At 41.1% G+C, this 144,179-nt stretch overlaps 2 protein-coding genes and 1 pseudogene across 5 annotated transcripts; all 3 read right to left on the minus strand.

Moving 5' to 3' along the window:
* Positions 1 to 447: 447 nt before the first annotated feature.
* On the minus strand, positions 448 to 71,172 carry SWAP70 (switching B cell complex subunit SWAP70). Of its 3 annotated transcripts, none has more exons than XM_026008274.2 (12): positions 70,933 to 71,172; positions 47,245 to 47,385; positions 34,769 to 34,942; positions 23,170 to 23,397; positions 20,443 to 20,589; positions 19,185 to 19,293; positions 16,630 to 16,811; positions 6,880 to 6,987; positions 5,124 to 5,290; positions 3,017 to 3,215; positions 2,201 to 2,297; positions 448 to 1,667 (listed from the first exon to the last, which is right to left on the minus strand). In XM_026008274.2, the coding sequence occupies exons 1-12, from the start codon at positions 71,029 to 71,031 to the stop codon at positions 1,561 to 1,563; spliced, it is 1,758 nt and encodes a 585-aa protein (XP_025864059.1). In that variant the 5' UTR covers positions 71,032 to 71,172; the 3' UTR covers positions 448 to 1,560. The 3 variants fall into 3 exon arrangements, with proteins under 3 accessions (XP_025864059.1, XP_072581767.1, XP_025864060.1); XM_072725666.1 differs by lacking the exon at positions 70,933 to 71,172 and adding an exon at positions 70,319 to 70,786; XM_026008275.2 differs by lacking the exon at positions 70,933 to 71,172 and adding an exon at positions 67,614 to 68,510.
* Positions 71,173 to 121,326: 50,154 nt separating this feature from the next.
* On the minus strand, positions 121,327 to 137,540 carry WEE1 (WEE1 G2 checkpoint kinase). Of its 2 annotated transcripts, none has more exons than XM_026008276.2 (11): positions 136,597 to 137,540; positions 134,941 to 135,146; positions 134,377 to 134,440; positions 134,013 to 134,185; positions 133,410 to 133,531; positions 128,868 to 129,014; positions 125,631 to 125,726; positions 125,452 to 125,537; positions 124,207 to 124,377; positions 123,965 to 124,110; positions 121,327 to 122,662 (listed from the first exon to the last, which is right to left on the minus strand). In XM_026008276.2, exons 1-11 carry the CDS (start codon positions 137,173 to 137,175, stop codon positions 122,509 to 122,511), a joined length of 1,944 nt encoding a protein of 647 aa, XP_025864061.2. In that variant the 5' UTR covers positions 137,176 to 137,540; the 3' UTR covers positions 121,327 to 122,508. The 2 variants fall into 2 exon arrangements, with proteins under 2 accessions (XP_025864061.2, XP_025864063.1); XM_026008278.2 differs by lacking the exon at positions 136,597 to 137,540 and adding an exon at positions 135,327 to 135,547.
* A 6,345-nt stretch (positions 137,541 to 143,885) lies between these two features.
* The window catches only part of LOC112926977 (small ribosomal subunit protein eS19 pseudogene), a 438-nt pseudogene continuing 144 nt past the window's right edge, over positions 143,886 to 144,179 (minus strand).

The following is a 144,179-nucleotide window of genomic DNA, read 5'->3' on the forward strand; positions in this document are numbered from 1 at the left end:
TTTCCAAGACACAATCAAGCTAGACCGAGTGAGTGGGCCAGCTTAGTCCACAGTAGGCATTTTAATCCTGGCAACCGTGTGAGACTAAAACAAAAAACCACACTGTTTACTCTGGTAAAAACCGAAAGAAAAACTAACAGGCATAAAAGGAAAATTCGGGAAAGCAGAGGTTAAGAGGATTCGGAGGTAAGGGCAACAATGAGGGAGAAACCATCTTTGTAAGTTCCCGTTTATGAGCACACAAGTCGGCCATGGTTTCCCACATGAGTGACTCAAACACCAAACATGAAGCCATAGCTAACCTCATGACAGCTCTGGTTTGGGGGGTCCAAGCTCCAAACTCAGTGTTTTCAGGAAGTATCCCTAAACTCAAGTTCATCTCATTCTATGAAAATACACACATACACACAACCTTACCTTCTGTTAAATCAGACAATTTAAAATGCATGCTGTTCTGGTACTTTTATTTTCTTACTGAGTCCATTTTACTAAAAAAAACAAAAAACAAAAAAACCCAAACATACAAAACATTTTTAATACATCTTAGAAAATTAGCAAAAAATTAAGAAAGTTCAGCATATTACATTGTACAATATTTAGGTAAGAATATTTGAAAATTATAAATATTTGTTCCCTCTCAACATAGGACATCATAAAAATACATTTTTAAAACTTTCTTCATGTATAATTCCTATAAATGATCATGTCCCTATTTATTAAGGAAAGGCCTGATTATGACAAGCATTCACACATTCCTGAAATGTTCTGTACAGTAACTACAAAAGTAAAAGCAAGGGGTCTGGCAGCACACTGACCGCTGAAACCATCGTAAATATTAGAAAGGCTTCAGTTAGTATCAAATTATCATTCCAAATGGGATTTACCGAGTTCATCTCTGCGCTGTCTTTGATTCCTAAGTTTCTATCTCCACCAAAGCACTGCGTGAAGGCGTTTCCTTCCTGGAGCTGATGCCACGGGGCCGGGATGTCAATCAGCATCAGCAGAAACCGATACACAGGGGACAGCGACCTCCCAGCGCAGGCCAGGACCCCCCGGGCCATGGGGACCCCTGAGTGGGGGCCACGTGCAAGTAGCCATGGCAATTGGCTCCATGAGGCAGGCAGAGCAGTCAATCTAGCTGGAAGGGCATGTGCTGGGGAAAGGCTGAGCGGGGGCCCCAGTGGTGCCCCCACCCTTACCCCTACCCCCGTACCCATGGCAGCTGGTGGCACCCCCCCCCCCCCCCCCCGGCTCTGTGCTCTGCCTGATTCCAGCAAGCACCTGAGGGAGCTAAAGGGAGTTTTCAGAAGCTGAAGTTTCCCAAGAAAGTAAATAAAGAGCATGATAGTGTCGACTTTTTGTTTCTTTTCAGGTAGGCCCTTATTTTCAGGAAGATAAACAAGAAGGCTTCCTTCGTATATTGAGCTGACAGGAGGCAGGGAAGGAAGAAGGGTTGGAAGCAGCCAAGCCAGTTCCTGTGTGTCCAGCATCAGCATCCCAGCTACAGCCGGAGGGTGCACACTCGACGGGGCCCCTGCCCGCTCGTCACTGCGTCACTGGTCACTCAGTGCTCTTCTTCCCTTTCCAGCTCTTCTCTCTCTCTTCAAGTTCCGCCTGGGTGAACGCTGCAGGGCCCCAGTTAGTGATCAGGTGGGGGTTTTTGGAACCTAGGGACAAACACACATTACATACAGGAAGTCCCATACCCTTCAGTTAACACAACCATTTTCCCACAGATAAAACAGTAATTTTCTCTTTTATTTCTGAGAAATATCCATAAATGTCATACTGGCCAAAACAACCAGAAGACGTGCACAAGGGGAATAACCTGGGCCTTCTGATCCTTTACACAGCAAATTATTTAAGAGAAATTGACCCTAACTAGCTTGGTTTCTTTTTTCTTTTTTTTTTTTTTTAAGATTTTATTTATTTATGAGAGACACAGAGAGAAGGAGAGAGAGGCAGAAACACAGAGGGAGAAGCAGGCTCCATGCAGGGAGCCTGACGTGGGACTCGATCCAGGGTCTCCGGGATCACACCTTGGGCTGAAGGCAGCACTAAGCCGCTGAGCCACCTGGGCTGCCCCACTAGCTTGGTTTCTATATATTTGGGCTAACTAAGATTTTCAGCACAACTCAAATACAAAAAGAAAACAAAAATAAACTGGAAATATATCTGAGCACTTCAAGGAGCATGTTACCTGGCTCTATCAATCGGATTAACCCTTCATGCTGTGCCACTTTGTCCTTCCAGCTCTTGGTCTTACTAGTTGCCATCTCCAGCTTCTTCTTAACTCCCTGGAACAGAAGTAGATTTCGGATCATGCAGACACAGTGGGAGTTTAAGAGCCAAGTAGTAATGTCTGGGCACTTACTACATCCTTTTGGGTTATCCCACGGAATCCTCCAGCCACTCTAAAGAGGCAGGAACTCTTACTACCCGCATCTGACAGACACAGAAACCGGAATGCAGAATCTGACTAACCTGCCCAAGGGCGCCCCACGCACCTAGTTGCAATGCTGCACATGAATGTCTCCTGCGTGCACATCAGGCTCACCGCCCCTAGGCTCCACATCCTGTCTTCCCCTCCTGCGTGTGACTTTACGGTAACTGTCCCTGACAGCTGACACCACTTCAGTTTCATCAGTAAATGGCCCTGAAGGGACGCTGAGGAAGGAGGTTTGCTTCCAGGTTCCACTGGACCCTTCTCAGTTGCTAAGAACCTGCCACTCTTCTCAGCAGCCTAGCATGTGGGGCACCCAGGTCTCACCCCAGTGGGCCTTAGGGACACCACCCTGTGGGCTGCTTCCCCCAGTGCTCAGAGGACAGCCTCCCAGTCACAGCTGTTCTGCTGTCCAGGGGGCCAAGGCCAGGCCCTCAAATAAGCAAATATTATTTCTCAAGGTTTCAGTTTTTACTTTAATTCCAGTTAGTTAACATAGAGTGTTATATTTAGAGGTCTAAATGTTTGGTTTTACCACTTTACATGCACATTTGCAGGGATGAGGTGAATTACCTCATACTGCTCAAGCGCCTGTTTCCGCTCGAGCTCAAGCTGCTCCAGCTGTTCCATGGCTTCCTGAAGAGCCTGTTCTTTCATGACACGCTGATTCTCCAACTCCTGCTTCTCTGCCTCGGTTGTCTGAATGGCCTGCTGCTGCTCCAAGTGCCACTTTTCTAGTTCAGCCCTCTTGGAAGATTCTTCCTCTAGCAACCTGTAACACAGAGAGTCAGGATCAAACCTGCCTGGGCTCCCACACCCACCCTAGCAGATGATAGAGCCACTGAGAGGAGCACACAGACCTCAGGTCATCTAATCCACCTCCCTCATTTTACAAGGAAGAAACTAGGAGCCACAGAGGCCCATATTCACAAAGCTGGTAAGGTAACCGATGTATCCTGCCCTGCTCCTGTTTCACCCTTTTTTTGAAAAGTAACATTTATGAAAGGTTTAAATGTGCCACAAACTGGGCCAAGAGCTAAGTGTATTTTCCCAATCCTCACAATAAATTTAAGTGCTATCAATATGCACAGGTCAACGATGAAGAAAGTGAGGCACAAAAGTGAAGTGACCTGTATCAAGTCATTCACCTGGCAGGTGAGAGGGCCAAGTTTTGAAATTTGCCTGGTTGCTAGAGCATTAAAACACTTCTCATCTAATACAAACCTATTATCAAGGACAAAGCTAACAAACTAATAGAAGGTGAAGGAAGAAGGAGCCAACAAAAGGCAGAATAAAACAGATACCACTTACTGAACAATCACTACATGTCAGAACCATAACTTCATGATTGCTAACCCCCCATCAATTCTGCAAGGTATTATCATCCCTCCAGATGAAGCAATAAAAAATCAGCGTGTTTAAAAGTATGTTGCACAGGTAGTAGTGGATTTTAACCAAGGTCTGTGTGACTCCAAAATGTTATCTTTGAATAACTGGCTATCTAAGAATATCCAAGTACGGAGACATTTAAATATACTAACGTACAATCCAAACCTGTACCCAAAGTACAGACAGTGTAGTTAGATGCCAGCCCAGCACGGGGCACACCTCCAGTGGCCTGACCATCAGCATGCTCTTTCAAAGCCAGTGACTGAAGGAACAAAGTAATAGTCCAGATAGCCTCCTGTCACCACTCCCAGCAGGCCCTCTATGATACCCTGCGGGCTGGTTATCCTGAGGGATGGGCCACCACTGCTTCACAAATTAGGTGAGTTTATTTACGGGCAGCCTCATCCCTAGGAAGTTCTTCCTCAACTAGAAGGAGCTCTCCCACCTACTACCCCTAGTTCTACACAAGACCATTCACTCCCTCCCCCAATGTCTCCTGGAGTGTGAGATCCACAACTGAACACAAGACTGCAAATGTGGTGTGACCAATGTTTACCTACTCAGTGTACATGTATTATGCACCTTCTGTGTGCTTTTCTAGGGACTGAATGAGACTAGAAAGGCCTGTTGTTTCTTCATCCTAGTGGTAAGAGTATGGAGGGGAAATGGACATTTGGAGGTATTCAGGCTACCCAGTGTGAATCCCCTTCATGTGTCCAAGGAATCTACCACAATAGGGGTCTTGGTGGGAAGCAGGGCCCATTCCCACTACATAAGCCACAGACCCCTGCCCTCTTGCCCTTTGGCAGCCAGGGCTCAGTGGAAGCCTGAGCTGGGCTTGGCTAAGCAGATGCCCTTCCTGGCACTCTTGACACTGAAGCAACTGACACACAGGAGCAAAGACAATGGAGACTTTATCTTGCTGCTGGTGGCAACATCCAGTGTTGAGTGACAGCAGAGGCAATGGTGACATCAGCAGCATCCTCAATGATCTCTCCCCCATGGATGGGTTTGTGCTGTGGTTGGGCTGCTCAGCCTCCTTTGGTTAAGCTAGTATTCAGGTCTGGCCACCTGTCTGCTCTAAAATAGATAGAAGGCCTGTCCAGAGCCCCAGAAGCAAGGCTCTATCAGGGCCCAAGAATGAGAACAAACAAGTTGGCCAGCCAAGCCTCCAGGGTCTTTCCAATCTGGCAGACAGTCCCCCCTCTTCACCAGGACCTTAGTCATTCCTAGAAATGACGTTAGCCCAAGCAAAATACTTAAAGGCACAGGATACAAACTGATGTGGCACCTGGCCTGAAGCTTCCTCACAGTCTCCTCATCTTGCCGGGCCTGTCTTTCATCCTCGAGAGCCTCCTGCAGCTTTAGGTACATGTCTTCCAGCTCCCGTACTCGCTGCAAATACTGTTCCAGTTCAGAGGACTTCTGGGCAACCTGTTCTTCCATCTGCTGTCTGATCTGATGGCATAAAAGGGTCACGTTAAACTCAGGTTGCTTTTACCCTCAGGGCAAGTCTCCCACTGCTCCACCATCATGAACGATGCCACTGCCCACAGTGCATTGGGGTGGGCAGGGCCCAGTCCTTCCCTCCCAGAATGGCAGGTGGAGGAAGGAAAGCATCAACCCAACACCAATACCAACACCACACCCAGAGTCTGGGGACACAAACTATGATTCCTCCCCAGTAGGGTTCCATCCCTTCCACGCCACACTTTAAGGTCAAGTCAAGAAAAAATAAAAACTATTTCCCTGAATAATTTCTTTTTAAATTCTTTTCTATTATAATGCCACAACCTCTTTACCCACAATCTTCTCCAAAAGGAATGAATCTCTGCCTTAGAACAGTCAAAGGATTAAAATAAAGGGGAAAGGGAAGACTGAGGAACAGCCAGGGTCCTCTCACCTCTGGCTGCTCGAGGCCCCTTTGCTCCGTCCCTGGGGCACATTCAGCCCTGGGGGGACTCAAGTACCTAAGTTAGTACCCTAACAAGTATATGTGTTCTCCTTTCTGAATTAAACAGCTTTAAATCTCTGCCTTAAAAATTGAAAGACAAGGACATCTAAATGTAACAGCACACACACTAGTATGTGTCTGCAGTTTATAAAATTCTCACTGCTCACTTCATCCTCAGAAGAGTCATGAGAGATCACATGACAAGGCCTCCAACTTAAAGAAGAAAAAAACTAATGCTCAAAAGCAGGTACAGAGAGGAAAGAAACCCAGATCTTCTGGCTGTGAAAGCCGTGCTCCTTCACCCCACATCTGCCTGCCTGTGTAATTTTCTCTCATAACAGGAACACGTCTGTCTCAATGCGAAGCAACAAAAAGTTACTTAAAAAATGTCAAGAGCATCTACTTAATGGAGAGTGGGCTCAGTTCTCTTCCACACATTACAATTCTGTACACAGACCTGTGTTCCAATGAACTAGCTAACCACCTAAAGCAACCTGGCTCTTGGGTCTCTTGGGGGATGGGAACCTCTAAGATGAATCAGAGCTGCTAAGAGCAGCAGATCAGAATTCATATGTTCTCATGATCTCAGAACCTCCCCGCGAACTTTGCTCATTACAGAAGAGAAATACCATGCTTACTTTTTCCATAGCTATTTATTTTCCTCTCAAAGAGCCAGGACTCTTTGAGAAGGAAAAGGGATGCTGTTAATAACTATATATCAAGATAACTAATAACTATATCAGGATAGCAAGGACTATCCTAGGCAAACCAAGATATATAGTCACCCTAACCACAGTATTTAGCCCCCACCCCATTCCATGAATTTCTCTTCTGGAGTCCTGAAAGCAAGGTTTTTATCTTTTTCTCTTTATATCCCTGGCATGGTGCCGGGCACACAGAAGGTGCTCAATAAACCCATAATGAATAAAGAAACACAGAACTTCCCCATAGCTCACTGCATGTCAGAAGCATAGCCTTGCTGACACGAAGGCCTCACTCTGGCTTCCCGGGCCTCGGCCCCTCCCGCTTCACCCAGACTGGCTCCGTGAGTCAATGCAGCAGCATTCCAAGTTCCCAGCTGTGTGGTACTCACAAGCTTCTCTCGCTCCAACTCTGTGCTGAACCTGGCCTGTAGTTCCACTTGAGTCTGAAGGCGTTTCTTTTCTTCTTCTGCTGCACGAGATGCTGCTTCTTCCAGTTTCTACCCAATCAAAAACCCACCCACAGAAAAGCAGTAAATATTAGAGTGGAGGTGTGTTAGAAAGTGAAATGGGGGCACCCAAGGTGGCTTAGTCAGTTAAGCATCTGATTTTGGCTCAGGTCATGATTCCAGAGTCCTGGGATGGAGCCCTGCATCTGGGCTCCCCACTCAGTGGGGAGTCTGCTTCTCCCTCTGCCCCTCCCGCTGCTCTCTCTCTCTCTTTAATAAATAAAATCATGGGGGATCCCTGGGTGGCTCAGCGGTTTGGCACCTGCCTTCGGCCCAGGGCATGATCCTGGAGTCCCAGGATCAAGTCCCACGTCGGGTTCCCTGCAGAGAGCCTGCTTCTCCCTCTGCCTGTGTCTCTGCCTCTCTCTTTCTCTCTCTCTGTCTCTCATGAATAAATAAATAAAATCTTAAAAATAAATAAATAAACAAAATCTTTTTTAAAAAAATCTATATATGAAAAAAAGGAGAAAAATGGCCACACTTAAGCACATGGGAAAAGCCAAATTCTTAATGTTCAATCAAGATGGAAAAAAAGCTTTTAGATCCACTGGAATTCCATTCCAACAATTTTCCATTAAATATACAAAATAAATTAGGTAAATGAATGACTGAAGAACATCATGAAAAGAAAATTTTATATAGTCATTGAGTTAAATTTAACTTGCAAATGTACTCATGAGGTTCAACATCTATTTCTTTTTTTTTTTTTTAAGATTTTATTTCTTTATTCATGAGAGATACAGAGAGAAACAGGCAGAGACACAGGCAGAGGGAGAAGCAGGGTCCATGCAGGGAGCCCGACGTGGGACTTGATCCCGTGTCTCCAGGATCACAGCCTGGGCTGAAGGCGGCACTAAACCGCTGAGCCACCCAGGCTGCCCTCAACATCTATTTCTTGAGTTCTTTCTGTACGGTTTTATCATCTCACACATTATTCCTTAAAACTTAACAGAGCTTGACTTAACAAGGGTGGCAATGAGGAGCTCCATGGACCCATTCCCCTAGTGCAACATCCATAACTGGTGAAAATAATTAAAAAAAAAAAAAACACCAAAACAATGATTTAAAGTCTCTGGAAATTATCTTAAGAGCATACAGCAAATGGAGACAATTTATCCAAGAAAATCTACTAAATCTTACTAAGAACAGTGAGTCTGTGGCATTTGAGCCATAGTGTGCCTTCCTTTCCTCCCTACAATGTCAGTGAGAACAAAGTTCTACTCCTGGTAAAGAGGGAGCTCTTTCCTCAGCTCATAGTCTAGCTACAGTACCCCACCCCAGAAAGAGCAGCCACTAGTATTCTCATTCTTTCCAGCCCCATGTTGCAGAACCTCTATTCCAAGCAAAAGTGACTAAGAGGTCTGAGATTCTTTCTTCCACCCAGCCCCATTGAACTCAGGGATGACAGGCAGAAATTACTAGGCACAATCAGCCCCTTGTCCCAATTACCTGTACAGAAGAAATCCCACACCAAAAGAGGCAAGCCTAGAAGACCAGAGGCTACCACCTCCATCTGGTGACAGGCTCATAAAGCAGGAATACCATGCCAATAGAAAGAGACTATTTGTTTCTGCCACGAGCTCCAGAGCACTGGCACATCGGTTTGGCCAGACAGATAGGCAAGATCAGAAGTTCTCCCCAAAAGACATGACATAACTTTTTAAAAAGATTTTATTTATGGGATGCCTGGGTGGCTCAGTGGTTGAGCGTCTGCCTTTGCCTCAGGGCGTGATCCCCAAGTCCTGGGATCGAGTCCCACATAGGGCTTCCTGCGGGGAACCTGCTTCTCCCTCTGCCTATGTCTCTGCCTCTGTGTATCTTTCATGAATAAATAAATAAAATCTTTAAAAATATATTATTTATTTATTTATTAGAGAGAGAGAGAGAGAGAGCATACAAGCAGGAGGGGGCGTGGGCAGGCAGAGGAAGAAGGAGAAGCAAGCTCCCTGCAGGGCTCAATCCTAGGACCTTGGGATCATGACCTAAGCCAAAATCAGATGCTTAACTGACTGAGCCACCCAGGCGCCCCAGAAATGTTATTTAAAAGGTTATTTAAAACACAGGGTGAAGAAGTTCAAACTTAATGATACTCTTGAAAGCAACAGAAATTTTAAGGAATTAAGAGGTGGCTCATTGCTCCACAAGACCAACAAACTAAACCACAGATCAGCTAGAAGTTAGAAACTGAGACAGAAAAGAGCCCTCATGTAATAGGAACAAGTCTCAAAGACCACAAGTGGGCTTGAATTTAAGTAATATCAGACTCCAGAGCAATTTAGGTCCCGTGCCACTGTTGAAAACAATACAGCTCTAACAGCTGGATAGGATACCAAAAGAGGCAGACAGCTTAACAAAGATATCAGAGACAGAGACACACAAAGAGAACCGTGCTAACGTCCTGGTCATCCCAGGGTGCTTTGTGCGTGCCCAAGGCTGTGCCTGAAGAAGACAGTCAAGAGGCTTCACAGTGTGAAGAAAACAGACCTCACTGTAATAGCCCAGCCACGTCACTAAACAAATGAACAAGCAAACAGCATGCCCTGAGGGGAGGGAGGAAATCCATACCCAGAGTTGCTACAATATATTGTCTAAAAAGTCCAGTTTTCCAAATGGAAAGATATTTCATGATCATGGATTGGAAGAATAAACACTGTTACAATGTTCCACCCAAGGCAATCTAATGTAATGTAATCCCTATAAAAAACCAACAGCATTTTTCATATAACTAGAACAAATAATCCTAAAATTTGTATGGAACCACAGAAGACCCTAAATAGCAAAAGCAATCTTGAAAAGGAAGAACAAGACTGGAGGTATCACAATCCCAGATTTCAAGATAGACTATATAAAGCAGTAATAATCAAACAGTATGGTACTGGCACAGACACATAGATCAATGGAAAAGAACAGAAAACCCAGAAATAAACCCACAATTATATGTTCAATTAATGTACAACAAAGGAAGCAGGAATGGGAAAAAGTCTCTTCAACAAGTGGTGCTGGGAAAACTGGAAAGCTACATGCAAAAGAATGAAACTAGATCACTTTCTTACACCATACACAAAAATAAATTCCAAATGGATGAAAGCCCTAAATGTGAGACTTGAAACCATAAAAATCCTAGAAGAGAGCACACGCAGTAATTTCTCTGACATCGCTTCAGAGCATCATTCTTTTAGATAGGTCTCCTGAGGCAAAGAAAACAAAAGCAAAAATAAACTATTGGGACTATATCAAAATAAGTTTCTGTACAGCAAAGGAAACAATCCATAAAACTAAAAGGCAACCTACTGAATGGGATAAAATATTTGCAAATGATCTATTTGATAAGACGTTAGTATCCAAAACACATTAAGAACTGATAAAACAAAACAAAAAAAAAGAACTGATAAAACTGATAAACTCAATACTAAAAAAAAAAATAATAATGATCAGTTTAAAATGGGCAGAAAGGGGTGCCTGGGTGGCTCTGTCAGTAAAGTGTCCAACTCTTGATCTCAGCCTGTGTCTTGATCTCAGAATCATGAGTTCAAGACCCATGCTGGAGCCTACTTAAAAAAAAAAAAAAAAAAAAAAAAGACAGAAAACATGGACAGACATTTCTCCAAAGAAGACCTGCAGTTGAGCAAGACACACGAAAAGATGCTGAACATCACTCATCAATCAGGGAATGCAAATCAAAACCACAATAAGATGTCACCTCACACCTGTCAGAATTGCTAAAATCAAAAACACAAGAAACAAGAGGTGTCAGCAAGGATGTGGAGAAAAAGAAAGCCTCATTCACTGTTGGTGAGAATGCAAACTGGTGCAGCCACTCTGGAAAAAGTGTGGAGATTCCTCAAAAAAATAAGCATAGAATTACCATATGATCCAGCAATCGCACTATGGGGTATTCCCCGAAAGAATACAAAAACATTAATTCAAAAAGATATATGCATCCCTATTTTTATTGCAGCATTATTTACAATACTAAGATATGGAAACAACCAAATGTCCTTCAAAAGATGAATGGATAAAGAAAATGTGGTGTGTGTATACACACACACACACACACACACACGCAATTAGAATAGAACTCAGCCACAAAAACGAATGAAATCTTACCATTTACAACATGGATAGATCTAAAGGATCTACTACAATGGTAAAATTCAGAGAAAGACAAATATCATATGATTTCACTCATATGTGGAATTGAAAGAAACAAAACAAAGAAAAAAAGAAAGGAAAAAAAACAGACCCTTAAATACGAGAACAAACTGTTGGTTACTAGAGGGGAGAGCTGGGTGGGGGGAATGGGTGAAACAAGTAAAGGAGATTAACAATACACTTACTGTGATGAGCACTGAGTATTGTATGGAATTGCTGAGTCACTATAACGTATACTTGAAACTAATGTGACACTGTATACTAATTATACTGGAATTAAAAATATTTTTTTTAAAGATTTTATTTATTTATTCATGAGAGAGACGCAGAGACACAGGCAGAGAGAGAAGCAGACTCCATGCAGGGAGCCTGATGTGGGACTCAATCCCGGGACTCCAGGATCACGCACTGGGCTGAAGGCAGGTGTTAACCCGCCAAGCCACGAGGGATCCCAAAAAAATAAATTTTAAAAATAAATAAAATGTCCAGTTTTCAACAAAAAAAAATTATATGAGATGTACAAAAGAAATATGTGACACATATATAGGGAAAAAAAGCAGACAACTGATTGCCTTTGAAGGGGCCCTGATGGTGATTTAGCAAAGATTTCATAGAAGTTATATGTTCAAAGAACCAAAGGAAACCATGCTTAAGGAAGTAACAAAGTATAAATAGAGATTATGAATAAAAATATATAAATTATATAAATTATAAAATATAAAAAGAACCAAATGGAAACTCTGGAGTTGAAAAGCAAAATAACTAAAATAAAAAATTCACTAGAGGTTCTCACCTATGTGTTTGGGCTGCAAGAAGAATCAAAGATCAACAGGGAGAAATGCAATTTGAAGAACAAAGAGAAAAAGGAATGAAGAAAATGAACAGAGCCTCAGAGAAATGTGGGACACTGTTAAGTGTACCAACATCCACATAATGAGAATTTCACAAGAAGAGGAAAGAGAGAAAGGAATAGAAAAATGTTTAAATGGCTGAAAACTTTCCCAATTTGATGGAAAACATTAATATACACATCCAAGAGTTCAACAAACTCCAGGATAAACACAAAGAGACACATACCCACACACATAATAATTAAACTCCTGAAAGATAAAAAGAAACTCCTGAAAGCAACAGGAGAAGAATGATTCATCACACACAAGAAAACACCAATAAGGGGCAGCCCAGGTGGCTCAGCGGTTTGGTGCTGCTTTCAGCTCAGGGCCTGATCCTGGAGACCTGGGATCAAGTCCCACGTTGGGCTCCCTGCATGGAGCCTGCTTCTCCCTCTGCCCCTCTCTCTCTCTCTCTCTCTCTGTCTCTCATGAATAAATAAATAAAATCTTAAAAAAAAAAAAAAAAGGAAAAGAAAAAGAAAAAGAAAACACCAATAAAATTGAGAGCTGACTTTTCAACAGAAACATATGACTAGTACTGAGCAAAGTACTGTAAATAGAAGTGAAATGTGATACTTCTGGGCTGGAGTACTTAATCAGCAAATCATTGAACACTTTTTTTATTAAAGATTTTATTTATTTATTTGACACAGAGAGAGAGAGAGAGAGCACAAGCAGGGGGGGTGGCAAGGCAGAGGAAAAGGAGAAGCAGACACCCCACTGAGCAAAGAGCCCAATGTGGGACTCAATCTGACCCCAGGATCATGACCCAGGCCAAAGGTAGACAGCCAACCAACTGAGCCATCCAGGCACTCCACTGAACACTTTTTCCTCTGGTACAGTGAATAGCAAGATTTGAAATCGTAACTATTGCACCAGCTTGGATTTCATAATTATAGATGTATATACTCTGCTCCAGCAATCCCACTTCTAAAAATTTATTCCAGATACATTGAAATGTGTATAAAATGACACAGGTACAAAGTAATTCCCTGCAGCACTGCCTATTTAATCAAAGATTAAAACAACCCAAATGTCCATTGAGAGGGGACTGGCATTGTTTTCTTAATTTCTCTTTCTGATAGTCCATTAGCAGTGTATAGAAACAACAGATTTTCTAAAATATTTTTAATTTAATTTAATTAATTAATTTGAGAGAGAGAGCACACACACAAGAGAGCACAAGCAGAAAAAGGGGACAGAGGGAGAAGTTTAAGCAGACTCCTCACTGAGCAGGGAGCCCAATGTGGGATTATGACCTGAGGATCATGACCTGAGCTGAAGGCAGATGCTTGACTGACTGAACCACCTAGGCACCCCTAGAAACAACAGATTTTTGCTATTGATTTTTTATAACTTTACTGAATTTGTTTGTATTAGTTCTAACAGTTTTTTTGACAGAGTTGACAGTTTTTTCTACATAAAATATCGTCATCTGCAAATAGTGACAATTTTATTTCTTACTTTTCAATTTGGATGTCTTTTTCTTACCTAATTGCTCTGGCTAGGACTTCAAATACTATGTTGAATAAAGGTGCTGAGAGTAGGCATCTTTTTCCTGATCTTAGAGAAAAAGCTTTCAGCTTTCCACCACTGAGTACAATGTTAGCTATAGGCTTTGTGCGGTATTTATTATGGCAACATACATTCTCTCCATACTAAAGAAATCATGCAGTATTAGCAAACCAAGTTAAAAGAACCATATACCATGATCAAGTGGGATTTATTCTTTTGTATCATTTAAAATTTGAACCATATGATTATATTATCTATACAAAAGATTGTATTTTTTAAAAGAAACCAAAGTATAAACAAAAGTTATCTGGGAACAGAGGGGGATGAATAAGTAGAGCACAGAGGATTTAGGGAAGTGAAAATAAGCCTGAATGATACTGTAATGGTAATACATGTCATTATACATTTGTCCAAACCTACAGAATGCAGAACACCAAAAATGAACCTTAAAGTAATCTATGGACTTTGGGTGCTATAGGTGTCAGTGTAGCTTCATCAACTTTAACAAATGTATCACTCTGGAAGGGGATGTTTATACCGAGAGAGACCATGCATCTGTTGACACTGGAGGTATATGGGAAATCTCCATTATCTTCCTTTTAATTTTGTCATGAATCTAAAAGTACTCTACAAAAATAGTCTTTTTTCAAAAAAGAATACTTGGGCAATCTCTTTAAAGAAATCTATTAATTTACAGAAACTACCATAATTTCTTGTTCCTTCTTCCAAGTGAGGCCAATCAAGTCTTACAAACCTCACAAATGTTATCAAATTCCAGGTGATTAAAATATTCATCCAAGCAGGTTTTTTCTAAATATGTTTCAATGAAAATTGATGAATTTTATTTTTTAACAAGAAAAATAAAATTAAAGATTATTAAGGGATCTATTATAATTCTCAACATTTACTATCAAGTTAGTTGCTTAACTAATTCTTGTAAAACTAGGTAGTAGGAAAACTGTCTACTTTGGCGTAGGTCCTTGCCAACACTGGGCATACATTCACATAAAGCAGAATAGAACACGTACATGCTCATGGGAAGCAGAGTTTAAAAGAGTCCATATATGGTTTAAAAGGATGCCAGATGCCTAAGTCTCAAATGCATGATGCTAAGTCAACGAACCCAGCCTTGAAAACTTACATACCGTGCAATTCCATTTAAATGACAATTTGGAAAAGGCAAAAACATAGAAACAGAGAATAGATCAGTGATTTCTAGAGGTTAGGGATTAGTGGACAATCTGAGTATAGGGGACAGTGTGAGGAAATTCGTTGGGGCATGAAAATTTTTCTTCATTCTGTCTGTGCTGGTTACAAGAATCTAGACACATATAAAAACTCATGAAACGATATATAAACCATGAATCTTACTGTTTGTAAACTAGTAAAAAATTAAAAGGGACACCAGAATTTTGTAATATAAATAAATAAATAAATAAATATATATATATATATATATGTATGTATGTATAAATATAACTTGGGTAGTAATTTCAGGGGTATTCACTTTATGATTCTTTGTATACACACTATATATGATATATATATATATAATGGAATATTCCTCAGCCATCAAAAAGAATGAAATCTTGCCATTTGCAATGCTGTGGATGGAACTAGAGGGCATCATGCTAAGTGAAATAAGTCAGAGAAAGACAAATACTGTAGGATTTCATTCATATATAGAACTTAAGAAACAAAAACAGATGAACATAGGGGAAGGAAAGGAAAAATAAAATAAGATGAAAATAAGGAGGCAAATCATAAAGGATTCTCAACTATAGTAAACAAACTGAGGGTTGCTGGAAGGGAGATAGGGGGGATGCAGTTATTGGGTGATGGGCATTAAGGAAAGCACTTAATGTAATGAGCACTGAGTGTTATATGCAACTGACAAATCACTAAATTCTACCTCTGAAACTAATAATATACTGTATGTTAACTAAATTGAATTTAAATTAGAAAAAAAAGGAGGGATGATGGATAGGAACAACTATTTCTAACATCGGATGCTCACATAATTTGTAAGGTTATAAAAGTATTAGAAAATTATTTGTGAGTCTACTCAGAGGATGTCAGCACAAAGTGTGGCATTTTCATGGACTGCAAAGAGAGAACCCCATCAGGAATGTGGAGGCTTATACTGTGAGCATCTCTCATACTCCAGGAAAAAGGTGCTATATAGGAGACACAAAAGGGTCTTTGGGTTTTGTTTTTTTTGTTTTTTTTTTTACAAAAGGGTCTTTGATCTTATAGTTAGGAGGTGCTCACTCATTTAAGGCAGACAGGCTCAACCCATCCCAAACAAGGACGGTGCTTATACACTGAGGACCCACTAACACCCCCAGAATCATGATACAACTGAGCAACCAGTTTTTCCAATGAATGTCAACTATATAATCTACAGTACTTGACTTCCTAGCCCTGAGATGAAAAGAGAAACTAACCCAGACTCTATCTTTGACTCCAAATGGTAAGTGAGACCCACAGTTCTATACTAAGGGTATTCACAAGTAAGGATGGGAGCTAAGGGGAGAAAAACTAAAAAGGCAATACATCCTGCCCAGATCACCAAAAGTGACCTTGACATCCTTAGGGGAATAAAATTCCTCATACTTCTCTGACAAAATTCAACTGTGCTCACTATTCTTATTCTTTTTCGGTCAATGAAATGCCTTGGGCTGGGAAAACCAGGATATCTCTCTCACTCAGCAATCTAGACATACTTCCTGAGAAAACAATTTACCAAAACATCTCGCTAAAACTGTGTGCACCTGGTCTTGATAGAATCAAAGCTTAGGGCAGCCCCGGTAGCACAGCGGTTTAGCGCCGCCTGCAGCCCAGGGTGTGATCCTGGAGACCCGGGATCGAGTCCCACATCGCATCGGGCTTCCGGCATGGAGCCTGCTTCTCCCTCTGCCTGTGTCTCTGCCTCTCTCTTCGCTCTCTCTGAATGAATAAATAAATAAATCCTTTAAAAAAAAAAAAAAAAGAATCAAAGCTTATAAGGAAAGTAGCTGTGGCCCCCACAGTGAAACAGAGAGCCCTCCTCGGGCCCAGTGGCCATTCTCACCTTCCTCACGGTCTCCAGCTCCTGCTGCTTGTTTTCATTGGCAGCCTGAAGCTCCTTCATCTGTCGCTCCAGCTCCTCCTGTTCAGCCAGCAGCTTCTTCCGGAGTTCTTTCCGTCGCTGACGGGCTTCTTTATGTGGTGGGGGACTGCCCAACTTCAGCAGATGGATAGTAGAATGAATGGCTATAAAAGGTGTAGGGCGGAAACAGGGACAGACTGTTTATTCTTCATAAGCCTAAAATGCAGATGGCATACTGGAAAGAAAACCAGAGACCCAGTGTAGATTCTGATCCTGCCACTGAGTAGTGGTGTGACCTTGAGCAGGTCAAAACCTGCAGCATCAGTCTCCTCATCTCTAACATGAAAGATGTCATCTTTAGAGTCCCTACCAGCTCCAAAATTCCATTAACTGCTTATCTCTGCTTAAATAGGCATTTGATTCAGGAATATCGCACACATTTGAAGAATTTAACAACACTTTCAGTGCCCTTCTCTATGTTTCTCAAAGGACCAAGTAAGAACAAGACATAGTAAGAGTTGAGGTTCAAAGTTCCTGATCTCTGATTTGCTACCTGCTGGGTTTAGTCTGCCCCTTATCTATGCCTTATGAAACCATATCCTTATACACTCCCTTCCTGAGATGGTAAGAGTAGCTATCATTTACTGAATACTTACTATAAGGATACCCTTTACATGCATTATCTAATTTTTATGTATTTTCCTTACTATTTGAATTAAATTTAATTTTTTCAATAGCTAACACTTTCACATTGTTCAAATTCAAAAGCATGAAAAGACATATGGGAAGTCTCCCTCCTGCTCCCCAAGTAGTGGCATCTCCCTCTCCACTACCAACTAATGCCAACAGTTTCCAGTGCATCTTTCCAGAGATATTTTAAGCATATACAAACAAACAAACAAATAGATCCTCCATCTTCTTTTCACCTAATACACTCTCCTGAGCCTTGAGGGTTTTTTTTTCACTCAATTTATCTCGAGAGCTAGCAATAATATCTCTTTAGAGCTTTCCATATCAGTATATAAAGCATTAAACAGGCTACCTGGGTGGCTCAGTCAGTTAAGTGTCTGCCTTCGGCTCAGGTCATGGTCCCAGGGTCCTGGGATCAAGGTCCACATCAGGCTCCCTGTTCAGCAGAGAGTCTGCTTCTCCCTCTCCCTTTCCCCGTCCCCTCTGCTCATGCTCTCTCTCTCATGCTGTCTCTCAAATAAATAAATAAAATCTTTTAAAAAATAAACAAAGCATTATACCCCACTGTGGGGACGCCTGGTTGGCTCAGTGGTTGAGCATCTGCCTTCGGCTCAGGGTATGATCCCAGGATCTGGGATCTAGTCCCACATCAGGCTCCTTCCAGGGAGCCTGTTCTCCCCATCCCTATGTCTCTTCCTCTCTCTCTGTGTCTCTCATGAATAAATAAATAAAATCTTTTTTTTAATAAATAAATAAAATCTTTTAAAAAATCTTAAAAAGAACCCCATTATGTTTCTTCCTTTATTTATTCAACCATTTTGCAATTAATGGACATTTAGGTTGTTTGCAATCTATCACATTTCTGCAATGACATGCCATTTTTAAAATGCGCAAGTCTATCTTCATTATCGAATTATTAAACCTCACAAAAACCTTGAGAGGTACGTACTGTTATTATCCCCATTCTACAGAAGAGGAAAAACAGTTACAAAATTCATAACTCAAGTGACCCAGGGAAGAGGATTCAAACCTAGATACACTTGCCTCAAAATCTTAAGTCACATCAAAATGACCACAATTTTCAGTAGAACATAATTTTACTTATGTTCAAGAATATATGCAGGAGCCTCTTTCATGATTAAAAAAAAAAAAAACCTCATATATGGTATTTCATGCTTTACTAATTTTAGAATAATACTTTAGTTTAAAAGTTATTAAATCAAAAGTTTGTACTCTTGGGCATTGGTGCCTCAGTTGACTGAGCGACTGAGCATCTGCTGTAGACTCAGGTCATGATCCCAGGGTCCTGGGATGGAGCCCCCCATCAGGCTTACTGCTCAGTGGGGAGCTTGCTTCTCCCTCTCTCTTTCCTCCTTCCTCTGCTTGCACTATCTCATACTCTTTTTCTGTCAAATAAATAAATAAAAATCTCTAAAAAAAAGTTTGTGTTAAGACAATTATTTGAAACTAGTGATTTCTTGTGAAAATAACAGATCTTGAAAATTACTGGAAATATTCAAAAGTGACTGCATTATTCATCTTTTGTTGTCTGTAGATGGTCACTTTAAAATTCTTCAGTCTTTAAAAGGGGAAATTCCATTCTCTTTAAATAGTAAAAGTAAATAAAATCTGAAATGTCCAGTTTATAATTTTCCCACAAATTCATTACACAAATGAAATTGATGAAAAATTTGGGAACTCCTCTCACTTTATTTTTCTTTCAGCTACTATGCTGCATGCAGAAATAACTACAATGAGGGAACAATGCTTTTAGTATCTTTAATAAGGTTAAAAATACAAAGTCAGAACTCAAGTTATGTCATGACAAATAATAAAAATTGCCTTACCCTGAATCCACTCCTGTTTCTTCTTCTTATCTGAGGCACTGATTTCAAAAGTCTTATCAAAACATTTTATGAGAAAAAGGCACTTCTTTCCATCTTTGTCAGGCAAGGACTAACACAGAAAGCGAAAACAGTTTTTTAAAATTTTATTTTTAAGCATTTAAATTAAATCCAACCTTAATCATTTATACAAATCTGGCCGAAATTCAATGTCAGTGAAAAATGTCTATAAGGGTATATTTCTGGTTTACTGAATGCTATCCTCTAGGCAACAATACCTATGGTAACAGTGAACCCTGATCAGTAAACTCCATCTGGACTGTGAGAACCATCAACACCTGATGAAGACACCATGCTTTGGCTTTCCTGAGCACAGTGACTGATACATGAGCACACCACACCCCTTACAGGAACCCTGGAAGGTATATCCACGTTGTTTTAACAGGTATTGACTCCAGCGCGCCATGAGGCTTCTGAGCCAGGGTGATTTCCATACCTGCCTGATGCAGATACACCTTCTTTGCACCTGAGATATTACTGCTAGCAAGCTATAGCTCCTGTCCTATATCCTTATAAGTAGACTGGTATGGCCTATGTTAATCTCGTGAATCTCCACGTTTAGCTGAATCTAAGAAGACCCCTTAGTGGCAGTGCACACACCCTGAGACATTAATATATCTATACTATTTCATCCATCAAAACACACTCACTTATAAGCGAGATTTTAGGTATTTTAAATGTTCTTCAACAAATACAGTTATGATAATTCCGATATAAATCAAAAACTCAAAATGTATGTTTCTTGAAGACTTCACTTTATAGAATTAACAGCTGTTAAGTAAGGTGTCCTGAAGGTCACCTAAAATATTCAAAGGTAATACTCATAGTTTCTTTAGTTTTATTTACTGTATTCAAAATGTCCCAGAGTTCCTCATATATTCATGATTTCAAACCCTGTCTTGCTGATTTTTTTTTGGCTTTTTTTAGAACTCCATTTTATTGAATAAGTGTTTCCTTAAATGTACAAATAAATCTGACTTAATCCCTATACTTTGTTCATGAGACAGAAAACAAATTCACATTATAAAAAAACTTGTCAGGGATCTTTGGTTTTTGGTTCAGGAAGTTTGGCAACTGTACACCTATACTATTTTAGAAATGTAAATTTTAAGAGTATTTTAAGGTTCTAAAGACCAGAAGCAAGATAAAATACTTGAGCAGCAGGGGGCAGCATCAGAAAGTGGTAACAGTAGATTCTTACCTCCACACAGCAGTTTTCATCCAAGAGAATGTCTCCTTTCTTATCTTTCAGATCCTCACTCACATAATAAGAAATTATGTTGGGTTTTAGTACAAACCAACGTTCAGTCCAGTTTTTCCGTCTGTGGCCTTTTTTCATCATGTAACCCTATGAAAGATTAAATCTGATATAAATGCCTGGCCTTTTACTTTAAGAGCTAATATCTCTTCCTTGAATACACGAGTATCCGTGGTTCTTGACCTTTATGGATCATGAACCTATTGAGGATATAAAGGCCAAGGGCGCTAAACCCAGTCAAATTCACACAAATACGTACACACAAAAGTTTACACAGAATTCTGGATATGCAGAGACAACTGTTCACTGCACTCGCCATCCCCTAGTGCTATATAGATAAGTAGCCTTAGAACTCCTGGTGCCAAAAAAAAAAAAAAAAGAACTCCTGGTGCCAAAAATTTTTTTTTTATTTTTTTTAAATTTTTTTTTATTCTTTTAAAATTTTTTTTAAATTTAAAATTTTTTTTAAAATTTAAAATTTCTTTTAAAATTTCTTTTAAAATTCTTTTTTTTTTTTTAAAGGAGAGAGAATCTTAAGCAGGCTCCACACCCAGCATGGAGCCTGACACAGGGCTCAATCTCATGACCCTGAGATCATGACGAGCTGAAACCAAGAGTCAGACACTTAACTGAGCCACCCAGGTACCCCTAAAATTCCTTGTCTTTTAGGGATGTCTATTGAATTATTTATATATAAAATGACTATCTGGGATTGTTTCAAGGTATCTTGAAGGTATTAAGCAAGTAGGAAGAGTAGGATTAACCATGTGTCAGTGGTTACTGAGGCTGGATGAATAGTGTAGTGAACTTACACTATTCTATTCTGATTAAAACACGTACACACACAAAACTCTAAGTGATTGTCAGTAAACTAAAACCTCAACGAAACGCAAATATATCTTTCAACCAACCAATCCCCTTCTGGCACCAACCTCCCCTTCTACCTGACCTCTCGCTATTCTGGAAAAAAGAACTCTGCTTCAGAAGAACAGAAAAGAACTAGCAGGATTCTGGCTCCATTTTTTTTTTTTTTTAAGATTTTATTTATTTATTCATGAAAGGCACAGGCAGAGGGAGAAGCAGACTCCATGCAGGGAGCCCGATGCGGGACTCGATTCCCAGAACTCCAGGATCACGCCCTGAGCTGAAGGCAAGCGCTAAACTGCCGAGCCACCCAGGTGTCTCAGGATTCTGGCTTCTAAATGTAGCTCCTACACTCACACTTCGAGGCCTATACTTCCTTCCCCCATATTAGTCACAAAGATGATATGACTGATAAAGTAAAAATTCATATTTTTACTTAAGCAAAATAACACGTTATCAGCCAAAGCCCTTCAGGGTTGTTTGAAAATAGCTGATTTTTTTTTTCCACACTTATTTGAGAGAAAGAGTGTGCACGTACACAAGGGGGTGGGCACAGGGAGAGATAATCCGAAGCAGACTTCCCACTGGGCATGGAGCCCGAAGCAGGGCTCAATCTCACAACCCTAAGATCATGGCCCCAGCTGAAAACAAAAACCAGATGCTTAACTGACTGAGCCACCCAGGCACTCCAAGAATAGCTGACATTTTAATCATCAAATGTGTAAGTGCTAATAACCAGTAGTAGATCATACATTACCATTAAATATATATTAGCTTGCCATATTACTTATTATACCAAGTTCTAATCATATTACTTGTTCAGTTCCCTATTCCTTGGACATTTAAGTAAAAGCTATCTCATACTAAAATTCATCTGAAGTCAGATTATCCTGCTATCCTGGTGGGCTTACAAGTCTTTGAACAGAGACCATGTCTCATGCCTTTTTTTAGCACTTAAAACCTACACAAATGAAACCTCAATTAATGTTTATTGATGGGCTCAATTAGGAAAAAAGAGTAAAGACAACATCTGCTGAGTAAATAAAAGGCCAAAGTAAGGAAATCTCAATTTGGAGTCATTATTCAGTATAATAATTAAGAAATTTGTAAGATCCACTAAAAAAATATATAAATTCTATTTAACAAGCATTAAGCTTCCCATATGTATATCAGATACTATGTGGGTCATAATCTAATAAGTATAATTTTGGTATATAAAGGTATTTTCTCCCAAAAGTAAGGGTATTTTTCTGATTTCATAAAAATATATAAACATATACATACATTCATGTATAGAATCATATATAAAGTAGTAAGTCCAGTAATTAAAAAGGAATAAAGAAGAAAATAAAATTTACAGAGATCCCACAATCCAGAGACAATCACTTTTAACATTTTGGTGACCATTCTTCCAGATAGCCCTACACGCATATATCACATTTCATGAGCAGGGTTATAAGATACTTCCTATTGAACAACCTGTGTTTTTTTCTCTGAATAATACGCCATGAGGATCTTTCAGATCAACAAATGGATGTACACATGACATGAAAGTACTTTAAAAACAGTTAGAAATGTCATTTAAACAGTTCTTTCAAAATAGTAACTTCTCAATGCGTAAGTGTACTTAAAAATTGCACCAGTAACTTTTTTAAATGAAAACCTAATACAAGCCTGGGAAATTAAGAAACTTTATTCCTGTTCTAAATCAGTGTAAAAGTATAAATGACTAATAAGGAAAATGTCTTATTTCAAATATGTCAAATTCTAAAGGTGAGGAGAAATACAGTGTTACAGGACTCTTACCTGTTTCAACACATCTAATATAAGCTCATTAAAGACTTCATTAATTGCCATGGACACTGTCTGCCGATCCATGCCTTTGCTGAACTGTCCATTTCCAATAAGCTCAATCAGTTCCCACACAGAAAGGCCATCTTTACTGTCATCAAAGTTGATTTTATAATGTTCAAATTGTTCTTGCTGCCAACCTCCTCCCATAGCTTCTGTAAGTTTCTTAAGCAGGTATTCAATCTGCACAAACAAAAATGTAAAATTATTAATTCCTAGGAAAAAATAAAACTTAAACTTAGGTATGTATATGTTATTTACACTCATAAAGTCAACTTAGGAAATTTTTTTTTAGTTACAAAAGTAAATCTTTAAAGACTCATGAAATTATCAGGGGGAAAGGTATAGATAAAATGCCACTGGTCCTATATTAACCTTATAAAATAAGTAAAGAAATATAAAACTGATAACCCTCTAATAGCATATAATATCTGTATGATAAAACTATAGAACTAAGGGATCCCTGGGTGGCTTAGTGGTTTGGCCCAGGGGCACGATCCTGGAGCCCCAGGATCGAGTCCCACATCGGGCTCCCGGCATGGAGCCTGCCTCTCCCTCTGCCTGTGTCTCTGCCTCTCTCTCTCTATCATAAATAAATAAAATCTTAAAAAAAAAAAAAAACTATAGAACTAAAGCAAAGTGTACACATATAGTACCACAAACTGATGTGATTTGATTATTCTGTTGGATATTTCAATATATCAAAATATTGCTCTTACTGAATATGCAAGTACTAAATTAAATAAGCATCTCAAAATAGTATGTACAAATTAGACTTCGATTTACAAAGTTTCCATGTAAGCCAACTATTTGAAACGGATTCCTCCCATTATAGCATTGACAATATTGGCAACAATGGCTGAATTCCTAGCCTGGGATGGAAAGCTTATTAAATCCTGAAACACACACACACCTTTGTGTAGAAAAACAGTGGAAAATGTTGCTCTTGAAATAACAGCAGGTGAACAGGTGAAAATGTTGCTATTGAAATAACAGCAGGTGAACAAAACTACTCACTGAATGAAAAATCAGTATCTGATCTTCTGGAAAGCCTGAGTTTCCCATAGTGCTCTCAAATTCAACACATACAAAAATGAGTGAGTCACTTCTACCTTCCAAATAGCTTCCCCTTCTTTTTTTTTTTTTTTAAGATTTATTTATTCATGAGAGACACAAGAGAGACAGAGACATAGGCAGAGGAAGAAGCAGGCACCTTGCAGAGAGCCTGATGCAGGACTCGATCCTGAATCATGGGATCACGCCCTGAGCTGAAGGCAGATATTCAACCACTGAGCCACCCAGGCGTCCCGATAGCTTCCCCTTCTATTATTGAGTTCATCTGGAATGACACCATATATCCATACCAATCCTTGTTTGCCCACTCCCTTATATCAAATCAGTGATAAAAACCTACTGTTTTTACTTCCCTAGATCAGTGTTTCTCAAACTGTACGTTATAACCCAATATGAAATCAACATACTAGGTAGTAACCAAAATCTTCTTTAATGGAATGGAAATATTTTTCATCTAAAGACAAATGTTTTGTGATAAGTTTGGTTATGGATGCATCTATCTGTGCTGGATCATGAAATAAAATATTTATCTTTCTATGGGTTATAGTCAAAAGAGAATTAAAAACTTTGTCCCAGTGGTTCTCAAATGCATCCCCTCCTACTTTGTTCAGGCCTCTCAATTGGTATCCTTGCCTCCAGCATTGCTCCCTTGTATCTATATTCTGCTAGAGAAATTTTTCTAAAACATAAGCTAAGCCTGTCACCTCGCTCTTTAAATCCTGTCCTGGCTATCACCTCAGAGATATAGGCCAAGCTCTTCTGTGTCCCTTGGTGACCACCATCCCTCCAATCAGGCTTACTATCTCTAACATGTCCTCCACTATGCCTGCTTGGGATTTTACACTTCACTATACCACAGATCAGAAGTCTAAAACTAATTCTGTAAAGGATTAGGGAGTAAATATTTTAGGCTTTATGCATCTCTATTATGTTACTCTTTGGGTTGTTGCTGTTTTGCTTCGTTGTTGTTGTTTACAATGCTTTAAAAATTTAAATACTATTCTTAGCATGTGGGCTACACAAAAATAGGCTATGGGCTAGATTCTGCAGTGAGCCATAGTTGCCAAGACCTGCCATAGATTATAAGGAGCTAATCCACTAACACATTTTTTTATGCTTCTGTGCCTTTCCCCCATGCTATCCTTTCTGTTTTGAATACTCTCCTCATTTCTATATCTGACTAACTGGTATTCATTCAAATCCTGTATCATCTAGGATATTCCTATTCCTGTATGTGGAACAGCAGCAGCAGCATCACCTAGAAGTCTGTTAGAAATGAAGAATCTTGGACCTCACCAAAACTCAAAATCTGCATTACAACAAGAACCCTAGGTACTTCCATATGCTCATTAAAGTTTGAGAAGCACTGCTTCTAGCAAAACTGCTCGGACCAACCCTAATCCAGGTCAGGATGAGGGTTCTTCTATGATTTTTTTTTTTTTTTTTAAGATTTTATGTATTTATTCATGAGAGACAGAAAGGCAGAGACACAGGTAGAGGGAGAAGCAGGCTCCATGAAGGAACCCGACGGCAGGACTCGATCCTTGACCCAGGATCACGCCGCCCTGAGCCGAAGGCAGATGCTCAACCATTGAGCCACCCAGGCGTCCGTCCCTTCTATGATCATCTATGTCACTGCACTTAGCATGCTGAAATTATCTTTACTCATTTGCTTCCCCACCATTTTCTGAATTCCTTATAGAAGGGACCACGTCCCACTCATCTTTGAATGTCCAGAACTCAACATCATACCTAGAATGTGGTAGAGCTCAATTAATGTTTACCAAACTGAAATAAATTAAGCTAAGCCTCAATGTGTTCATCTATGAAATGGACATAGTAACACTTATCATTTGGGGATACTATGGGAATTAAATGAGACGGGTACCGATTATTTTGCATAGTGTCTGACACAGCAGACACTCCATCAATGTTACTTACTTTTGCACTGAGTGGTGTATTATTCAAACATTTAAAATTATATTTTAGAAAGCATTTATGGAATAATATAAATTAAAGAAGAATGCAAAATTAAATTTATCTATAATTTCCACTGCATAAAAATTACATAAATATTTCGACAAATACTAGAGGAAAACATAGAAATAGTCTAATTTGTTACAGACAAGATTGTAAGTTACTTTTCTTTTTTTTTTTTTTGTAAGTTACTTTTTTTAATTCTCCTTTGTACTTCCACTAATTTGGTTAAAATCATGTCTCTGAAATAACATATTTTATTTTATTTTATTTTTTTTTTGAAATAACATATTTTAGCAGAAAAAGAATGTCAACAATTGGAAAAACATGCTTGCAAAGAAATGTACATCCACAAAATATCACAAAGTCATAAAATAACAAGAGTGCTATAGACTTAATTTGATGGGATACTATAAAGTCCTCTAGGATGGAAATTATCTACTCTCAATCTAGAATATAGTAGGTAGTCAACAAATGTTTTATTGTTGTAGAAAAACAACTTAGGTCTTGCCTTTCTCTTGCAGGAGGCAGATCATCTACGGTTAAGCTTATCAGATGTTATTATTATCTTGGCTTTTAAATAGAAGTAACCGGGATGGGGGGTGCCTGGCTGGCTCAGTCGGGAGAGGATATGACTCCTGATCTCAGGTGGTGAGTTCAAGCCCCACATTAGGTAGAGCTTACTTAAGAAAAAAAAAAAAAAAATTCATTTGCACCTGGCAGGCGCAGTCAATGGAGCATGCAACTCTTGACCTTGGGGTTGTTGAATTCAAGCCCCACATTATTTGTAAAGATTACCTAAAAATAAAATCTTTAAGGGGCACCTGGGTGGCTCATGGTTGAGGGTCTGCCTTTGGCTCAGGTCATGATCAGGGTCCTGGGATCAAGTCCCACATCAGGCTCCCCTCGGCGAGCCTACTTCTCTCTCCTTCTGCCTCTGTCTCTGCCTCTCTCTCTGTGTGTCTCTCATGAATGAATAAATAAATAAAATCTTTTTAAAAACATAAAAAATAAAATAAAATCCTCAAAGGAAGAAAAAAAAGTAACAGGAATAGTCAGTGGAGGAGAGAGAAAGAAAATGGTTGAGAGAGAAAGAAAGAAAGAAAGAAGGCGAGAATGGGGCAGAAAAGAAAGACTACTGACAAGAAGAGATTAAAGAGAGACAAGAGAGAAAAAGTCAAAAAGGACATTAAGATAAATAATTGCCCAAAGTAAAATATCTTAGAGGCATTAACATGTTCAGTCTCCCTAATGCAGCAAAAAGGGGGGCCTATGCCATCTGATCACAACTTGGGATAAAGATAAAGGCAGTGCAAGCATAAAAGCTGATAGAACACTCACATATGCATATGGTCACATGTACAGGCGTGACAAAAACTGGTGCATCTGAATGACCATTCATACTACCAGTCAGGAAACAGCCTTAGCTTTTTCTCACCTACCACTATGAATACACCCAAGCCCCTCCCACTCCAAGCTTCAGTTCCTCTTGTGTATCAAATCGTCTTTTATAATGTGAGTAACTCGGAGTGCCTGTGAGTAGCAAACTCAGCTCTACAGGCAGTTTCCCAGGATCATCCTGAACCTTTCTGAAGATGCATTCCCAAACCCTCTGAGTTTGTCATCAGCACAGAGCATCTGCTCAGGATTCCCAGTGAATGCCCCAAATTATCTAGATTCATTTCCTGCTGCCTTTCAACACAATCATACACTTATCATTACCAAATAATTGAAGGGCCTCTTAATTCATTATATTGGGCCAGGGGGAGACAAACATTCCCATTCTCAACTATTCAATTATACTAAATAATAAATCACGTGCTGCCGTGTTAGTCTCAAGTGGCCTGCATCAATTCTAAGAGCTCATTCAGTTTCAGGAAGCAGCTTACTTCCTCCTTCCAAGCAAGTTTCACCAAAAATAACAAAGAATAAACTTTCAGGCTGCATGTGATTTTCGAGGCCTTTGACTCCAAAAATTATTTTGTTAAAAGTTCTTTCCCTGTTATCATAAAAAGGGCCTTTATTGGCTTAACAATTCAGGTTTTACTTCACGAAGGGCCTCTTAAAACTTTTTCAGGCTTGAAATTTAATTGTATCAAGGCAATTCCTCCAAATAAGCCCACAACAGACACATCCTGTTTTGTTCTTGGCTCTGTGGAAAATAAATACTAATGAAAAAACTATACAGATACACATTTCCAGGAATATCATTTGGCAAAAATTACAGAACTATCTTAAACAGGAACTACTATATCTTGACTTCTGTGCGGTTAAGTCACTTTATATCTATTTATATTTTTGATGTTATTTTCCGGATAATGGGAAACTGAGTCAAAAGCAAACATTTATATAATTTATGTCATTCATGTAACTACCACTGTTATGTATATCTTTTATAGCATTAATCAAAACTAGAGAATAAAATCTTAGTTAAAAGCATTCTGGACTTAAGATACAAATAGTCATTATGGTAGATAAATGTTTATTAGGAAACATAAAAATTACCTTAAATGTAGAAAGCTTTAAAAAGTTGGTAAGATTACAAATTAAATTCATATATACACTATTGACAAATTAAGACATTATATTTCAAAATTTATTTTTAACATGTATCTGTCTTTACATTAAATTTTATTAAATCTCTAGTCTGAAACTAGTTCAAAATATGTTTTTTAAATGTTATTAAAGTATTCAGAAAGGAAGCAAAACATAACAGACAATGGGCATCTTAAGAAATATGACTCTGGTATTTTCCATAAAATAGTGTGACCTTGAGTTTACAGTGCTTGACCCAAGGAAAGATATGCTAAGAACTTAATAAATACAGAGCTGCATTTTAACCTCAGGAGGCTGGTTCAGCAACCAGACAAAGCAATTCCACATAAATCTGTCCCAATGGTTCCTTCTTTCCCCACACAAGTACTCCAGGCCACAGAGAAATTCTACATCTAAGCAGAAGAAATGCTGAGGGAGTTAAGGATGTCAAAACAGAGTAAGTCCAAACAATAACATGACAAGGTATGCTGTCTGGCTTTCCATACAAGTCAAAGAAAAGCTGTCACGTTCTCAAATAAGACTAATTTGTCTAGAAAGAGGACCAAAGACATTACTCTTAGCTCTCAAAGATGAAACTAAGCATGCTGTGGAGTCTTGCTGGGGCTCTACAGTACAGAAAAGGACAGAATCATGGCACACCACAAGGCTCACATGGGTCCCACTTCTTCAGGCCACCTGGTACATAAATTTTTGAGTCTCTTAGCAAAGCAGTCAAGGAAGCCGGTGCTGGCCAGCTCCCTTCACAGCCTGTGGCTCAACAATGATTTAAAACCAATAACAAGTCCTCCATAGCAAGCAAGTGCTACCTTGAGGTATAAGGTAAGTTCCCTTATTAATTTCTAATACTGAAACCAGGGCAAGATCACTTTCAAGTCCTCCACTGTGAATATTTTAGTGATGGAAAGAACCCAAACATCACAGGTTCACAGGTAAGAGACCCACCGCACCTCTAGTTCCAAAGAAAACACAAATAAATTTAGAACACAGCATAATTATAGTCTTAAGAGACAATACTGAAAGTTTTATTAGCATAATTCTTCCAAGCAACAGCTAGGTTTTTAAGTCCCATCAGTACATCTTTTTCAACACTATCAATATTCCATTCCCTTCAATGTGTCTCTGTATTGAGCTAGACAATTTTGGTGAACAACTCTGTATCACTTTTTTTTCCTATAGCACATTTTATTCTTTATTTCCCTTTTAACATACACACATTATCTCATCATTATTGTTACTAAGCACTAAGAAACTGTTCCCATCACTAGAGTAAAATTGCATTCCATGTGATTACCAATGACCACCTAACTGGTAAATCCAAGGGCATCTCCCTCATCACCCTGTAACATCATCTAATCCAAGTAACTACTTTCCCATTTCTTAGAACTTTTTCTTTCCCCATGACTCAACACTCCTCAGTTCTCCTCCTACCTTATAGACTATTCAATTCAGCTTCCTGTACCAAATCTACTTCCTCTTCCTGCTACAGAAACAGTCCCAAGGTTCCATCCTCAGCCCTCACTTCTCCCACAACAGTTTCTTCCTCTCGATCTAATCTACTTCCATGGCTTCCTCATATCTGTCTCCAGTCTTGGCCTCTCACTAGCTCTAGCTATGCACTTCCAGTTGAAAACAGGACTGCTCCACAAGTATGTTCCACCTCAAATAGCAATATACCCAATCCATCATCAGACACCATATCCCCAACTTATTCATCATCTAGTCATTCATTCACACACACACACACACACACACACACACACACACAAACACACACAGACACATTTAGTGAGCACTTAACATAGGGCCAGATGTTACATTTAAATGCTTCACATCATCAACTAAGTCCTCACAAGAATCCAATGAATGAAGCAGTTATCCCCACTTTACAGATAGGGGAACCCAAAGAGATTAAGCAATCTCTTCAAGGTCACATCGTTTAAAAAAGAGTCAGAACCAAGTAGCATGATTTTAATCATGCTTTAGACAACTCCACTATATTACCTCCTGATTGCCCAAGCCTGAAAAGTGTCCATAGTCCTACCCAGCCAGGCACTATGAACTTAGTCCTGTCACCTCTGGATTGGTCACATCTGACCACCCTTTCTTTTTTTAATTTTTTTTTTAAGATTTTATTTATTCATGAGAGACATATATATATATATAGAGAGAGAGAGAGAGAAAGAAAGAGGCAGAGACACAGGCAGAGGGAGAAGCAGGCTCCATGCAGGGAGCCCAATGTGGGACTCGATCCTGGGTCTCCAGGATCACGCCGTGGGCTGAAGGCGGCACTATACCACTGAGCCACCCGAGCTGCCCACATCTGATCTTCTTTTCCATTCTCACTGACATTACTATACTTCAGTCCTCAAATGCCACTTACCTTCTCTCAACTTTCCATCTCCCATCTCTCCATATTTCATCTATTTATACTTGTCAGTCTCTTGCTTAAAAATCATCAGTAATTCATAGCTCCCTACTGCCTACAAGATAAAGTCAAAACTCTAGCCTCATCTACTACTACTCTTCTTCACAGCCATCATATTCCAGTTAGAAAGGGCATGTGTTATTTTTTTTGACTGCCTACCATCTAATCCCCTTCTCATGTCTAGGCAATTCCCTACCTCCCAATAAAGAAGTTAAAAATGCAAATAGATCCTTTACAGGCCTCCTTTGCAGCTACCTCATGGCACCTGACATAGGCCATACCAATTAGATGTGTTATCCTTTCACTGTGAATTGGAAAGCAGGCACAAAGAATTCTCTCTAGTAGCAAGAATAGCTGCAGGAATACTGGAGTCCTGGGCTGTACCAAGCGTGCAGGGCAAGAGGTGTTCCACAGCACAAGTATAATCCCTACTCTCTGGTGGCAGCAGCATTTTCCTTGTGATAGTTCCAGACTGATAGCTTTCAAACCTGGTTTCTCAGTCATCATGGCAATTCTGTGAGCTCCCCCATATCCTTTTTGGCTTAAATTAGCCCATCCAGCTGTTTCTTTTCTTTAAGATTTTATTTTATTTATTTGACAGAGAGAGAGAGGGAGGGAGAAAGCACAAGCAGGGGGAGTAGCAGGAAGAGGGAGAGGGAGAAGCAGACTCCCCGCTGAGCAAGAAGCCTGACCTGGGGCTCAATCCAGGACCCCAAGCCAAAGGCAGATGCTTAATTGAGCCACCAAGGCACCCCATCATCCAGCTGTATCTAAGTAAGCATCCTGACTAATTATTTAGACAAGCGGAATACCTCACTCACCTTAGAACATGCCCTTTGCTTTCCTGATCCATAGAACCTTTCCCACTGTTTCTTCCATCCAGAATTCTCCATTAGTCAAAATTCTTCCTATCTTTTTAAGGCCCAGAACAAGTGCTACTTTCCCCATAAACATAAAAGCTAACATTTAATGAGCACTTTCCAGGGGCCAGGCATTCTCCTTGTCTGATCTTCACAAGAACAGCAGGAGGCAGATACTAGCATTAGCCCTATTTTATAGTTAAAGAAACTGCAGCAAAAACAAATGACATATATCATCCAAAGTCACACAGCTGGTATTCAAATCCAGGAAATATGACTGCAGACTCCTGCTCTTAACCAGGGAACAGTAAATGACTGTCACGAGTCAATTCTAGTCTATCAGCCAAATCTGGCTCATGGCATGTCTGTCTGTCTGCCTATCTATCTATCCATGACCTAAGATCAGTTTCTGTATTTTTAAGTGGTAGGAAGGGGAAATAAAGAATATTTCAGGGCAGCCTGGGTGGCTCAGCGGTTTAGTGCCGCTTTCAGTCCAGGGCCTGATCTGGAGACCTGGGATCGAGTCCCACGTCAGGCTCCCTGCATAGAGCCTGCTTCTCCCTCTGCCTGTGTCTCTGCCTCTCTCTGTGTGTGTCTCTCATGAATAAATAAATAAAATCTTTAAAAAAAAAAAAGAATATTTCATGACCATGAATATTATATAAAATTAACATTTCAAAATCCATGTTATTGAAGCACAGCAACATACTTCTAATGCTTTCATACTATAACAGCAGATTTAAGTAGCTACAATAGAGACAGAATGGCCCATAAGGGCCACAAAACCTTAAATATTTATTGTCTGGCCCTTTATGGAAAAAGTTAAAGACTCTTTTACCCATTACATTACATTGCCTCTTACAAAACCTTCCTTCCTTACTTCCCCCAAGCTGGAATAAATCTCCCCCTTCTCTGTATTTGCATGGCCTTTGCACCTCTCTAATAACAGGTAATCTATTTTGCTTTGAATCACACTTAAATTTCTTTACTTGAGCAGACTTCAAATTCCTTGAAGGCAGGAAATAATCTTTTTCGCTCTGCATTCCTCTTGGCGCCTTGCTTATTGTTGGCAGTCAATAAATGCTTGCTGACTTTAAATAAAATATTGCAGTGTGCACAAACAGATTTTCCTAACATAAGTATGGATCACAGAAATCACAGATTAGACTCTGTATTGGCAGGATAGATAATAATGGACTCTCTTCAATCATTACTGGTAGGTGTATAAACTGGTACAGCCTTTGTGACAGGCAAGTCTGTCTTGTCCTCCAATGCTTTGAAAATGTGTTTTTTAGGACTCCGAATTCCACTGTTGGAAATCTGCCCTAAGGAAATAAGCAGACCAGTGTGCAAAAATGCAGTAACAGTAGTCACAGGAGTTGACACATTTACTGAGTATATATTACATACCAGGTACTGAGCTATGTCTTTTTTTTTTTTTAAAGATCTTATTTATTTATTCATGAGAACACACACACACACACACACACACACACACACACACACAGAGAGAGAGGCAGAGACACAGGCAGAGGGAGAAGCAGGCTCCATGCAGAGAGCCCAATGTGGGACTCGATCCCGGGACTCCAGGATCACACCCTGGGCTGAAGGCAGTGCTAAACTGCTGAGCCACCCAGGGATCCCCAAGCTAGGTCCTTTAAATGCAGAACCTCCTAACCCTTAAGCACTGTTATAAGCCCTATTTTATAGACAAGTAAATTAAAACTCAAGAGGTGAAATAATTTGTTAAAAGTAAGAACAGACTTTTTTTAAGGGGAACTCTATACCTAATTGTAATTCTGAGAATTAGTCTTTTCTATATTTACTATTATAATAAGCATGATTAATTTTATACATATATAATTTTTTAAGGCAGTAAGCATAGAAACCTTACTCTTGGGATCCCTGGGTGGCTCAGTGGTTTAGAGCCTGGTTTCAGCCCAGGGCATGATCCTGGAGTCCCAGGATCGAGTCCCGCATTGGGCTCCCTGCATGGAGTCTGCTTCTCCCTCTGCCTCAGCGCCTCTCTTTCTTTTTCTCTGTGTCTCTCGTGAATAAGTAAATAAAATCTTAAAAAAAAAAAAGAAAAGAAAAGAAAAGAAAGAAACCTTACTCTAGTCTTTTTTTTTCCTGTGGAAGCTCAAGGAAAATAAGTCAGAACAGAATAAGAAAATGTCCTGTTTTCATTTACTTTGGAAAATACAATAAAAAGTCATGATCCTGGACTTTGAAACAAGGATAGTATTTCCTCACATGAAACAGCCTTGAGAACACTGTGGATCCTATGTTTCCCATACAGCATCATTCAGCCAATTTTGCCCTGTTTTCCTAAAATGCCACACTGGTTTTCCTACTATGTAAGTAGACAGAAATTATGTTGTGACTTGTATGGAATAAAGACTCTAGATATGAGGACAGATTCATCTATAATTATAGTACTTTAGAGAGGAAAAGTCCCACCCTGTCTGCAAATCTCCAGGGATAGTACATGACCCCAATATACTGAGTTTTGGACTTCTGGATTCAGGCTATTTTGCCTCTGATCCAAAAACACTAGTCCCAGATCTCCCTCTATATCTATACTGAATTAACATAATACTCTAAAGCTAGATCTATTAATGCTATGATGGCCATGTAAGAACTTCCCAAAGCCACACCTTACCTCTTCTGGCACAATAATTAATGGATACTTGTCCTCAGACAAAAAGTTGAAAATAACCCATACTTTAAATGCATCGTCTTCTGTAATGAGCAGGGGACTCTTGGTGAGGTTTTTTTTGACACAGAGGGTCCAACACATCCTATTGAATTCAATCTTGTCAAAGTTGTCTTGGACCTAAAAAAATAATGAGTTAAAATTTCAGTGAAAAAATCCCAATGAACAAGGAAATATTCCAAAATAAGCAGGTTATAAGCCAAGTAAAACAGATACAGCTTTCCATCATAACCAATCCAATTAACTAATAACCATTTTCTAAGTATTTGGTTGTATACCACACTTTGAAAGCCCAATTAAGAATTTTTTTTTTTAAGATTTTATTTATTTTTTCATGAGAGAGAGAGAGAGAGAGGCAGAGACACAGGCAGAGGGAGAAGCAGGCTCCACGCAGGAAGCTCAATGTGAGACTCAATCCCAGGATTCCAGGATCACACCCTGAGCAGAAGGCAGACACTCAACCACTGAGCCACCCAGGTGTCCCCAAGAATGTTATATTTAGCCTGACACTAAAGCAGTATCTATCTGTCCCAATCACTCACTTGGCACATAAAATACTGGGTAGTTATTTTTTCACGTGCACACATTCTCTTCTAAATAACCCTACAGATCCTGGTACAGATGAGTGGAGAATGTCAATTACTGAGTATGAACCACATGCAGATATTTCATCTTTACTTATATAGTCAAAGATGATATTTCTTTTGGAAAAAAACCTTAACTTAAATTCTAAAAAGACAGCCCTGCCATACGGTCATTCAATCATACATTCAACATTCCCTCAGCCTCTACTATGAGCCAAGTACTATGCTACAAATTAAGGATATAACAATGAAGAAGTTGGTCTCTGCTCATAGAATAAATACTCAGTTTATGAGGGAAAAAAGATATTCAGTAGACAAGTTCTAATATAATACCATGTATAATTCAACAGTTTTTCACTCAACAGATAAAATTTAGATAGTAAGTATTATCTGCCAGGGATAATACAAAGATTCTTAATATAATACTAACCTATGTCTCCAAGGAATGCCAAGACAATTACAATATAGTGTGATAAGCATTATAATAGAGATAAGCAGAGGGTTCTGTGGGAATACTGAGGAGTTAATCTAATCTTAAGAACGGGAGGGGGCAGCCCGGGTGCCTCAGCGGTTTAGCGCTGCCTTCAGCCCAGGGCGTGATCCTGGAGACCTGGGATCCAGTCCCATGTCGGGCTCTCTGCATGGAGCCTGCTTCTCCCTCTGCCTGTGTCTCTGCCTCTCTCTCTCTCTCTCTCTCTCTCTCTCTCTGTGTGTGTGTGGGGGGGGGGGGGGGTCTCTCACGAATAAATAAAAAATCTTTTTAAAAAAAACTGGAGGAAGATTTGCAGAAAAAGGGATATGACAGAGTAGAATCCTAAAGGATCATTAAAAGTCAAATGGTCTATAGTCCCTATGGAAAACAATATGGAGGATCCTCAAAAAACTAAAATAAAAACTGCCATATGACCCAGCAATTCCACTTTTGGGAATATACCAAAGGTAACAAAAACACTAACTCAAGAAAATATCTGCACCCTCATGTTCCTAGCAGTATTATTTATAATAGCTAAGACATGAAAACAACCTAAGTGTCCACTGATAGACGAATGGATAAAGAAGTTGTACTATCTTAATGCCAGGACCTAATCATGACCAGAACTGAAATCAAGAATCAGATACTTAACCAACTAGGCCACCCAGGCACCCTTCATAACCTGCATTATAAAAGCCATATTCTGGGACAATAAGGAAGATGTAATGGAGAATGCAGAGTGGGTGGCAGGACAACATGAACAAAGCCTTCCTTTTTGAAGATATCAAGTGTTGTGTGTCCTGGCAGCAGGGAGAAATATCTCTTGATCTGTAACTAGAATTTGTGGTTGGCTCACCGGTTCCCCACGAGTATGTAGATAACCTCTGTGCTCTGCCTTCAGTACGCTGTTTCAGTCTGGCACACCTTCCCACACTCCAATAATACACAATTGATCCCACGAAGGGAAAACAGTGAGTGCTGCTGCAGTTTCTTTTTTCTTTTCTTTTTTTCTTTAACATCATTTGTGAGGACTTTTAGCATATGCTTGGCATTTTATATGCAGTTTCTAACTTAAACTTCATATTAGCCTTGTAAGGCCAAATATTGCCCCTATTTTACAGATAAGGAAATAGAAGTTCAGAAAAATTGAAAACTTAAACTTCACATGGCTTGTAAATATCAGGAAACAGAAGTTCAGAAAAACTGAATACCAAGTTCATGTGGCTGGTAAATACCAAAACTAGAGTTTAAATCAAAGTTCAAATGCTGTCTCTTTCCACTATGCTAAACTGCTTACAGAACTCAGTAGATGGAGGATATCTACGTGATGGACATCTTCACTAGTTTCACAGGCCATCAACTCTATCCATCTACCCCCTAAAAAGCACTTTGGGGAAATGACATGTACACAGAAGCATATAGCCTTACCCTGAGGAACAAGAAGTGATACTATATAGGTTATATGATGAATTATAGGGTTCCTGAGGCAGAGTGGCTAGACTGATGGCTAGAAAAGCAAACACAGATCAAATTACAAATAGCTTTTGTAATTTTAAGAAACAGACTATATAAGAAACCCCTAATTGAAGGGTTTTAGAGAAGAAAATGAGAGCAGATCATCTGCTGCCCAGATGAGTATTTTGCAGAAAGATGATATTCAAGACAGACCTTGAAGTATATTGAAGAGTGCAAAGAAAAATATTACAAAAGACAGGAAAGGAAATGGCATGAGCAAAGGAATGGCAAAACATCACACCAATCAAGTTTAGGGAATAGTCATAGGATGGAGACAAAAACAAGGGAGAAGAAAAGATAAAGTCTTCAATTAGGAGCATCTTCAACCTCAAGGTTGGTAAGATATTTAGGTGGAGGTGTCCAAAGACAAACAAGGAAGTGGGACCGTAATCTAAGAGGAGAGGCAGATTTGTGAGTCAACTGTATGGTGATGATGACTGAAGCCATGATGGTCAATGAGATCACTGACAGAAAATATAAACTGAGAAAAGAGAGGAGATCAAAAAACAGAATCTCAGGGGATACAGACATTTACAAAAGAGGAGGAAGAGGAATTATGATGACCAAAAGAACAGTCAAAGTGGTAGGAGAACCACAAAGATAAGAAAATGAGTGAGGACACAAAGTTTGACCAGTAGTGCCAAATGCTACATTAAAAATGAGTTAAGAAAAGATCACTGGTTTTGCAATTTGGTGGTTACTAGTTATCTTCAAGAAAGCCAAGAAGAAAAAAAAAGAAAAAAAAAAAAAACCCCAAGAAGTTTGGGTAAAAATCAGACTGCAGTGCATTAGAAACCGAGCAAACTCTCCATAAATTTTCCCAGGAAATAAATAGTGGCTTTTTGGGGATCCCTGGGTGGCGCAGCGGTTTGGCGCCTGCCTTTGGCCCAGGGCGCGATCCTGGAGACCCGGGATCGAATCCCACATCGGGCTCCTGGTGCATGGAGCCTGCTTCTCCCTCTGCCTGTGTCTCTGCCTCTCTCTCTCTCTCTCTCTCTCTGTGACTATCGTAAAATAAAAAAAAATAAAAATAAAAAATAAAATAAATAAATAAATAAATAGTGGCCTTTTGATCCAAGTGCACTATATAACTTAATTTTAATGAATTGTCTATTTGGCTCATTATTTCTCTAAAATTTAACACACTATTCTCTAGTTTAATCATGCTCAGGGATAAAAATATACTAAATGATGGCATTTACATGTTTTTAAAAAGTGCAAATGAGATCATGTGTGGAAAGCCCCCAGCTAACACCATACACAATAGTGGAAAACGGAGTTTTCCCTCTAGGATCAGTAACAAGACAAGGATGCCTACTCTCACCACTCTGATTCAACACAACACTGAAAGTCCTAGCCAGAGTAATTAGGGAAGGAAGGAAGGAAGGAAGGAAGGAAGGAAGGAAGGAAGGAAGGAAAAAGGAAAGGCATCTAAATTAGAAAGGAAGAAGTAAAATTACCTGTTTGATGATAACATACTCTTTCTTATATAGAGAAAACACTAAAGACTCCACAAAGAAAACCTGTTAAAACTAATAAATCTGGCAAAGTTGCAGGATACAAATCAACACTTAAAAATCAGTTGTGGAGGGGGATCCTTGGGTGGTTCAGTGGTTCAGTGCCTGCCTTTGGCCCAAGGATCCCTGGAGTCCCAGGATGCAGTCCCACGTCAGGCTCCCAGCATGGAGCCTGCTTCTCCCTCTGCCCCATTCTCATTCTCTCTCTCTCTCTATCATGAATAAATAAATAAAATCTTAAAAAAAAAATCAGTTGTGGGGGATCCCTGGGTGGCTCAGCGGTTTAGCGCCTGCTGTCGGCCCCAGGGTGTGATCCTGGAGACCCGGGATCAAGTCCCATGTCAGGCTCCCTGCATGGAGCCTGCTCCTCTCACTGCCTGTGTCTCTGCCTCTGTGTGTGTGTGTGTGTGTGTGTGTGTCTCATGAATAAATAAAAAATCTTAAAAAAAAAAAAAATCAGTTGTGGAGGCATCTGGGTGGCTCACTGGTTGAGTGTCTGCCTTTGGCTCAGGACATGATCCCGGAGTCCTGCAGCGAACCTGCTTCTCCCTCTGTCTATGTCTCTGCCTCTCTCCCTGCATCTTTCATGAATAAATAAAATCTTTAAAAAAAATAACAAAACTACAAAATGTTACCAAAAGAATGATATAAATAAACGGAAAGACCTTCCATGTTCATGGATTGGAAGACTTACTATTGCTAAAATTTCCACACTACCCAAAGCAATTTTTACAGATTCAATGTAATCCCTATCAAAATCCCAATGCTCTTTTTTTTTTTTCCAGAAACAGAAAACATCATCCTGAAATTCATATAGAATCTCAAAGGAGGGCAGCCCAGGTGGCTCAGCGGTTTAGTGCTGCCTTCAGCCCAGGGCGTGATCCTGGAGATCCAGGATCAAGTCCCACATCGGGCTCCCTGCATGGAACCTGCTTCTCCCTCTGCCTGTGTCTCTCATGAATAAATAAATAAAATCTTTTAAAAAAAAAAAATCTCAAAGGACCATGAATAGCCAAAATAATCTTAAGAAGAACAAAACTGGAGGCCTTATACTTCCTAATTTCAAAACATATCACAAAGCTACAGTAATCAAAACAGTATAGTACTAGAGTAAAGAGAGACACATAGACCAGTAAAATAGAGCCTAGAAATAAACCCTTATGTATGTGGTCAAATGATCTTTTCTTTTAAAAGATTTTATTTACTTATTCATGAGAGACCCAGAGAGAGAGACAGAGAGAGAGAGAGAGAGAAAGGGAGGCGGAGGCAGGGGGAGAAGCAGGCTCCCCACATCAGGGAGCCCAACAGAGGACTTGATCCCAGGACCCTGGGATCATGACCTGAGCGCAAGGCATATCCTTAACCAACTGAACCAGCCAGGTGCCCTGATTAAATGATCTTTAACAAAGGTTCCAAGACTATACAATGAGGAAAAGATAGTCTCTTCAAAAATTGGTGCTAGGAAAACTGAATATTCATATGCAGCAGAATAAAATGGGCCCTTATACCACATACAAAAACTAATGCAAAATGGAATGAATACAAATCTAAAAGTAAGACCTGAAACTATAAAACTCCAACAAGAAAACATAGTGGAAAAGCTTCATGACACTGGAAAGGTCAAGGATTTCTTGGATATGTCACTTATAGCACAGGCAACAAAAGCAAAAATGGACAACTGAGACTACATCAAACCTTAAAACTCCTGCACAAAATGAAATCAATCAATAGAGTTGAACAATGGTGAACTAGTCCTTGCCATCACAGAAGTTACACTCCAGGAGGGGTATCAGGTATCAAACAATACAGCAATGACATAATCATCTACGTGATGAAAGCTGTGGTAATGCTACAAAGGGAAAACACAGGATACTGTAAGAACACTTTATAGCACAGCAGGTTAGCTCTAGGAAGGATAGGGAGGTGTTACCTGGAGAACCCTCCCTGAGGAAGTGACAATCAAGCTGAGACCTACAGAATGAACAGGAATTAGATGCATGTTATGGGTGGAGCAAGCTGTACAGCAGAGGAAGCGACATGTCTGAAGGCTCTGTGGCAGGAAGGGTCTTGGTAATATGAGGAACAGAGAGAAGACCAACATAAGTGCACTAAAGTGAACAAGAAGGGGAGAGGAAGAAAAGGAGGCTGGAGAGGGTGACAGAAGCCTTTACAGATTAAAATAAATCTATACATTGAGAAGATCTCAAGGTCTGTTCTAACTAAAAAGATCTAGAAATCTGTGATTCCATACTCCATCTCATCTAAGATTACAAACTGTGCTCCAGAATACCAGTTTATATCCCATATAATTAATCAATAGGCTCACACTTTTGGAAAACTAATAATGGCTGCCAGGGGCTTCAAGGTATCCAAATGGAAGATAATATCCTAGAAAGAAATGCATAGAGCTGTTCTCATTTTCAACATGTATTTCTTTTTCACTTAAATTCATACAAGAGGGGGATCCCTAGGTGGCTCAGCGGTTTAGCGCCTGCCTTTGGCCCGGGGCATGGTCCTGGAGTCCCAGGATCGAGTCCCGAGTCAGACTCCCAGCGTGGAGCCTGCCTCTCCATCTGCCTGTGTCTCTGCCTCTCTATGTTTATCATAAATAAATAAAATCTTTTTAAAAATAATAATAATAACAAACAGATCAAAATATAAACAGTGACTTCCTTTAGATGGTAAGGTTATGGGTGATATATATTTTCTAAATAAGTTCCTCTTTATTCTTAATTTCCAACAATAGCCTGTATTACCTTTACAATTAAAGAAACTATGCTTGTTACAATACTTCACATTAATCATCAGGGGGAGATGCAAATCAAAACACAATAAGACACCACACTTCATAAAATGTGGCTTTATAATCAAATGATAGAAAATAACAGGTATTGTGGGGATATGAAGAAACTGGAACCCTCACACATTGCTGGTAGGAAAGTAAAATGTGCGGCTGCTTTGGAAAACAGTCTGACAGTTCCCCAAAAGGTTAAACCACAGAGTTGCTGGGACACCTGACTGGCTCAGTCAGTAGAGCATGGGACTCTTGATCTCAAGGTCATGAGTTCAAACCCCACACTGGGCACTGAGCTTACTTTAAAAAAATAATAAGATAAAAATTAAAATAAATAAAATAAAATAAACCTAGGGGAGCTTGGGTGGCTCAGTCAGTTAAGCATTTGACTCTTGATTTCAGGTCAGGTCACGATCTCAGGGTTGTGAAACTGAGCTCCATATGCAGGGTGTCTGCTCAGGACTCTCTACCTCTCCTTCTGCCCCTCCCCAACCCACACATACTCTCTCTTTTTCTCTCTAAAATAAATAAATCTTTTCCAAAAAAGAAAATAAACGTAGAGTTGCCATATGACCCAACAATTTCATTCAGGCAGTATACCTGTAGGTTAAGTACCATCATTAACCGTTTTAAAGAGAATTGGAAATGTTTATCCACACAAAAACCTGCACATGAATGCTCAGAGCAAATTTAAAATAACCAAAAGATGAAAACAACGCCAATGTTCATAATCTGATAAGTGTGCAAACAAAATGTAGTATAACCATAATAAAATAAATATCCTGCCATCAAAAGGAATGAGGTACCATTACACGCTACAATGTACCTGAATTTTGGAGACACGCTCAATGAAAGAAGACAGACACAAAAGGCCTCATATTACCAGTCCAGAACAGGCAAATCCATAGAGACTGAAAGTAGATTAGTGTCTCCTAGTCCTAGGAATATGGGGAAGGAGACAGTGAGCATTCATGGATACAGTTTTTTTGGAGGAAAATATTCTAAAATTGACTGGTGATGGTTGCACAAAAAAGTGACTATATAGGGGTGCCTGGGTGGCTCAGTTGGATGTCCAACTCTTGATTTCCGCTCAGGTCATGATCTCAGAGTCATGAGATCGAGCCTCACACTGAGCTTCATATAGAGCTTCTCGCTGGTGTGGAGACTGCTTAAGATCCTCTCCCGCCCTCTCTCTCTACCCCTCTCCCCGCAATCTCCACTCACATGCACATGATCTTTCTCTCTCAAAAAAATAAAATTTAAAAAAAAAGTGTTGGGATGCTTGGGTGGTTCAGTGATTGAGTGTCTGCCTTTGGCTCAGGGCATGATCCTGGGGTCCTGGGATCAAGTCCCACATTAGGCTCCTCGTGGGGAGCCTGCTTATCCCTCTGCCTATGTCTCTGCCTCTCTCTGTGTATCTTTCATGAATAAACAAATTTTTTAAAAAGTTTTTAGTGCTGTAGAACTTCACAAATATGATGAAAATATAGAGTCCAACTCAGCCATTGTGCCAAAATATTACTATATACATATATACTATATATACTGTTATATATACTATATATTATATACTACTACATATAGCAATAAATATATACTATATATATGTCACATACTATATACTATATATTATACTATACATAATATACATACTATATACAGTATATATTATACTTAACATAATAAGAGCAGTATGACTTCCTACTAAATGACAGTTGTTAGGCACCCATTTGAAGACATTTTGATTGCTGGTGGTATACGGATTGGAATAACAGAAATTTGAAATCTCATTTTATTGGAAGAACTACAACCGACATGAACAGCAAGCATCTGGTACGTCAGCCTAGGAAAACCATGCAGAGGCAACTAACCTCTAGAGAAAGGACATTATATTGAACTGAAACGTTTCTTTTTGTTTTTCTTCTATATGTATATATGTTTCAAAAAAAGCCAAAAGCCAAAAAGAAAAGGATTATTTATACTAGAAAAGCAGCAGATTCCTCAATGAGGACTTGGCATGTTGCCAATGGATTACTGGCTTTAGTCATACTACCTCACACCAACCCTTAACATGTGGAATCAGGAAAAAGAACTGACAATGATTCAGACCCAAAGGCCTAATAGGCCTAATAGGCTCTCATGAAAGAATTAGATTGCCACATAAATATGCTGAAGCAGAACTAGCTTTTGATGTAGTCTATTAGGGCTCTGTAGTAAAAATGTAACAATATACTGCTTTTTTCAAGTATTCACTGCCAGATAATCCAGGTATAATCTCTCTGCAAAGACATGGAGGGGGAAAGCTCACAAAAAAAAATTCTTCCTAAATGTTTACAGAATTCCATTCTTTACTAAAGCATTTAACAAACAAGCAAAAAACTAAAAAATACCTGGGAAAGACAAAATATCTGATACAAGAACACAAGCATATTAATCATTTGATGTTTCAGGAAAACTGAAACTCTATCAAGATAAAGAACGATAGGAATATGATTATCTCTGAAGAAGCAAATACAGGAAAATTACTTTGTAGAAAGTAAATTTTAACATAATTTATCTCTTAGTTTCAACTCCTTTAGAATAATTCTCCTAGGCAAAGACAGAAAACCTCTAAAGCCACCCAGAGGAAAAGTAGTAAGAATGAACACTAAAGAACACCAGATACTAATTAAGAGACAAGAATCATCTTAAAACTTTTGAGAGAAAAACCTAAGAAAACTAGAGGCTGACAGTTTGAGATTTGTCAGAATAGTCACTCCACCCTTTCCCCTTTATAGCCAATAACTGGAACAAACAATGATTCTAGAAGGAAGTAATTAATCCCTCAACAGTAGTTAAAAGAACACGGATCTAGGTATTAAATGGCTTAGGTTTAAAATCTATCTAACCCTTATTAGTTAGGCAACCTTATGCTGTTTCCTCCTGAGTTAAATGGGAATAAGAATTCCAGTTATGCACTGCAGGATTAACATGAGGATCAAATGAGATTTGTGTGTGTGTGTCTGTGTGTGTGGGGGGGGGGATGTATATGACACACAGATATGTATATCACATCTTGCAAATTTTTAATCATTATTTTTTATTTCTTTTGTGTAACTGACGACAATCTCTAAACTATGTTAACATTCTCCAGTCACTACTGGCATTTTTTCAACCAAGTTTCAAAACAAGGACTAATTTTTGCTCAATTTAAACCTACACCATGGAAACCTTGGCTACTTTATTTGGACTGAAGGACTGGCAAAATTCCACTCCAGGTGGCTAAGCAATAATAAACAAGAACTTTCTGTTTCATCACATCCTCACTCATATTATGAATAAAATTTTTCTCCAAGTTTAGTGGCTATTTTTGAACTTTTTTTTTTTTTAATTTTCATTTATTTATGATAGTCACAGAGAGAGAGAGAGAGAGGCAGGCAGAGGGAGAAGCAGGCTCCATGCACCGGGAGCCCGACGTGGGATTCGATCCCGGGTCTCCAGGATCGTGCCCTGGGCCAAAGGCGGGCGCCAAACCGCTGCGCCACCCAGGGATCCCATTTTTGAACTTTTAAAATACTGCTATATTTTCTCCCCCAATTACAAAACTGGGATCGAGTCCCATGTCGGGCTCCTGGCATGGAGCCTGCTTCTCCCTCTGCCTGTGTCTCTGCCTCTCTCTCTCTTATGTCTATCATGAGTAAATAAATAAATAAATCTTTTTTAAAAATGTATACATATACAGCAATAAAAATCTAAAGAAGCCTTAGAAAAAAATATGTAAATAGTTGTGGGGTTTTTTTTAAGTTTACTTATTTATTGGAGCATCTGGCTAGCTCAGTCAGTAGAACATGCAACTCTTAATCTCGAGGTTGTGAGCTGAAGCCCCACGTCAGGTGTAGGCAGTACTTAAAAATTAAAAAAAAATGTTTAAGATTTTATTTATTCATTAGAGACACACACAGAGAGAGAGAGAAAGAGAGGCAGAGAGAGAAGAGAGAGAAGCAGGCTCCATGCAGGGAACCTGACGTGGGACTCGATCCTGAGTCTCCAGGATCACGCCCTTGGCTGAAGGCGGTGCTAAACCGCTGAGCCACCCGGGCTGCCCAAAATAAAATCTTTATGCAAAAAAGTTTATTTATTTATTTAAGTCATTTCTACACCCAACATGGGGCTCAAACCCATGACCCCAAGATCAAGAGTCACATGCTCCTCGGACTTAGCCAGGTGCCCCAATGTATTTTATTTTTAACTTTGAAGTATTATCATTATCACTTTTTGAAAGGCATTTTTTAAATATATACAAAAATTTTATGCTTAGTGTTATAAACAGGCAAAAGCAGGAATTTTCTAGCCATTCATGTGAATATGTGATTACTTTCACATCTAAACTAAGTGTACACAAATAACTAAATAAATATACACAATATGGAAAAATGATACTAACATATCATTCAGTTAAAAAAAACAATTTGAAGAACTTTGTGTATAGCAAGATCTTAGCCATAAAGAAACAAACACTATGCATTATGTAGGAGTATATTTGCATGTAATATATTTAAAAAGATCTGCAAAGATATTCACCAAGCTGTTAACAGTGGTTACTCCTGGATGGTGAGATTAGAAAGAATAAAGTGACATTCACTTTTTATTTCATATATTTTTGTATTAATTGCCAATTTAATAATAAGCATATGCTACCTTTTATAATTTTTAATGACCAATTTTTTTTAATTTTATTTATTTATGATAGTCACAGAGAGAGAGAGAGAGAGGCAGAGACATAGACGGAGGGAGAAGCAGGCTCCATGAAGGGAGCCCGACGTGGGATTCGATCCCGGGTCTCCAGGATCACGCCCCCGGCCAAAGGCAGGCGCTAAACCGCTGCGCCACCCAGGGATCCCTTTAATGACCAATTTTTAAAAATTATTTGAAGGTGCCATGAGTTTAGATTAGTTTCTTCTAAAAAAAAAAAAAAAAGAAAGAAATACATGAAATTCAATACCTTCTTGTCAATTTTTAATTATCCAAACTATAAGAGAAACTGAACACAGCAGCAATGCCAATAGGTTATATTTGGCTACTAAACACAAAATAGGTTTTTGCAGCATCTTTTCTCATACCCCATAGGAAGCATCTGAGTGGTACCCTGAAAAATGATGAAAACTTTGCTGTACAATAGCTATTTAGTAAAGATAACTAACATCACCTTTTACCCTAGCATACTCATGCTTTAACAATCATTGCCAGTACATGTGGAACCAAAATTTTAAAAGGAAAAAATAAAAGCACTCTGAGAAGACATTACAAACTAATACAAAATACAGCTCTTAATTTCAAACAAAATGACCCAACTTATAAAATATCACACCAAGTTTTAGAAGACAGTGGAGAAGAGGAAGAAATAGGAAATGTCTGTCTCCCATTCTCTCTTTTCTTTCTGATTTATCTCCTGATGTCTCATACTTGAACTCCTTAGTGAATTCACCAGCAAGGGGCTCTGAGGCCCACTTGAAATGTGCAAATCAAACAACGTTGTAAGCAGGAAGACATTAGAAGCATACCTTTTCCAAAATGAACTTGTTTAAGTACGGCATGTAGCCCTGATTGGAGACAGGCCCCTCATCATCATCCCTGAAGTGCTCTTCAAGGGCAACAGGGTCATGTGGAACCTTCAGCACCGTGCACAGATTATGGGACAGGACCTAAGGGGAAAAGAAAGTAGTTTAAAGGCATCCACTACACTAAGCAGTTTCCATATGGCAGCCTCACTGTCTGAACTCACCGCTCCTTGCCCTAGGGAGACAAAGATGAAGAATAAGCTAACAAACATGGGGTGAGTTCTACTAGGCTGCCAGCTCCCCTCGTAGTTATTACTTCATTCCCTCCCTGGTTCTGGTTCACTTTAAACAAGTCTCTTTAACATGCCTACAATGAGCCAGCTCCATGCAAGAATCTGTGACTATACACAGGAATAAAAGGAAGAGCATCAGGAACGCAGTCAATGACACTGTCACAGCACTGTGTGGTGACAAACGGTAGCTGAGCCTGTAGTGAGCAAAGCATAACATATAGAGAAGTTGAATCATTACGTTGTATGCCTGAAACTAATGTACACTGTGTATCAATTATACTCAAAAGAAATTTTTTTTTTAATTTTTTTGGTATTTATTTATGATAGTCACACAGAGAGAGAGAGAGAGGCAGAGACACAGGCAGAGGGAGAGCAGGCTCCGTGCACCGGGAGCCCGACGTGGGATTCGATTCCGGTCTCCAGGATCGCGCCCTGGGCCAAAGGCAGGCGCCAAACCGCTGCGCCACCCAGGGATCCCTCAAAAGAAATTTTTAAATATCCATGACTATAATATTCCTTGTAGTCTTTTAGCACTTGGCCTACATTAGAAAGAAAAAGAGGGGAAGGACCAAGAGGATGTTTTCAAAATTAAACTTCTCCCCAGGGAGAGCAGCATCAGTTAGTGAGAGCTGTAGGAAAAAGAGCACGGACCTGGGCAGCTGCAGCCGAGGCTTCTGGACCAAGTGACTGAGCGGGGCCAATGACACCTCTCTAGGCTCCAATGTTCTTACTTGTTCAACACGAAGGGCCAAGTTAATATATAAATGTTACCAAATATTAAGTGGCAATCTCTAAGTGTCCCAATATCTCTAAAATTCTGTGATACTAGGCTACATTTTCAGCATGAGTCTAAAAGAGCATTACTATAAAAAGAAAAGAAATCAAGGGCCTAGTTTAGAAATAGGAGAAAAATTAATTGCAAAAATATCTCAGAAGTCACCAAAATGGTTGAAAATCTTTTGTAGAAAACTCGCACTATGTGTATAAAGCATTACTGGTATTGGCATAATGTGAGTGCATACTTTAACACTCAGGAAGTTCAATTAGCAGTTTGGGCTATCTGAGTACTAATCTCATTTTGCATTACATGAAAATTTTACAGTGAAACTTAAATCCCTCCCATTTCATTTTGGTATTCTAAACAGGACAATTACATAGTTAACAATGTACTTACTTCAACAAAGAATCTTATCAGATGTTAAATCCCAGGTTTAAATCTTCCCTTCTCTCAGCCCTACACATTTAATCACGTGAAGATCTACATTCATCTCAATGAAGACTTTCAATGCCATCAAGCAAGTCACTTTTTTCTGCATACACATTTCAGTTAGGATTTTTTAAGGTTAAAAAAAGTAACCTATAAAAAGAATATTTGCATATCTTCTCTCTATATTTGTTTCTCAGGGCTTCATTTATGTGGAGATCCTTTTCCACACGCTTTACTGGTTTTAAGGAAGTTAGTAAAGGAAGTAAATTCACAAATGGTTATAAATGAAGTAATGAAGACTTTTATCAGCCCTACAAAGCAGGCTGTGTTTCTCAAGCAAAACCTCTATTTGCCAACACTAGAGCACATGAAAAGAGCACGGTAGAGCTTTTGCTGAAAAATCTTGCCCCACAGCCAGCAAAAACCTAAATCAGTATTTCCTTTCTCTATTTACCTAGTAAAACTTATGGAGTAATTATCTACTCCCAAAGAGGTTTTGTGAGGATCAACTTCAAGAACATAAAATACTTAAAACCTGCAAAGTCCTATAAAAATACGAGTTTAGAGAAATAAAGAGCAATTTTCTCTGAGAAGGCTCAAAGGTCATTCAAATTTGAAATCATTTGAGATTTAATGAAGTAAAAATTCCCAACCACTGATTAAGTTACAGTGCATTCATACAATGTTAAGAACAATAAGGAAGCTCACTGTGTGGTGATATGAAAAGATCTCCAAGATAAGTTAAATGAAAAAAGCAATATGCTTAAGATTATGTTTAGTATGCCATCTTTTATGTAGAAGAAAAAGAAAGAAAAAATAAGAAACTCTAACAGAATATGTAAGAAACTAATAACAGTAGAGGAAAGACTAGCTTGGTGGTAGACCTGAGGTAGAAGACCTTTCATTGTTTATCTCTCCTTTTACCCAAGTTTGAAAAAAATTTTACCTATTCAACAATGTTCCAACTATTTAAGAACTTAAACATGTATTTTTAAAAAGCTGACTAGCCTAAGATCACACATCTTAGATCTATTTATTCTTGAAGTCTCTATTTTTCTTTTATATTAACCTACTAGAAATTAGGCATATAAGAAAGGCACAATCCACAGCAATGTACCATGATTAACACGAGTGAGACGGAAGGGCAACCAATGAGTTCAGAAAAGAGAATGTGTGCTAAAGTGACTTCAAAGAGGAAGTGAACGTAATGTAGGCCTTGAAATAAGGAGAGCTTTTTGGATAGGAAAGGGCAACTGGAAAGCTTTCAGGTAGAGGAATAATATGAGAAAAGTAGTTGATTAATGCAAACTCCTCAATCTCTCCTGTACTTCCCTTTCTCTACCTTCGGGTTTCATAGATCTTTCCAAGTCAAGTCCTGGCAGGGGCTTTGGATGCCATATTGTCATCCTCTTCATTTTATAGATGGTAAGTACTCGCTCAAAGGGATAAAATTTGTTTTGTTTTGCTTTGTTTTGTTTTTAACCAAGGTTACTTGGCAGAACTGAGACTAGAATTCAAGTTTTGTAATCCCTGGTCCAATACTCTCTAGTAATAAGGAACATCATGGTTTTAGTTCTCTAAAGTCAACAATGTTCTTTGTATATGTGCTTAGTTCAATTCAGTGATCCCACTAAAGAAGATTTACATTTGAACTCTAGACTTCAACCTTGGGCAATTAAACAGTACTTTTGATAAGAGGGATAGCTGAATTCAGTGACAATTTTCTTAACTTTATCTTCATTTAGTTAGACAAATTGTGAGGGAAACAACACTTAATAGTAGCAAGGACCCTAGAGGAGATCTGAGCACCAGCCCTGCTCTCACACAGTCTGTTTCTGTTTAGTGGTTTGCCACTTACTGTTTTATAATGGTTTAATGTTTTGCTACTTATATGCTCAGCCTCAGTATCCACACTGCAGAATAAGGTGTTAACCCTGTTTCTAAAAAAAAATTTTTAAAGCCAATCCTTAATTGTCAACCCCAAACTTGTTTTATGAATTCAGCAAAAGAGCTACAATCTGATAAGAAATACAGCTTTTTTCATTGTTAATATGGCCCAGAATAGGTAAGTTTTCATCAAACAAAATAAACTGAATAACGGATAACTGAAAATGTTTTGTCCCTAAAAAAGAAAAAAAAGTGTGCTTTTTTTTTTTTTTAAGCTTTTATTTATTTATTCATGACAGACAAAGAGAGAGAGAGGCAGAGACACAGGCAGAGGGAGAAGCAGGCCCCATGCAGGGAGCCCGATGAAAAGTGTGCTATCTTTAAACCTTTTCCAAAAAAAATTTTTTTCAAAGATTTTATTTATTTATGTGACAGAAAGACCAGGGGGAGCAGCAGAGGGAGAGGGAAAAGTAGGTTCCCCGCTGAACAGGGAGCCCGGTTGAGGTGGCTTGATCCCTAGGACCCTGGGATCATGATCTGTGCTGAAGGCAGATGATTAACCAACCGAACCGTCCAGGAAGCCCCAAAACTTTCCAAAACTTCTATTAGCAATCTTTTAAAAGCCTAAACAGGGGATCCCTGGGTGGCGCAGCAGTTTAGCGCCTGCCTTTGGCCCAGGGCGCGACCCTGGAGACCCGGGTTTGAATCCCACGTTGGGCTCCCGGTGCATGGAGCCTGCTTCTCCTTCTGCCTATGTCTCTGCCTCTCTCTCTCTCTCTCTCTCTCTCTCTGTGTGACTATCATAAATAAATAAAAATTAAAAATAAATAAATAAATAAATAAATAAATAAATAAAAGCCTGAACAGTATCTCAAGGGTTTTTTTTTTTAATTAAAAAATATAATATATAAAGAAACCAAAATCTCAAAAGCCAGAATATAAACTACTAACAAGAAGTAAACACTCCAGGGACACCTGGGTGGCTCAGCGGTTTAGCACCTGCCTTCGGCCCAGGGAGTGATCCTGGAGTCCCAGGATCAAGTCATGCATCAGGCTCCCTGCATGGAGCCTGCTTCTCCCTCTGCCTCTGCCTCTGCCTCTCTCTCTGTCTCTCATGAAGAAAGAAAAGAAGAAAAGAAAAGAAAAGAAAAGAAAAGAAAAGAAAAGAAAAGAAAAGAAAAGAAAAGAAAAGAAAAGAAGAAAAAAAAGACAGACGGAAGGAAGGAAGGAAGGAAGGAAAAGAAAGAAAGAAAGAAAGAAAGAAAGAAAGAAAGAAAGAAAGAAAGAAAGAAAGAAAAAGAGAGAGAGAGAAAGAAAGAAAGAAAAAAAGAAAGAAAGAAAAAAAAGAAAGAAAAAAAGACAGACTTCATAAGTTTGTATAATAGCTTATGCTTTTTAGGGTAGACTCACATCATCCATTAATTGGTTTCAGTCTTGTCCTTGGGAAAAGTACGTATTACTGCTATTTTACAGATGAAGAGGCGGAGTCAGAGATTAGGAGTTGTGCCTCAAATCACAGTTTTATGTGTAGTAAACTAGGACTAGAACCCAAGCTTCCTGCTCTGATGCCTTTTCCACACTTGCCACTTTCCCTCTTTCTGGAAGAACAGAAAGCCCTAAGACCCTGTGGCCATGTACCCCTGTTGTAAGGCTCAGGTGCAGTGATGGACTGATATTCACCTAGTCCTACCTAGTCAATTCTAGGACTCAGTGAGGTGGCTGGCACAATTTTGTGGAGCAGAGTTAAATCCAGTGGTGAAGAACTACATATGCCTAGAACTCTGGGACCCTTCTCTCTCAGGGAGCCCCTATCTCCTAGCACCAACCTTTGGGGGAACCAGTTCCAAGAGGCACTAGCATCTCCAGATGAGGAAGCTGGAAAGCAGACCAGGATGAAAGCAATCAGGAAGAAAGAGGGCTGCAAGATCTTGATTTGTTTAAGGACTGCCCCTGAATCACTCTAATCAGAATGTCTGCAAGTTTCTTGAAAAAGCTGAATTTATCCCACTTCAAATGCCTTCTCCTCCAAAGGCCATTCTTTTAGCACCCACATGATTGCTAAGCAACTTTGCTCTCATTCCTGATATGAAGAATAAACTATTGTTACTACAATAAAAGATCCATATCCATGCCAATAATCCCTCTCTCCAGTTCTTTCATAACTATCTACTATTGCCTCTGCAAGGGCCTTTGCTGACAAGAGATGACTGATTAACTGTATGAGCCCTGTTCGTTGGTCTGTTCCTGTTCAGTGGTTTGCCATTTATCCTCTTTAAGCACTTTACTCCAACTATCATGAAAACAAAATCAAAGATGATGAACTACTAAACAGTGTTTTAACACACGAGTGCATAATGTTTACCCTCCACCCTCCCAAAGATGTAGAGATTATAAATGTCCTCTGAAGCATAGCCCCCCCCCCCAACAAGTCACACAATTTCCCTTTACAGGATGTGCGTAATGGGCAAACTTCAACACTGAAGAAAAAGGGAGGTGGGGATCTCTATTCCAACATGCTTATCTGAACCAACACAATTACAGAATTATAATTTATAATAAGCAATCTTTAAAAAAATGAAAATTCCTGTCTGATTTATAAAATTTCAAGCTAATGGCAAATTACCAGAAAACTCTTCCTAACAATGACCCAGAATGACCAATTTCCTACCAGTATTATGCCCTGCCTTAAAGAGCATTGTCTTAATAGAAGTCCTGCCCCTTTACCACATAGAGTCATTTTCCCTTTCCTGACAATATTCTTTCATCCTGCTTATCACTGTTTAAGTCTTGCTTGCTTTCTCTTAAATTACCTTAATTGTAATCAGCCTCAGAAATCTCCAGGTCAGTGTTGACTCAGTTCCTAAAAGCAATCACCATCCTGACACTTTTACCAAATTAATCTTATTAAAGTGCTGCTTATCACATTATCCCCTCATCTAAAATTCATCAAAAGCCTACAGAAGGAAAACCCAAATAAGCATCTCAGCCCTGTATTTAAGTCACTCAACAAGTCAAGCCCTCTTTACCTTTCTAGCATTTCTTCTTACCCATCTGTATGAACCATACAAATCCCACCAAACAAGTTTACTCACTGAAACACACACAAATCCTGTACCACTCCCCTTCCCTCCAGGCCTTTGCTCCAACCACCCCTATACCTCCATTCCCATCTAACATAAATGTCATCCCTTTCAGAAGCCCCCACCACCCAAAATCAAGATGGTCTTTCCTCATTCTGCATTTCCCAAGCACTCTGTATTTCTTATTTTACACCACCACACATGGTTTTTCTCTCCCAAGATTGTAAATTTCTGAAAGAAAGGCCCATGTCTTACCTATCCTTGCATTCCCACAGCACCTCACATGCTATCCAGAGGGCAGAAAGCTTTCAATAAATGCTAAATGAATCCTTTCTAAAAATCCTCTTTTAGGGATCCCTGGGTGGCGCAGCGGTTTGGCGCCTGCCTTTGGCCCAGGGCGCGATCCTGGAGACCCGGGATCGAATCCCACGTCAGGTTCCCGGTGCATGGAGCCTGCTTCTCCCTCTGCCTGTGTCTCTGCCTCTCTCTCTATCTCTCTGTGACTATCATAAATAAATAAAAATTTAAAAAAAAAATTTTTTTTTTTTTAAATCCTCTTTTAACAGTAAAACTATAGTATTTTAATAATGACAACCTTAGGAAATATTCTACTCCTGCCTCTTAGCTTCATGGATAAAAAGAGCGGGGCCTGAGACTTGGCCTAAGTCACAATGTGATTAGTAACAAAACAGGGATGAGACTCCAGGTCTCCACCAGCCTGTCCCCCAACAATGGAGTGCTAGAAACATTCCATTTGCTTCATTACATCCTTCAAGACTGGATCATTCTCCATAAACTCTGGAAACCTTTACTGGCCTTCCTGTCTGCTGAACTCCTATGCATCATTTAAGCGAATTGTCTCACATGCTAGCAGTATCTCAAATACCTAGCTGCAGCTCAGTTAAGGGAGGAAACCGTACCTAATAGTTGTATTCCATATTCTTCACAGAGACTACCAATAGAAGCATCACACTTATGGACAGATTAAGGCAGGATATGTAACAAAACCACCTGTTGTGATGTTGTCTACAGACTGTATGCCATGAAACTACCTAAATTAAGCACCTTTAATAAGTTATTTCAGATAATTAACTTAGCCCTCTTCAGAAATCAAACAAAATATCAGTATATTTAACCACATAAAAAGATTTTTAATTTCCCTTTAAAAAGAGACACCACAGGGGCACCTCCATGGCTCAGAGGTTGAGCATCTATCTGCCTTTGGCTTAGGTCGTGATCCTGGGGTTCTGGATCTGAGTCCCACATTAGAGCCTGTTTCTCTCTCTGCCTATGTCTCTGCTTCTCTCTCTGTCTCTCTCATGAATAAATAAAATCTTTAAAAAAGAGAGAGAGAGCGACACCACAAAGAAACAAAGAAAAAAGGCTGATAGCTCCAATATTCAAATTACTCTTAGAAATCAAAGATGAACACCTAATGAAAAAAATGGACAATGGACATGAATGGGAAATTCATAAAAGAAACAAATGGCTAATAAATACAGGAAAGATGCTTAACCTCACTAGTAATCAAAATAATGTAAATTAAAAGAGCTATCACTTCTTGAATGAGTAACAATACCTGGTTTTTGAACAGATACAGGGGAGTGAAGATCACCACTACCCAACACTGGAGAAGGAACAGAGCAGGTTTTCTCCATCACTACTGACATTTTGGACCAGATAATTTTTTTTTTCCTTTAAGTAAGTTCCATGCCCAGCATGGAGCCAAAGGCAGGCTTCAATTCACCAGATCAAGATCTGAGCTGAGACCAAGAGTCAAACACTTAACTGACTGAGTCACCCTGGTGGCCCTAGACCAGATAATTCTTTGTTTAGGGAGCAGGGGGAGGTGTGTCCTATGCATTGTAGGATGCTTAGCAGCATCCCCAGCTGGAAATACCTAAACATCTCAAGTATCTATGAATAGGAAAGTGGTTAAATAAAACATGGTGCATCAACACAGTCAAATAGTTCATAGTCATTATTAAGGATGTTGTCTGTATCTATCAGACAACAGTGCTATGGAAAGTAATATGGAAAGCAATGGACAACAGTGATATGGAAAGAGGACTCTATCACCTCTTTAAGAAATAGGTTACAGGGACACTTGTGTGGCTCAGTGGTTGAGCATCTGCCTTTGGCTGAGTGATCCCAGGGTCCTGGTGTTACAGTCTTATATCAAGCTCCCGACAGGAAGCCTCCTTCTCCCTCTGCCTATGTCTCTGCCTCCCTATCTCTCATAAATAAGTAAATTTTAAAAATAATAATAATAAAATAAAAAATTTTAAAAAGAAAATAGGTTACAAAAGCATATGAAATATAGTCCCATTTATATAAAAGGATATGTCTATGTATAACACATGTACATATGCATGTGTATATGTGTACAGAGCAAGGAAGGAGAGGAAAACAGTATGGAGAAGAGAGAGAAGATTTTAGAAAAATATTCACTGAAAAGTTCATTGCACCTGCCTCTGGTGGTAGAATTTTGGGTACTTTTACTTGTCTCTATACTTCAATGTGTTGTTTGAATATTCTATGTATTATCTTTATAATCAGAAAAAGTGAAGCTTTTATATTTATGGAAAATTTTAAAATTAAATATGTCTGGGGGGTTCCAGCTAGAGAACACCAATAAAATTACAAAATTACAAGAGATCATTGTAAGACTATAGAGTTGATGAAATTAATTCAGTTCAGTCATTCACAAAGAACTATGCTTTGCCATACCTCTTGAAGAAGCCACATGATAGGCAACAAAGTCCCAATCTGGGACAGCTTCCTTAGATTCCAGTGTCCCACTGGACTATGCAGAAACAAGTATCTTTAAGATAAATCATTTATAAAAAGATTTAACAGGCAGCCTGGTGGCTCAGCGGTTTAACACTGCCTTCAGCCCAGGGTGTGATCCTGGAGACCCGGGATCAAGTCCCACATCGGGCTCCTTGCATGGAGCCTGCTTCTCCCTCTGCCTATGTCTCTGCTTCTCTCTCTCTGTCTCTCTCATGAATAAATAAATAAAATCTTAAAAAAAAAAAAAATTTTTTTTTAAGATTTAACTCCAATAAGTGTCTACATCTACCCTCCCACTACTCTGTAAGTTCCAAAAGAGGTGTCTGGGGACACCTGGGTGGCTCAGCGGTTGAGCGTCTCATCTGCCTTCACGCAGGGTGTGATCATGGAGTCCCAGGATCGAATCCCACATCAGGCTCCTTGCATGGAACCTGCTTCTCCCTCTGCCTGTGTCTCTGCCTCTCTCTCTCTGTCATGAATAAATAAAATATTTTAAAAAGAGAGAGAAGGTTTGTATTTTATCCATCTGTGCAATGCCAAAACCTAAAAAAGTTCCTGATGTTCAACAAATGTTTGCTAAATGAACCCTATTTAAGAATTTTCTTTTCTCTCTTTCTCTCTTTTTTAAATTTAGTTTGCTTCTCCATCTTTATCTAGCTAGACAGGTCTTTGAATTTATTTCCCTGTACTACCACTATATTCCACTGGGGAGAATTTTTGTTTAATTGGAATCTCTAATTCAGATCACTTTTAGAGTAAAAACCAATGTCTCCGTTAGTTATTCATACCACCAGAATTAGCAGGCGTAACTCGTCTGGCCTGAGGTCTAGTAGAGCAATCTAGTTCCTCAAAATTCAAGTAGAAATTTTTTTTTAAGATTTTATTTATTTATTCATGAGAGACTCCCAGAGAAAGGCAGAGACACAGACAGAAGAAGAAGCAGGCTCTGTGTGGGGAGCCCCAAGTGAGACTCGATCCCAGAGCTCTGGGATCACCACCTGAGCCAAAGGCAGATGCTCATCCACTAAGCCACCCAGGTGCCCCTCAAGTAGAGATTTTTGAGAAAAGGACTCAATAAGAATTAACAAGTGTGAATGAGAACTCTATAACAGAAGAGAGATAAATTAGGTAGGTAGTACACTCCATCCAAAAGAAAATCTGAAGCCACAGTATACACGCAAAGTGATGATCACAAATCTGAAGTTTATGTTTTCTGTCCCCTCGTCTGACCACTGTCTCCTTATGATCTCCATAATATGGCTTCCATCCCCATCAATCTCATGAAATTGCTTTTTCAAAAGGATTCTGTTGCAGACATAGAGATGTACCACTCAAATCCCTCAAGAATGGAAATGCTGCTTAGCTACAAGGACTGTAGTTAGCTGAGAGCCTCCAGCTTCCTCAGGGTCTTCCTCAGCCAATGACTGAGCAAGATGGTCGTATCATTTGCTCCCAATTTTGTCAGGTCCATACCACAGTTTGATAGCTCCTTTTTCCAGTCCTGCTTCTACTCTCTTTTCCCCCATAGGTGTTTCTTCTCAATAGCCCTTTTGCACTCCCAACTCTGTCTTAGCATCTGCTTCCTGAAGAACATATGAGACAGACACTTTCTGAACCAGGCATTCTCCGAAGTTGCTGGCACTTGGCAGTCTAAATCATCCCCCCTCCTCTCAAACTATTTTGGTTCTTCTTCTTCTACAAAGGTGCCTTTGTAGGACCCGCTACCTCATCCCTCATTCTCCCAAACTGGACATTTCCCAAAGCTCAATTTTCATGAGTTCTTTCTCCTTATTCTCTTTTTCAAAAATGCTTTTATTCTGACAATGTTAAGTCACCTTTATTCTAATAACTCTCAGATCTCCTTCTGGTCTTTCCCTCTCAACTGAACTCTGATTTACAACCCTAACTAATACTAGAGATTTCTACACTAAATTTGCCTCACATCCAAAAAACCCAAAGAAGAATTCATCTCCTTTCTCCCCAAAACAGGCTTTCCACCCTGATGCTGACTTTGGTACCACCATTCCTTTAACAAAATTATAGACTCTCCTCTTCATGTACCTCTTGTACTTTGAGTTTGTATTGCTGAGTCTAATTCAGGATCCCCAGTGCCAACTCCTCTCTCTACTGAATGAGCTGCTCTATCAGCTTATGGCTAACCAGAGAATGTAATGCTGGGGAAACAGGGGCTCCTTGCCCTCAGTAACAGGTCCCATTCTCCCTTCTGAGGCTCCAACAAAGAGCTGCTGCAGAGCAAACACTCAACAGGATATGACTGTGGTAAACGCATCAAGCTAACATAGTTAAATTAGAAGGCTAACCCTCAAAGACCTCATGTGGTACTTCACATTTTACAAATGAGCAAACTGAAGCCCGGTAAGAAGTGACTTCCCATGGCTCACAAGTATCAGAGCACAGACAGGTCTCCAGACTCCCCAACTAGTGCTCTTTCCTCACATGTTTTCCTGCTTTCCCAGGGGATTGATCTTCCGTATTTTTCATCATAGATGTTCTTATAGATGAATCTGACACATCCCTTAAGGTCAGTGACAAATGTCTCTTCCTCTAGAAGCATTCTTTGACCTAAATCCTCCGATCTTCCCCATAGGCTAGATAGGTTCCCCTCCTCTGTGTGCCCAAGCACCTTTTTGTGAGTGTGTGAAAGTTTCATTTAAAAAGAGCTGAAGGGGGGCAGCTCTGGTGGCGCAGCGGTTTGGCGCCGCCTGCAGCCCGGGGCGTGATCCTGGAGACCTGGGATCGAGTCCCACATTGACTTCCCTACATGGAGCCTACTTCTCCCTCTGCCTGTGTCTTGGTCTCTCTCTCTCTCTCTGTTGCTCATGAATAAATAAATAAAATCTTTGAAAAAAAATTAAAAAGCTGAAGCAAAAAAAATTAAAAGTAAAAAAATGAATGAATGAATGAATGAATGAATGAATAAATAAATAAATAAATAAATAAATAAATAAATAAATAAATAAAAAGAGATGAAGCGGGCACCCCGGATGGCTCAGGCTCAGCGGTTTTACTGCCACCTTCAGCCCAGGGTCTGATCCTGGAGCCCTGGGATCAAGTCCCCCATTGGGCTCCCTGCATGGAGCCTGCTTCTCCCTCTGCCTGTGTCTCAGCCTCTCTCTCTCTCTCTCTCTCTCATGAATGAATAATAAAAATCTTTAAAAAAAATAAAAATAAAAATAAATAAAAAGAGCTGAAGGGACGCCTGGGTGGCTCAGTGGTTGAGCATCTGCCTTCGGCTCAGAGCATGATCCTGGAGTCTCAGGATCGAGTCCCACATTGGGCTCCCTGCATGGAGCCTCCTTCTCCCTCTTGCCTGTGTCTCTGCCTCCGTCTTTCTGTGTCTCTCATGAATAAATAAATAAAATCTTTTAAAAAAATTTAAAAGTTAGCTAAGCGCCTCCAGCTATTCCAAAAACATTTGGAAAATTAACATTCATCCTTACACGAGAATAACAATAAAGGGACAAAAATGGTAGAACTGGACTTAAAAATCTCTATGTTGCAGCCAACAATGAAATAATCCATTACAGGCAAGTGTCATGAATAAATCCCACAAGACTTAGGTGAAATGCGTACTTCCTTTATCTCACTATATTTGAATTGCCAGTTTGCTGGGTCTGTAACATTCACAAGACTAAAGCACTATGGGGTAAGGAACATTATCTGTTTTGATTCCCACTGCCACCATCCCAGCCTTGCACTCATCAAAGGACTCATCAACTTTCACAGAAGCTCCCCAGTTGGTCTCCTGATCTCCAGCCTCTCACCTCCATCATCAGAATAATCTCAAAACTCTACCTTTGTCATAAATATCCAAGTTTTAGTAACCTCCCCTCTTCGTAGGATCAGTTCTGGACTACTGGTTCTAATATAGTCAATCAACAAATATAAGTTAACCATCTATTCCGTGCAAGAACAAAAACACGTAAAATGTAACCCCACATCCATCACCCTATGAACTGAAAGAACTGATGGGGCTGTCCTGCCTGGCAAGGTCGATAATGCTCCATTCTCCCAGAGCTGCTTATGCAATGAAATATAATACCTTTGACACCATCCAGCATGTGTTGGAGCATGGTTGGTACACCATGCTCACATACACCACTTGCACGGTCCAAATCAAACATACTTGATTACCAAACAAAGCTCATTTTCTCACTGGGTGTTATGCTCTATGTTGGCAAATCGAACTCCAGTAAAAAAAAATAAATAAATAAATAAATAAAAGAAAAAAAAGAAAAGAAAAGAAAAGAAAAGAAAAGAAAAGAAAAGAAAAGAAAAGAAAGAAAAGAAAAGAAAAGAAAAGAAAAGAAAAGAAAAGAAAAGAAAAGACCCAAAACAAAACAAAGCTCATTTTCTTAAAGCAAAAGGTATAGGAGGCACAGAAGAATCTTAAGCTGAAAAAATTTGTTTTTCCAATAATGCAAAAATCTCTCCCTAATGACAACAAGATCTCTTCATTTATGAAATTCAACTATATGCAGATTTACTCCTAAATACCTTTCCACAGTTAATTAATCGCTGAGAATTGCAGTTTCAAGAAAGCACAGATTTTCAATTAAAAAAAAAGCAACCTGAAGGTATAATGAGAAGGAAATAAACCAGTAAGCAGAGCAGAAAAAGAGATTCATGAAATGAATCCCAGGGGGAGATGGAGGAAGCTGAGACAAAGAGCTACCTTAGACTTATGTTGTAGGACGGGAACAGGGACACACATAAGAGAGACTGCAGAGGCAAGCTGGAATACCTCAAACTCAAGTTCTAATGTGCTAATTATCCATTGAGGGGATTACATAATAACCCTTCTGTTCGGATGAAATGAGAACATAGCTACTCTGTGATGGCAAATGGGATAAGTGGGAAAAAGTCACGCAAAGCCTCTTCTGTCTCTAGCTTCAGGTATGATGTACCTCAGGACTATAGTGAGACCTGAAAGGAAATATGAAATGGAGATCAAAAAGGTTAAGAACTCTGAGTCATAAGATTAGAAATGCATATTGGCTCTTAAGATGGAGGGCCACACACACACATACACAGTGCCTCACACTTTGTATATTACCTTTCAAAAAGCAGAAGTTTACATGTTATTTCAAAGAAAACCCCAACTTCCAACTTATCTCACTGAGGTTATGAGCAAAGAAAGGAAATAACCCAGAAGCCATTATCATTTTAAGATTTTTAAGTGTCTCTTACATGTTATTTGGAGAGCTATCTTTACTATTTTGTTTTAGTGAAATATGAGAAATATTTACAAAGACTTTTGCAGGCTCTTTCATGATTCCAATTGTCTCACCCTTTTTTTTTTTAATTAGATTTTTTTAGTTCCTCAATAGAAACAACTTTTACCACAGAGGTTAATAGAAATATAATACTAAAGATTAGGAGAAAATACTATACATGCCAAGGTCACAAAAATTAACCATACTTTTACATTGTGCTTCACACGATAAAAGCCCTTTACTGCACCTTGCTTCCATTATACATTTGTTCTGCTTACATAGAGGACATATTCCAAGTGGATGCCTGAAACCCAAGTGGATAGTACCAAACCCTAGATACATCTCTTTTCCGATACATACATATCTATGATCAAGTTTAATTTATAAATTGGGCACAGTAGAATAACAACAATAATAATAAAATAGGATAATTATAACATACTATAATAAAAGTTATGTGAAAGTGGTATCTCCCTCAAAATATTGTACTATACTCACCCTTCCTGTAATTATAAGAGATGATAAAAGGCCTACATGATGAGATGAAGTGAGGTGAATGATGTAGGCACATATTGTTATGCTACTACTGAACTTCTGAGGCTATGTCAGAAAGAGGATCATCTACTTCCAGACCACGGATGACTACAGGACTGAAACCGTGAAATTTGAAAATATGGATAAGTGAAGACTACTTATTTTCAACTGAGACTTTGGCCAGGCTCAATTACTTTTGTAAGTGGTAAGGTTAAAAAATTTTTTAGACTAGGGCAGCCCCAGTGGCTCAGTGGTTTAGCGCCGCCTTTAGCCCAGGGCCTGATCCTGGAGACCCAGGATTGAGTCCCATGTCGGGCTCCCTGCATGGAGCTTGCACTCCCTCTGCCTGTGTTGTGTCTCTGCCTCTCTCTCTCTCTCTCTCTCTGTCTCATGAATAAATAAATAAAATCTTTAAAAAAAATTTTTTTTAGACTAAATGCCTACATGGGAACAGAACATATGATATTCATAAGATATATAAACCAGCTGCAAAGCAAAAAATAAAAGATATTTAGCTGAAAAATCTATCACTGAAGAAATGAATTAAGTCAAACTACCCATGTTGGGACGCCTGGGAAGCTCAGCAGTTAAACATCTGCCTTCAGCTCAACGTGTGATCCTGGAGTCCCAGGATCAAATCCCACATAGGGCTCCCTGCATGCAGCCTGCTTCTCCCTCTGCCTAGGTCTTTGGCTCTCTCTCTCTCTGTGTGCCTCTCATGAATAAATAAATAAAATCTAAAAAAAAAAAAAAAAAATCAACTACCCATGTTGTTCCTCAAATTCTACACTTAGATCCTCTTTGACTTCAAAAGGGCACAATTTAAAAAAACAAAAAAACAAAAAACCACTGTGTTTCTAAAAACAACATGATAAAAGTACACAGCCAAAAAGCTTATTTCAAGACATTTCCAGGACTGACATGTAATTCGCACTGCAACCATAATTGCAAAGTAAAGTTATAATAAAGGTTGCAAAAAATATCACTAGACTTTGCTATATTTAAAAGGACAACATTTACTAAAACAATAAGAGTATTAATTTTAAGGTACATTTTGATCTCTAGAAGGAACATAATAATGGTTGCCTCCAGGGCAGGAAAATAGTGTGGGCCAGGGGTTGGAGAAAACTTTTCACTTTTATAAATGCCCTTTTGAACTCTTATGAGTTCTTTTTTTATGAAATTTTTAAAAATTTTTTTACGGCTTTATTTTATTTATTTATTCATGAGAGAGAGAGAGGCAGAGGGAGAAGCAGGCTCCATGCAGGGAGTCTGACGCGGGACTCAATTCCGGGTCTCCCGGATCACGCCCTGGTCTGAAGGCGGCGCTAAACCACTGAGCCACCGGGCTGCCCGAACTTCATGAATTCTATATCATGTGTATATATGAACTATTCCAAAGTTTCTCTTTGATATACAAATGCTTAAATAATAGCCTTCATCACCTTATCTTCTTGGATGTGTTTTTTTTTCTTTTTTTAACTTTTATGTTATTTTAATTCTAGCACAATTAATATAGTGATATATTAGTTTCAGGCATACAATATAGTCATTGAAGAACACATTACTCAGTACTCATCACAATGCATGTACTCTTAATCCCCTTACCTATTTCACCCATCCCCCGCAACCAACTTCCCTTTGGTTAACTACCAGTTTGTTCTCTATATTTACGAGTCCGGTTTTTTTTGCTTGTCTTCCTTTGTTCATTTGTTTTGTTTCTTATATTCCACATGAGTGAAATCATATGGTATTTGTCTTTCTCTGACTTATTTCACTTAGCATTGTGCCATCTAGACCCATCATGTTGTCACAAATGTTGCAAATGGCATGATTTCACTCTTTTTCATGGCTGAGTAATATTCCATTGTATTATACACCACATCTTCTTTATCCATTCATCTATCAATGGACACTTGGGTTGCCTCCATATCTTGGTTACAAATAATGCAGGGGCACTTGGTTATTACAAATGCTGCAGGGGCACCTGGGTGACTCAGTTAGTGTCTTTTAGCTTTGTTGACTGTTTCCCTTGCTGTGCAGAAGCTTTTTATTTCCATGTCCCAACTGTTTATTTTTGCTTTTGTCCCTTGCCTTAGGAGACATATTTAGAAAAATACAGCTAAGGCCTATGCCAAAGAAATTACTGCCGGTGCTCTCTTCTAGGACTTCTATGGTTTCAGGTTGGAGTTGCATGTATTTCTAAGTAACCGGAGATTTATCATCTTTCAGCAAGATCACTGAAATTCTAAATCATCTGAGGATCATTTTAAAACAAAAGTAGAGGGCAGCCTGGTGGCTCAGCGGCTAAGCGCCACCTTCAGCCCAGGGCGTGACCCTGGGGAGCCAGGACCGAGTCCCACATTAGGCTCCCTGTGAGGAGCCTGCTTCTCCCTCTGCCTGTGTCTCTGCCTCCCTTTCTCTCTGTGTCAAATAAAATCTTAAAAAAAAAAAAAAAAAAGTAGAGAATAATTATTGCCTCTAATTCAACTAATATGCCCTATACCTATTTCCATGGACTTCTGCAAATTGATATCAAAACCTAAAAGCAAGGGATCCCTGGGTGGCGCAGCAGTTTAGCGCCTGCCTTTGGCCTAGGGCGCGATCCTGGAGACCCGGGATCGAATCCCACGTTGGGCTCCCGGTGCATGAAGCCTGCTTCTCCCTCTGCCTGTGTCTCTGCCTCTCTCTCTCTATCCCTCTCTCTGTGACTATCATAAGTAAATAAAAAAAATAAAAATAAAAATAAATAAAAAATAAAAATAAAAAAAAAAAAACAAAACCTAAAAGCAAGAAAGTCTGCTTCAGATAGCATATTAATACGGTTTCCTAACATAATCTATACACAAATATCCCTCATTAATATATATATATATACACACACATACACACACACACATACTCACACACACACACACACACACACACACACACACAGGGGGGCCTGGCTGGCTGAGTCAGTGGAGTCTGTGACTCTTCATCTTGAAGTTGTAAGCTCAAGCCCCACATTGGGTGTAGAGATTAATTAAAAATAAAATTTTTAAAAAATACACACACACAGACAAAAGCAGGACATAAAGACCAAAACCAAACCAAGAGAAAAAAATGGGTGAAAAAAAACCGTAACATTCAATTCGATTATATTTATTCAGCTACGTAAATGTACCTAGCACCTTCCTATAGGTATGTGTCCATCAATCACTCAGTAGTTTTTTATTCTCACACATCAGTTACAGGGTATATTAAAATTGAATTCAAAACAGTAATAGTCTTATAGTTTATTCGAAGGAAAAAAAACTATTCATAAATACAAGGGTTTTTTAAAGATTTTATTTATTTATTAGAGAGAATGAGCATGCATATGCAAGAGAGAGAGAGAGAAAGAGAAAGAGGGCAGGAGCAGAGTAAGAGGGAGGAGCAGATTCCCTGCTGAGCAGGAAGCTGCTTTGCAGCTAGACCTCAGGACCCTGGGATCATGACCTGGGCCAAAGGCAGACACTTAACTGACTGAGCCACCCAAGTGTCCATAAATACAAGTTTAAAAGCAAGCAGAGAATGTTTGTGAAGGCTTTTTCCCTCACCATATCTACTTCAGCCAACAAATAGATCAGTACACAATTAGGAAAAGCTTAACTCGGGCAGCCCCAGTGGCCCAGCGGTTTAGCGCCGCCTGCAGCCCAGAGTGTGATCCTGGAGACCTAGGATCGCGTCGGGCTCCCTGCATGGAGCCTGCTTCTCCCTCTGCCTGTGTCTATGCATCTCTCTCTCTCTGTGTCTCTCATGAGTAAATAAATAAAATCTTAAAAAAAAAAAAAAAAAAAAGGAAAAGCTTAACTCAAAATAATTCAGTTTAATGTCCCTCTGTATCCAGCCTGAAAAACAGAGTAATACCAAATCAATACGAAAATTTTAAAAATGAGTTGCCTTCTAACAATCCCATTGCATATTAAACTAATACAGCTGATGACTCCTATAGGGGTACACAGGCTGAGTGTGGTGAGGGGTAAAGACTCATATGGCTGCAACTCAGGTGGGGAGCCAAAACTGGCACAACTGGAGCCCAAGAGACAGAGGTTTCCTACAGAGGGTGCAGACTTCAAGAAAGAACCCTGGGAGATCACAGGGAATGAGAAAGGAAGAGAAAGAATCAAAGTTAAGAAAAGTGAGGCAGAGGTGGTTCCCCTTTTGTTGGAGGGTACTGGGAGAAGGGGCTTGGGGGGAGGGGAAGGGTACATTAATGAAGATCAGGAAGACACTGACCTATGCTAACTGTGACTAAACAACCTCAACATCTTGCCTCTATAGTACCTTATACAAGTCACAAATGGTTTTCAAATTCTGGTTTCCATATTTTTATCTTATTGATAAATTCAATGAAAGTCTATGTTTGCAACAACAAAATAATAGCTTACGTTGTTAATTTATGCTAAATATGTTAAATATGCTATTAATAACAATTAGGTATAAAACATAAGTTTTTTTGTACTAAACTGGAGAAACTGAAGGAAAATATTTGCTAATTTTTTTAAAGATTTTATTAATTCATTTGAGAGAGACCATGCACACGCATGTGCACATGAGTAGGGAACAGGGTAGAAGGATAGAGAGAAGCAGACTCCCCACTGAGCAGGGACAGATATGAGGCAGGGCTCCATCCTAGGAGCCAGAGACCATGACCTGAGCAGAGGATAGACACCCAAACACCCCAAAATTTACTAATTATAGCAGTGACTCAAACACATCTATCTAAATGAGTACTATATTGGGCAGCCTGGGTGGCTCAGTGGTTTAGCGCCACCTTCAACCCAGGGCCTGATCCTGGAGACCGGGGATCGAATCCCACGTCAGGCTCCCTGCATGGAGCCCGCTTCTGTCTCTGCCTGTGTCTCTGCCTGTGTCTCTGCTTCTCGCGCGATCTCTCTTTCTGGGTCTCTTCATGAATAAATATATAAAATCTTTAAAAAATACAAAAAATAAATGAGTACTATACTGCAAAATAATCTCCTAAAAGTAAAAAATGAATTTATTCCCAAGATGATGCCAATATTCTAAACTTTTCACAACTTCTCTTTAAAGAAGAAATATGTAGAGGTACTTCAGTGGCTCAGTGGTTGAGCATCTGCCTTCGGCATAGGTCATGATCCCGGGGTCCTGGAATTGAGTCCCGCATCAGGCTCCCCACAAGGAGCCTGCTTCTCCTTCTGCCTATGTCTCTGCCCCTCTGGCTTGTCTCTCAAAAATAAATAAAAAATAAAATCTTTAAAAAAAAAAAAAAAGAAATGAGTCACTCTCATTACAATCTCCAAAATATATGTATAGAACAATAAAAATAACAGCTTACCTCTCAAAAATAAGAGACCATGTCTTCCTTGAAAACTCTTCTCCCTCAGTTCCAGTGCTGCTCTGAAGTGGTTCTTACTCTTGTTTCCATTCCCTTGACTTCTATTCTTCCTCTCACCACATACTCTAGCCATTCCCCAAGGCCATCAATTAATCTTTCCTCTTTTTGTCCAAGTTTCAAACTACTAGATCCTGTACTGACAGCCCCACCCTTGCCAAGGACATCATCTCCAACAAGGGCCTCAAAAATAAAACAATATAAATAAAACCCTACATGTTCAAAGTTAACTTTCGTTTCTTCTCTAAACAGTTCCTTTTGATAACTTTCCTGTTTCTATTAAAAACCACGAGTATCCATTGGTCATCCACAGTTGAAATTTGAAACATTTCTGACTCTGTCCTTTTGATTTCTCCTCACACCCAATCACGAGTCCAGGCTAGTAGACAGCAAAATTCCTTCGCTCACCATCTCCCATTCGTCCATCTTCACCACCTCCACCCCCTATTACCTCTCATCAAGACTACTGCAATAGTTTCCTAATTCCAACATGTCCAATCCACTCTAACCCAGGTCACATGCTACAGCCCAAGTGATTTCCTAAAGTGCACTTCTTATCATGGTCCATCACCTCTCCGAAAACTTGGAGGCTCTATGGCACCTACCTCACTAGCCTGGTACTCAAAGTCCTCTCTGTGCATTAACCACAATCTATTTCTATTGCTTTATCACCAGCAATAACTCTCTCTTATTTTTTTTAAAGATTTATTTATTTATTCATGATAGACACAGAGAGAGAGAAAGAGAGAGAGAGAGAGAGAGAGAGAGGGGGGGGGGCAGAGACACAGGCAGAGGGAGAAGCAGGCTCCATGCTGGGAGCCCTACGCGGGACTCAATCCCGGGACTCCAGGATCATGCCCTGGGCCAAAGGCAGGCGCTAAACCGCTGAGCCACCCAGGGATCCCCAACTCTTAAATATACAGACATACACTCACTCATACATTACACTGCAATCAAAATAAATTACAGAGAAGTCCCCATAAATGTCTGATTAATTCCAGACTGCTGCAATAGATGACAGGGATGCCTTGGAACTACCAGCAGTCAACAAATATCCAATGAATGAATGAATAGAATGGCTTAGCTTTCCCTCCTGCATTTCTATATGATCACATCCTGATTGTTTAAGTTTATTTCAAAGAAGTTTTTTTCATGAAATAATCTCACCAGTAAAAAACTAATCACCTTTTCCTTTAAAATCTCATGGCCCCTTATCTTCTAATCCACTCAACATCCTCTATCCAATTATATTTATTTATCTCAACCATCAGATTTTACATTTCTTAAGGATAAGGTAACCGAGTAATATAATTGAGAGAAAGAACCAACCATCTCTAATACTTGATTATTTTCTTAATTTGCCTACCAAAATTTAAACTCCTCGAAGGCAAAGATTTGTCCCCCCATCTCTACTACCACCCCTAGCATTGGGCACAGTATTAAAATGAAATACTAAAATATATTCAAATGATCTGAAAGAAGGAAAGAAAGAAGAAACAGTGGAACAAAAATTGGAAAACAGAAACCAAATAGTAAAATTAGTAGCCTTAAATCTAACCATATCAATAATTACATTAAATGTAAATGGTCTAAACACAACAATGAAAAAACAAGAGATTGCAAGAATGGATTAAAAAACAAGACCCAATTACAAGTGATCTATAATAAATTCCCTTAAATATGGTGGTATAGGTAAATTAAAAGTAAAAACAGTAAAAAGTAAAACACAGCTCTATTCATAATCACCAAAAAGGGGAAACAACACATATGTTCAAAGGTGAATGGATTAACTTGGGTACATCCATACAATGGATTACTTAATAAAAAAGGAATGATTAACACATACACACTATAACATGGGTGAATCTCTAAGGCATTACCCTGAGTAAAAAAAGCCAGTATCAAAAGGTAACATACCAAATTACTTCATTTACATGACACTAGGGAAAAAGACAAAACTCTAGCAATTAAGAACAAACCAGACCATTGGTTCACCCCAGCTGGAGGTGAGAGGGCAACATGAAGCTTTCTGGGATGACAGAACTGATGGAAACCCGATTTTGGTAGCAGTTACAGAAATTTATACGTGTGTTAAAATTCATAAAACTGTACACCGAAAAAGTCAATTTTACTGTAGTTAATTTAAAAGTAAAATAAGCATTAAGAGAATGATCCCTCTGAACCCTTCCAAACTATAATTTTATGAATGAGAAGGGAGGAGTGTGAAAGGAAGATGGGGAAGGAGAAAAGCAAATGCTAAATCCTACTGGCATAAAAGCCACTACTCATAAAAACCTCCTGATTACTGCACAAAATAAACAAAGCAAACCCAATCTTCAGAAACTCATTCTCAGAAGAGGCTAAGAAAACCAGACATTCAGATCCAAAATGTGGATATTAGAAAATGCCTGTGAATGGCTCTTCTTGTCTGTTTCTATATTTTATACTTTCAAGAAGCTGCCAATTTCTCCTGGCTAAGTGCCACTTTCCCGGCTTGGGGTTACTCAATTTACAAGCATTCCTTTATTTATACCCTATACTCTCAATGATGGGGTCTTTGGCAGTCACAATAAAGCCTCTGGCAGAAAGATCGGGGCTCCTCACCGGGAACGAAGGTCCCTGCGGGACACAGCACACGCGAGACTGACCTGAAGCCCCTGGGCCGGGAGGTCTTTCTCACAAGTCAGAGAGCGTCTCCCACCACCAAAGCCCCCAAAGGAGGAAGCGGCTGGAGGCCAGGCTCTGGGCACTTCTCCCTCCTCCTCAGCCGCAGCTGGCCGTTTCGGGGCCGCCCGGGTGTGGAGCGCGCGCTCTGCACAAGGCTCTGCCCCAGTGATCTTGGGCAAGTCCCTTCCTCTTCCAGAGGGCGACGGTACCCCGGGCGTGCTGCCTAAGCCAGCTTCCCACCGCCGCTCCGACTCTGAGACTTCCCGCCCCCCTCCCTTCGCCAACAGGAGCCCGGCTCCTCAGACCCCATCCCCGCCTAACACACCCCCTCCCGCCCCGCCCCCCACCGCTCACGAGGGGCCCCGAAGGGACTACCCGCCCGCCCGAGGGCACCGCCCGAAGGCAGCAGGGAGGCTGAACCACCGAATCCCGGTCTCTGGCCCCTCAGCGCGGAGCAGGCCGCCCGGCCGCATTCCTGCCCGCCCCTTCCTGGGGTGCCCGCCCGCCGGGGCCGGCTTCCACCACGCGGGGGGCGGGGGAGGGGAAGCGCACGCGGGAGGGTCGGAGGGGGACCGGACCCGGGCGGGGTGCCCACCTTGAGCTGGGACTTAGAGACCTTGCCGCTGTGGTCCAGGTCGAGCGCGGTGAAGGCGTGCCAGATGCCCTTGAGCAGCTCGTCCTTCAAGCCCCCCATGGCCGCCGCGTGGCTACCCCGACTGCCAGCCCGCCTCGCCGACCCTCAGGCGAGTCTGACGCCCCTCAGCCGCCGCAGCCACGGCCGCCCGCTCTTCAGTCACCTGACCGCGGCAGGCCCCGCCCCCGCCAGGCCCCGCCCCCGCCAAGCCCCGCCCCCTCGGCGTCCGCCGGGAGCCAGGCGCCGAGCGGGCGGAGCGGGCGCACCGGGCGGACGGAGCTTCCCACCCCGCGGGGAGGAGTGCGGACCTGCCCTGCGCTCTGGCCCGCGGAGCACCACCCCGCAGGTCGCTCGGGTTCCCCAGGCCGCCTCGGGCCTGCTTTGGGGCTTGCGTGCCCACCGAGCAAGACCCTCATTCCGAGTTAAAATACGAGAGTCGGGGTGAGCAGCCCGCGCCTCGCAGTAAGAAAAAGAAAAAAGCCCCGCGTGTGTCCCGCGGACGCGCCAGTGTCTGAGGAGAACTGAAAAGTCCCCGAACAGGGGCTCCAAGGCCAGCGCTGATCCCAGCCGGGGCAGGGGGAGGGGGAGGGGAGGCAGGATGGACTTCGGAGGGAAGGGTTTTATTCATTTTTCACACGTTTCTTTGGGCTGTGGGGGGCCTGGAGCCGAGGGTTAAGGTTGGTTTAGAAGCCACAGTCAGGCACAGAGTCAGGCTTTGCTTCCTAACCTTCAGCCGTCGAGGGTCAGTACACAACTTAAGGGTTTGCCGCTGGTCAGTGCTGTTCCTGGTGTTTCTGTGCTTGCACAATAGTTAATGAGAGAGTCCCAGCAAATCACTCCACCTATTTTTCTAGTCAGAATGGGTGGACCATTTAAAAGAACACATCCAAGCCTATGAAGGCGTCCTCTTCATCGTAGGTGTTTAATTAGTATCTGTTAACTGTGGTCACCTGAGCTTTGGGGGCTTCAGATTCTTCACATATAGATGGACACGTTGCACCAGATGTTCTGCAGGGGTTCTTCTCAGTGTTCACATCCTAGGAAAATAAGGATTGCTGGCTGACTCCATCCAACCTGATGAAGTCACCAGGCACAGTGCCTTGCCTCTCCAATCCAAGACTAAATCTGGACAACATGGACAGAAGAACAAATACCAAGACTTTTCAAAAGATCATTCTCATTCCGAGTTTGGTTTTGTTTTCCTCTATTATGTTCCTGAATGCACACATATGCACCTTATAAAGAAGGGAAAGATCATCATTAGGAAGGGGAGGTGGGAAAAAGCAGAAAAGGAAAGAATTGCTCAATGAGCTAGAGACTAAAGGGAATTTAGTGGGCCAGAGGAAAAGATAGCCTAGAGGAAGGGTAGGGGTGGAAGCCGAGAGACTGCTGGTGCCTCGCTGTGAGGAACCTTGAGGCCCTACCCCACTTTACCACTTTTCTTGACATGCTAGTATCACTTTTATCATTTACCCTCCCCAACTCCAGTCCAAATCTGCCAGTAAGGAAAAACATGATTCAAACTTTAATTTCTGAATGCCAACTCAGTGACAAAAAAATGAAACCCTCCTAATTCTCAGGATTCAGCTTAACCACTAGATGGTTCTCTCAGTATCTGTTAGCACCAAACAGGTATTTCAAAGCTATATATATATATATATATATATATAATCACATGACTAGGACCCAAATTCCCATTTCTTCCTCAATCTCAATTCTCATAATCCAAACAAATTTTAAAGCAGAATGATGTCATGAAAAGACATCATTGTTTTGGAACTTGACAGATTATATTAGTTATCTATTACCAGTTAACCCTAAATTTAGCTTCAAACAATAATAAACATTAGCTCAAAAAAAAAAAAAAGAAAAAAGAAGCATTATCTCATATTTTTCAGTAGCAGGTGTGGGACACACTTGTCTCTTTAATTCACAGTTCTTCAGATGAAGAAGAGCTCCAGTCAAGGAACCTCATACACCTAGACCTGACTTTGAGGCAATCTTGGACTTCAAGGCAATTCCACGAAAGGGACATGAATCGTAGTGGCTGGGATGAAGCGAGGACTATGGTGGATGGTCTCCAAGATGGCACCAATTAACTCTGTTTCTCTATGGGTCCACAGTGTTCTAAATATCAAGAGGTAAATCTAATTCCCCTCCCCTCGGATATGAGCTGGACTGAGTGGCTTGTTTGATCAACAGAATGTGGCAGAAGTAAAAGCCTGGGACTTCTGAACCAGGTCACAAAAAAACCTGGCTTTCACCTGGATTTCTTGGAATTCTTACTCTTGGAATGTTGCCTCTTGGAACCTTGCTGCCATGCTGTGAGAAGCTAAGGCCACATGGAAGAGTCGCTTAAAAGAGAAAATAATGCTGGCAAAATCCCAGCTGTTTCAACCATACCAGCCTAGACATAGCTATATGAAAGAAGGAACCATCATAGACATTCTAGTCCCAGCAGATACTACATGGAAAAGAACCCAGACATACGACCCCAGTCAAGCTGTCCCTGCCATCTCCAGCCATTTTGGGGTCAACACAGCTGAGGCCCCAGACATTGGAAAGCAAAGACAAACCGTCCTTTCTTTGCCCTGCCCAAACTTCTGATCCACTGAATCGTGACCAAAATGAAATGATAGTTGTTTCATGCCACTAAATTTTGAGTGGTTTGTTATGTAGCATTAGATAACTGAACAACAGTGAAAAGATAATGTTCCCAACATAATGTTTCCTTCCCCTGCCCACCAGAGAAGATTCTGGTCTGGCCTACACATTCTTCCCCTCCCCTGCCTTCCAGGAGAGTGCTACCTTCCCAGACTAGTTCTTAAACTCTTTTTGTCATGGAGAATTAGGAAGAAAAAAAAGAGGAAAAGAAGATCACAGTGCAAAATCGGTGGTGGGGGCGAGGGCAGGAGTGGGGGGAGCCACAACTCAACCATAGTTGTTGAGAAGAAAGAAAAAGCTGCTCTAGTATGTGAAGGCAATGGGTGAGAAAAGGGGCATTCTAACAAATCTCATGGAAGTCTTTATAGCTCCATAACATTTGAAAGGTGTAGATAAAGGACTTGAAAGCTTTTCAAATACTTTTGGCTAGAGAGACTTTGTTCTTTTATTCAGGACTAGCTTAATTATGGCTAATACTTGTGGCTTCTAAGTGTTACAAACAAATGGCACTCCCTCCCCTTGGACTGCATTCCAGACCATCCTGTGTTTTTTCTGCTAAGGGCTACAAAGGGAAAGTATGTGTACAGGTGAATATGCTGCTCTCTTGAGAACAGGGAAGGCTGCAAAAGAGGAGTGACAATGAGGCTGAGTCGCAGCTAACTGAGCAAAAGTGAGAGAAGAAACTTCCACACAGAAAACAGTCTAGACAAAGCATGGTTTAGTCAAGAACCCCAAGCAACCCCAACTCCACCAGTGTGGAATGTAGAGAACAATGACAAGAGCAGAGATATGAGAAGAAATTGGACAGGTTAGCATCTGAAGCTATACAGGCAGGAGACCTAGGCCTGTCAAGTCTGTAGAGCTCTTATCTTTCTCAGGCTCTGAAACTGCTCTATAATCAGTGGCACAATCTAGCAGCAAGAAGCAGAAATGCTGAACGACTGTGCCTGAAGCTGCAGATGTGGGAGTGGTGTCCAGCCCCTGCCCACTCAGCTGCTGATAGCATCTTCATTACTGCCATTATACCCGCAGCTCTCTTGGGGACGAGGGGAAGCTTCTGGTTCCATGGGAAATTTCATAAACTGGTCCCAGAATTTAAGTAGCACCCCAGGGAGTCAGGCCCACTCCACATCCGAAGAGCTAGAGGAAATTGCAGTCAACTAGGAAAAACAACAGCCCTCTCTGCCTCACAGGAGCGGGTTATTGTAAGGAACAAATAAGATACCATCTGTGAAAGCACCCATAATCACGAAAGCCTATCCAAATGGGAGGGGCAGTAATGACGAACAAGAAGGAGATTATAATAATAGAGTTCTGATGCCAATAAGGACTGAAACCTCTAAGGCTTTAGGGTTGGGCCTTTTGCTCAGGGTGCAAAAGCAGCAAAATTTGATCTTTTAATGATAAGACCTATGTGACAGAGCTAATTCTTAAAGCATCTCAGACAACAGTAGCCAGAGTTTAGGCTGAGCCCAGTGTTCTATAGAATATCCTGATTTCATGATCTTCTACTGAGACCAAAACCAGCTATACTGACCCACTGACTGCATGAATATCAATGTCAACATTACCCACTGAGGATAGGGATAAGGGTAGGCTTCTCAAAGGTGGAGATTGAGTCTTGAAAATTAATAAAAATTGATAGACAGCTGGAGAGGAGAAGGAAGGGCATTCCAGAAAGAGGTAGCTGAATGTGCAGAAGTATAAAAGCCTAAATAAATAAATAAATAAGCCTGTGGGAGATGAAGGAGAAGGAGGAATATAGAATGGTATTTTGGCTAAGGGTGCCTAGGTGGCTCAATGGGTTAAGCATCTGCCTTTATCTCAGGTCATGATCTCAGAAAGTCCTGGGATATAGCCCTGAGTTGGAGGGGGAGGGTAGTCTTTGCTCAGCGGGGAGTCTACTTCTCCCTCTCCCTCTCCTTCTGTCTTCTTTCTCCCTCTCTCACTCTCTCTCAAATAAATAAGTAAAATCTTAAAAAATAAAAAGAAATATGTACATAGCTGATCCTTGAACAATGTGGGGGAGTAGGGGCCTCGACCACCTCACAGCTGAAAACCCACATAGAGTTTGACTTTCTTTTTTTTTTTTTTTTAAGGTTTTATTTATTTATTCATGAGAGAGAGAGAGAGAGAGAGGCAGAGACACAGGCAGAGGAAGAAGCAGGCTTCCCGCAGGGAGCCTGATGTGGGACTCAACCCCAGGGCTGCAGGATCACGCCCTGAGCCAAAGGCAGGCGCTAAACTGCTGAGCCACCCAGGGATCCCGTGTTTGACCTTCTCAAAATATGACTGCCAATAGCCTACTGTTGACTGGAAGCCTTACCAATAACGTAAACAGTGGACATATATTTTGTATACATATTATATACTGAATTCTCACAATAAAGTAAGCTAAAGAAAAGAAAATGTTATTAAGAAAGTCATAAGGAAGAGAAAATACATTTCTAGTACCTACAGTATCAAAAAAGTACCCACGGGATCCCTGGGTGGCGCAGCGGTTTAGCACCTGCCTTTGGCCCAGGGCGGGTTCCTGGAGACCCGGGATCGGATCCCACATCAGGCTCCCGGTGCATGGAGCCTGCTTCTCCCTCTGCCTATGTCTCTGTCTCTCTCTCTGTGTGACTATCATAAATAAATAAAAATTCTAAAAAAAATGTTTTAAAAAAAAAAGTATCCACGTGTAAGTGGACCCGTGCCATTCAGAGCTGTGTTGTACAAGGGTCAACTGTATTTGGTCTTCATCCAATCCCTGACACAGAACTCCTAAAACCCATGAATTTCCTAAGTGATGAGTGTGATTAAATTGTTTTTTGTTATGTTAATGAACTTTTGGAGAGCACCTAAAGATGAGGGCTGCTTGCTAGGGAGCCAACTGTATCATTAGAAGGTTGGAACCTCCTAGGGAGAGGAGAAGTGCTGGAGATTTAATCTATCTCCAATGGCCAATGATTTAATAATTCATGTCTATGTAATGAATCCTCCATAAGAGCCCAAAAGACAAGGTTTGAAGAGTTTTTGGGTTGGTGAACCAGAACACGCCCACATGCAAGGCTCCAAACTCCAGAGAAACAGAAGCTTCTGTGTATAAGACTTCTCCCTATGTATCTCTTCATACGGCTGTTCATTCACATTCCTTAAAATCTTTTGTAATATGCCAGTAATCTAGTAAATAAACTGGTTTCATGAGTTATGTGAGCCACTCTAGCAGAGCAATTGGACCCAAGGAAGAGGCGTGTAGGAACCTCTGATTTCCAGCTAGTCTGTCAGAAGCACTGGTAATAACTTATGCTTGGACTGGTGATTAGCATCTGACTTGTGGGACTGAACCCTTAACCTGTGGCATCTGATGCTGTCTCCCAGAAGACCATTGTAGAACTGACACCAGCTGGTGTTGGAGAATTGCTTGGTGTAGGGGGAAAACAACTACACATCAGAATTGGTTTCAGAAACATAGGCTAAGACACCTTGGTCTTTGCAGTCAGAAAAATGACCCAAGAGATTTTTTTTTTTTTTTACATGATACTGAATACAAAAGCCTCCAAATGAGTAAATGAGTAGTAAAAATCTACTAGATTTCACTTCTGGTAAAATGACTCAACAGAGAGTAGGGGAATTTGGTATAAAAGCAGTGGGGCAGAAATCAGGGAGAGCAGCCAAACCAAAGCTCCAAACACAAAGGTAGGAGGCAGAGCCTGAAGCAGTGCTTGATTTGTACACAGTTCCTATGGTCAATAGCAAGGGTGTGATCTGAGGGCTTATGGGTGATATCCAGCCCAGATATACGATACAAGTAGATGAGTGGAAGAGAACAGACAAAAGAAGTAGAAGATCAGACAAGGGTCCAGAGCCCAGGGAACACCAAAATTTAAGGAGTGGTTTGAAGAGGAATCCTTTAAAAGGGCTAAGAAAATGCAGCTAGAGAGGTCCAAAGCCTCCCTAACCAGCTCCACTCTCCCTTCAGAGTGTCCCTCATCCTTGAGTTAATTCTTGATCCTTTCCTTCCACCCTCTCCATCAAAACTCCTCTTCTTCTGAGAGTAGGAAAGCAATATAAGTTAAATCGATCCACATTTGGGTTTGAATGACCAATACGTCTCTACCTTTAGCCAGTTATTGAGTGTTAATCTCTAAGTGTAAATTAATCTACAATGGATAAACTTTCAGTCTACTTGGGAATGGTAAAGAAAACTTCAGTTGTATGTAACCACCCTGGCTAATTACTTCAGCTTGAGGAAGAGAAGGAGAGGAGAGAGTTGAAAGCAGCTATAAAGCCCCTCTGAATTCCTATTTCAGTGAACTGTGGTTCCCTCCTTCCCACCCCCTATTTTTATTTTTTATTTTACTCTATTTGTCCTTTAAGTAGGCTCCACATTGGTCATGGAGCCCAACACAAGGCTTGAACTCATGACCCTGAGATCAGTACCTGAGCTGAGATCAAGAGTCGGACACTTAACTGACTGAGCCACCCAGGAGCCTCTACCCCTCATTTTTAATAGGGGGCATCCAGGTTTGAATCTGCTGGAAACTTCTAACTCAAAAGCCGTGCATACCTAGAAATTCTGGGAACTAGGACAAGCCAAACTATGATGTCCTAGTTGTAGTTCAGTTTCAGGTTGAATATCCTTCTTTCTTCTTCCCCTTTACTGACTCTCAGCAAGGACAGAACAATTTAGGCCCTCAGACTGCACACAGGAAACTGATGAAGAGAGTAGTAGAGAAGAGGACATCACTTTCCATCCATCTTCTCCTTCTGGGAGAGACATCAAAAATCTTTTTTCTGGTATAACCATTATGAAAAAGTTTGGAATTTCTTCAAAAAATTAAAAATAGAATCATCTTATAATCCAGCAATCTCACTCTGAGTATACATCCAAAGGAAATGAAATCAGTATCTTGGAGAGATATCTGTATTTCCATGTTCATTGCAGCATTGTTGACAGCAGACACACTAGGGAAACAACCTAAAACTCCCTAAGTCCATTGACAGGTGAATGGATAAAGAAAATGTGCGTGTGTATTATATATTATATGTATCTATAACTATATATATGTGTGTATATATAAGACTATATTTAATGGGGAAAAAATATATATATAAATAATGGAATATTATTCAGCCTTTGCAAAGAAGGAAATCTTGACATTTGTGACAACATGGGTGAAACTGGAAGACATTATACTAACTGAACTAAGCCAGACACAAAAGGACAAATACTACATGATCTCACTTATATGTGAATCTGATATAAGTCAAACTCATAGAAGTGGAGAGTAGAATGGTGGTTACCAGGGATTGGGGGAAGGGGGAGATAGGGAGACGTTGGTCAAAGGGTACCAAGTTTTACAAGGTAAATAAGTTCTGGAGATCAACTGTATAGCAATGTGAATATAGTTTATAATACTGTATTGTACACTTGAAATTTGATAAAAGGGTAGATCTTAAATGTTCTCAACACCAAAAAAAAAAAAAAAAGAAAAGAAAAAGGTAGCAAGGTGAGATGACGTGCATGTTTATTAGCTTGATCGTGGCAATTATTTTTTTAGTGTATTTTTAAAATTTATTTATTTAAGTAATCTCTACAACTAACATGGGACTCAAATCCATGACCCCAAGATCAACCATCACATGCTCTTCTGACTGAGCCAGCCAGATGCCCCTGGCAATTATTTTTGAAATTATGTGTATGGGTGGCCCCGGGTGGCTCAGTGGTTTAACGCCGCCTTCAGCCCAGGACCTGATTCTGGAGACCCGGGATCGAGTCCCACGTTGGGCTCCCTGCATGGAGCCTGCTTCTCCCTCTGCCTGTGTCTCTGCCTCTCTCTCTCTCTCTCTGTGTGTGTGTGTCTGTGTCTGTCATGAATAAATAAATAAAATCTTTTAAAAAAATCTTAAAAATAAGTAAATAAATAATGTGTATATCAGAACATTGAGTCATATACCTTAAATATATACAATTTTTATTTGTCAATTATACCTTGGTAAAGATAGGGAGAAAACCAGCAATATCCAAGAAAAAGAGAAAGAAGAAAGAAAGAAAGAAAAAGAAAGAAAGAAAGAAAGAAAGAAAGAAAGAAAGAAAGAGAAAGAAAACAAACCACATCTTTTATTTTTCACTCCTTTCCTTTCTTCCTCTGTGCCTTCCTTTCCTTCTTATTTTTTTCCTCCACAAATAAGCATTGAGTACCTTCTCTGTACCAGGGATTGTGCCAGGTGCTGGGAATCCAACAGTGAGCTTGCAGGTAAGCCTTCGCCACATAGACTCATGGTTAGGAGGAAGCTCTGCCCCTTCTGCTGGTGACTTGAAGGGAACCATGTGGATGTTACTTAGTTACCATTCCAGACCTGCTCATTCTTCTTGCTCCTTCCTATATTTCCAATCTTTCCCCATTTTTCCGGGATCTAACTTTCAGTATGTTAGTAGAGTCATCCAAAGGTTTTACCTCCTGGGAAGCAAAGGACTGAGTTTATGGAATCAGCTTTCTTTCTTTCTGATATTTGATTAAAGCACCATCTTGGACCCCCCCTTTTTTTTTTAACTTGGTAATTATGTGACCATGAAGTTAATCTTTTTTTTTTCCTGTTCTTAGTACAATTTCTGCTTTTTTTCATAACTTTTGGCCTCCTCACAGTTCACTGCATACACTCTTCCCTCATTACACAGAAATACCTATTTATATTTTATATACAGAATATACATAACAGAAGAGACAAAACAGCCAAAAATATTAACATCTACTTTAAAAATTGATAAAAATTTTAATACTTTTTTTAAGATTTTATTTTATTTATTCATGAGAGACACAGAGAGAGAGAGAGAGGCAGAGACACAGGCAGAGAGAGAAGCAGGCTCCCTGCAGGTAGCCCGATGTGGGATTCGATCCCAGGACTCCAGGATCACACCCTGGGCCAAAGGCAGGCGCTAAACCGCTGCGCCACCCAGGGATGCCAATACATTTTATTATGTATATATCTCCTCCTTTTATATTAGAGTTACTTTTTATTTTTATTTTTTTATTTATCCATGACAGACACAGAGAGAGGCCGAGAGGCAGAGACACGAGCAGAGGGAGAAGCAGGCTCCATGCAGGGAGCCGGATGCAGGACTGGATCCCGGGTCTCCAGGATCACGCTCTGGGCTGAAGGCGGCGCTAAACCACTGGGCAACCCGGACTGCTCTCGAGTTACTTTTTAAATACTTCTTTTTAACTTCTCACTTTGATTCATGGAGTTTTACAGATGTAATCATTAGGAATGCCCAGGTTGCTCAGCAATTGAGCCTCTGTCTTCGGCTCATGGCGTGATCCCAGAGTCGCAGGATCGAGTCGCGCATTGGGCTCCCTCTTGGGAGCCTGCTTCTCCCTCTGCCTGTGTCTCTCCCTCTCTCTGTGTCTCTCATGAATAAATAAATAAAATATTTAAAATGTATATTTAATAATTAACTGTAATTATTGTTCTCTTTGATGCTCAAAAGAATCATGACATGGCCAGTGGGATCCCTCTTATATTGGCTTCATTGTGCAATTAGCACGATTTCAAATATTTTTGGAAGCATCCTTTTCTTGGACGTGACAAGCCCCTCCTGATTTTCCCCCTCTCTAAGACATGGAATTGACTGTGCTTCAAAAAGCCTTGGTTTCTGTTTAAGGAACATAAGAGAATCCAAAATCTGGATGTTGTATTTGGTAGTGAATAAAGTTATTTCCAGGTGACAGATCTGAAGATTGTTCCTTTTAAATCCATCAGTTTGGGGTGCCTGGGTGGCTCAGTTGGTTAAGCAACTGCCTTTGGTTCAGGTGATGATCCCAGGAGGATGGAGTTCACCTGCTCAGTGGGGATTCTCTCCCTCGCCCACTGCCCCTCCCCCCACTCATATGTGCGTGCTCTTGCACCAGGAGACATTCTCTTTCTCAAATGAATAAATAAATCTTTAAAGAAAAAAAAAACCTTTCAATTTTTATCCAACTGGAAATTACTTTGGTTCTAACATAAAAATATACTTCCTTAATATACCATATACTTCCTTTTTTAACCTTTCACCAAGTCTATAATTATAACCTCTTCTCTTTTATAATCTTTATTTGAATCACCTATCACCATTCAGATGTCTCTTGATTGATGCGAATTTGTTTGAATTCTTTTTTTTTGGTCCAAAATAAATTCAGTATTCAACTGTAAGATTTTCCAGTTAACTGTTATTATCTATACCGTGGTTATTTATAAATGCCTTGTGTTCTTCTTCAATTCCAATCCTTTTTTGTAAGAATCTTGGTATAAATATAAAATAAATGAATAGTTTAGTGTTGTAATCAAGTTAAACTTGGTAACAAAGCAACTCCTACATATTTCATGATTTATTATTGTGGGAATAATTCAATACGTATGGAAAAGTTTGTATAAATGGTGATAATTACGTATGAAGATGGTATGTTTAAGGGTTAGATGGTAGGAGAGATGGAGAAAAATATGGGTAGGAGCAAGAAGTTACTTGAAGGACCCATTAAACAGTTCTAGAATGGTAACTCAGCAACACCAACATAATACCCTTCATGTTATCAGCACAAGGGCCAGGGGCCTCTTCCCAACTGTAAGTCCAGGAGAGAAGGGCCTCCTGCATGCTCATTGTTAGATCCCCTGTGTGTGGCACAATATCTGATACAGAGAAAATGCTCAATATGTATTTGTGGAAGGAGGGAAGGAAGGACAGCATGCAGAAAGGAAAGAAAGGAGTAACTAATATATGACATGTTTATATTTCCAGTTATCCCAAACAATTTCATCAATGCATAACAAAAGGCGGGATTCCTGGATGGCTCAGCTGTTGAGCAGTTGAGCGTCTGCTTTCAGCTCAGGGCATGATCCTGGGGTCTAGGAATGTAGTCCCACATCAGGCTCTCTGAGAGGAGCTGACTTCTTCCTCTGCCTGTCTCTGCCTCTCTCTCTCTCTGTGTCTCTCATGAATAAATACTTTAAAAAAATCATTTTAAAAAATGCATAACAAAAGGCAATACAACCAATTATACAATACTATGTAAATCTAAAAATATGTGATTTCAGGAAATCCCCTATGAAAGGTATAGGCATGACAGACAAGTAACACTGATGGAGCAAGTAAGGTTTAATGATTTAAAGGGGTCAAAAAAAATTTTTTTAATTAAAGGGGTCAAACTTCTATGTCGTGTGTGATTCCACTCGTATGAAATGCCTGGAATAGGCAAAGCCATGCAGACAAAAAGTAGATTAGTGGTTGCCTAGGGCTTAGAGGAGGGGGATAATGGAGGGCGAATGCTAACCAGTTTATTATTGTAGCGATGAAAATGGTCTTTTCTTTTCTTTTCTTTTCTTTTCTTTTCTTTTTTTTAAGCAGGCTCCATGTATGATTTGGGGCTTGAACTCATGATCCTGAGATAAAGAGTCACATGCTCTATTGACTGAACCAATCAGGTGCCCCTTGATGAAAATGTTTTAACATTGATTGTAGTAATGGTGGCACAATTCTGAAGATACTAAAAACCATTGAATTGTATATTTTAAACAGTCAGCTGTAATAGTATGTGATTTTTATCTTAGTAAAGCTGTAAAGAAAGTAGGGGCAGCCTGATGTCTGGCAGCTCAGGTTTTGAAGGGGCCACAAGGCCCCAGCCCCAGCCAAGAATCAATTATAAATAACTCCAACCTATGTAAATAGCCAAACATAAGTAACCTACAACCCTGGCCAATATGGAGTGGTATTGTTTTAATTTGGGGTCTACTAATAAAATTACTGTAACCCTAGAAAAGTATCAAAATAAATAGAGTAATGAAAAGATTAAATCTATGGTTTTAATATATTTTTTAAGATTTTATTTATTTATTTATTTATTTATTTATTTATTTATTTGAGAGACAGAGAGTATGAGTAGGGTGAGGGGCAGAGGGAGAAGTAGACTCCCCGCTGAGCAGGGAGCCCAATGCCAAGCTCAATCCTGGGACTCCAGGATCATAACCTGAGCCAAAGGCAGACGCTTAACTGACTGAGCCACCTAGGTGTCCCTATGGTTTCAATATTTTAAAATTAGGGACACCTGGGTGGCTCAGCGGTTGAGCGTCTGCCTTTGGCTCAGGGTGGAATCCCAGGGTCCAGGACTGAGTCCCACATCAGGCTCCCTGCATGGAGCCTGTTTCTCTCTCTGCCTGTGTCTCTGCCTCTCTCTCTCTCTCTGTCTCTCATGAATAAATAAATAAAATTAAAATATGTATATTTTAAAATTAGATTTAAACGTAGTTCTAGCCTTTGTGATTATTTTACTTTGTGTTTCTTTTTTTTTTTCAAGATTTTATTTATTTATTCATGAGAGACACAGAGAGAGGCAGAGACACAAGGCAGAGGGATAAGCAGGCTCCCTGCAAGGAGCCTGATGTGGGACTACATCCCGGATCCCGGGATCATGCCCTGAGCCCAAGGTAGGCGCTCAATCACTAAGCCACCCAGGCATCCCTACTTTTGTGTTTCTGTCTGCCATTTGGTGTGTTAGGATGTTTGAAACGTTCAAAGAATTGATCTTACTAGGTTATGAATATAATTTGGGTTGTTTAAGGGAGTTTAATTAAGTTTATGTAGTGATCATTAAGATGGACTCCCCAACCCTCATTCACTCTGGGATAATTAGTAAAAGCCAAATGGCAGTCCCATTCTCCTTGCCAGTGATTGGTCTAGGAATAGGTAGGTGGCACAACTCTGACCAAGATGTAAGTAAAAGTCCACCGTGGGACTTCTGGGAGAGGTTTCCATGGTCTTGTCTCCCCACCTCCCCAAAAAGGAAATAAAAGTCCCACTTCCTTCTCTGAAATGTTGTGTCTGGATATGATAATGTCATTGCAGTAGCCATGTTGTGACAAGCCTAGGAGTGCTGCCAATACATGGACAAGGGCAGAACCAAGGGAATCCCAACAAAGCGGAGCTCGAGCCCAGATGTACTGCATCCACAACCCACTTCAGGCTTCATCTTTTGTGAGATAATACATTTCCTTGTTTTTTAAGCCACTCCAAGTTAGGGTTTTCTGTTATTGTCACCCCAAAGAAATAAAAGTTGTAATCAGGATTTATTTTTTTTAAAGATTTTATTCATTTATTCATGAAAGACATAGAGAGAGACAGAGACAGGCAGAGGGAGAAGCAGGCTCCATGCAGGGAGCGGGACGTGGGACTCGACCAGGATCATGCCCTGGGCTGAAGGCAGTGCTAAACCCCTGAGCCACCCGGGCTGCCCTGTAATCAGGATTTATTATTTTTTTCTCTATTTTTTAAAATTTATTTATGATAGTCACACACAGAGAGAGAGAGAGGCAGAGACACAGGAAGAGGGAGAAGCAGGCTGCATGCACCGGGAGCCCGACTTGGGACTCAATCCCATGTCTCCAGGATCGCGCCCTGGGCCAAAGGCAGGCGCTAAACCGCTGCGCCACCCAGGGATCCCCTGAAATCAGGATTTAAATGTAAAAACGTAGTTGAAGAAATTTTTGTCTTCTAAGTTTTATTAGGCATGTAAATTTGATAAATCGAGCATCAGTTGTCTTGATACTGGAAGTTGCAGAGAGTATTACTCTGCATACACAGAAGCCCCTTGGACTTTAAAGTGCCAACAGACAAATTTCAAAGAGGGATTCATTCCCTTGATCCTCCTACGGAAACTTACTGTAGCATGACACATGTCTTCAACTGTGGCATTAAATAGAGACTCAGAGGGTGGCTTGGTGGTTGAACATCTGCCTTTAGCTCAGGTCATGATCCTGGGGTCTTGGGATGGAGTCCCATACCAGGCTTCCCGTGGGGAGCCTGCTTCTCCCTCTGCTTAGGTTTCTGCCTCTCTGTGTGTCTCATGAATAAATATATAAAATATTTAAAATATATATATATATTTTTTAAATAGAGTCTTAAAGAAGACATATCTGCAGGGATCACAAATACTGACTTCTGGTATCATTTCTGGTGGAGAAAGAGAAGTTAGAGAACCCAAAGGAACAAAATACAAGTAGTCATGCTCTCCATCAATGACCAAAGGAGACTACACAGACCAAGAGTCACCAACCCAAATGCCTTCAGGGTTCAGGCGATTTCTGTGACTGACGTTGAGTGGAAGTGAGGCAGGAGGAAATGGTGGTCCCACCTAGAGGGAGCACCTCCACCCAGACGCAGATGATGTTACAACAAGGAAAAGCTACAGATTCGATGTTGCCAGATCTTCCATTTTTCAGGAAAAGCCGGAAACCCGGATCATGTGAATTTTTAGATAAAGGCAACCAATTCAACTTCATTTTTTTTAAGGTTTTATTTATTTATTCACGAGAGACACACACATAGAGAGAGGCAGAGACACACACAGAGAGAGGCAGAGACACAGGCGGAGGGAGAAGCAGGCTCCATGCAGGGAGCCTGATGCGGGACTCGATCCCGGGTCTCCAGGATCACACCCTGGGCTGAAGGCGGCGCTAAACAGCTGAGCCACCTGGGCTGCCCAACCAATTCAACTTCAAAAACAAAAACAAGGGGATCCCTGGGTGGCTCAGCCATTTAGCGCCCGCCTTTGGCCCAGGGCGCAGTCCTGGAGACCCGGGATCGAGTCCCGCATCAGGCTCCCGGCATGGAGCCTGCTTCTCCCTCCTCCTGTGTCTCTGCCTCTCTCTCTCTCTATGTCTATCATGAATAAATGAATAAATAAATCTTTAAAAAAAACAATAAATTGTGTGGCCAAACAAAACACATCTATAGCCTGTCCACAGGCTGCCAGTTTGTAATGTTGCCGCAGAGGTTTACAGCATGCCCATAGAGTAGAATGTAAAAATTGAGACATCTTCCCTGTGCTGCAAACCAGGGCCAACATTTTTTTTTAATTTTTATTTATTTATTTATTTATGATAGTCACACACAGAGAGAGAGAGAGAGAGAGAGAGACAGAGACAGAGACACAGGCAGAGGGAGAAGCAGGCTCCATGCCCTGGGAGCCCGATATGGGATTCGATCCCAGGTCTCCAGGATTGCGCCCTGGGCCAAAGGCAGGAGCTATACCGCTGCGCCACCCAGGGATCCAGGGCCAACATTTCTATCCCACAGGTGCTTCTTCGACACTTAGATTCAGGGCTACCTAGCTGGAAAGATATGATTCATATCAATAGTCCAGCCAGAAGGATTAGCTGCAAAATGCACCTGCAAAGCTGAGTGAATGATCTGTCACATAGGGCCGTTTAAATGTTTTCCTCTGCTTCTATGCTGAAGACTGACACACAGGTTGCATTTCAATCCTTGCCAGACCCCAGTTGCATAACAGTGATTAGCCACCAATGTGATCAGTCCTGCTGAACTCCTTTGCTGTGTTCCTAGGCTTTCTAAATTAGGATCAACCATTCACTCACAGATGAAAAAAATTAGAAACAGAGAGAGAGAGAGAGAGAGAGAGAGAGACTGCTCATCACCGGAGTCTCATCACACATCTCTGGAGCTTCCCAGCATAGCCCAGCACAGTCTGCAGTCTGCAGGGGTCACACGACAAATATTCCCTGGTTTCTCGAAGATAAGAGTAGACCCAAGGCCTGTGAATGCCTCTGACTCATAGAAAAATCTGCTCATTTTCATGGTCTAATGTGTTATTTTAAAATATGTGTGATATGACACATTGTAACAGGAGGAACTTAGGTTAGATATTGAGGACAATTTCCTGACTAAAAGATTGTGAAACATTAGAGCAGGTTATGAATGAGGAAGTAGAGGCTTCATCTATGCAGGACTTTTCCGCTAGGGTAAACGCCTGATTCTGTTGGTCAGATGCTATCACTGAAGTCTGTGGTGTTTGTATGAGACATCTCCTCCAGCCTGCTCTTCACTCTTAATAAGAGCTGCCATTTATAAAGGGTCAACATGCTCACTTTTGTAAGTTCTTACCAAGTCCTCATAGAAACCCAGTCAGACAAATTATCCCCATTTTTGCGGACAAGGAAGCTGAACCTCAGGGAGATTAAATAAATTGCCGAAGGTCACCCCAGCAGGCTAAGATTAGAACCCATCTCTGTGTGGCTTCCAAGTCCAGACCCTTTCTATAAGGCCTTGTGGCTGCAATTCCCTTGGCAGAGCACCCGTGACTACCTGGGGGAAGAGAGACCAAAGGGCAGGTTCAGACAAGGAAAATATTATCCAAAACAGTTGGGAGAGCCCTGCTGAGACCCAAAAAGGAAATTAGTGTCAGGAAGAGAGATAAGATGCCAACCAGGGAGGATACAGAGACACAAAGGAGAGGCAAGGTCAGAACCTGGAAGCCAAGGGATATCCTTCTAGAAAGAGTTTGCGCTGACTTAGACAGTCCAGGAAGTTGAAGATAGTGAACAGGGAGTTTCTTTTTTTTTTTTTTTTTTTTTTTTTTATGATAGTCACAGAGAGAGAGAGAGAGGCAGAGACACAGGCGGAGGGAGAAGCAGGCTCCACGCACCGGGAGCCTGACGTGGGACTCGATCCCGGGTCTCCAGGATCGCGCCCTGGGCCAAAGGCAGGCGCCAAACCGCTGCGCCACCCAGGGATCCCAGGGAGTTTCTTTTAAGCAACACTCAGCTTGTGCTGCTGAGCCTGCCAAGCACCAGGCTGGATGTTGCTGACCCGCCCAGCTCAGATTTTCCTTTGGTGACTCCTGACTTACTAACGGTGCCCTTGGACAATTCCCGTTCCCCCTGTCCCACCCACCAGCCATTGTCTTTGATGTACAGGAGCTGAAACTCTTTCCAACAATAACTCTGCAATGTGGTCCAGTGTTGATGCTTATGTTCAGAATACCTGTAACAGTGTAACTTCCCTTCTCTGAAATATGGTTCCTTTTGTTTCTGCCCTGCTAGGGTTCCTGGAATAGCATCATTCCCACAACATAAGAGAGGGCAGGTTGCAACTAGTTAGTCCCTACAGCCCCAATATATTATACGTTAAGCTACACTGACTTTCCTACTTAACACTTGCTGCTGAGAAGAGTTAGAGCCTATAATGTGAACTCAGCAAAGGAGCAGCTCCAAGACAACTCTGGAGAGGGTGGCCACCCATACCTTATTTCAAGAGGTCATCTGGGTCACCCTTTTGTTTTATTGAGGTATAATTAACATACAGTATTATAGTAGTTTCGGGTATACAGCATAATGATCTGACAACTCTATACATTACTTAGTGCTCCCCACAAGTGTAGTCACCATCAGTTACCAAGCAATGCTATTACAATCTTAAGTGGCTATATTTCCCTATGCTGTACTTTTAATTTTCCATGACTTATTTATTTTAGAACTGGGAGTTTGTAGCTTCTAAGAGCTTGTTTTCCCAGACTCCAGTTGGCCTTAGAAGCTCCAGACTCTGCTCAAATAGGAAATCTAAGGAAATGAGCACAACCAAGGAGACACAGGAGAACAGACTCATTGGGCTGAGTTTCTGGCTGTTTGGCTGGAACTGATATCCAGTTCCTTTCCTTAAACTCCAAATTTCCTGGAAGCTCAAGCCTCGAGGATCAGAAGGCAGGCCCAAATCTGTCCTGCCAGTCTGTGCCTTTGGCAAATTTTTTCATTCTATCTGTGTTTTCCTGAAGCACATTCCTCTATAATAAGGGTGGAGAGAGAAAAATAAAGCAGAAATTAAATACATAAATCAGGACCTTTTTCTTTCTTTCTTTTTTTTTTTTTTTTTCCTGACTAGTCTTAGCTTGGCCAGGTCAATAAATCAATGCAAGGACACATTTGCCTGAAATTACTTATCTCACCCCATCCTCCACTCACTATGAAAAAAGCCAGAGCTGACTTATCCGTGACTCCAATGGAAGTTAAAGCTCTCCAAAGCCTGCTGAGAATTTGGCCTAGGGATTAACAGAATTCTGGGGAATTCTTTGGATTTTAGGTTCGTTCAGTTATCCCACAATCATTTATTGGGTACCACCTATTTTCTAGGTGCTGAGTTCGGAGTGGTGGAGTGCTCCAGAGATGACAAAAGCATAGATTCTGCTCTCTAGCTGCTCAGGGTGTAGAAGAGAGACAAAGCATGAATTAGATGACTATAGACAGAAAAAAGAAAATACTAAGTGCCATGAGAGAGAGAACCACATAATAATCATCACTTATATTTGAATGGGACTTTCTGAAGTTAGTTTCCTTGCATTATCTCATTTGCTCCTCAGCACACCTGTGGTAGACCTCGGCAGTGATTCTTGTCCAGCATCTTCTCACCATTCTGATAAGTACCCTAACTTCTCACTGGAGAATTTCCACCTACCCATTCATGTGCTGTTGCCGGACTAACTACACCCTAGCATCTGAGGTAGGACAAGTCTCCTCCTGGCTCCAGCCGATCCAAGCACCCAATTCTCCTAGCCATCATGACCATCTCAAGGATGGGAACATGACCCATTAAGAGCAATGAGAATTAGTTGGGATTTCTGCAGAAGTCCTCAAGCTTGTCTGCTGGAGTCAAAGCAGAAAGACTCGGTTCTGGGACGGCTGACAGACATCTTGTCACTCTTTAAACCTGAGCCTGAAGGCGGCAGTAAAACGCAGAGCTGAAAGGAGTATAAGAGTCCAGATGATATCATTTGAGCTCTGAATTCACCAATGCCTGAAACCATCTCTGCCCCTAGACTTTTCACCTATGTAAACCAATAAGGGCCCTTTTGTCAGAAGCCGATATAGGTTGGGTTTTCTGTCAGTTGAAACAAAAAGAGTCGTGAAAAAGCTCTAACTCTATGAGATAAATATTTCCATCTCTATGTTATGAAAGAAAAATAGAAGGTCACATAAGTGAAAAAGGAACAAGCTAAGAAATAGTAGAACCCCATCTCAAACACACAAATCCTGATATAAATTTCTAGATTCAGTCCTTCATACCACAGCTGCTTCCCTCAGTCACAGAAATCCTGTGGAAGAACAGATAAGTAGGTGGGAAAGATTAGTTTGGCTTCATAGGAGCACCAATTGAGCTGGACTTTGAAAGACAGGTCAAATTCCACCCAAGCTGATGGCAAAAGTACTATGGGTAAAGGGAGTGTCATTTGCAAGGTCATGGAGATGAGAAACTCAGGGGTAGCTGGACAATAGCAAATACTTCAGTTTGTCAAACGCATTGGGTGTATAAGAGAAGATAACAGCTGATTTATAATCAGAATGTTTGGGGAACTTGAAATTTATCCTGAAGGTCAGAAATTTCCAAACCACACTTTATTAAAGCTTGGCTTCAAGTGACCAGAACTCAATTTTGGCTAGCTTAGTTGTACAAGATCTTGGGGATGAGGTCCAGGAAAGAAGATTCAAAAGAACCCAGTGAGGAGAAAGAGTCAAATTCTTGGCTTTGAGTTCCAAAATGGTATCTTGAAACCAGGACAATATGATGGAGCTCAAGCAGGACTTGCCTCCTTGAGAGGCCTCCTTCTTTCTGTCAAACAAATAAAATCTTTAAAAATAAATAAATAAAAACAAAAAAAAAAATCACAGGTTGTTAGTTACATCAAAAGCTGCCAAATAGTCAAGAACAATTAGGACAGAGAAATGTCCATTGGATTTAGCAAGCTAGAAATTATGAGTGAATTTGACTTCATAGTTTCAGTAGAGGAGTGGAGAACAGAAACCAGGTGTGAGGAGGTTGAAAGCAACACAAGGAAGTAAATTTATATCTCCAAAAACCCCTTTGCTTCAAACACATGGCCTTGACATTTAAAATGGAAAAAATGGGAAAAAAATTAAAAAGAAAAATGATTTTTAAAAAAGACATAGCCGAACTCTTACATATCCCTATGAACCAAAAATGGAATAGAAACACAGTGCAATGAGTAAGGCGAAGTGTCAGGCTTAGGAGCTCTGAGTCTAGGGATCCCTGGGTGGCGCAGCGGTTTGGCGCCTGCCTTTGGCCCAGAGCGCGATCCTGGAGACTCGGGATCGAATCCCACATCGGGTTCCCAGTGCATGGAGCCTGCTTCTCCCTCTGCCTGTGTCTCTGCCTCTCTCTCTCTCTCTCTGTGATTATAATACATAAATAATAAATTAAAAAAAAAAATTAAAAAAAAAAAAAGGAGCTCTGAGTCTAGAAGCTGGACAGGGGAAGCTGGACAAAAGGTCAGCCCCTGTGGGGACAAAGTTCTCCCTCAGTGTGGGAGACTGATGCTTGCAGCTCCGTATCAGAGGCGGATGGGGGCTCCATGACTTATTTTAAAAACAAAACAAAAACTGAGGATGCCTGGGTGGCTCGGTTGGTAGAGCATCTGCCTTTGGCTCAGGTCCAGATCCCAGGGTCCTGGGATTGAGCCCTACATCCGGCCTCCTGCTCTGCAGGTAGCCTGCTTCTCCCTCTCCCTCTGCCTGCAGCTCCCCCCTACTTGTGCTCTCACTCTCTCAGATAAATAAATAAAATCTTTAAAAAAAAACCCTGAAGAAAATATCTGTTAGTCTGTGGGGTTGTATCTTTATTAGAGCCCAGGGTGGTGAGAAATGAAGAGAAAGTATCAAGTCACCTGCTGGCCCCATGACTAGACCCATCATATCCCTAATATCCAGGGATGCAGAAGCATGAGCAGAGGCCCTGGCTTTAGGCTGACACCCAGAGAGCCAGATGGAAGCATCCTGGCATCTTGGGCAGGGATGAGGGGAAAGTAAGAGAGAGAGAGAGAGAGAGAGAGAGAGAGAGAAATCAAACAAAAAAACAAAAACAAATACTTTCTCACTCAAAAGCTTATGAACCATAATTCCAAAATATATGAAAGGACCTACTGGTGGGAAAGCTAGGCTTTGATATGAACAATCAGATCAGAAAATTTCTCAAATTTCCTCTGGGAATTTGTAAAACAGTATAAAAAGACCTTAAAAGAGTACATTGAACATGTTCAGAGATGAATGTACACCTTTCATTTCAAAAGGAAAGTGTGAAGCAAAAATAAGCTGAAATGAAACAACATGAACGAGAACCAATTAGAAATCCTTGAAATGAAAAATACCCTAGGGACACCTGGCAGGCTCAGTCAGTAGAGCGTGCAACTCTTGATCTCAGGGTCTTAAGTTCAAGCCTCACGTTGAGGGTAGAGGTTATTTAAAAAAAGAAAAGAAAAATACCCTAACTGAAATCGAAGGGGCTATAAATAGGAGGAATTCTAGAGTAAGCTACTCTCAAATAGTATATTAGAAAACTGGAAGAGGGACAGAGGAATTCACTCAGAACATAGCATGAATAAAAACAAAAAACACAGAGAAAGAAAGAAAGAAAAAGAAAGAAAGAAGGAAAAAGAAAGAAAGAAAAGAGAGAGAGAGAAAGAAAGAAAGAAAGAAAGAAAGAAAGAAAGAAAGAGAAAGAAAGAAAGAAAGAAAGAAAGAAAAGAGAGAGCAATTAAAAATATGCAGAACAGGGGTCCCTGGGTGGCTCAGCGGTTTACCACCTGCCTTCGGCCCAGGGTGTGACCCTGGAGACCCCGATCGAGTCCCACATCAGGCTCCCTGAATAGAGCCTGCTTCTCCCTCTGCCTGTGTCTCTGCCTCTCTCTCTCTCTGTCTCTCATGAATAAATAAAGTCTTAAAAAACACACACACAAAAAAAAAACCCAAAAACTCTTTAAAAAATATGCAGAATAGGGGCGCCTGGGTGGCTCAGCCTACTAAGTGTCTGACTTCTGCTCAAGTCATGATCCCAGGGTGGTGTGGATCCAGCCCTGCATCTCATTGGGCTCCCTGCTCAGTGGGGAGTCTGCTTCTCCCTCTGCCTCTCCCCACCAGCTTGTGCCCTTTCTCCTCTCAAATAAGTAAATAAATATTTAAAACTTTAAAACATATGCAGAATAGAAGGTAAATATGTATATAGTAAGAGTTCCAGAGAAAGAGAATTGAGAGGAATGACAGAAAAGGCAATATTTGAAGAGAAAATTACTGAATTTTTTTCCAGAATTGAAGAAAAAGCCCTAGGAATGAAAGAAATTTATAATCAGCCAAATTATTATTCATGAGTGTTGGGGGAGAGGGGATCTCAGTGTATAAAAACTAAGAAATGTTTGCTACTCACAGGCTCTTACTAAATGTACTACTGGATTTTGATTCTAACACATGCATCTGTTCATATGTTAGCATCTCCAAAATCATAATGTGTATTACAATCAATCAGCAACTTTTATTCTTAATTTTATTTTCTCTTAAAAAAAATTCTAGGGACTTCTGGGTGGCTCAGCGGTTAAGTGTCTGCCTTTGGCTCGGGGCGTGATCCTGGAGCCCCGGGATTGAGGGCTCCCTGTGTGGAGCCTGCTTCTCCCTCTGCCTGTGTCTCTGCCTCTCTAGCCCTCCATGTCTCTTATGAATAAATAAAATCTTTAAAAAATGTTTTATTTGCTTAGTTTTCTTTGTACTTAACCTAATGTGCCATCAAACGTTCCATCAGCTGCGCAAATCTGCTCCCATTAGGCACTCTGTGCCATCTACTTGAGGAGGTGTCCCTGGAGCCCTCTGACTTGCTCCAGAAAGAGCTGTTCTCAAAGCCTGTGGCATCATTGCTACCTTAGCTTTTCTTTTTTAAAGATTTTATTTATTTATTCATGAGAGACATAGAGAGAGAGGCAGAGATATTGGCAGAGGGAGAAGCAGGTTCCCCGCAGGGATCCTGATGTGAGACTTGATCCCAGGACCCCAGGATCACGCCCTGAGTCAAAGGCAGATGCTCAACCACTGAGCCACCCAGGATTCCCTATTACCTTAGATTTTCGATTCAGCATCATGTTGGTGATTTCCTTCACGTCTGTCTGTGATGAGGAGCTGGTCTCCTGGTTCCTCTTATTCCTCCTCCTTGGTTTGTCCCCTTGTTTTAGTGGAGCAAATTCTCCTATTGTGTCCCAACAGTGCACTGGAAGGAACATTTCAGACTTTGCATGTCTGAAAGTATTTTTTTTCCTACCCTCACTCAATAGCTTGGTAGGGTTAGAATTCTAAGTTGGAAATTATTTTTTTCCTCAGTATCTTGTGGGTTTTTTTTTAAGATTATTTATCTATTTATCCATGACACACACACACACACACACACACACACAGAGGCAGAGACAGGCAGAGCGAGAAGCTGGCCCCATGCAGGAAGCTCGATATGGGATTCAATCCTGCTACTCCAGGATCACGCTCTGAGCCAAAGGCAGACACTTAACCCCTGAGCCACCCAGATGTCCCATGACCCCTTATCTTTTAAAAGAATTGATCCAAAAAAAAAAAAGAAAAAGAAAGAAAGAAAGAAAAAGAATTGATCCAGCTGTTGTATTGAGAATAGACTGAAAGTAGGCGGGTGAGGGAAGAAGCAGGGACACTAGAGTTTATGTTATATTTTGTGGCAAAAGAAACCCCCCCATAACTTAGAGGCTTAAAAAACAAACTCTTAATATTACTCATGGGTCTATGGGTTAGGAATTTGGACCAAGCACAGCCTGGCTAACAATTTCCGCTGTGCCTGGGATATCCACTATGGCTTCTTTATTCACGTTTGTTCACAAATAGCTGAGGGCCAGCTGCAACAGGAGCGTGGGATAAATGTCTGGCTGTTGCTGTTGATTAGACTTCAATGGTTCACCTCTAGGTTGTCTCATAGCCTCCCCTCTTCATGTGGCATCTCTAGCACAGTAGCCAGACTTCTTACATGGCAGCTCCGAGCTGTGGGGTCTTCCTGGGTTTTTGTTTTATTTTTTAAAGATTTTATTTATTTGAGAGAGAGCATGAGTAAGGGGAAGGGGCAGAAGGAGAGGAAGAGAGAATCTGAAGCAGACTCTGCTGAGTGTGGAGCCTGACGTGGAGCATGAGGTCACGACCCCAAGATCATGATCTGAGTTGAAATTAAGAGTTGGGCGCTTCACTGACTGAGTCACCCAGGAGCCCCAGGGCTATGGGGCCTTCTTAAGGCTTTGGCTCATCACCAGCAAGTATCAATTCTCCACATTCTCTTATTTAAAGCAGAACACAGGGCCAGCCTGAATTTGAGGAAACGGGCCCCTCAAGAACATGAATACAGGGATACCTGGGTGGCTCAGTGGTTGAGCATCTGCCTTTGGCTCAGGGCATGATCCCAGGGTCTGGGATCCAGTCCCACATCAGGCTCCCTGCGGGGAGGGAGCCTCTCATGAATAAATGAATAAAATCTTAAAAAAACAAAACAAAACAAAACAAAACATGAATACAGGAACAACTTAAAAAAAAGAAAATGAAAAAAGGGGCCCTGGCTGGCTCAGTCAGTAAAGCATGCAACTCTTGATCTCAAGATCATGAGTTCAATTCCCACATTGGGGTAGAACCTAGTTAAAAAAAAGAAGAAGAAAAAGAAAAAAGAATATAAATATAGGAGCTTTAGTTTATTGGGTGGGCAACCAATGACATGGCACAACAGCGACAGTTCAACCCCACTACGTTGAAAGCTAATAATTAAGGCAAAACTTGATTCTAGTGTGGACCAAGGTGGTAGCAATGGAGATGGTGAGAACTCACTAGTTTCTGGGTATGTTTTGAAGGCAGGGTTGAGGGGATTTCCTGACAGCACTGAAGGGTCAAGGGTAACTCTGAGGTTTTCAGATTGAGCACATGGAAGAATGCCATTTACTGAGAAGCAGAAGACTGAGTGAGAGGCAGGTTTGGGGGAATATCAGGAGTTTGGATTTGAAACTTTAAGTGTGAAGTTTCTATTGGACATATACATGGAGATATCAAGGAACAGCTGACTACGCAGGTTCAGAGAGGTCAGGTGTGGATATATAATCTACAAGTTGTCATTGTAGATAGTATTTAAAGCAATCAACAGGACAATATCACCAAGGCAGCTTGGGAGCAAAAAAAGGAAGTCCCGGGATCGAGTCCCACATCGGGCTCCCTGCATGGAGCCTGCTTCCCCCTCTGCCTGTGTCTCTGCCTCTCTCTCTCTCTCTCTCTCTATCATGAAAAAATAAATAAAATCTTTAAAAAAAAGATAAGGGGTCATATCATATGACTTCCCTGCTCAGAGTACTCCAATGCTTCTCATCTCAGAGTAAAACCAAAATCTTTAAAACAGCCTACAAGATTCCAAGGGCTGGCCAACTATGGCCAGTTTGCCGAATCTTTGTACTAGTGGGATTTTGTTTTGTTTTGTTTTGTTTTTAAGGGGCTGTTAAAAAATTAAAAATGAGAAAAAGAATACATGACAGAGATCATATGTGGCCTGTACAGCTTAAAACATTTACTATCTGGCATTTTACAGAAAACTTTTGCCAATCTCTCCCTTGCACAGCTGGCCCTTTGGTGACTCTGCGTGCATCTTCTCCTCTTGCTCACCAAGCCCTCTGCTCATCCAGCCCCAAGCAAACTGGCCGCCTGGTCATTCCTTGCATTTTCTTACAGTTGCTCCAACTAGCCAGGTATGCCCAAGCCCTGAGGTCTTGACTCTTGCTATCTTCTCTTCATGGAACATTCTTCCCCAGTTTGTTATCCAAAGTCCTTTTCTCTCAGGTCTTTACCCAGATGCACTTTCTCAATGAGGCCTTATCTGTCCACCTTATTGAAAATTACGTGTCCCTGCATCTCTAACTCTCTCTGCCTTATTTTTCTCCATATCACATGTCACTAGCACATATTTTTTGCCTTTTGTTGTCATTGCTTATCTTCTATATTCTCCTACTAGAATGTAAATGTGTGGACAGGAATCTTTGTCTGCTTTCTTCACTGATGCAGTCTCAGTGTCTAGGGCTCCTGCTGCATGGTGGGCACTCCGTGTGCATTTCCTGAATGTTTTTATGGGTCATGAGAACCATTACATCTCTCTGTTTGCTGCATAGCACTTGTCACCAGCTGCAAATGCCATATTTAGTGGTCTGTCCACAAACGCCACTAAAGCGGGAACTGCAGAGCTGTGCTCGACAAATATCAAGTATCCAATGTAATATTTATTCCATAAATAAATACACATCCCACATGTCTTTTAAAAGAATGAATGGGAAGTGAGGCAGTAGAAACACAGTAAGCTGACACTTTTTCAAGAATTTTGCCGTGGACAGGAGCAGATAAATGGAATGGTGGCCGGAAAAGGATATATGGTCAAGGGAGGGTTACAAATGGTGATACAAGGAATAATCCAGATTGACACGTATGTTAATAGCATAGGAAAAAGGAGAAATTAAAGAAGCAGAGTTCTTGGAGAGGTGAAAACAATAGGATGCAGAGCCCAGGAGGAAAGATTGACTGTGATGGACACAGTTCTAGTCCTTCCTTGAAGAGGAGGAAAGAACAACCTCCAGCAGTTAAAGCCTCATTAATGGCAAGATGAGGAAGTTCCCTTCTGGCTTCTAGTCCCTCACTAAAGTGTGGAAGGTGAGATTACCTGCTGAAATTAGGGGGTGGGTGAGAGATTGGAGATTTGAGAAGAGGGGACAAAAGAGTGTGGAGATAGAGACTGTCCTAGGGAAATGTGAAGGGACAGCCAGGTGGTTACCAAGGGCTCATTTGGGGTCAATGGTCACGAATTTCAATGAAAGCAATCACCCCATTTAGTAATTTCTCTTGAGCAGCATCCAGCTCCTGGGTTGCAGGTACAGAGAACACAGAGTTGAGTTTAGTCGGGATGGTTGTAGCAAAACCGGGATTCTCAGTGCATGGTCTCCGGACCAGCAACATCAGACTCGTTGAAAGCTGGTAAAAAATGCTAATTTTCAGGCCTCATTCCAGATTCTTGAATCAGAAACTCTGTAAGAGGGCCCAGCAATCTGTGCTGCAACAAGCTCTTCAGATGATTCAGGTTCAGCATGGCTCATGGGTCCTCTGTTCAGAGTCTCAGAAAGGCTATGAAATAAAATGTGGGGTTGCACTCTTCTCTGGAGGTTCTGAGGATAAAACTTCTTCCAAGTTCATTCAGGTTGTTGACGGGATTCAGTTCCTTATAGTTGTAGGGCTCAGGTGCCCATTTCCTGGTTGGCTGTGAGCTAGGAGCCTTCGTCAGCTTCTTAAAACTGCCTGCATTCTCTGTCACATTGCCCCCTCTATTTTCCAGCCAGCAAGTTGGTGATCAGAACAGCACTTTAAGACAGTGGTCTTTAAACTGGGGTTTTAAGGGGTATGCAGGCATGGAATATTTGAGAGCACCTGTTCAGGGAGATCTTTGACTTCCATATGTACATTGGCTGAAAAATGACCTTCACGGTATACCATTATGCTTCTTGTCCTTTCCCACCATGCTGTTTGCATCACTCTTCTATTTATGAAAGATTTGTCTCTCCCCCATCCTAAATCTTATATTGTAAATTGACCCAGGATATAGAAAATTCATCTCTTTAAACAGTAAACCTATAACAGGCTTTGTGTCTTCCCTGGTCCTATACATATTTCTGTGAAGTTTGAAGCACCACATTGGAAACGGGGTAACTTAAAAAAAAAAAAGGAAACGAGGTAACTTGGCACATGTTGAAGTGTTCCAATTTAGATATATGGTTGAATGGGTCCAAGGAATAATAATATAATATTATATAATAATAATAATATTATTATTATTATTATTATTATTATTACTTCTTTCCTCCCCAGACAGCTGTGAAAGAAAGTATTGCTTCAGAGACAGAATCCTGTGAGGGCAAAGCACAGGGAAGTTCGATAGGAAAAACTAAAAATGGCAGCATCTTATATCATGTGGGCACAAACTCTGGGCAAGACTCTCTTGCTGTCTCTAGCCAGTCAATTTAGAACTGGAATCCAGGTGAAATGTGTTTGACAGAAACACAACATCTTTATTGAAATAAAAAAATAAAGCCTGATTGGCTGATTGAATTGATAATACACTACTTTTGCCAATTTTTTCTCAATGGCAGACATTTTTCTAAAATTGAATGAGTCACATATGCAGCTCCAAGGTTTTGATAAATTATATGTAAAGCCTATAATAAGATAAAAGCATTTTATTTTTAAAAATTATATTGGCAAAGCATATTAAAATTAATATTTGTATGTTCCCAATTCCTTCAGAGTATATTGGGTTAAATAAAGTGCCTCTATATGAAACAATAAAAGATACAAGTAATATTAACTTGTTAAGTCTTAGTGAAGCCTTTCTTGGTATGTTTCCCAGAAATTGAAAAGTGAAGGAGTCTAATTGAGTCACAGATTCTTTTGAAAGTCAGGTGGTGGGGCTGCCTGGGTGGCTCAGTGGTTCAGTGTCTGCCTTTGGCTCAGGGCGTGATCCCAGGTCCCAGGATCGAGTCCCACATTGGGCTCCCTGCGGGGAGCCTGCTTCTCCCTCTGCCTTGTGTCTCTGCCTCTCTCTGTGTCCCTCATGAATAAATAAATAAAATCTTAAAAAAAAAAAAAAGTCAGGTGGTTTCCAATTCCTTTGCTTTCAACAAAACTGAATATTGAGTTACCAGCCGATTGATTATTAAGAGTAATCCTCGATAATGATTGCTATGTGATTTTTGGCACATAACTCAGAAGGGACTCAAATAATTGAAAAAGATCGCAATAACAAAACTTCCATTATCATTTACTTATTTATGTAAACAAGGTAATATTTAACCATGAATACATGGACTAATAAAAACACAGGCCCAAAAGAGACATTTTCACTAAAATTTTGTTTTGATGTTTAAAAATTATTTATAGTTTAAAAAATTATTTATAGTTTATAATATATCTGTATTGTTTTGACCAATTGCATACTAATAATCATTGCAATGCTATTCAGTCCAGAAGAAATTGAGCACCTATAAACCTTAATGATCATAGGAAATTTTTTTTTAAGATTTTATTTATTTATTCATGAGAAACACACAGAGAAAGAGAGAGAGGCAGAGACATAGGCAGAGGGAGTAGCAGGCCCCATGCTGGGAACCCGATGTGGGACTTGATCCCAGGACTCTGGGATCACGCCCTGAGCCAAAGGCAGATGCTCAACTGCTGAGCCACCCAGGCATCCCCATCATAGGAAATTTTTAAAATTTCAATCCTTATATATTTTGTTATTACAGAAAAGAATAATCACGTAATCAATAAAAGACTTTTAAGGATAAGAATATGTTATATCAGCATAAAATATTGTGGAGAAAAGGACAATGGATTTTACAAGTTCGAGAAGAAATGGCACATGATAAAATTCCAACTTTAAGGAAGATTTTTTCTATTTAAAAAAAAATGGATAATGGTGAGCATTGAGCTGCCATGATATTTAGATCCTTTTTTTTTTCTTCTCTCTCTTTCTCTCTCTCTCTAAGTAGGCTCCACACCCAACGTGGGGTCCAATTCATGACCCTGAGATCAAGAGTCACATGTTCTACCAACTAAGCCAGCAAGGCATCTCTACTCTGGCATCTAGAATCTCTTAGATACATTTTTCTAAAAGGTGTTCTAACGGTTTTGTCTCGTTTTGTTTTGTTTTTAAATATTTATTTATTATATTTATTTATGATAGAGAGAGAGAGAGAGACAGGCAGAGACACAGGAGGAGGGAGAAGCAGGCTCCATGCCAGGAGCCTGACATGGGATCCTGGGACTCCAGGATCGTGCCCTGAGCCAAAGGCAGGCACTAAACCACTAAGCCACCCAGGGATCCCCGTTCTAATGGTTTTAAATGCCAATATAGGGAGCCTGGGTGACTCAGCAGTGGAGTGTCTGCCTTCTGTTCAGGGTGTGATCCGGGATCCTGGGCCATCCCACATTAGGCTCCCTGTGAGGAGCCTGCTTCTCCCTATGTCTCTGCCTCTCTCTCTGTGTCTCTCATGAATAAATAAAATCTTTTAAATAAATAAATAAATAAATAAATAAATAAATAAATGCCAATGTATATAGTGTCTCTCATGAATAAATAAAATCTTTTAAATAAATAAATAAATAAATAAATAAATAAATAAATAAATAAATGCCAATGTATATAGTGAGCCAGAAATATTATGTCCTTTGAAATTATGAAGCTTATAATACAAACTCTGAAACGTTTCAGAGAACACAGAAAGTTCAATGACTGCTGGCTAAGGACAATAGCCGGGAACAGGTGGTCTGTGTCTCTGCTGTGTGTCTGCTGAATTCAATTAGCAGCTAACATTAAGACAGGAGGCAGGGAAGTCAGTAGAGATTGTTGCCACAGTCCATTCACTCTTAATATTTATTGATGGACTGGCCACCATCTGCTGGGAGCTACTGTGCTCTGGAGATCCCATAAGAACCACGGCCTTGCCCGCATGGAGTTCACAGGCCTGGAGAAAAAGAATAAGGGCTAAATCAAGGCAGGACCAGCGAGGGTAGAGGTGAGGGGACAGAGGTCAGCAATACTGACACTCCCAGGCTTATCTGCACATCTGTGTTTTTATCCTTATTTTCCTTTTTAGAAAAGAAAACTAATTTGCAGAAAGTGCAGTTTTACTACTGAGGACTCCAAGGCAGGGCCTCCTTGAAATCAAGTGATCTTGTTACACAGGCCTCATCTACCATCAATTTTTGGGTTTTTTAAAAAAGATGTTATTTATTTACTCATGAGAGATACCCAGAGAGAGGCAGAGACATAGGCAGAGGGAGAAGCAGGCTCCCTTGGGGAACCTGAAGTGGGACTTGATCCCAGGACCCCAGGATCACAACCTGAGCCAAAGGCAGCCACTTAACTACTGAGCCATTCAGGTGCCCCTATCATCAGTTTTTTAAATAACAAAAATAACTCCTAAAAAAATAAATAAATAACTCCTGCTCATCTCAAGAATTCAAATAGCACCAAAGTATAAGAAGTGAAGGGCTTGCTGTGTCCCATACCATCTTATTTCTGCAACCACAGGTACAAAATGGGATGATTTTTATACCATCCCCCCGAGTGGGAAAGGATGTGGATTAAATGATGCACACATTCACACACTCAGGGTAGGTAAGGATAAAATGGCCACACCCTTTGTGTGTCCAGGGAACTTTGTGCATAACCCCTGCAGCAGGTTCTTTTCCTGGGGTACTGCTAACCCTTGTTCCAATTAATCTGTCTCCTTTCAGAAACCTGCACGTTCAAGAACCCTGCTGGTTAACCCAGATGAATCTCTAATTGGTCTAATTGGTAGGTCTTCCCAGCAGCCTGTCCACAGGCCAACACGTCCTGTGCCAGGACTTGACTGGCTTCAGACAGTTCACAGGAGGTGAGGGAGGGAAGGGAAGGCTCTCAGCCTACACTGCTGCCCTACATAGCTGTTTGGGAAGCTTTGAAGCTCTCTGATCCCATATTTGCTGCCCTCCTGGGCAGCAAAGAGCAAGCCGTTTTGGCCAGAGGAGCACCAGTCAATTCACTTCACTCTTCTCTTACCTTCCTTACTTCTGAGATGTTTGGCAGCTCATGCAACAAAAGGAGATGATGAAGTGTACCCGTAGAGTGGAAACGTGTGCAGGCAGTATAAACACTAATTATGAAGACAGTAAATTGTTTATGGCATGCTAAGGAAAAGTAGTAAACTATAAGAATAGTGGTTTTTTTTTTTTTAATTTACTTAACTTGACAGAGACGGAGCACGAGATGGGGGAGCAGCAGAGGGAGAGGGAGAAGCAGGCTCCGAGCTGAGCAGGGAGCTTGATGTAGGGCTCAATCCCAGGACTCTGGGATCATGACCTGAGCCCAAGGCAGATGCTTTACTGACTGAGCCACCCAGGTGCCCCTAAAGTTTCTCTTTTTAAGTAACCTCTATATCCAACGGGGGACTCGAACTCACAACCCTGAAAGCTAGATATGGGGCATCTGGCTGGCCACACCCTTCCGCCACTGAGCCAGCCAGATGCCCCAAGAACAGTTCTTAATATATAATTACAGTACTGCTATAATCACATAATTGTATGTGTACACATGGGAGAGCTGATATAAAAAAACAAAATTAGTTATTGTTGTTAGGCCTATTAGTAGAATTATGGATGGTTTTGTCTTTTTTTTTTCTTCACACACACACACACACACACACACAAATCTTGCATTCTTTTTTCCTTAAAAGGAACATGTTTTAACTCCGTGGTCACATTGGCTGAGGAAAATCCCAGCCCAGTGAAGTCAGCACCTAAGTTCCCCCAGAGACTCCCCTGCATGCAGGGAGGGGTCCTGGCCAGGCTTATGCAGAGGGCTGCCCCTGAGGCTGAGACCAAGTGTAAATGAGGCATCAGGCATTTGCATGACTAACCCAGGGAAAAAAACCCACCAGAGAGTTATTTCTATTTAAGCTCAGAGAAATGCAGAAGTAAATCTGCTTGAACCTAACTTGACTTTAAAAGGAAACCAAACTTGCCACTCAAGTTTTTGTGAGGTGGGGGGTGGGAGAACCTTCTGCCAGGAGGAAGAGTAAGTTCCAGGCTCCAAAGACCCTCTCCAGAGAACCAAACTCTTCCTCCTTCCACCGGAGTCCAGATTCGTGGCCCTCAGGCCCCTGGGGTTAGTGCAAAGGGTTCTGAGTCCCTAAACCCACTGAACCTTGACTTTAGACCAGCCCTGCTTACCCACAGGAAGATTGTGAACTCTGGTAATCATAAAAGCCAAAGAACGTCTTCCAGAAAAATGCACATCAGCCCCCAAATCTGAAACAATTTCAGGGTCTTCATGGACCCCCTCCCAAATCCTGGACAATCCTACTTGTCCCCCAGATTAAGAACCCCTGTTGGGCCAGCATACATACAATATTTTGCAGACAAGTATGCAACATGAAGGCTATTTTCCAAGCTTGTTGATAGGACTGTGATTGATGAATAAATACAAGGAAATGCTAGAATAAATAAAATGAATGAATAAATAAAAAGAAATACTAGACTCGGAGACTTCTTGTTGTGTATGTTTTCCAGGGAGACAGTTAAATCCCTGAGCAGGTCCAGGAGCATGAGGACGTCGGCCTCGGCCTCCGGTCCCAGGCGTCCCCCATCCCCGCAGCCAGGCCGTCTCGGGCTGGTCGGTCCCACGTCCCAGGACGCAGGCGCTGGGGGGCGCAGGGCTCCCGATCGCGACCTTGGAGAATCTGCTGAAGCGGACCCCGGCTTTTCGGGGGTTTTTTTTCACGGAAATATTGCAGCCGCTGGTTGGTTCACATGTATCTAAGTTATATTCTCCAATGATGGCCGGGTTTTCCGGACGCGGATCGTCGGCCGCGTCCAAAGAGTCACCGGCGCGGGCCCGAACGCTGGGGGCAGCGGCTGGGGTGGCCGCGGGGGAGCGCCCCGGGGAGCCGCCGGGGCCCGGGCGTGGGCGGCGTGTCGGGCCCGCGAGCTCCCTCCCCCGGGCGCGCAGGGCGCCGGGCCCCGACCCGCGGAGCGCTCGGCCTTCCGGCCCGAGGCGCGCCCGGGACTCCGGCCCCCGACTCCGACCCGCCGCGACCTTGCACTGGACGGCGCGCGGCGGAGCCCTGCGCCCCCGGGTCTCCCGCATCTCCGCGGCGGGCGGATTAATGGGAAGAGGGCGAGGAGGAGGGTGCGGAGCGCAGTCCCTTCCCCATGGCTGCCAGCTCCGGGACATCGCCCCTCCCGGCTCTGCTCTCACTTCCGGAGATGCCCAAAGTCCCGATTTCAGCTTTGGCCCCAAACCCGGTTGGTTCCAGGCTCCCGGGGCGGGCTCGGGCGGGACTCCGCTGACAACAGTACCTGGCACACGCTAAGCATGTGTGCATTGGTGAATAAATCGAGTATTTTATTTTTCATGTTTGGGTTCAAACGTGTCTGCTTGAACACTTCCAACAGCGAAGCCCCTGTTAAAGAGTGGGTACAGGGCAGCCCGGGTGGCGCAGCGGTTTAGCGCCGCCTTCAGCCCAGGGCGTGATCCTGGAGACCCGGGATCGAGTCCCACGTCGGGCTCCCTGCATGGAGCCTGCTTCTCCCTCTGCCTGTGTCTCTGCCTCTGTGTGTGTGTGTGTGTGTGTGTGTGTGTGTGTGTGTGTGTGTGTGTGTCATGAATAAATAAAATCTTAAAAAAAAAAGAGTGGGTACAATCAGTAATATGAGAAAAATGGGGTCCACTGGGGAAGTGGAAGGAAACGAGCGGGCCCAGAGAGCAGCTTCTCTGTGCGCAGGAAAGTCAGTGTCCAGCACGTGTCGGAGCGCTGCGCCCCGCGGCCAGATGGGGGGAAAGAAGAGAGCCCCGAGGCGACAGTCCCCACTGGACGTCAGGGTACAGATCCGGCTCTACTGGGCACTAGGGTCGGGGAAGCTCAAGGCCTTGGGCGTCGTGGACAGAGGGGGCCCCAAGTCCTCCTGCAGGGGGCAGAGCGACACCTCTCCCGGGCTCGGAGGGCAGATACCAGATTTGCTGAGCGCCCTTGCGGCCTTGTCTCAGGCTTCCCTGGTCCTGGGGAACAACCGCCGCCTGCAGGGGGCGAAAATGCTCTTCTGATTCTTCTCCTCCTGGGCTGAGATCTGAGCTAAATATAGAAGCTGAGATCAACGGAAAGGAATGAGACTGAATAAACATAATGTGTATATGCATAATCCTGAGGGGACACGGAACAAAGTACCATTCCCAAACACGGCAGTAAGGAAGGGTTACTTAGAAAGGAATGAGAATTTGGAGGGAAAAAAAAAATCTAAGTTCCACATTATACATCAAAATAAACTCTGAGAGGATCAAAATGATATATATTTAGAGACATTATATTAAGTAGGATGAAACAGTTCTGTTTGTGGCTGAATGTCAGCATTCTAGTGGCTTTGAAACAATAGAAGAAAGTGGAAAAGAAGGCTAAAATTTAAAAATTTAGGGGTACTTGGGTGACTCAGATAAGCGTGGAACTCTTAATTTCCCCTCAGGTCATAATCTCAGGATCCTGAGATGGAGCAGGGGCTCTGAGCTGGGGTTGGAGCCTGCTTAAAATTCTCTCTCCCTTTGTTCCTTCCCTGCTTCCCTCTCTCTCTCTCAAAAACAAAAAACAAAACAAAACAAAAAACCCACAAACAAACAAAAACCTGGATTTAAAAAGAACACATTTTTAAAATTTACTTATTTGAGTGAGAGAGAGAGCACTAGCAGGGGAGAGCCCGACTAGGGGAAGAGTATGTATGAGTCAGGAGAGAAGCAGATTCCCCGCTGAGCAGGAAGCCTGACGTGAGGCTTGATCCCATGACCTCAAGATCATGGCCTGAGCCACCCAGGTGCCCTTAAACTGGATCTTAAAAAGACAAAAGCTTGAGAAAAAAAATGTTTGCACCAAATAAGAATCAGAAAATGCCAAAAATGTATAAAAGCTTATTTAAATATGTAAAAACAATCAAGATAAACAACCAATTGACAAAGAAGGTAGTAAACAATGTAATTCACGAAGAAAAATAAAATTAGTATACAAATGCATGGGGAATTGTTTGTTGTTTGCCTTTGGCTCAGGGTGTGATCCCAGAGTCCCAGGATCAAGTCCTGCAATGGGCTTCCTGCATGGAGACTGCTTCTCCCTCTTCCTATATTTCTGCCTCTCTCTCTGTGTGTCTGTCATGAATAAATAAATAAAATCTTAAAAAAATTTTTTTTTAACTTAACCTTGATGTAGTACCTTACATCTACTAAAGTAGCAAAAATGCTGTAAGATTGTAATGCATAATGTTAGCAAAGTGGTAAAATAATGAAGTCAGGGACACCTGGGTGACTCAGCAGTTAAGTGTCTACCTTTGGCTCAGTGCATGATCCTGGGGTCCTGGGATTGAATCCCACATCAGGCTCCCTGCATGGAGCCTGCTTCTCCCTCTACCCCGTCTCTGCCTCTCCCTCTGGGTCTCTCATGAATAAATAAATAAAATATTTTTTAAAAAAATAAATAATGAAGTCACCATAGCTTCATAGAGTTCTTTTGACCAGCAATATGATAATCTACATTCATTCAACAAATAGCTGTTGAGGAGTTCATTGTAATGGAAGAGAACAGACAGAAATAGATGTACACCTCAGGAGCTAGTGATCACTTTAAGGAGAGAAATAGAACAGCTAATGATGGGATGTGCTATTTGAATCTGGCTAGGGTAGGCTTCTCTGATAACATCTGAACAGAGAGACATGAACAAAGCAAGGGAACAAATATTGTTCATATTTATGGGAAGAATGCTCCAGGTTAGAGTGAACAGAAAGTACAATGACCCTGAGGCAAGAGCATGTGACTAATAGAGCACCATTTGATTCTTTTTTAATCATGTAGTAATCCTTGGAATATTTTAGGAGGGGGGATGGGTATTTGGGGGATGAGCATTAAGAAGGGCACTTGATGTATTGAGTGCTGGATATTATATACAACTGATGAATCACTAAACTCTAAACTCTACCTCTGAAACTAAACAACAACAAATTGGAATATTTTACAAATTGGTTTACTTTATATACCTATTATGACAATGATGAATTAATTGAGCTGAAATAATATAGTATTGTCAAATATTTGTTATTTTATCTTCACTAAACTAGCAAAACCTTAGTCTCCAGGGAAGGTGACATTACAAAAAGATTGCTTCACTCCCATCCTCTTCTATAAAATGCTACTTAATCATTTCCAGTACACTCGGCCTTTCTCTAAATGAAGTATCAAAAGATAAGAGTTAAAGTATGGCCACAGTTCAGAGAAAGGGTCTTTTTTTTTTTAATTTTTATTTATTTAAGATAGTCACACAGGGAGAGAGAGAGAGAGAGGCAGAGACACAGGCAGAGGGAGAAGCAGGCTCCATGCACCGGGAGCCCGACATGGGATTTGATCCCAGGTCTCCAGGATCGCGCCCTGGGCCAAAGGCAGGCGCCAAACCGCTGCACCACCCAGCGATCCCCCCTCCCCCCCCCTTTTTTTTTTAATTTTTGAGAAAAGGTCTTAAAAGCAAAACGAGTGGTAAGTGTATCCAGTTTTGTGGATAAAACTATCCTAATGATTCTCAAACAGATCCCTAACCTGATCCTCAGTCCTGGACTCCATCTACACTCAAACATCCATCTATCCTCTTGACCTCTCCAAATGGATGCCAGACTTAAATGTCCAAAAGCGACCACCTGTTCTCCATCCCCCATCACACATACCCTCCTAACGCATGCCACAAAGACTCTAACAGTCTTCATCTCAGAGTGTACATATATATATATATATATATATATATACTTTAAAGATTTTCTTTATTTATTATTATAGACACAGAGAGAGAAGCAGAGACATAGTCAAAGGGAGAAGCAGACTCCTCGTGATGTGGGACTCGATCCCCAGACCTGGGATCACACCCTGAGCCAAAGGCAGACACTCAACCGCTGAGCCACCCAGGCGTCCCAGTCTTCATCTCAATCAATAGCAAGTCAGCTCCTTCATTTGCTCAAACCAAAAGCATGCAGTTATTCTTGACTCTCTTTCCTTTAAAATTAAGTCAGGCCAAAAAAAAAAAAAAAAAATTAAGTCAGGTCATGTCAGTCTTCTATTGAAACCTGTTGTTGTCTCCCCACCCATCAGATGTAAAAGCTGAAGTGCTCACTATGGTCTAGAGGCCCAGCCTTTTTGACCTTTTCACTTACTACTCTGGCCTTTCCACCACTCCTGTCAGACCAGCCCCCTCGATATTCCTCAAACACACCAAACACATGCCTACTTCAAGGCCCTTGGACTTGTTCCTTCTACCAGGAATGCTTTTTCCTTCCAGAGTCTCATGTGATCAATGCCTCACTTCCTTCAGATCTTTATTCAAAAGCCAAAGCCACTTTTTCAGTGAGGCAAGCATACAAAAAACTCCCTGCTTTGGGGCACTTACGGGGCTTAATCGCTTAAGTGGTGGACTCTTGGTTTCAGCTCAGGTCATGATCTCAGGGTTGTGAGATTGAGCCTCAAGTTGGACTCAGTGCTCAGTGTATGGAGTCTGCTTGAGGTTCTTTCCTTCTCCCTTTCTCCCTCCCCTCTGTTTCTCCCCTGACTTGCTCTCTCTCTCTCTCTCAAATAAACAAACAAACAAACAAACAAACAAATAAAATCTTTAAAAGAAAAAGCCCCCTGCTCTGGGTTTTCTACTTTATCTGAACCTAGATATCTATCTATTTATCTATCTATCTATCTATCTATCTATCTATCTATCTACCTACCTATCATCTATCTATCTATATCTATCTATTTTGTTCACTGAAGTACCCCCCAGTGCCCAGAACAGTGCCTGCCACATGGTAGGCACTCATAAGTATTCACTGAATGAATGAGAGAGGGAAGGAAAAGCAGATAATATGGTAAAGATAAGAGACAAGGAGAAACATTAACAGAAGAGTGACTTTGGGAGATTGCTAAGAATACAGGTTAATAGTGCAGAAGATTCTGCAAAATGTAAGTAAGTGTCGGGTCACCAAGATAGAGGCTGGAGGCCAGATACTCTCTGACAAAGACTGGCTCCCTCCCTGGCTCATAGTTTATTTACATCCAGCTCCATCTTCAGAATCACATCCTCTGAGGGGTAAGAACACCAGAATCCACACCATGCCCAACCCCACAGACACATGTTGGCCTTAAAATGTGAAGCGGCAGGATGATGGGACAAACGGATGCCTAAGATATGTAAGAGAAAACTCAACTCAAAGCAGTTTAAATACTAAAAGGCCTTTATTGTCTCAAAAACAATGAGAGCATGGGATCCCTGGGTGGCGCAGCGGTTTGGCGCCTGCCTTTGGCCCAGGGCGCGATCCTGGAAACCCGGGATGGAATCCCACGTCGGGCTCCCGGTGCATGGAGCCTGCTTCTCCCTCTGCCTGTGTCTCTGCCTCTCTCTCTCTCTCTCTGTGACTATCATAAATAATAAAATAAAAATTAAAAAAAAAAATAATGAGAGCTTGACTAATGGTTTGGTTCAGAAGTTCCCAACATCATCAGCGTCTTGGACTCTTTCAAGACTCCTTCAACTCTGCCATCCTCTGTGTGTTAGCCTTGTCCTTACTTTGTTTCTCCTTATGGGTGCAGAAATGGCTGCAGTATTTTCAGATTGTGTATCCTTACACCGCATCATCCATACAGATTATTGGGCTTTGATCTTTGATTGGTTTGGGCCAATGTCTGTCATGTGACCACCCCCAAGCAAACCCTATGGGCAGAGAAAAGGCGACATGCAGAGGAGGGCAGACCTGGCTTAGGTCCCTCTCTGAACCAGCCACTGGGCCAGGAGGATAGGGTTGAGGACACCCCACTGGGGCTGGAGGTAAAGTCACTCCTACCATGGCCCTTCTGTAGAGAGGAAAGGGTGGCATGGATGAGGGATCTGCCCTGTGGATCCTGGATCCACAACAAAGGCATATCCACTCAGGATCAAAGACGCTGAAAACCACTGTCTATTCCTTATTCAGGTCTAATGACCCATCCCTTCATCAGGCCCAGGCCCTGCAGAGGTTCCCAAATAATGTCACCAAATTCCTGTTTGGAACCTGGTACAGATCCCTAAACAGCACAGGATAGAGGCCATTTCAATCATGGTCTCCTTTGGCTCCTGGTCAATCAGTCCCATGGTGCTCCTTCCCTCCCTGTCATCCCAGGCTAACTCTCCAAATGCAAGTGAGTCCAGGAACCTGACGACTTCTCCTGCACTCTTGGGCTGATGCTGCTCTCTGCCCTGCCTGCCACTATACCCAGACTCCTGAGCTTATCACCTGGAAACTTTGTTCACCGTAAAGAGAAGCTCTCTCCATTTTCTGTTTAACTAAAATTTTGCTGAGGACAAGGCTTCCCTTGCTGCCCCTTGAGTGATGCTAACTCATTCTCATAGCCCAGTTACCAGGGGACAAGGAGGAGGGTGGTCAACATCCTTCCATCCCTCACTTCTTCTCTTGGACCATCACCTTTCCTTTGAGAATTCCTTCCTTGGCACTCTATCTACCTACCTGCCAACATTCACCAGGACTTGGGCCCCTGGTTCTCAGGGTACTCGGGGGAAAGATTGCCATCATCTTAGATGATTTACTGTTTCTGTGGATGACACATTCTACATCTTTTTTTTTTTTTAAGATTTTTATTTATTTATTCATGAGAGACACACACACACAGAGAGAGAGAAGCAGAGACACAGGCAGAGGGAGAAGCAGGCTCCATGCAGGGAGCCTGACGTGGGACTCGATCCCAGGTCTCCAGGATCACACCCTGGGCTGAAGGTGATGCTAAACCGTTGAGCCACCAGGGCTGCCCCACATTCTACATCTTAATTTTATTTTTTAAACAGAGTTTTTTTTTTATTTATGATAGTCACAGAGAGAGAGAGAGAGAGGCAGAGACATAGGCAGAGGGAGAAGCAGGCTCCATGCACTGGGAGCCCGATGTGGGATTCAATCCCGGGTCTCCAGGATGGAACCCTGGGCCAAAAAGGCAGGCGCCAAACCGCTGTGCCACCCAGGGATCCCCTAAACAGATTTTTTAAAAAGATTTTATTTACTTATTCATGAGAGACAAACACACAGAGAGAGGCAGAGACACAGGCAGAAGGAGAAGCAGTCTCCACGCAGGGAGCCTGACGTGGGACTCAATCCCAGGTCTCCAGGATCAGGCTCTGGGCTGAAGGCAGCACTAAACCGCTGAGCCACCCAGGCTGCCCTACATCTTAATTTTAAAGTCTCTGACTCCCTCATCTTCAATCACCCTTCTTTCCACTTGGGCCACCTATCCCCTTGGCCACACTCAGAGCCTTGTCATCATTTAGAAATGCTACCCTCTGACAAAATCCCATCCTCCAAATGTAGCAATTGACTCAAGTCATGGAGTATGCAACAAAGTCTAGGTAAGCAGGTGTAGTGCATTGGTCTGCATGTCCAAAAATGAGTTTTGCTTTATAGCAGATACTAAGCTTTCTTTTTTTTTAAATATTATTTATTTATTTATGAGAGAGAGAGAGAGAGAGAGGCAGAGACACAGGAGGAGGGAGAAGCAGGCTCCATGCCAGGAGCCTGACACGGGACTCGATCCCGGGACTCTAGGATCGCGCCCTGGGCCAAAGGCAGGCGCTAAACCGCTGAGCCACCCAGGGATCCCCGATACTAAGCTTTCTATAAGAGACTGGGTCATATGTAAAGTAAAAAAATATGGTTACTCCAGGAAAGTGCCTACGTTTTTGGGTTTCATAACCTCTCCTGAACTGTGGGGCTGTCAGTGTCAGGGACTAGCTCTTACAATAAGTTACCTAGAAAGGCAAATGCCCACTCTGGTAATGGAGCATTCCAAAAATGGTTGGGGGCAAAACAATCTCTGTTGGTACAGTTTCTCTGATGGATGCAGAGTAATCTAAGGTCTGAGGATGAGCAAAATTTTATCTTTTTTTAAAGATTTTTATTTATTTATTCAAGAGGAGAGAGAGTGTGTGCACTAGCTGGGGCAGGGGGCAGCAGGGGGAGAGGGAGAAGCAGATTCTCCACTGAGCACAGAACCCGACATACATGGGGCTCAATCCCAAAACCCTGAGGTCATGAGAGCCAAAGGCAGAGAGACACTTAACTGACTGAGCCACCCAGGCAAAGTTTTAGGTAACATTAATTTAATCTATTTAGTTTGTCATCTGTCTGAGAACTCTTGGTGCGTGATGCAAGAAACTAAGAGGGAACCAATTGCTTTAAGAAGAAAAATCGGGAATGGGGCTTATTGGAAGGAAAATTGAGTATTTCAAGTATAAACAAAACTAGAGGATGGGGAGGAAACCCTGAGTTTGACCTTAGTCAGATATAGCTAGACCTGAAGATTCAATGTCTGGTTCTCTTCACATGCTGGCATCAACTTTCTTTGCTACAGACTGGACTTCTTGGTGTGGCTGAGGGCCTATAGCACCCTGGCTTCTCTCACATCCTACCTGTCCACACCGGAGAGGGATGAGCCTTTTCCCTCTTGGCTCTGAGGAGGGTTTCTGGCCTGGCCTGGGTTAGAGGCTGACTCCCATACCATCAATGATTGGGCTGTGAAGAGATCTTCCTAGCCCTCAGGATGCCAGTGTCTGCCACTGGGCCAATCAGCTGCACCATAGGGATAGAGTCACGTGATACAGACCTGGCTGTTAGGCACCTACCTGAGGTAACAAGGACACTTTCCAGAGTAGAAGGAAGTATAAGAATATTAGAATTAGAATATTGGAAATGGAATGTAGGCAGCCACCCCTAGGAGGGATTACTACATCGTTGCTAAATAAGTGTTTCTTAATCCTTCCACAGTCAAATAGCCTTAAAGGTGTTGCCCATTCTAAGTTCAGGCTCCAAAGCACAGGGGGACAGGGCTGAGCCCTCTCCTTGCTCTGACCTCCCTCTTAGGCGCCTGGGCCACCCTCCCTCCACTGTGCCTCTAAGGCATCAGCCCATGGTCTGTCTCCCAAACTGCCCAATCATCGACGCCCTTGCTGCCTTGTCTTTCCCTCTCTGCTCACCAGCGGCCTCTGAGTTGCTCTCTTCATTATGCCCAAAGGGAGAACCTTGAAATCTTCCTGAGAAGGAAAAATGCATATAGATATAAATCTGCGCGTGCTCCTGTTTCACATAAGTGGCCTGGTGGTTGAGGAAGGATTTCCTTCCAAGGCCAGGCACAGAAGAGAAAAGAATGGAGCACCAATGTTGCAGATCCCCCCAGATGGGTCTGGGTCTCACCCTGCGTGAAACCATGGTATTGCCGGCCCCCTCTTCCCCCCATGTGAACCAATGTGTGTGAGCAAGTGTGTGAACCAGTATGATATATTAACTGTACATGGCTGACAACCTAAGAAAGAGCAGATGGGGACTGTGCCAACCTCCTCTCACTTACTCTGGATCCGTGCCAGGACCTGAGCCTTCTGCCTGCGGCTAGCAATTGAATTTGGTTTTTTGCACGGGCTCTCGTTGCCCCCAGAGATTTTAGCTCTTATTCACCTCCAGGCCACTTTGGTTTGGATCTGTCTCTCTCATTTCAGCCTTTACACAGAAACCCTCAGCCCAGCCGCCTTGGCAAGCACTCCTTCGAAGCTCACAAAAGCACCAGCAGATACACTGTCCTGAGATGGGGGAGGCAGCTGGATTCTTGGTTCTTTCTGGGCACTGAGGGATAAGAAAGGAGAGGCAGCTGCCCCAACCAAAGGGGAAGGGAAGAGACTCAGCTCCAAAATCCAGCCCTGCCCTCTACCACCAGCCAGTCCTACCTCTGCTGGGGCTGCTGGGCAATCAGAGATCAGGAATGGGAAGGGGCATGGCGGTGGCAACAAGCCTCAATCAAGCACAAGGGGCCCGAGAAACCGGGAAGACAGCACCAGGATACTGGGGGTAGGGGCGACAGGGCCCAGAGTTGGCCTGCTGAAGGAGCAGACGGTGGGGCTGAGGTTGTGAAGGGACCAGAGTCTCTGGGCCCAGCCCAGGGTTTGGAAGAGGCCAAAGTTGCCATGGTGATAGAAGCTCTTCTCTCCTCTTCTTCTTAGAACTGTAATGACTCATATTCCTTGAATGCAAAGCCTAGGACCTCTTACATACTTTTCTTTCATTTGCTCCATGCATCATTATTTTCGACTCTTCTCTGGACAAGAGACAGAAATCCATATTTCTTAGCAGTTTATCACAGAACTGACACCTAGAAGTGGAAAGTATGAACCTGGCAAAATGAAGTTGGGTTCCCAGTATCACTATGCAAAACTAGCTTACTTCTCCAACATACCTGATGTGCCCTCACCATCCTCATAACCCATTTTCACTCTCTGTGCCTTGTTCATGCTAGTTCCTCTACCAAGGGAATCCTTCTACTTTTTCCACTTTACAAATTCTTACTTGTCTTTTAAGACCTAGAGGAACGGTTACCTCTCCTGGGAACAGCAGTACCCACCCCTTTATCCACTGGATTAATTGCTTTTCATTTGGTCCCCAAAGTGACCTAGGTGAACCCTAAAAGAGCACCTATTTTACTGTATATAATTGGTTGTGTCTGCCTAATACCTCCATGTACTGGAGAGGGTGGGGATTATCTTGTGGCATTTGTATCTTAGTGCCTGGCAGGAGCTGCTAATCCCTAATATAGTACGGGTTTTTAAAATATTTTTATTGGATTGAAAAATGAGCCAAAGAATGCAATCAACAAAGCAAATGTGGGTGCAGCTCCACTCTACATTTCAAACCATTCAATACTGGAGCCAAGAATCTGCTTGGGAAGCTCATGGTAGAACTAAGTCCTCCACCTTTCCACTACTCCCTCTGCTCCTTGGAATGAAGAGGCTTAGAATACTATCTTTTTCAAATTTAAGACTCAAGATTCTACTGGCTTTTATCTCCAGCTTCCTTCTTTAAGAATAGCATCTTTGACAGAGCAGTAGTACGTGGCAGACAGGCAGACAAACTGCACATTATAATTATTGTCCAAACCACCTGGCTGAATAAGTCCCTTTAGCTGTTGATGAATCATGTGATGTCTCATCCTGTTCAGCAGAGGTCAAGTTCTACCCGCAGAATTCTTTCTGGAACTGCGGTAATGGTGTTTTGTACAAAGTAGTCATTAGAAAATGTATATTCTCACCGTATGTAGCCAGGAAAATGAGGCAAGCCAGGAGGAGATGCTGGGGAGTCCGTCACCACCACATGCCAGTCTTGACACAGCAGGAGCCTCAACAAAGGGATTAATCCAGGAACCCTAGGATTGTTGGCAGACATTTCTCAGTCATGCAACATCTAGAATATTTATGGCTGCCAGTTTAGAGAAATATGTTGCACCAAACTGTTAATTGCAAGCAACACCTCAAACTCGCCTCAAAATAGCTTACTATTTTACAAAATTGCAAACTCACCTCAAAATAGCTTAGGCCAAAAAGAGGAATATAGAATGTTATGGAACCACACCAAGGTTAGTTTCAGATACTGATATACTCTCAGATCTTGCTTTCCTCTTTTCTCAATTGTGCTTCTGTGTTGGCTCACTCTCTTCTCCTACAGATAAGCCTCTTCCAAGTAGTGGAAAGCTGGGCCAACATAGCAATTGGAGCATCTACAAGGTTCTGGAAAAAACTACATTGGCCCAGGCCAGATCACATATGTGCCCCTGTATGTAAGGAAGCCATCTCCATTACCAGAAATTTGGGGGAGTACAGGCATGATCACTGGACAAATCTTTGCTAGCTAGGTGACTTGACAATCTGTATTGACTGCATGTTAATAATGTCATATATATACATATATATTTTTTAAGATTTTATTTACTTTATTTGAGAGAGAGAGAGAGAGAGAGAGAGAGAGAAAGCAGGCATGGGGCGTATGGGTATGCTGGTGGGGGAAGGGGGAAAGAGAGGAATGGAGAGGGAAGCCACTCTGTCCCTAGCCCAGAGCCCACATGGGGCTCCATCCTAGGACCCTGAAATCATGACCTGAGCTGAAACCAAGAGTCAGATCCTTAACAGACTGAGCCACTCAGGTGCCCCTTGTTGTTTAAAATATAGAAAGTTCAGGGAATACCTGGCTGGCTCAGTAGGAAGAGCACATGACTCTTGATCTCAGGATTGTGAGTTCAATCAAGCCTCATGTTGGGTGTAGAGATTAAAAATAAATCAAATCTTAAAAAATAATAAAAAATGAAATAAAATACAGAAAGTTTGGAAAGGAAAAAGGAGTGGGAAATATCCCATAATTCCATCACTCAAATGGCAGCCATTGTTAGCCTTCTGTTGTTTTGTTTAATGCTTTAAAAAAGAATCCCTTATATAGTAATTTTGCTTCCTGATTTTTAACATAACACATGCATTTCTCCATGTCATAAAAACTCCTTAAAACATTGCTTTAAGTAGCTATATAGTATACTCTGAAAATTTAATCACCTCGTTCAGAAGGAAAGGCAGTGGGATGAGTCAGCCAGCATTCCTCCCATACATGTGCTCGGTCCTCAGGCATTTTAGTTCATGGGACTCAATTCCAGCCTCAAAAAAGGGGCCATCCTACTGGCATTCCCCTCCCCCACTTCCTGCATTCTTTTAAACACTTTCAAACTTGTCTAATCCACACTCTTCCTTCCTCTGCTCCAGGCTTAGAGGATTTGCTATGAATCTGGCTAGTGGTGTTAACACTTTAGGTTTAAATCCCGATAGTTTGTAGTGATATAATCAGGTAAATTCCTTTTAACCTCTGGAGAGATCATATGTATAATGGGGATTTTGTCAGAGAGCTCTTACAAGGGTTAAATTATATTATGTATCTAAAACACTTAGCACATAATAGGTGATCAATAAGGGGTAGTGAAAACAGCAAAACCCAGATACCCCTCTAGCTATAGCCCTCTTCTCCCTTGCCCTTCTCTTTCAGCCACGTTTCTTGAAAATGATTTATACATGCTCTTTTCACTCATCTACCATTTATACTCCAACTCACTGTAATCTGGCTTTTTTTTTTTTTTTTTTTTGTATTCTGGCTTTTGTTCCCCGCACCCCCACTCTTCCCACCAGAACCGCTCACCAAAGATCTCCACTCCAGATGTCTTCACAGAGCTTTGAGTAACTTAATCTTTTCTGTATAGTCATTCTTAATTTCTCCTTCAAACTTCTCAGTTTCCATGACAGTAGTCTTCCCAATCTTCCTAATATTCAGACTGTCCCTTCTTACTCTACTTTATTGCTTGCACTCTTTCCCTTAATTACTATTTGTCCACAACTTTCACATGTCTGCAAAAAGGATTCTTTCCCATAACATCTGAATTGGAATTTTGGCTTTCCTACTTACCAAACTGAGTCCCTAAGGTATATAACATACCTCAACCTCTATAGTCTCATCTGGGAAAAGGTGAGCCCTCTCTCGATAATCATTCTAAATGGAGTCGTTATACACTGAACCTGCACTTCCCATTGGCATAATGGATCGGTAGGCATAAATTGGAATTCCAGGCCTGGTACCCATTTCAAATCATAAGAATGTCAAAACTCAAAACAAGTAAGATGTTCTTTAAAATATTTATTAACCATATAAAACTATACAATATGAACTATCATATAAATGTTCCTTGAGGTATTTTTCTTCATGGGCTGGACTGGCCGAGGTTTCTTAGACTCTTAGTTTAATGAAGTTTGGACAGAACATACCATCTTTTCCTGGTAAATCTTCCTAGAGCATACATAGATATTTTTCCTTATTCCAGAGACCTTTGAACTGCATTGAAAATTAGGGTCATCTGCCACAAAGAAAAAAAAAGTTCAATGATGTTCAGATGAATGCTTCTCAAAGGTTTTAAAAGCTAAGTGTTGGGAAAGGGGCAGTTTCAATGATCTCTTACTCCTTCTTTCTTACAAAAATCTACCTGGCTGAGCTTCTGAGAAATTTCTAACAAAACAACCAAGTTTGTAGGAAAAACTTCTAGATCCACTCACTCTGCAATGTCAAATCAGTTGCAGTAATGCTTTTTACAGTTATACAAATGCCTCAAAATACAGAATGAGGAAGTTTCTTCCAAATTCCCAGTTCCTAGGATGCCTGGGTGGCTCGGCAGTTGAGCGTCTGCCTTCAGCTCATTGGATCGAGAGTCTCGCATTGGGCTCCCTGCGTGAAGTCTGCTTCTCCTCCCTCTGTCTATGTCTCTGCCTCTCTGTGTCTCTCATGAATAAATAAAAATCTTAAAAAAAAAAATTCCTAGTTTCAGGCTTAAGATTTTTCAATATCCAAAACACATCCAAAATTCCTTATTGATCCATCCTCGTTTTTTATTTTTTATTTTTTTTTTAAGATTTTATGTATTTATTCATGAGAGACACACACAGAGAGGCAGAGGGAGAAGAGAGAGAAGCAGGCTCCATGCAGGGAGTCTGACGTGGGACTTGATCCCCGGTCTCCAGGATAACACCCTGGGCTGAAGGCAGTGGCGCTAAACTGCTGAGCCACCCGGGCTGCCCGATTGCTTTTAATTTTTGCCTTTAAAATTTTTATAAAAATTAAAAAAGTATAAAAATACTTTAGGGATGCAACCATTTATTTGATCTGTTGGCTAAAGTCAGGGAGATGCTTTGTGATGAATTTGGGAGGAAGAAAACTAATCAGGATGCTGCTACTTTAAGAATTGGGAGACAGCTGAAATCCAGCTGTTAGCAATATTTTAAATGCCATTATTTCTTGACCTCTGGAACAGAGTGAAAACGAAAGCTTCAGAAGTGGCTCTTCAAAAGACATTAGCTCCTAGCTACAGGAGGCTGTTTTGGATTCCTGCCAAGTTAAAGATAAGGCAGCAATTTCATTTGCGGTCACATGCAATGCGATTCCTACCTGCCTGCGTAGTCCGTATTTAAAATTTTTCTCTCTTACTAAAGTCTGCTTTCCAAAACTTTAGTTGTAGCAGTGTTAGATGTCTCAAACATAACAGGCCCCTGGATCTTAACTTTCCTGGAAAATTCTTCAATGCTTCCATATTAGCACTTGTAGCTTCCTCCTGATGTTATGCTAACAAGTTTTCATTCTATCATATAAAAACAAAAACTGTTCAGTGTGCAGTGCTCCTATCTAATGAAATCCCTATTCTATAGTGTCCATGCACAGGGGTCCTGGCTCAGGCCTTCTTTCCTCTTACCCTGTCAGTACAATGGCTTTGAAACCAGTCTAAATGTAATTCCCTGGATCTACTTCCTGCTCTACCACCAGCATCTCCCCAAGCTATGTAACTGTCCTTTGAGCTATCACTCTTCTTGTAGAATCCCTTCAACATAGCATTTATCAGATTTTATTGTCATTTTTAGGTTTACATGGGTCTCATCTATTTTATCCTGAAACTAAGGGGCAAAGACTATTTCTTACATATCTTGGTTCTACCAGTTAGCACATAGAAGTCACTCAACCTAAGTATCCTGTGAATATGAGCCCAACCCTCCTATCAGCTTTTCGATGGCTTAAAAATTCCTTCTTAGAAGACCAGATTTTTTTCCTAATCTTTTTTTTTATTTTAAAATCTAATATTCTTAAATATGTGAAAAATCTACTGCCAATATCAACTTGAAAAACACCTGTTTTTCTTTGAAGCTAGAGCACTAGAAAAATGCACCTTAATGACTTAGAATGACCCTAATGTATACCAATTATACTTTTTATAGTTTTGTCTAGTGACTATTGAAATGTGTTACCTACTCCAGCCTCTGCAGCTTTTTCTCTCTCACCCATACCGATCACCTTTTTCTTTTTCTATCACCTTTTTTATCTAATTTACCTGTCTGCACTAATTCCTCTCACACCTCTAAAATGTGCTTTTTAACATGCCATAGGCTTAAAAGCTAAAGTAATTAAGCTTATTAGGAATGTTTATAGTTGGAAGAAATAGACCCTAATCAACAGAAATTAAGTCCCATGATCAAAAAGCACAAGAATCTTGCGAAATCCTTTTTCTTTTTGTGGGGGAGGAGGGGAACATCCATTTTTAAAGTTCTACGGCCTTTGCAGCTTATTCTGGATCTAATCTACATCAGGAAAAGATGTCACATAGAATTAGCACTGTTTATCACTTAAATTTGCACTCTCAATTCTTAAAAAAATCAAGCCTAGTTGAGTTACAACTTTAAAGCTTTTGTGTGACTCAGCTCAAATTAGAAAGTTGAGTCATTATACCACTTCATAATCTAAAGCTATTTTAAACTGCATTACACTACTTTTCTAGCAGGTCAAATGCATAATATGCAATGTAATGTACAAATATTAAATACTTATAGTCAAAAAACATTTGATGGACAAATTTTTCTCCAATAACAAAATATAACTGATGTAGACTAAAACTTATCATTAAATAATGTTTCATATTCTGTGGAAAAATGTGCCCTCTTTCAGTACTTTATATATATTATTCTCTAAGTGTTAAAGTGTAGTGATACTAGAGATAAAATAGTAGAATACCGGCATTACAAAGATTTAGACAATTAAGGTAAGCTCAGAGTGACTTTTAATATGCCAATCAATGTTAATAAAACACAAGTCAAACAGACAAGTGCAAACGTGTTTTAAACCAAAATTAATAGGAAAACAAACAATAGACAAATTCTATGTTGTTTTTTTGCAATGTCTGGTTAGCCAGTATTATTAATCAAATGGCTTATCACTGATAAAACATATTTTGTGAAAAGCTTGGAATAGTCAGAAGTCATTCTGGCATTTCAAACAGCTATGTACACTATCACCAAGATTAGTTTATATACACAAATATTGAAGAGAATCCGGGCAAAACATTTAAAAACAGACTAACAATACAATCAAGTACAAAACTTGGGTAGGAGGAGAGAACATTTTTAAAAAAAGAGTCAGGGAAGGGCATTATCAGGAGAAATTACAAAACCAGTAATAATTATACTACATTAATACAGCAATCCAAAAGGGAAAAAAAGGTGCATTACTCCAATGCACTAGCTTCAAAGTTCAAAGGAAAAAAAAAAGGCAAATAGCTGCTTGTCATCAAGAGCAGCTATATATTTCACATAATTGTTTTCCAAAAAGCCTATTAACAACAATGATTGTTTTTAATGCTACAATTTTACAGCAAAGACAAAACTAAAATAGCAGCAAATTCACAAGGCAATACTTCCACAGAATTATTATTCCATGGTTCATGCAATGCCTACAAAGTGCTCCCAGTTGGATATACAAGTATAATTCACAATTAAAAAAAAAGAAATATAAGATTGACACACAGGTACACTGAAGGCTGAGTAGTAGAGTCTCTTAGCATTTCCCTTTTCAAAGGGAGAATATGTTTGTAATAAAGCCCTTGAGTCCCTTTACAGGTCACTACAGGGAAAGACACCCTTTATTACAATGCAACAGCAAACTATAAGCAGCACACCACCACAGTGGTTAACCCTGGAAAGGCTGGTGTAACATCCAAACAGTGACTGACATCCTACAAAAGACAGACTGTTAAGACTAGATGAAAGCCTGATATAGCACTGGTCAAAATACAGCTTTCAACTGTAATTCACAAATAAAGTCCTAAAAGGTATTCAGTTAAACTACTGACACCGATTGAGAAAGTAATTGCAAACTGGATTCTAGCAGTGATTTCAACCTAGCTTCCTCTTGTCACAGTTTTTGGGGGGAGGTGGGAAATGAGTAGTTCAGTATATGGTAAGGCTGACAGAACGGTTCATTTTCTTTCCAATAAGTCGAGATGTTCTATTACTCTGGGTGGTGGACCTAGTGGTCATCCGATCAGTGAAGAGTGCTCTTTCCTCAGCTGCAGCTTTTGCCATCTGGGCTTTCTTGAGTTCTCTAAGAACATAAAAATAGGAAACAAGACTTTTCACCTATTGTATTAATCCTAGGAAGGGATCCTAAGAGGCCAAACACAAACTGTATTGTCAACTTGGGAGATCTTAGCAGGCCATCGTTATTCAAAGACACAATCGAGGAAAAAAATTACAGTATGAAACTTTAGCTTGTGCTCAAACAACTTAAATTTATAAAATGATTTTATTTTGTGATCTCAGAATTAAAATATCATATACACTTGGATATAAGTAATAAGAATGCTAGTAATGCCTTTGAATTATAATAATTTCAAACAGAACTCTAATTCGTATTGTGAAAATATTTACATGACAGAGATGAAAGGAAAGTTCTACTTTCTATTTCTATGAACACTGGTGGCTAGCAAACTCATGGCAAATAAATCTTATATCGCAAGTCAGTTCTGATTAGGTTACAATCAGCAATAAAGCAAATGAATTAGAATTATTCCAAACATTTTTCTGAAAATATCAAAGGTCATTCAGATACAATAGGAGACTCATCTACTAAGTTAATTCATGTTAATTTTCATCCTTCCAGGCAGTCCTGGTGGCTCAGTGGTTTAGCGCTGCCTTTGGCCCAGGGCGTGATCCTGGGGCCCCAGGATCAAGTCCCACATCAGGCTCCCTTGCAATGGAGCCTGCTTCTCCCTCTGCCTGTGTCTCTCCGTCTCTCTCTCTGTGTCTTTCATGATTAAATAAATAAAAATCTTAAAAAGTTTTTTTCATCCTTCCATAAAAATAAATAGAAAGAATGAAGGAAAATGTAAAATTTATGGTGAGAGTTTGTGGGGGGGGAACCTTATACAGGCTCGCTCTGCTTTTGCTACAATTTAGGGATTGAGGATTGATACCACTTGCAAATACATGCTAGTCTTTTTTTTTTTCTTCTTAAGGATTTCATTTATTTATTCATAGAGACAGAGAGAGAGGCAGAGACACAGACACAGGGAGAAGCAGGCATCATACAGAGAACCTAATGTGGGACTCAATCCAGGGTCTCCAGGATCACGCCCTGGGCTGCAGGCGGCGCCAAACCACTGCGCCACCGGGGCTGCCCAAATACATGCTAGTCTTAAAAAATTTTAAGTCCATAATTTCGAAGTTTAGGAACAACACAAATTAATAGTTCACAAATACTAACTTAAGGCAGAAATCCCCAAATTTTAACTGTACAATATAGCAAACCACTACAGCCTTCATTGACAGAAAACCTAAATCTCTCACTAAAATTTGACAATGAAAATGAGAAAGTTAAAAAACATTCCAAAAAACCCTCACTTACTTCTGCAAAAGTGAATTTTTGAATTTTTCAGCGTTCAATTCTATTCGTAATTGTTCTGCACTTTTTCTAGAAGCAGACAGCAATACCGAATGCTTTACCAGTGCCATTGCTGATGGTCTTCTCTCTGGATCTGGATGAATCATAACCTTAGAAAGAGAAGTAAAATTAAGGTAAAGACATGTAATTTAATAACATATAAAACCATGTGAATAAAAAGTGCTTCATATACAAACAACGCTCACTTTTAGCAACTCTGTAAACTCTTGGGAAAGCACTTGGGGAATCCGAGGTAATCTACCCTGTCTGATTTCATGCCATTGGTCTCCATTTCTGGGAAGAGGTTCAGCACCAGCAGCACACACCACTGTGAGGGCAAGGGCAAAAATATCCGCTTTTGGCAGATGAGTATAGTTCTGTAAAATTAAAAAAAAAAAATTTAAGGAAATATAAAAATGGCCAAAATAAAATAAAATTACACTTTAGTGATGACTGGTGAGAAATAAGACTAAATTAAAATATCCAATGCCACATTTAACTCTTAAGACCTATTCAGATAGTAAGTTAAATTTGAGGAGCTTTTTAAAACCACAAATACATACATACTCTGGGAGTGGTAAATACATTTCTAAAAATAAATACCTTCTCCTTTTCACTAGTCCAATTCAACTCTTAGAAAAAACTCCTATTCTTTTGGGAGTATTCATATGAATACAGGAAACATACATTGACAAGTTACAAATACATGTACACATATAAAAAGAACAATGGGATCATGCAATTTATTTGTTCTACTTATTCTACTTCCATTCAAAACTTTTATCAAGGGATCCCTGGGTGGCGCAGCGGTTTAGCGCCTGCCTTTGGCCCAGGGCGCGATCCTGGAAACCCGGGATCGAATCCCACGTCGGGCTCCCAGCGTGGAGCCTGCTTCTCCCTCTGCCTGTGTCTCTGCCTCTCTCTCTCTCTCTCTCTCTATCATAAATAAATAAAATTAAAAATAAAAAAAAACTTTTATCAAGAGATATTATTCTGTCACATTTTTTTGATCACACTTTTTCAAACAGTACTATTAACTATACGCTGTAATTTATTTAATCGTTCCTTTATTGCTGGACACTTATGTACATCGTTCTCTATATTTGCATATGAACATTTCTGTGGGAGAAACTCCTACATAAATGGAAATTCTGGGTCAAAGGTATAGGATTTTAAAATGCTTATACAAATACTTTGATCTCCTAAGAGGCTATGCCAATTTACAGTTCCACCAGTAATGTATAAGAACTTCTTTTATAACTCCACTATCGAATACTGTAAATCCTTCCTTGCCTTGACTGAATTTTGCTAGATTAAATATCCCCAGCTCATGGGTTAGGCTTTCTTTACCAGTTTACTAGTTATTAGCTTAAAATTTTAATATGTCTGCATTGTTACCTTATTAACAAAAAAAAAATAAAGCAAACAGCATTATTAAAGGAAAAAACTACCTCCTGTAAAACTTCATTTGCAAGAAAACGGCTATCACCCTCTTCAACTTGTGGACTAGAGATTCTTGTTACATGTCCAAGATCACCTACAAATATTGAAAAAAAAAAATAGAGTCAAGAGTTAAACAGCCTCTTATACTTTAGTTTAAGGCAATAATCTGGTTATCTTTCTTTCTTACCTATTTTAAACATAACTTTGTTGGATGCCCAGTCATCTTCATCTCCTTCTTCAGAGGCAGCATTTGGGATTGAGGTTCGAGATATGAAAATATTACCTGTCAAACAGTTATTTATGTAAGCTGCACTAACAATTAATAGTGTAACCAAAATTCATAAACAAGGCCGTACATCAGAATCATCCCAAAAGCTGTCAAACATAGATTCTCCTATATTCTACTTTAAAACCCAATGAGAATAAGTATCTCAGGGGATAGGAAATGGTATTGTATTTTCTAAGGAACATATGTTCTGGCCTAGTGCTGATCTTTGAACACTTGGAAACTACTTCATTAGACCCTTGTCATCCACACATTGATCTTTGGTTTTAACTACATAGAAATAATACAAAAGGTAGTAACATAGTAATTAGTCTGTGATGCTTCCAAACCATGAATTTTAACCTAATGCTACAGGATGGTATGAAAAATACAAGTAATTTAACTTTTGAGTTTGGCTGACCATACAGAATTTACATCCCAATGTCGCTTTGTGGTTCACATCTCTGCTGTACACACACTTTTCTTCTTCAAATTCAGGTAAGTTCACGATTAATGTGAGTCTCAGCAACTGATTTCATTTTAATAGTTTAACCAATGTAATACTGAGTTTATAAATGTTACATTAATCTTATTCATCTTTCCAGTAACACTTTATTGGGGATCCCTGGGTGGCTCAGCGGTTTGGCGCCTGCCTTTGGCCCTGGGAGTGATCCTGGAGTCCTGAGATCGAGTCCCACATCAGTTGCCCTGCATGGAGCCTGCTTCTCCCTCTGCCTATGTCTCTGCCTCTCTCTTTTTCTCTCTCTCTGTGTATCTCATGAATAAATAAATCTTTAAAAAAAATTTTATTAGTAAGGACACTTTATTTTAGGATGGTTTGTAAATTTGAAATTTTAAAACGTCACATGCCTTAATATTTTCAACTTTTGTACTTCTAAGGGTCTACTATTGTTTGTCTTATACTTAATACAAGATATGAGGGAGTATAGGCAAACTTTACTAATTCCTATTTATTGCCATCAGTCCAAATATTATTTTTTCCCTTCGACTATAAAAATTTCAGTGAGTTATTGACATACAGAGAAGAAATTCTTCATATAACTTACAAGATTAAAATAAGTTGTATGAAATGAATATGAATTAAAATTCTCATGAATCACATTTTCATAGACAAAAAACACACACACACACAAAAAGAAACACAAAAACCCTTCATTAAATTCAACTTAAAACACCTAGCCTAAAATTCATACTTGAATTCATCAACCTATTAGTCTTAACTTCCAGTCTATAGGAAACCTAGGGGGAGGAAAAGGAATAAGATAAATGATGCAAGGGAGCAATCAGTCAAATCCAGAAGAAAGGACATCTTATAAAACAAAGTTTAGAAAAAAAAAACAAAAAACAAAAAACAAAATTTAGGGCAGTATGGGGGGGGCTCAGTGGTTTAGAACCGCCTTCAGCCCAGGATATGATCCTGGAGACCCCGGGATCAAGTCCCATGCCAGACTCCCTGCATGGAGCCTGCTTCCCCCTCTGCCTGTGTCTCTGCCTCTCTCTCTGTCTCTTATGAATAAATGAATGAAATCTTTAAACAACAACAAAAACAACAAAGTCTATACTAGTATATATTTTTAAAGTAGGGAAAGGGTAGAATCTTAAAAAAGAAAAAAAGGATAGAGGGATATGGGATGCATGGTTCTGAAATGGAACTAGTTTGGACAAGTCAACCATTAAGGACTTGGGTCACCTGGGAAAAATTTTAGTATGATTTGGCTATTAGAAGAGATGAAAATTTACTAAAATAAAAAGGTAAAGTTGACTTATAACAAGTTTTTTTTTTTTAATTTTTAAAAAGATTTTATTTATTTATTCATGAGAGACAGAGAGAGAGGCAGAGACACAGGCACAGAGAGAAGCAGGCTCCATGCAGGGAGCCTGATGTGGGACTCGATCCCGGGTCTCCAGGATCGCGCCCTGGGCTGAAGGCAGACTCTCAACCACTGAGCCACCCAGGCATCCCACAAGTTTTAAAATAGTGTACATAGGGGCACCTGGGTGACTCAGTAGTTGAGCCTCTGCCTTTGGCTCAGTTTGTGATCCTGGGGTCCTGGGATCGAGTCCCACATCAGGTTCCCTGCAGGGAGCCTACCTCTCCTTCTGTCTAGGTCTCTGCCTCTCATGAATAAATAAATAAAATCTTTAAGAATGAATGAATGAATGAATGAATGTGTATATGAGGTTATTTTTTTTTAAAGATTTTGTTTATTTATTCATAGAGACACACACAGAGAGAGAGAGAGAGGCAGAGACACAGGCAGAGGGAGAAGCAGGTTCCCTACAGGAAGCCCGATGTGGGACTTGATCCCGGGTCTCCAGGATCACACCCCAGGCTGCAGGCGGCGCCAAACCACTGTGCCACCGGGGCTGCCCTGATGAAGTTATTTTAATAAGATGAAAGGAATTTACATGAAGATGTTACTGCAGCATTTACTTGCACCCTTTTTTTAAATGCAAGATAATACACTGCATGTGCTGTTTTCTGAATAATACAGTAACACTTTCATGGTATATAAGCTAGAAATTCCATGTCTGCATAGCACTTAAACTTCCAAAAATGTTTTCACATATCTCATTTTATTCTAACAACCCTGTTAGCAGCACCAGCAATATTTTGTTGTTATGGTTCTATAGCCTAGCGAAAGAGAAGGGCTTTAAACAACAGGTTCTTAGTCTCTCCATCAGAGTCTCGCTTTGTGACTATGTGGTTCCCATAAGATGCAGCAGATTTTTCCAACTTTTAATAAAAATGAGTTGGTTGGGATCCCTGGGTGGAGCAGCGGTTTGGCACCCGCCTTTGGCCCAGGGCGCGATCCTGGAGACCCGGGATCGAATCCCACATCGGGCTCCCGGTGCATGGAGCCTGCTTCTCCCTCTGCCTGTGTGTGTCTCTGCGTCTCTCACTCTCTCTCTATCATAAATAAATAAAAATTAAAAAAAAAAAAATGAGTTGGTTGTCTCAACTATTTTGGAGAGAAGAAATAAACAGAAATAATAAACCAATATCAATATCTGGCTCAAAGGTCTTTTAAAACTAACAATGAAAAAAGTAGGATGTATGTTTTCCTATTGTTTTAATAAAATCATTTATTCTCTATAACACTAAAGAACACAGATCGGAGAATTTTTAATACTTACTAGGCTTTATATCCATATGAACCAAAGACATTGAATGGATATACCTCAAGCCCCGGCCAACTTGCAAAAGGAGATCCTTCAACTCTGCTTCTGTAAAGTAACTCATGCTTCTATAGTTTTCACTTATGGCATCCGCTAAACTTCCACCTAACAAACATGGGAAAAATTAGCAATTTCTTCTTCCTAAGATCTTATTTCTCTTCCATCTTTACTCAATGGCCACAAACTCAACAAAGAAAGTAACATTTTATACGACCTACTCTGTTCTTCCTGCTTATGAAATCAAAATTTTATTTATTCTTTCAATAGGTAATATACTCACATGGATACAAAATATAGTGTAAAGTCTCTGCTTCATCCACACACCGCAGCACACTACCTGGTTCTTTTTCCCAGAATAATCCAACCTTATTGGTTTCTTATATATTCTTTTCAACTCCTTTTTATACAAATGATAGCATATTTTCATTATCTCGAAGATCATTCTTTACTAATATACAAAGACTACCTTGTTCTCTTGTGTCTCTACAGAATTCCACTTATAATTGAATGGTGATACATTAACCAATCTCTTAATTGATGAGCATTTTAAAATAATTTCTAAGCCTTTGCTACAACATACTATAATACAAGGAATAACTGTACACTGGTCATTTCACACATATTTAACATGTATCTCATAGAAACAATTGCTGGTTTAAAGGGCATATACAGGTGTGCCTGGGTGGTACTTGGTTGAGTGTCTGACTCTTGGTTTCACTTAGATCATGATCTTGGGGTCGTGGGATGCCCTTCTTCCTCAGGCCATGCTCAGTGCACAGTCTGCTTGTCCCTCTCCCTCTGGTTCCTCTCCACAACCCCTCCTCTCTCATGTTCATGCACGGAAATAAATAAAATCTTTTTTTAAAAAAATAAAGGATATGTACAGATATAAAACAATACTAATATGTGGCTCAAATATATGTGTGAAATACTATCTCATATATAGAATATATTTTTATAGCTGAGAGGGGGATTTCTCTATCCTACAAAATAACTTAGGATTGGTATTCACACCATCAGTGCTAAAACTTCATTACCTGTGAAAATTCACATAAAAGAAGTAACAGTGTATCCAGTTTCTGATTTCAAAATGGCTGGTACTTAAACTCTGCTAGCACGCGCCTTATGTGAATATGAAGCTTTGGAAGACAAATCTGGGGCAATTTTACTTACATTTACACACACACACACACCCTGAGATAAGGCTGTACCAATTTATACTCCCATCATTAATGTATGAGAGTAACTGTTTTCTCACATCCTTGGCAACAGTCTATGAATTTTACATAAAAGCCAGTATCTTAGTATAGTTTTAACTTACACTACTTTTAGTATGAGAATAAAACCTGCTTTTATAGGATCAAACCAACAAACTCTTTTGTTTATACTTTAAAAAATGAGTTTATACTTTATAAGTTTTATTAAAAACATTATAAATTTATAACTTATCTCAGAGGAAAAGAGGAGTTATGTAAAACAAAACAAAACAAAATTCAAAAACCAAAATAAACCACTTCTGTTTAAAGCTTAGTTAGGGATAATGAAATCAGAGCCAGAGTAATAAAATCAGGAAGGTGTACTGATACATACATATCAGGAAAGGAGGTACTACAATTTGAACAAGACTAAGGTAGCAAAATGTCCAACGTGTTTTAAAAATAAAAATAAATCACACACCTTGATATTTTAGGCTTAAATATGTTCTCCACACTTAACTTGTACAAATCTTGAACTGCAGGAAAAGAGAGGGCTCTAGAAGGGAGGTCAATAAACGGGCTTCAAGTCCTAGACCAAGTTTAATAAGATAGAATTCGGCTGCATTTTAGCGGGTCTACCAACTATAGCTAGGCCAATTCCTTCTATTTCACTGCTGAAAGGAAAAGAGAGGTGAGAAGAGCAAGATCTGATATTTCAGGTTCTCTTCCATTATCCATCAAGATTTTCACACACTTGTTTACCAGGGGTAAAAATTTCAGGTCTATCACCAAACCAAGACAAAAGGCTTAAAATGCAAATGACTGTTTAAGATAATAAGGAAACTTAATCACAATAAAGGATATCAGTTAATCACATGTACAAATGAAATGTTAACTGAATCATTTCCCTGTGAAACTGTGGAAAAGAATCTGAAGATCTGGCCTATTGCTAGGACATTCAAAAATTTATGTGGAGAGAAGAATGGTAGCAAAAAGAAATAGAAGAGTTCACAAATCTATCTAGATAGACTCATTTCCTTTCATCCAAACAGAATAGACAACAAAGAGGTTCACACAGATTTTTTTTAAAGATCTGTAGATTCTTTAAATGTTCTATACCATTCCAAAATAATGAACTGTTTAAAAATATAATTTTATAATCTAGCTTTATGACAAGACAAAGTTTTGTTAGGACAAGGTCTTTATAATCTGAGGGCAGCAAGTCAACTCACTCTTCCTTATCCCTCCAGGCCCAAGAATTTTCTTAAAATCATCTAAATTACACAACCACATATTTATTTGGTGGACTGTTAGAAATGTGTGATCCCTGGAGTGCTACTGAAATACTTAAGACCAGCTACATCAACCTCTTCCTAGGTGAGAGGGAGAAAGAAACTGAAAGATGGCATCTAGCACATATGGAGTGGAAAAGACATGGTCAAACTCTCCTATATTAAGAGTAGTAACTGAAAAATGAAGGTTAAGAAACAGATTAGTCCACAGGGTCATGAGAGACAACTACATAAATATTCTGATGATATGAATAGAAATATTTCGAGAGATGAGTGAAACGAATTAGCAGCAATGCTATATATGCTGAGCATCTTTCAAATATAGAGCATACAATGACAACTCAACAAAAAGGTGAGAAATGGATCTTTTACTTGTTTTGTTCAATGTTTTTAAATGCTGAAAACCTGAATCCACTACCTACACTATTTATTAATTCACAAGCTATGAGAAGGCTAGTCTTGTTGAAGGAAAAAATAATGAGAAAACAAAAACAAAAACAAAACAAAACAAAAAACAGTAACACAAATCTTTGCTATCACTTCTCAACTGCCCACTAAATTCCAAATTCTCTAATATTCGTAGAAGATATACAGAAATGGAAATCTAGCATATATAAAGATTTACCTATTTAAGAATAGGTATTTACAAGAATCAGAATTGAGACTAGGGTTTTGATAAAGGTTTAATGAAAAAGAGGGGGAACCAAGCTCGTCCTTGAAGGACTTGTTGAAAGGTAAAGCTCTACAAAGGTCCAAAGAACCTTCATGGATGCTTGTTTTGTTGGTTTTGGGGGGGGAAGTGCGGGAGAGAGGCACAGCTAGAAAACTAAAAGCATAACTTAGTAGACAAGTCAGAGTAGATTCTGGTGGTAAACAAGGTTGGAAAAATGGGAATGAAAGCAAGATTATAGAATACTTTGTAAAAAAAAAAAAAAAAAAAAGAATACTCTGTAAACAAAAGGCTGAAGTTAGAACACTGGAGAGCCACTGTCACTATGAGTAACCAGTATCAGTTTTAACAGCACATAAAATGAAATGGAAAGGGCTAGATGCACTGAACCTACCTTATTAACTGCTATACCCCAATACAGTATGCTACATGCTAGGGATATCAAAATATACAAGGCAAGGCCATGATCCTTTCAAGATCAGTTTGACTAACAGGTACACAACTACTATGCACAAGGGACTAGGTTTTCAATCTTTACTTAGTATCCAAGTAGGGGATGCCTGCCTGAGTGGCTCAGTGGTTGAGCATCTGCCTTTGGCTCAGGTTGTGATCCCAGGTCCTGGGATTGAGTCCAACATCAGGCTCCCCACAGGGAGCCTGCTTCTCCCTCTGCCTCCGTCTCTGCCTGTCTCTTATGAATAAATAAATATAATCTGGGCAGCCCCAGTGGCCCAGCAGTTTAGCGCCGCCTTCAGCCCAGGGTGTGATCCTGGAGACCCGGGATTGTCCCACATTGGGCTCCCTGCACGGAGCCTGCTTCTCCCTCTGCCTGTCTCTCTCTGTCATAAATAAGTAAATTAAATCTTAAAAAATAAATAAAATCTAAATAAATAAATAAACAAATAAATAAAATCTTAAAAAACCAACCAACCAAACAAACAAACAAACATACAGGTAGGCAATGAACTTGAAACTCATGTTAGGCTTCTTGATCTTTGAATTTTTAAGAGATAAAAGAAAAAAAAAAAAAAGATAAAAGAGACATAGAATTACAGCAGGATTTCAGATAAAAACTATTTCCTCAGGGGATCCCTGGGTGGCGCAGCGGTTTGGCGCCTGCCTTTGGCCCAGGGCGCGATCCTGGAGACCCGGGATCGAATCCCACATCAGGCTCCCGGTGCATGGAGCCTGCTTCTCCCTCCGCCTGTGTCTCTGCCTCTCTCTCTCTCTCTCTATGACTATCATAAATAAATTAAAAAAAAAAACAAACAAAAAAAACTATTTCCTCAGTGTTCATTTTTTTAATTTCACAAGTTTATAAAAGAACCAACATATTACTCACCATTACAATATTCATTCTGTATAAGCATATGATCATCTTCTGCCCATGCAGAGAAATATCGAACTACGTGAGAATGCTGTCCGAGCACTGCATGGGCATATACTTCCCTCAAAGCGTTCTGCCTAGGAGAAATTTGACATTGATAGAATGGTAAACCATTTTTATTCAATCCTAAACTGAACTAATTTATCTGAAACTTCATAAGAGAAACTTGTCTTCTGTTATTTATTATTATGCTGAAGGATAACTTGCTTAAGAGAGAGGGGATTAAGACTCTACTAGATTTTTCTAAAGGCTTCCATTAAAGAACAATGTTAATTATTAATTACAAAGAAGGAACTTTGCTAGTCCTAGGACTCAGGAAACTCCATTTTACTATGAATTCTTGCTACCAGAAAAAAGAAATTTAAGTTAGGCTCCAAAATCAGACTATTCATATAATTTTACCAAGTTCAGTAAGAATTAATGGCACAAAATGAAAAGGATCTGATTAAATTATTATAGTTTCTCAAAAGTGAGAAATTTCAGTGCTTGATTATGTGAAACATTGTTTGCAACACCATATGGAATAAAAGAGCAAAAGATAAAATTTTTAATACATACTCATCGACAGAGCCGGCCAATGGCTTTTTTGATCGCTTAATGGCATAAATGCATCCATCCAGCCTCTTCACACACTTAAACACAGAACCAAATTCTCCAGAGCCAATTTTCTCTAGCTCATGAAATTCTGTTGTATACCGTGACTTCATATTGCTTTCAGTAATTGTAATTCTCTGCAATAAAGTGTATCCATATACATAATACAAAGACATGAAGATGATAGCACTTTTGCCGATGATAGCACTATGTGTTAAATTTAAAAATCTTATATCTTAATGCATATTTAACATGTATATGTGGTAACTTGTTAAGAAACAGAAAATGAAATTCAGAAACAATAAAAAGAAAATAAAAAGCTAGTTACTTTAGCAGGTCTTGTTTCATCTTCTAACTCATAATCACTGGCTTCCATGTCTTCACCACAAGAACTGAAAAATATTATGTATGTTTCTATTAACAGATCTGATAGACACATCAACTAGCAATCCAAAACTTTATCTGATAGGTATACAGTGAAATTGTATTTTAATGAATAAAAACAGACAAGCAAGCACATAATTTTATAATCATAAGATATAGCTCAGCTGATGGAAATGCTGTCCCTGCTGAAATATGCTCATTAACAAGCCAACGCAATCACACGTATCAAAATTAAAGTTTTTCTAAATCAACTATGCCTGCCTTGTTTTTGACACCAGCAGATTTTCTACAAACTACTTAGGCTTTTTATTCCTTCCTTTTTCATACCGTTACTTTTCCATAGCTGATTACTTTCCACCCACCTTTCCTGGGAAGAGGGTGCTAGTTAACACAAAAAAATTTCAAAGCATAAACTTCCAAGTCATTCAGATAAAATTAAAGTTTGATAAGTACCACAAACCAATCTTGGGTGACTGGGGACCAAACTGTGGAATACTAAATAACTTACTCATTCCAGTGTGTTCGTTTTCTTCTACGACACTGTCCTGAGGAATGAAGTAACACAGAATCTGGGGTAAAAGGATTAATATTCACTTGAGGCGTCTGTCGCATGTCAAATTCCCTTTTTCCTGATTTTTCTGTATCCATGAATAGAGAACCACCTCGGAGTTTAACAGAGCTGGAATCGATTCCTCGAGCTTTGGAGAGTAAACTCTAGGTCAGGAAAAATAAAATTTTCAGTCTCTAAATCCTGTAGACAGCCTTCTCAACCCAACCTTCAACAAGCCTTTCACATGTCTGATAGTGTGGATTAAAGCAACACACAAGCCTCTGTCACATCTGAAGCAAAATAAACACTGGTTAACTTTAGCAGCCTGAAAGGTGGATACTAACCACTTTTCCTGAAAAAGACTGCCACATAAAATAAGTCTCCGACCCTAAAAAAGAGTAGGAATGCAGACTAAAATTAAGTTTATTCTGGAGTCTAAAAGTTAACAAAACCTCTCATTCCATCTAAAAATAGAAAGCAGTCAGGGATCCCAATAAAAGCTCCCTTCCCCCCTTCCAAATAGGGCTTTGAAAACCACCTCCGCCGGACTCCTCCCCTCACTTTCAGAGGGATCATGCCTTGGGCAGTCCCTAATAAACAGTAACGCTAAAAAAATACTTCTTCCTGAGGTTTATGACAAAGGCACTGCAAGGGACTCAGAAAAGTACATTTTCCATATTAGTCTTATAAACGCGATACTTGTCTCAGTGTCGTTGAAGGGTCCGTTTTAAAATCTGCTGTTACTTCCAATGTTCCAGAGGCAGTAATCTGCATATTCACTCGCTACTCAACAAACAAGTGCTGAACACCTTCATCATCACGATAGGTTATCAGCGATATGAAACCACCAGGGTCCAAGCAACCCCACCAATGCTGGCTTTTAACGGATGTCCCTAATCGCTACACTTAGGCTGGCCACACACAGGCACTGCAAACCGGTGTAAACAAACGCTTACCCAATAATAAATAGCATGTGCGGATAGAAGCTCAAACGCTACCCTGCATTAAGGAGTCTTTAAGACTGGAAATGCTTGGAAAGCCAGCCTTTTCTCCCAAGTCGAAGCGCACTCTCCCTCCATACCTCAAACTTAACCCCTTAAGGCCACATGACACGAAGCGATAAGCGCATGAAATTTCTTTTAACCCAACTCCTGCTTGCGCCGCCCAAATTACAGGGCCCATCACGGCGTTTAAAAGGCACCATATGGCTGCGGCGCTCGGGAGTGTCAGGTGGCCGGGCCAGCACCACTCCGACATCCTTCCAAACCACGTTATCAGGGCCACACTCCGGGCTGACACGGTCGGGAAGGCCCCGACTCGAGGGGCGTGAAATCATCAGCCACCTGGACGGCGCCGATCAGCCCCTTTGAAAGATGAAGAAGTTCCAGAAGAGGCCCATTGTTCAGTTACATAATCTTAACGGACAACTTCTGGGCAGGGCCAAAAAGAGGGGCTGCCAACTTTTTGTTGCGGCTCAGGGGAGCGAGTGGGGGTGCGGCAGGGCGGTTATGTAACCGAACCCGAGCAGCGGCGCGCTCGGCGCCCGGCGCCGCGGCCTTTTTAAATGGCTGGGCGGGCGCGGGCTCGGGGTGCCGCGGCCCCGCGTCCTCTCACCTTGGGCGTGTGCGGCGTGTCGAAGAGCCGCAGCTTGCGGAAGGTCTTGTGCGGCGGGGTGCCGGGGTGGTCCGGCAGCGGCGAGCAGGGGCCCTCGCTGGCCCTGCGCGCCCCGCAGCCGCGCGGGGACGCGTCCCCCGCGCCGCCGCAGCGCACCGGCGAGAACGAGCTGCCCAGAAAGTAGGCGGCTGCCGGCGACTTGACCGGCGACGAGGAGCCGAAACCCTCCTCCTCCCACGAGTCGCCCTCGGCCCCGCCGCCCGGCGCGTCGGCGCCGGGACAGGCGCCCCGCAGCAACATGTCCTCCTCCAGCTCCCCGGGGCTGCCGGGGGCCGGGCCCGGCGAGCGGCGGCGCTCGGGCCCGGGCTCTGTGGGGCTACGCGCGGGCGGCAGCGGCGAGTCGGGCTCCTGAAAGGCCGAGTCCTCCCCCGTGCTGTGGCCGCTGCCCTCCTCCTCTTCCTCCTCCTCCTCCTCCTCACAGTCGCTGCAGGGCGAGAAGATCAGCTTCTGCCTCAAAGTGCAGGAAGCCCCGGGACGGCGGCGGGGCGGCGGCGGCTGTTGCCGGCTCAGGAAACTCATCGCGCCCCTGGGGCCGGGGCCGAGGACCGGAGAGCCGGAGCCCGCGGAGTCCAGGACGCGGACGGCCCAGGGGGCGGGTCCGCCACGTGCGACTGGGCGCGCCGGGTCGCCGCGGCGGCGGACCTGCGCGGTGACGGGGTGCGGCTCCGGAGCGCTCGGGGCTGCGGGTGGCGGCGGCGGCGGCGGCGGCGGCGGCGGCGGCAGCGGCGCGGCCTGTCCAGCAGAGGCGGGGCGGCCTGGGCACCGAGGCTGGGGTCTCCGCAGGTCCAGCCGCAGGTCCGGGCTCCGCAGGTTCGGGCTCCGCGGCTTCCCGCGACCGTTAACCACGTGAGGGCCTGGCCCACCAATCCACGCCCAGCCTCGGGTTTGAAAAAAAAGGAGGGCGCGACGTAGGCCGCGGGGGAGGGATCAACTACGCGATTTTGGCGCGAACCCGCTGGCTCCGCCCCCCTCTCGGCCGCTAGGGCGGGCGCAGCGCGGCGCCGCGGGCCTATGAGGAAGCCGGACTTCTGGGAGCCTAGCCCGGCGCCGCCCGGTCGGGGCCGGGCGGGGGAGCCGAGGCGGCCCTCTGGGAGGGGCGAAGGGTCCCGGGCTCGGCTAGGCCCAGCCGCACGCCCGCCTGGAGGTGGCCCGCTCGCGGTCCCTCAGGCGCTCCGGGGCCTGAGGTGGGACCTGGGAACTCCCGTGGCTCTCGCGCTCTGCCCCGGGAGTGCGGCCCGCGGCCGCCGCGTCCCCCGCGTCCCCGTGGTGCGGGCGGCCGGGGCGTTGTGGGCGTGGCTGTGGGCAGTCACGTTCCCCGGTGGAGGTTGGAGCCGGAAATGGTGACTCGGGCCTCAGGAACTTTGCGAGCTGAGCCCGGGGCTGAGAGGGGACGCCGAAGCAGCACGGAGGCCAGCACAGGAGGGCTCGAGGCGGGGACGGCGGCCGTGGGGAAGGCCTCCGGAGCCTCAGTTTCCCCCCAGGGTAGCTGTTAGGGTCGGGTATGCCCCCAGCGAGGCGAGCTTCCTTCCCCCAGGCCGTGGCCCCTCGGCAGCCCACCCGAGACTCGTCCACCCGAGTAAACAGCAGCGGCCCCAGCGCGAAGCCCGAAGCCCGGGCCCTCCACGCCGCCGCGGTGTTTATATTTGTTTGCCAGCACGTGGGCAAGTGTTGGCAAAGGAGATTGGCCCACCTCACGGCAAACTTAAACGCAAGTTGAGAAAAAATACCTCCAGTACTTCGTCAAATTGTGATTTCGTCTGCCCTTTATCGTCGCACAGACAAGTTTCTTGGAATTTTTCAGTTGTAAATAACCCCATCGCAAAAATTCTAACTTCTCGTGTGGTTGGGTTTTTTTTGGGGGGGGCGGGGGCGGTCTGTGTTGTTTGAGAACTTGAGGGGGTTGGTTTTTTTTTTTTTTTTTTTTAAAGATAGACTCATAGAAGTGAGAATTACTGGGTCAAAGGATAGGAACTGCCAAGCCGACCTCCAGAGAAAAACAATTTAAACTCTCATTAGCAGTGGTTTGGAGTACACTGCTCATGAATTCGGGACATAAGTGAATATTTAATGTTGGTTAATGTAATTTTGTTGTTTTGATATATACAGTTTTCATGTGCCAGTGGCCACTTATTTTTCTAATTGTTTTTCTTATTGTAGCACTTTATGAGTATTAACACTTTGCCGTGTATCGTTGTTCAAACACTTTTCAAAGGCAAACCTCAAGCTGGATTTTTAATAATGGAAACACATTTTAATACTTATCGCATGGGAAATTCCCTGAGATCACGGAACTAAAGATGCAGTGAAGGGTAAACAACTGTATTCTTCAGACATTTGCTAACTGATCTATGTGTCTTTTCTGCGTATTAATCCAAATTCAACGTTAAGCTCCTGCAAGAAGGAGCTCTACCTTTTTGTGTTTTCAAGGAGAGGCGTTCACTGTTCCCGGGTGGTCAAAGCCAAGGAATGGTTTTTAGCACTCTCCCTCCAACACCTACCTCCTCACCTTCACTCCTGATGGCGAATATAATTCTTTGATATGAATAGTTGACCATATTGAGTTGATTTTCTCAATTTCATGTGCGTGTAAGTAAAGATAACTTTAGAAAACTCTCTATTGATCTTCAACATGAGTCGTATGTAAAAATAGTGTTTCCTAAGTAAACTTTAAAGCCCTGTAGATAACCTCTCCCCAACTAGACTGTTGTCGTAAGCCTCTCCTTATATAGGAATTCTATATCCCTCTTGCTGTCCTTGCAAGCTCACATCTCCTCCCCCTTCACTCTTTCACAACACCCTGCTTTATTTCCCTAACAGGCTTATATCTATCTCAAAGTGGGTTGATTGTTTACTACGATCCCCTTCTAGAAAATGAGTTCCCTGAGTGTAGGGAACTTTTCTATTTATTGCAGTGTTCTAAGGTGGCTTAGGCCCTCAGTATCTTCTGTGTGATAATAGAGCCCTTATTTAAATATTTGTTGACTGGTTTATTTTTCTCTCTCAATATAAATTCAAATGGTACAGAGATCTTCTGGTTACCCCTTGTGTATCCTCTTCTTGGATGTAAACACTCTTTTGACTTTTTTTTCCCAGCTCTGCCACCTGTCTGCTTCCCTAAACTGGGAGGTCCTTGAAGTAGGCTGGAGCAAAAGGGCCTGGCTTCTGAAAGGGAATGGAAGAGTTCTCGGTACACAGCCCCAGTACTTTGAATTCTTTGGCACCCATGTCTGCCCACAGAATGAGAGAGGTAAATTACTGTTGAATGTATAGTATGACTGGAGGAAAGAAGGAATTTCTTTTAAGAGTTGGAAACAAGACTCAGTGGGAGAACCATTTCTTCTATAAAGCCTTTCCTTAACTTTCTCCACTTCTAGGTAAAAGAGACATTCTGTGCACCAGGTTTTCCACCACACCTGTAATGGACTATATAAACAGTCTTTGTTTACTTGTCTGGCTTCCCTTTCACCCAGGGCTGAGATCAAGTTTTATTTGTCTTTAGAGCTCCAGCAACCAGCAATGTGCCTTGGCCCCTGAGAAGGTACTTAATGTTTCTGGAATAAAAATCTAGTTTATTTAAAGCAAAAGTATAAAAATGAGTAAGAAACCCGGGCCCTACCTCCTCCAGTGAGAACATGGCACAGTGTTATGGTTTAACTACAGCAGTGTCCTAACTGAAATTCTAAATGATTGTTCTGATTTTTTAAATTTCATGCTCCTCCAAATACAGGACTCACTGTACTGGAGGAATGGGTCTACGCCCACCTGCCCCAGGGCATATCTAATTCAAATTTCCTGTTCATTCTCCACCCAGTGTTGTTCTTAACTGTAATGTTGCTAGGCAACTTTTGCAGAATCCACAAGTTTGTGGTAATGTTGTAATAACTGAGTAAAAATCTTGCCTCTGGGTGTTGGGAGAACAAACTTACCCAGTTTATTCCTTTAGACAGATGACTTAGCAAGTATAAGGTATAATAATACCACTATTGTTGGTGCATTCACCTTCCTTAGCAGCAAAATAAGCAAGATTCCTGCCCTGAAGATTTATAATTAAGATTCTTAAATCACGTTCTCAAATACTTTTAATACATAAAAGCACACAAATACATATACATATTCTTATTAACATACGCCTTGTACTTTTGAAAGATCCTTTAGAATGAGTAATTTTTCAGTCTGTAGGAGTGTTTCATAAGAATAGCTAGGGTTTACCCAAAGCTGAATCTTTTCTAGTTTATGCTTTTGATTCTGGAAAAATAATAACTCTCTCTAAACAAAAGGCTTCTTTGATAGATTTCTAATTTTTTTAAAGATTTTATTTATTTATTTTAGAGAGGGTGAAAGCATGCAGGAGTTGGAGGAGAGAGAAAATCTCAAGCAGACTCCAAGTACTGGGGGTGAGGAGGTGAGGACGAACCTGGGACTCAATTTCACAACTATGAGATCATGACCTGAACCAAAACTGAGAGATGCTTAACTAACTGAGCCACTCAGGTGCCCCTAGATTTCTAATTTTTTAAAAAAAAATGAAGTCAGGGACGCCTGGGTGGCCCAGCTGGTTAAGCATATGCCTTCTGCTCAGATCATGATCTCGGGGTCCTGGTACTGAGCCCTGTGTCAGATTCCCTGCTCAGCAGGGAGTCTGTTTCTGCTTCTCCCTCCTCCTCTGCCCCTACCCCCTCCTCCTCTGCCCCTACCACCCACCCAACCCCCAAGCTTGTGCACGCACTCTCTCTGTCTCAAATAAATTTAAAACATTTTTAAACCTTAAATATGAGACTAATGTTGTCCCTTACAAATAGTGTTCAATAAATGTTGTGTGTTGCTATTAATTATAGCAATGTTGTTTGAGAATAAGCCATACTTATACTTGTCAATGGCTTTATAGTCAGTAACATGTAACTCCTGATCTCTACAAAATAAGTTTGCTTAATATGGATAGACAGTTGAGATTGTGTATAACCAGTGAGGATAATCAAATCAAGACAGAAATAGTACAGTTGACCCTTGAACAACATGGGAGTTAGGGGTGCTGACCTCTCACAGTTGAAAATCATCATATAACTTTTGACTCCCCAAAGCTTAATATAATAGTCTACTGTTTACTAGAAGCCTTACTGATAACATAGTCAATTAACATATTTTGCATGCTATCTGTATTATATATCCTTACAATAAAGTAAGCTAGAATAAAGAAAGTGTTAAGAAAATTGTAAGGGAGGGGCGTCTGGATGTCTCAGTAGGTTGAGTGTCCAACTCCTGATTTCAGCTCAGGACATGATTTCAGGGTCCTGGGATCAAGCCCGGCTTTGGGCTCTGTGCTGGGCATGGAGTCTACTTGTCCCTCTACATCTGCTCCTCCCCCAACTAATGCTCACTATTAATCTCCAAAACAAATAAATAAAAATATTTTTTAATTGAAAGGGAAAATATATTTCCAGTACTGTACTGTATTAATAGAAAAAAAAAAAACAAATATTAGTGGATCTGCACAATTCAATGTGGTTCAAGGGTCAACTGTATTGATATAACAAGAACTTGAGAAGTATAGTTCAGGAAAAGTGGCCAATTGAAAGCTTGTCTTTTAATGAAATAAACATTATTTCTTATGCCCACTTAGTCTTTAAAGACTACTAACATACTATTTCTATTTATCCGTTTAACGTTTATATCCGATAGATCAAGAGCACATTTATTTTTTTTTAATGTTATTTATTTACTTGAGAGAGAGAGCACAGAGGTAGAGGGAGAAGCAGACGCCCCGCTGAGGAGGGAGCCCTATGCAGGACTCAATCCCAGGACCTTGGGATCATGACCTGAGCTGAAAGCAAATGCTTAATCGACTGAGCCACCCAGGGCACATTTCATTACATCCTTTAGATATGGATTATATCAATAATGTGGACTGCATACAAAAAGTTTGAGGACCTAAGATTCTCACTGAGTTTTTGCTTTAGGGCTTCAGCTATGAGAGACCATTCTGGGGGTACTCAAAAGTTGTATCTGCACTTACACAAAACCTTGGCTATAACCAGGCTTATTTGTTAAAGAAGCCTTCAGGCCTGATCCCAGTTATCTTAGCCCTTACACAGGCCTCTGAATCTTGAAAGACTTGATAGTCCATGGCAATCAGTCAGGCCTGTGGCAATGATACTAACTTCAAGACTTTTCCCAAGAGAAAATACTGACCACTGCCCTATCATTCCTAGATAAGAAAGGAGTTCTCAGTTAACATATTTAAAACTATAGCTCTGTAAAGCAGTTAGCCAAAACATCACACTTCCTCTTTGATATTTTAAAAATCCTTTCTACTAAGGTGGAACTGAGTAGCCCTATTTTCTCCAATAACACTTTTTTTTTCTTTGCAGAGACACAAAGAGTGGCTTTTCTCTATATTCTCAGTGCATTTCAATAACTGAAAAGGTCACTTCACAAAAATGTTATAAACAGGAGGAATCATGAGTGCACAACAGAATGCTGGTGCTCAATACACATTTGAGTAATTGATTAATTGCCACTCCTCTCGGGTTAGTGACATACTCAGGAAGTGACCTGGATGATCACAAGGACTGCTGTTGTTTGCTGACCACACTGTGATTATTTAAGCCAGCTTTGTTCTTATTACTGCAGCACAAAAGATGTGATGACTATTCTTCAGTGAGTCAAGGGGTTCAGTCCCATTGGGAGAGAGAAAGGAGATAAGATAGACATCCCTGCTCTTTTGTGTAGCAACAGGAGTGTGTTTGGGTATTGCTGTTTTGATGACTCAGTAGTGAGTCAGTTTTAAAGTTCTGTAAAAGGCCTTGTTCAGCTCAGACAGGATTAAAATGAGCTCATTTGGTAGCTCATTGGGTAGAGAGGACTGGGTGGTGTGTGATTCGATCAGCTGATTGGTGGTGTAAATATGTACGTGGAAAAAACATATCGGCAAGGATGAAACTGGTTCCTAAGTGCAGAAATCAACTGTCCTTGGCAGTCATCGACTGAGTGCCTACTCTGTTCAAGCACCATCCATGTCCTACCCATGTCTCATTACCTTTAAAGAGGTCAGAATATGAGAAATGTGTTAAGTGCTACAAAGATCTGGGGTCTTGAAGGAGCTGGGAAAGGGCGGTGTACTGCCAGCTATATGGTAGGCACTGAGCTTTACATGTTTATCTTATTTCATCTTTATTTTTATTTATTTAAAATTTGTTTTATGAATGAGGCAATTTATTAACCCAGCATTTGTTCTAATGCTTCTTGTTGGCAGCTGCCACCTGTCCTGTGATTCAGTCCAGATCTCTCTTTCCCTGAGGTGTCAGTTTGTGGCCCCCATCTCAGTCCTTCACCACTATTTTCAGCACCTCAAGGGCTTGGAAGATCCTGCAAGCCATGCTCTTGAAGCTTCTACTGAAGGGCTGGGCATGACCTGGTTTTTCTGACATCCCTCATAGATTTTGGTCATAGAGCCCACCCCAGTGCTGCCCAGGGGGGTACAGATGCCATACTGTGGAAGCAGCTCGGGTATAGAACCAGTTCTTATC

Source organism: Vulpes vulpes, chromosome 11 (assembly GCF_048418805.1).
Source record: "Vulpes vulpes isolate BD-2025 chromosome 11, VulVul3, whole genome shotgun sequence".
NCBI lineage: Eukaryota > Metazoa > Chordata > Mammalia > Carnivora > Canidae > Vulpes > Vulpes vulpes.

Coding starts and splice junctions, on each gene's coding strand:
- SWAP70 (XM_026008274.2), bottom strand. CDS start 71,031: ATGGGGGGCTTGAAGGACGAGCTGCTCAAGGGCATCTGGCACGCCTTC. Junction 34,943..47,244: donor ACAAGTTCATTTTGGAAAAG/GTATGCTTCTAA, acceptor TTATTTTTTTAG/GTCCAAGACAACTTTGACAA. Junction 20,590..23,169: donor TATTAGATGTGTTGAAACAG/GTAAGAGTCCTG, acceptor AATCTTTCATAG/GGTTACATGATGAAAAAAGG.
- WEE1 (XM_026008276.2), bottom strand. CDS start 137,175: ATGAGTTTCCTGAGCCGGCAACAGCCGCCGCCGCCCCGCCGCCGTCCC. Junction 133,532..134,012: donor TTGGCCGGCTCTGTCGATGA/GTATGTATTAAA, acceptor AATTTCTCCTAG/GCAGAACGCTTTGAGGGAAG. Junction 125,538..125,630: donor CAAAGTTATGTTTAAAATAG/GTAAGAAAGAAA, acceptor CAATATTTGTAG/GTGATCTTGGACATGTAACA.